At 38.0% G+C, this 144,179-nt stretch overlaps 1 long non-coding RNA gene across 2 annotated transcripts; it reads right to left on the reverse strand.

Annotated features, from left to right (window-relative positions):
* Nucleotides 1–54,856: 54,856 nt before the first annotated feature.
* On the reverse strand, nt 54,857–113,805 carry LOC120300266. Of its 2 annotated transcripts, none has more exons than XR_005554613.1 (3): nt 113,574–113,805; nt 60,640–60,764; nt 54,857–55,193 (listed from the first exon to the last, which is right to left on the reverse strand). It is a non-coding gene; the product is annotated as an uncharacterized LOC120300266 (long non-coding RNA). The 2 variants fall into 2 exon arrangements; XR_005554614.1 differs by lacking the exon at nt 113,574–113,805 and adding an exon at nt 91,430–91,480.
* Between the last annotated feature and the right edge of the window lie 30,374 nt (nt 113,806–144,179).

Below are 144,179 nucleotides of genomic sequence, written 5' to 3' on the forward strand. Positions count from 1 at the left end.
ACCAAGACCAGAAACCACCAGGACTATATAAATTAGGCTGAGAAGTTAAAGTCCTGAAAAAAATGCTGTGGCCAAGAAAACTATGGACGAATGTCTTTATTTCTTAAAAGCAATGCATTTTTTGTGAACCTACACAATTGTTTTCCTTTATCCTACCTACTTTGGAAAGAAGCCTCTAGAACAGTGGTTCTCAACCTGTGGGTCGGGACCCCATTTGGGGTCGAACGACCATTTCACAGGGGTCGCCAAACAAGGCTGTCCGCCATTTTTTCCCCCTTTTCTTTGGCCACGCCTCTGGCACCCGGTGATGTATAAGTGGTTGGGGGTCACCACAACATGGAGAACTGTATTATGGGGTCGCGGCATTAGAAAGGTTGAGAACCACTGCTCTAGAATGCAAACCTATGTGTGGCCACTAGCTTTATAAACAATGAGCCCTACGTTAGGGTTTAAAATGAGTTTCTCATTTCCAAGATCTGTTGCTTATGATCATCTCAGCAGGTGGCAGCACCTGTCTGTGTTTGGAAGCTGAGCAGATTCAGGCTTAGTACCTGGATGGGGGACCTCCAAGGAATTTTAGAGCTCTAAATTAGCTTTAGGATGGAAAGTAAAAGAAAAATGATGGGGAGGAGGCCATGGCAAGCCCCTTTTCTACTGTTGCCAAGAAAACAACATAACCATGCCCATGATGTCACTGGGAGTGGAGCTCATCAGTTCAGAGGGTTCTGAAATTCCTTCTAGGTTATCTAAAGTAGCCTCTCCCTGGGCAGGGTTTTATAATGTCTTGTAAGAATGCCCCACCTTTCTGAAAACTAATCCTATAGATTAACCCCTTGGTCTACATTGTGAATCGAAATTAACTTTGTTTATATGCACAGTATCAGGTATTAGCCTGTATCCATATTTATTTCTGTATTTATGTTATGACTTGTTGAGGCTTTGAGAACTATCCTATAACTATATATATATGGGGTCCACTGGGTCGCAGTGCGGAGAGCTAAGTTATGAGCCATTTATTTATTTATTTATGAGACTTATATACTGTTTTTTAAGTGCAAGCACTCTCTAAGCGGTGTACACCAGTAAGCAATGTATATATATATTTACATTGCCCCCAACAATCTGGGTCCTCATTTTACCTACCTCGGAAGGATGGAAGGCTGAGTCAACCTTGAACCGGTGAGATTTGAACCGCTGACCTGCTGAACACAGTCAGCTAAAGTGGCCTGCAGTACTGCACTCTAACTGCTGCGCCACCTTTGTTGCATTTTAAAACTATTCCTGGCAGATTGTGAATTTTTCATGTGTTTTCTCTCTCAAAGTGTTAAGAAACTGATTGTTTTTAGCAGTTATGGTCAAATGGACTCCATGTGACATTGTCATCTCGGTGTTCTGGAGTTTCTCTCATGAGGTCATTTCTACTTTCACTTTACCGAAGTGATTGTGTTAAAAAAAAAATACAAGAACTGCAGCAAAAAAGTATGCAGTATGTGAATCAATGCGATTAGACTCTCTCTCTGGCTCATCATTTGAGCCTGCATGGTTCAGCGTGCACAGTATATCCTACACTTTGGGGGTCTTGATCTGGGATTTGCAATGTTTTATTTTCCAAGAAGTGCATTCTTTTAACACCCAAGGAGACCAGATAACTCATACTGATCTGCACTATTCTTAAGGCATCCCAATGTAAGATAGATTTATTAGTGTCAAACTAACATGTCCTTTCATTGGAAATTTTAGGACTGATTCTATATAAGACTAATTGAACCCTCATTTTGTTTGTCTGTTTATTTTGCAGGGGATGAAGAAGAACAAAACTGATAAAAAGCTGTAGTGTTCCACACTCAGCTCATTGAAAGAGAACTGGGAGAAAATAGTGATAAGGCCAGAAAGCATCCCATGGAGTTTGGTAAGAATAAGACATGCTTCTTTGTAAAGTTGTTTTAGGCCACTATCCATATCTGCTTCCAAAACTGGCACTCATTTAAGGACATCACATTGCTTTATTAAGAAATCTCTAATACTGGCAACTTCTCAAGACTCCCATTTTACAGTAAAAACAGGCCCCACTTTTCCCTTTAGCCAGTTGTATGTGTCTGCCTGGCCCCCCTCATTAGCAATCTATTTGTCCCCTCTTGAAAGTCTGTTGTGAAAAACAAGCCAGGCTCTCAATGGGACCATTGAGCAAACATGAGGCTCTCAATGGGGCTTTGTTGGGGAAAAGTATGAATAGTGTCCTTTGGATCTGGGCAAATTGGCCCACACGCCCCTTATGAGGAACAAGGATTGTTCCTGCTTACTAATAAATCTGCTTTAGCAATGCCCCTCTTTAAGCATAGGAACACATCATGGCAAAGAAACTGTATTTATGGCCTAACATATTACTGAATGGCTGTCTTGAAGTTCCAAGGACTACTTGGCATAAAAAACACTTTCAATATGAATATTGATTCTGTGCAGGAAAAACTTATTTATAGTGTATATAAGAATGTAAGGACTGTTTCACACAAGCCAAGTATGACTTTCCATTGTATGCTCATGGGTTAAAGTATTTATTAATTAAATGCATGGCTTATATATGATGCTATATAAGGAGGCCCAAAGTTTTATGGGCATTAGCAGCCAAGGCAGAATGGGAGCAAATGCTATAGTATGAGATTCCCAAATATTATAGAATTTGGAACAATAATGCTGAAATCTCATGAGATTTGTGAGTAAGATACCTCACAAGGTTTGGTATTGTGAGGCTTTTAAAATTTTACTCCTTTAAAAGGTTGCCAAACTCCAGTTGTGTTGTCCACTTAAAAATGGCAAGGAACCATGCTATCTAATTTTTAAAGCCTTGACGCAACAAAACAGGGTTGAAAATATCTGTACAGACTTGATGTTGCAAGTTACCCACTGTGGTTTAAATATCCAAAAGTGTGGTGGAATGTTTCCATCTGATTGGAAACTCTAGTGATGATCCAATTCTGCATCTGTCTCCTCAAAAGTAAATCCTGTGACTTTCATCCAGGCAAGCAGATGTAGGATTGAAGCTCAGAGGAGAGAAATGATCTGAAACAGACTGTTCCACATGTTGTATCTTTCCAAGAAGCTTTTAGGCAAGTATCATGAATCAGAAAACACTGAATGGGTAGTCCTGTTCTTATTTATATACAGTATGTGTAAACCTTGTCCTTAGGTCAGTCTCTATCTCTCTCATCCTTACAAATGTAACAATAACAAAACCTTGTCAAGAAAACTACAAGAATTAGTCCAGGCAGTGACCTTGATTCGAAGGCACAAAAAAAAACCTCCATTAAATTCTGCAGGCTTTATTTCTAGGAAAAGTTTTATGTAGATTTGTTATAAAATACATAGATTGGGCTCCACCTTTCTTCCATTACTGAAATCTTTTAAGAAATTTCTTGAGAGGCCACACATCACAAACTCAATATTTAGTGTGGTTGGCAAGCATTTCATTTGAACTGAGTTCTCTTCTTCTTCTTCTTCTTCTTCTTCTTCTTCTTCTTCTTCTTCTTCTTCTTCTTCTTCTTCTTCTTCTTCTTCTTCTTCTTCTTCTTCTTCTTCTTCTTCTTCTTCTTCTTCTTCTTCTTCTTCTTCTTCTCCCTCCTCTCCTCCTCCTCCTCCTCCTCCTCCTCCTCCTCCTCCTCCTCCTCCTCCTCCTCCTCCTCCTCCTCCTCCTCCTCCTTCTTCTTCTTCTTCTTCTTCTTGCCAGAAGAACAAACACTAGTTTAGTAGAAGGAGAAAAGTTAGACACAGGTAAGTCTAGGGACTAGAACTTGCATCCCTTGGTTGCCTTGACAATTCCAATTAATTTCAATATCATTTACTATCATGGCCTTCCCGGGGGCTAGATAGAAATGAAAGTGTTTCTTCCAAGACTTTCTCAGAGCTTGAGAAAAAATAAGAGCTTCCTCCTTTTTCCTTCCACTAAACCTGCAAAGGCCATAGAGTTAACCACATGCTACACTGTTAGATGAGCAGTATAAAATGGTAATTGTAGGTTCCTTTATCGCTTGTCACAGTGAAAGATGCATTTAAAACCAATTTTAATTCCACTGCTAAGTTAGTTTAGAAAAAAAATGATTATTCAAAATTAGCAATTGTGAAAGTTTGTTAGTATAGCAACTTCTTTTCATGAAAAAGTACAGGTTTTTACTTTGAAAGGTATTTTTCAGGTACATGATTTGAGAGATTGACTGAAGATACACAGCCTTCATGGTGTCAAGATTCTACTTCAGAAGCTGATATATTATTTGTTTCTTGGCCTCATCCTATCATCCTGCTGTCTTATATCTAACAATAACAGCAATTCTTTTCTAAATCACCTTTTAAAAAACAGTAATATCAATTTAGCTCTACAGCTTTTCACATTTTAAACATGGCTAGGAACATGATATCTCAGCAGACCTTAATGTTTATACACTGAAATAATTCATCCATTAAAAACTATTACACACATAATCACTTCCTTGAAATCATGTCAACACTCAACTATAATAATAAAATAAGATTTCTTTGAAAAGACTCTTAGGTAAATGGGTTCAGTGCTACTTTCTGTATCATGCGGGTCAATTTAATTCTGCTTTACACTTGTTATACAACTAAACAATTGCTTTTCACACACTAGAGAGCAGAGAAAATGCAGTTTGAAATATCCATCTAGAGGTGGCCTTGAACACTGTCCTTAATAAAAAGCTTGACACCTGAAATGCCATCTCTTTATTCATCCCCTATCAAACAGTCAAAATTTCATGAAATTAATGTTGCATTAATCAATGGTAATAATCATAAAATGAATGGCTTCAGATCTTAATAGTGCTGAGAACACTCATTTTTGTTGTATGCACACAGGTGGAGGGTCTGTAAGTAGTTAGTTGAGTAACTAGGAGACCTGTAAACTAACTCTCTGGTCCCTGAGCAGGGACAGTGGATGTAGATTGCAAACATGGAGATGGAAGCCAATCAGTTGAAAGAAAGCTGAAGTTAGAGAGGAATTAAAACCAGCATGCATTCACTTATCAAAGAGGCAGACTGTAGGGCTACCCAGGGTTGCATGCTGAAAGGAAAAAAGATGCTTCAAAGAGATCCCAGAGTGCTCTGTGTGTGCACAAGACATCTTCCATTACCAAGATAGAACCATCAAGATCAACTGCTGCTTGTACATTTAAGCTAAAACAGGTTTACCTTGTCACTCCACATATTTCTTACACTTTATCAAGTTCATCACCTCATCCCTCTCTGCCAACAACAACCTCGCTTGAAGCGAAAGGATGTTCATCTGTATTTCCACTGAACCCATGTCTTCAGCCTGAACTTGCTACAGTATAAACAATAAATTTACTTTGGCCTGGAATAATATAAATCTGACTATGAATAGTCCATATTTCCAATCTATATTCTTGCAGAATCAATTCTAATGAGTTCAGAATATTCTGGTAAGCATCTGGTTGTATACTCTTTTACCTTCTTTGTAATTTTTTTTCTTGCCTAATATCATGAGTCATTGGAAATGTATAAATAGATGTTCCCTATCCAGTGCTAATACTGCAATGGCTTGACTTGCAAATATTGAGTGTATATCAGTTTATTGACCATTCTTTTAAAAAAACCTAATAATTATAACCAAATTCCCAGTGATTTCCAGCTTAGTAAAGTAGAAATGCTGAACTGACAATAAATTGGATAGTAACACTTTAGGCAGTGGTGGGATTCAGCCAGTTTGCACTAGTTCTGCAGAACTGGTAGCTAATGTTTTGTTGCCCAGGTCCAGAATGGACTTCCGGAAACGGCATCCACACAGAGAACCGGTTGTTCACATATTTGAATCCCACCACTGACTTTAGTGCAGTATTTCTCAACCTTGGCAGCCTTGAAGATATGTGGACTTCAACTCCCAGAATTCTGGGAATTAAAGTCCACACATCTTCAAGTTGCCAAGGTTGAGAAACACTGCTTTAAGATTATGTTGAATGTCAGTCTTAGACCTCAGTCATGCTGATGGTATCAGTTTGTCTGGATTCAGCAACTAAGCAGGGTCAAGCCTAATTATTTGGATGGGAGACTTCCAGGGTATTTTTTGAAGGCTGCAGGCTTATTAATAATTATCATATGCTTTACATTTCTAATGATATAATTGTTTTGGGATCCCTCACAGACTTGATATTTTAAAAATCCTGTAAAAATATTCAGTCACATAATTCCTCCACTTACAGACTGAAATCATACTATTTCTAGAAAGAGGTTTTAGTGTATGATGTTTACTTGAGCTTGTGAGAATTTCCACAGCTGGCACAATTTTTGTGTTTTGTGTGATTAGGTGCAATAGAGCTATTATATTGACTTCTCAGCACTGTGTTTCCCAAAAGCTGCAATTAAAACCCAGTTAGGGAAGAATAGTAAAAAAATTAATTGGAGAGGTAAGAATTCTGCTTTAGATGATAAATAGGTTACCAAAGAAACAATGTCTACCCTTTCATGACTCTATTATGAAAGAAAGAAGAAGGAAATCCGGTATTATATATAAAAAAAGTAATTTGTGTAATTCAGGGAAATAAAAAGAAAGTGACTGTGTGAACCATTCTCTGGCTACTAGACTGTTGAGGGAATTCTGTTTAAAGATGGGTAAGTGCTTTGAATTCACATTATATCCAAAAGCGGGATATAAATATTTCAATTCATGCTTTATTTAACCAAATATTAAGGGGAAAAGGCAAAGTATTTTTCTTGCCTAGAAGTTTACAGTTGTTTATTTAAAAGAACTTAGATGAACAGAACAGCAGTAGTTATTGTATGCCCAGTATCTTGTGGTTTTCCTAATCACCAAAATTATTATGTCAATAATTTATAAGCTCTCACTTGTTCATGCATTTATATTATTCATTAAAACTATATTCCATTCTATTTCTGAAGCCAGGTACTAAAGACATTTGGAAGATCTGAATTCTAATCTCAGAAGTTCCTGTAGCAGTTTGCATGACCTTGACCTGCTCTTCTAAACATCAAGACAATGATGCCAGTATTTTTGTCATTTGTGTTAAATTCTCAGAGTTTTTTGTTTAGAATAAATAGTGTTTACTGTTTTCTCCTGTGTTACCTAATACAATAGACTTCAAATATTAATATACATTTACAGTTTATTTATTTATTTATTTATTTATTAAATTTATATAGCCACTCATCTGTCATTGTAAATAGTTACTATGTGAACTATTGTAACAAGAAAAAATTCTGGTGTCAACAATTTAATAGAATATTTCTAGTTTCATTTATAATGCATATTTAAACTGAAATATAGAAAGTTCTTGACTTAACAACCATAATAAGGAGCAGAAAATTCATTGTTAAGCAGTGCAGTCCTTAAATGAGGCATCATGTGGCCATACCTAAATTTATGACTTTTATCACAGTCATTAAGTGAATCACCATGGAAGTTAAGTGAGGCATCACATGACTGCAACTTGCAGTCTTCTCTGCCAGCTTCCACATTGATTTTGCTTGTTAGGAAGCTGGCTGGAAAGGTTGCAAATTATAATTACATGACTGTGGGGACACTATCACGGTTGTAAGTTAGAGGACCCATCATAAGACACTTTTTTCGTGTTCTAACTTCAAACAGCCCTAAAAGAATTAAATTAAGGAATGTATAACATTTTAGAACAATTGAATTATACAAAAAACTGGAACAAATAAGAGAACTGATTAATACTTTTTAAAGTGAGAAATCATACAGAACCATGTTTGAATTAGGTAAATCTCAAATATTCAATTTTTGGGCAAAGTAATAGAGAAAGTAGTGATCTTACAGATGAAATGTAGCTGGATGTAACTGATCTTCTGGACCCAGCTCAATCTGAATTTGCTTCAAGATACAAATTGAGATTGCTTTGGTTGCTTTGGTTTGGTGACCTATACCGGATGTTCTCTGGCAGTATGACTGGTAGTGCATTTTTTAAAAGTCATTAATCATGGTATATACTATGTGTTCCTGGATTGTCGGGCTGAATTGGGCCTTGGGAGCACTGATGTCCAGTGGTTCTAATCATTCATCTCAGAAAGTGTCCAGATGGTGGTGCTGGAGGATTACTTCTCAATACTCTTATCTATAGTATCCTTTAAGGTTCTACCTTATTCCCTATGCTATTCAACATCTACATGAAATTGCATTGGAAAGTCTTCTGTAGCTTTTGAATTGAGTGCTTCTTATTTTCTAATTCCAAAGAAGCGAACAATATACAGTATCTTGAATGTTTTTTCATATTGATAGAACTTGATGGGGGAGAATAAATTGAACCTAAATCCCAACAAAATAGAGATCGTATTAGTAAGAAAAAGCTGTACTCTAGAATTGGGCAAAGATTGTTGTGGATGTTGTTGGATCTCCCCAAAGAAACTGATTTGCAGTTTGGGAATATTGGTTGCCATTGGATTTAGAAAAGGTAGCTGTGGTGAGGAGCAGATTGCACAATTGCAGCTAGAACATCAACTAAGACCCTCTCCTAAGCTTATCCATGTCTTGGGTAGAGTCTGTCCTGACTATTTCCCTATGTAAGGGCATCCCTCACACAAAGTCTGGAAACAGACAACATGCAGTTGCAAAGCTGTGGAACTAGCTGCAAAGCTGTGGAACTGTGCAAGATATACAGGAGTTTATCTTATCCCTATACTGAAATATCTGCAATGACTACTAGTTGCTTCCTGGCACAATTCAACATAGAGGCATTGAGCTTTAAAGTCCTTGACTATTTGACTATTTGTGAATCAGTGTCTCCTGTTGTGGACTTTAGATATCCTTACATCCAGAGTTTATCTGTTGCATAGGAAACATTCTTCTATATGGCTTCCAAACTGTGCTGCCTAGAAAAAGAGCATGACTCTCTTCCAATATGCAAGAAAATAACACACTTTTAGCTATTAATATAGTTAATGTTAATTTTAAACCGTTTAATTTTAATTCTATTGCATTGATATTTATATCTACATTTTATATTTTTATCAGTGTAAGCTGCCTTCCTTTGTTTAAGAATGTGTACTATATATCTAATAGATAAATAAAGCATATGCTGAAAAAGTGAAGTGTACAGAAATTAAGAGATTCAATAGAATTATTGACAGGCTGATCTGAGTTTACTTTTGCTTAATGAACTATTATAGAAAATACTAAAGTAACAAAAGAACAAACTTTTAAATACTTTGTGAATATTTCACATTTTCCAAATTAATATGTTTGAATGTCTAATGATAACCGTGATCCCATTTGTGTATACATGTAACAGAATGATTATACTTTTGTAGCTAATAATAGCACCAAACTCCAAAATGATATCACGTGAGAGTAACCTTGATTTGCTCCTTGGGGGTTAAATGGCATGCAACTCAAACATCGTGTTTATCTGAAGCAGTGTAGAATTGCTTGCCTTCTGGTAAATGAGTATTTTGTGATCAGTTATGGTAGTAATAGTACACATTTTGTGAATAGTTAAGTCCCTCAGAGCAGCTATTAGTGTACCTATCACATACTCTTAATGTTCCAAATATGACTCTGACTTAAGTTTTCCTACTATTGTATTAAAGAATGACTTTTGTTGGCTAAATAAATTGGAGCCATGCAAAAGATGAGGAAAAATTTAGACATAATACAAGGTAAATGATAATTCCCAAATACATATGCATCTAAGCTTTCATTCATGGTGCATCATGTCTTCTCAGTTTTCTTAGCAGTTCCTACCTGATTTTGGCTGAAAAGCTAAGCAGGTTTTGATTAGGTTAGCATCTGGATGGAACAGCATCAGAAATATCAGAGCTATAGGCTTGACTGGGAAGTCAAAATTTTAAAAAAAGAAAAGAAATCTTGAAGAAGCTGAAAAAAAAGATAAATAGCTGTAGCAATAAAGTCACTAGGCATCCTGCTCAACTTGAAGGAGACTTTTCTGTTTGCAAAGCTAGCCAAGGATTTTGCTACCTGAAATGGTGCACAAGGTGATACTATGGAACACTCTTCTTCAGAAATGGACAAAGAGGGAATTGCCACTCTTAATATCAACACATCACCCAAATCTACCTGATGTTATGACTCCGCCTTGTCAGACATAGCACCATCATGTTCAATGTGCTTCATAAATCATACAAGTCTGTAAAGCATTAACCGCTTAATATAAACTTGAAAAAACCTTGAAAAATCATATCTTGTTTAAGTATACTTGATTCAAGACTTAATGAGATTTGGACAGGGATTTCCTGTTTCTGAACATTTTTTATATACACTTTGCTAGATGAATAGAAACCATTTCTCCAAAAGAGAGTAAAATGGTTTCTAACGTGCCATCCCCATTATTCCATCAAAAATACTGTGTGTGCAGGTTTGTTGAAGCACAAGCAAGCCAAGTCATTTGCTACTGAAGGGAGTAATGGATGAATGGTGTTGCCAAATAGATGGTAATTTATTGCCTTAGCTGTTGTTTTGATCTACTGGCATGCTTGAATGAATATCTCTGCTGTTACTTGTTTTTAGCCTTGCAATGTGGGTGGTATTAATTTGCAAGGGGGCAACAAACTGTAACAGGCAATAGCTACATTTTACTATTTCTTGTGCCATTTATTGCTCAAACCAGATTTTGCCAAGATCTGGGATTTAACAAGACTCCTAAATCCAAAATGGTTCAATTCTTACTTGAGCTTTCTTAAGCCTATAAACTTTGCAGTGTGTACATTTAAACGCTAAGCATTAAATTTAAATGAGAACAATCATTATAACCATGAGCACATCTAACCTTACATCTTGACATTTTAATTATTTACCTCATTCAGTTAGAACATTTTACCTTACTGTTTAGGAAGGGAGGAATGTGGTAAACCTCTGTCTTGAAGATTATTATCCAAAATAATACAAGATGAAAGATATAAGGATATGTAAAACAGGGTATAAGGCCCAATTCTTAAGCATAATAGTTTTTGCCAATTCAGTTCTGATAGCAATCATTCAAATTGTCAGTTAAGGAGCCAAAGAACAATTGCTCTTTCAGTAGCACTTTTGAAATATCTTCTTTTCTCCATAGCCCCACTCTTAATTTTACTATTGGCTTGAGCGTTTGATGATACTTTCTTATATTATGGCCAGTATGTTTTAAAATATGGATGCAATTCCTTCAAGCTTAAACTCTTCCACATCCTGATTCCTAGTGAAGAACAAAGCATGTGTATTTAAATTTTTCTCAACTCACATTGGTTCCTAACTTTGGCTGGTTTATGTTCAAAGACATTTTTCTCTCCAGATTACTTCCACTTTATGAAAGATCCTGTTCTTACTTCACAATGGTTGATACTGAGTTTATTTCCTCTAATTCTAGTGTAACACAGAACGATAATGACTAGTGGTCCTGATGTTGCTCAATTTCAGAAGCCACACAACATAGAGGGAAATAAAATTAATCACTTAGGAGTTAATTGAGCGCCATGGTTACATTTTCCAAAAAGAGCTCCAGTCCTCAGCCGTTATTATCTTGTGCAGTATATATGGTATATATTAGTTCTGTCCATTGTCTAATGCAACTAGTTGGAACTGCATGAGTCATTGTGCTGCTCCATATCACTTTGGAGATGTCTTTACTCCTATATACCAGGTCCATTAAAGAAAAGAATTGCCAGTAGAGTTCCATCATGTTGTTTAAAAGGAAGAATTACACACCATATACTGAAATGTACTATATATTAAAAGTGAAGCAGATTCTGAATACTTCATCTAATTTTTGTTTGTTTAGTACAGTGTGGAAGATAACTGCCTCCAAATAACCCTGGCCTGCTTATATTTAGAAAAGTAAATAATAAAAATAAGGAAACCGATAATCTCTCTATAGCAGAAGGCCACTCCGCCAGCCTATTTCTCAGCTCCCAATACATCACACTGTTTAATTGAAAGGACCCAGGTCACACACCCCTGTCCAATTTAATTGATAGACAGAAACAATTGGAGATATGTGGTTCCTTCAAAGAACTGGCCCCATGCCATAAAGTGACAACCAGAACTTTGAATAGCACCTGGAAGCCAGTGCAGCTCATAGTAGTGGAGTCACCTGAGCATAAGGGTGTGTGACCTGGGTCCTTCCAATTAAACAGTGTGATATATTGGGAGCTGAGAAATAGGCTGGTAGAGTGGCCTCCTGCCGTGGAGAGATTATCAGTTTCCTTATTTTTATTATTTACGTTTGTAAATATAAGCAGGCCAGGGTTATTTGGAGTCAATTATCTTCCACACTGTATTAAACAAACAAAATTTAGATGAAGTATTCAGAATCTGCTTCACTTTTAATATATAGTACATTTCAGTATATGGTGTTGTGTAATTCTTCCTTTTAAACACATGATGGAACTCTACTGGCTATTCTTGAGCATAGCTGCCTTCACTACTATTTTCTGGACCAGCTGTAACTTCCAAGTGATCTTCAAGGGCAGCCCCCAAACCCAAAGAACACCCTGAAATAGCCCATTCATGAGGTGACCTGCAGTGTGAAATGACTGAAAGGCTTTCCAATCTAGGATTGGATATAACTGGCGCACCAGATGAATCTGTGTGAAGGTTTTTTTGATCACAGCTGCCACCTGCTCTTTGAGAAGGAACTGTGAAGCCTTTCTGAGATACAGTCACAGTTCACTCAAAATAATCAGCAAACCTAGGAAAATTCAACATTTCTCAATACTATATAATAAAGGAAAAATGTATATGGGAGAAAAACTCTTTCATGCAAGCTTGTCCATTCGTCACATGAGAAACGACATGTAAAAATCAATGGGATACGGTACAATGTGTTAAATTGTCAGTGGCCTGGGAAGGTGCCATGGGGCTTTTTTTTGAAAACCAATTTAAATCAGACACAGCCAAACATTTACCATCATCTAATCCTGTTAACATTTCTTACAACATATGCCACAATAACAGAACATGTGACATGTGTACTAATTATTGCAGATTCCACCATGTGTGTATATTTTATATGCTGTCCCTGACCTTTTAGTTAATGACTTCACATTATATTCACTGACCTGAAAGAAATTGAATTCAGTGGCAGTCACTCAAGAATGGAATTACAGAGTCGTCTTAATTGGCCTCTTAAATGTAGGGGGGGGGGGAGAATGGGAGTTTTAACACCTGTTGTGTGGAAGGTTTTTAACTTCAAGAGATTCCTGAAGTTTGTTTGCATGGGTTAAACATGGACAGATGACAGTTACTGCAACCTGGTATTGGCCTGAAATATATTGATGCTGAGGTGAGGGGAAACAAACAAAAAGTTTCCATCAGCACTTGAACACATCAATCTTTTAAATTTCCTACATGTTTCCTTTACGTGATGTAAATATTTTATATGCCCCTTCCCAAGGCTGCCAGTCATGGGTTTGGCAGCAAGAAAAGAGACTGCTTTAAAATCAAGATCTCTGCATGGAGAGATTCTAGTATGATTCTAGAGCGCATTTGGGTAGGATTTGAACAGGACTGTTAAAATCTAACAAAGGCGAGGCAACCTGCTCTTTAGTTAGCAGAGAACATTTAGGGAGGTGGTAAAATTTCTGTAGATTCGGTAGGCATCATTCATAGAATTCTCTGCCTTGTTATTTCTATCAGCAATAAGAAAGATGGAAGCAAGCCAACATTTTTGCTGAATATTTTATCGGAATTATTCCAATGCAATGTTAATTGGCAAAATTGCATGGAAGATTCTTTATGTCCTGTGTTAAAAATGCAAATGTTATTAGTGCTCCGATCATTGATAAGAGCGCTTTTTGTGCACTGCTTTAACCTCCATTAGGGGGGATTAGGAGGACACAACCGCATTGGCATTTTGTAAGTGTCGCTATGACAGCACTTGCTGCACAAATGCCTGGCTGTCATACTGAGGTTTATCATTGTTTTTTTTCCCTCCGAATGCAGACTAATAAACCTAGAAATTACAATTGCCTCCCTGCCGAATCTGTGATAGGCGGAAATAATGATATCAGTGGCCTGCTAATCTTCTTGCCTCTGCGCTTGGCACTAGTCTATTGAGGCACCTGTCACCCTCCGCTTTGATGAGACGAATTCAATCTCAGCACTGTAATGACAATGGAGCCATTTTCATGTTGGGAAATGATTAGGGGAAGGGTGTACCTGCTCTGTCATCATGAGCGCAACTGGGCACTTTGCTCCACAAGGGGCACGTGTGCCAGGCTTCTCCAGGGAAACAGGGGATGAGGCTGGAACCAGAACATGTCCCCTTTTGCTTCCCTGTGTTTCTTAGGCTGTGATTGCTGGATGCTGTAGGCAAACAATGGGCCCTGGCTTTGCAACAAACCCTACCTATCAGTTCCTGAAGAAATATGGCAGGCTATTTTAATCACTTAAAAGTTGGTCTGGATGCAGTTTTTTCTCTAATCCAGTAAGGTAAATCTTAGCTTAGCTTATATTGTTGATATGAAGGCATTGGCTATTTCTTAGAATATCTGTAGTCTTCAAGCATGCTCAACCTCAGCTTCATCACCAAATCTACATTCAAACAAATTTTGGCTGCACTACATTTCAGTCATACAGAAACCCTTGAGGGTCTTTCACAAGATGTAGTGCAAACATGCATGCCTGCTCTGACAATAGTGACTTGTTGACATTGTTCTCTGTAACAAGAATTCTACTTCTTCTTGACCCTGGTCCAGACTTGTCATGTGACTCTCCACGAGTCTAACAAAATCAGACTTTCCGAAATACAGTTTCCAGGAGGGACGAGTGCTTAGAAGAAACCCTTATACCGAGCCATTAATCCAGTTCAATACTATTTATAATGCAATCTATTTTCCAGGATTTCAAATAGGAGCTTTCTTAGCTGTATCTCAAGATGCTGAGGACTCAGCTTAGAAATTGTTTTATAAGAATCTATCAGCCAAGAGTCACTAAGAAACCCTTATTTCAGGCAATGATTTTGGGCAGGCAGCCTTCATTGCAGAATGAAATCATTTCAGGAGTTAAGAAGTTTACTTTTTTTTATAAAGGCTTTTTGTTCCTCATCAGGCAGGGAATCATCCTTATATGAAAGGACTTAACACTTAAATCCATCACATCTTTCAATATGAGACTGCAGTAAACTCTTGATTTAACAGACTTCATTTTTGGCGAATTCCTGACTTAAACAATACCTACCAATCCAAGTTTATATAAATTACAGGCAATAACAGTATTCTCCTAAACAATGGACAAAGTCTGCTGCTTCCCTTTAAAGTGGGTCTTCACTGTAAAGTAGCTTTCCTCATATATGAATGGAATTTGGAAGCTTGAAAAATCCATTCACTGTTTAATAGACATTAGCTTTAATGGTTGATCTGTGAATTTTGTAAGTAATTTCTTATTCAAATATGGTTCAGTCTTTTCTGAATCATTATCTGTTTACTATATAATGTAATTTAGTAATTCATAAATTGCTGCATTATTTATCTTATTGAAAAAACATATCTAGTTCATCAAATAGATTGAACATTTAAGTAGAAATTATAGTTCTTTTATCTTGTTGCTTAGGTAATTGGTAAGGCAGCAATTTATTTGATTTGTGCCTTTTTCAAAATATTTCTCTTTGATAAAGTTCAGATTCTCTTTTACTTTCAATAAATCTAATTGGTTTGATATTGATTTAATTTTTGTTCTAAGTCCAAGATTGGTTTATATCTTGATTGTAATTGTTTCAAATTATTCAGTAATTTATCCTTTGGTTTCTGCATGGCTTCCTTTCTCTTTGATTCCAGAAAGATGAACAAATTTCTCATAAAAACTTTATTAGCATCATACATTATAGATAAGATAAAAAGTTACATTGATTTAGAAGAAACTCTTTTATTTCTGGTTTAATAACTATTTCTAGTTCAGTTTAATATCCTTAATATAGTTTATTAATTCTCCACCTAGTCAATCTAGGATTTCCTCTATTTAGTTTTAAAATGATTGGATCTGGATAAGTAGGAGTTGCTATCACCACATTTATGAGGCTAGTTAACAATGATTAGAAATACAACACTGTTCATCCATGAATATGTTTTATGAACTAAGGAATAATAAGATCTCTCTCTCTCTCTCTCTCTCTCTCTCTCTCTCTCCCTCTCCCTCTCCCTCTCCCTCTCCCTCTCTCTCTCTCTCCCTCCCTCCCTCCCTCCCTCCCTCCCTCCCTCCTCTCTCTCCAGCAGTTTATATTTATATATTTAGGTTTATATTTCCACATCCAGGCTGATTGATTGATCAAATCCTTTGTCATTTTCACAGAAAATGAAGCAGCCATTTTGCTACTGTCTTCAGTGACCCCTTTTGTATTTGTTAGCATATTATCAAACATAGTTTTATTTTTTCTACTTATCTCTTGATACATTATTAGGGCTACAAAAATATAGATGAAGCTGGTAGCTAAGGAAAAAAACCTTGTAATGTTTGCTTTCATCTACTGCTTGTCTTGGTTTCTTTTTTTCAAAATAATATTTTTAAGAATTATACATATAAAGAACAAAAGTCAATACAGACTTCAAAAAATACAAAGAAGTACAAAGAAGATATAAAAAAGAAAAAAGAAAAGAAGTATAAAAAGAAGTATAAAAAAACTGAAAGAGAAAAATAATAACTTCTGCCTTAATTCCAGCAGATAAAAACAATTTTAATAGGTTATTACCATCTCAAAATAAAACATAATATCTCTTCTCCCCATGGCTCATTTCTTAGCTAAGGAAAACAAAATCAAAGTACTATGTCAATCAATCTTTATCAGCAAAAGTCTAGTAAGGGCAACCTGATGTAACCATTTTCTTCTTTTAACCCTGAGCAAACAAGCCAATCTTATAAATCTTCCCTGATTTTTTAAAAGATATTCTTTGACCCCTTTCTCTTGTATCCATAAGTAAAATTTATGTCCTTCCAAATCTTAGCAGAGTTCTTTTGTATATCCAAAGGGGGGGGGGGCAATCCAAATCAATTTCCTGATATAATGTCTGTTCATCTCCTGTAGGGAATAAGTCATCTATCAGATCCATTGATATTGCATTTAAGCCCCCATTTAAATTAATTTCATAAACATCCATTGCAGCTCATTCTTATTTTACAATTTTGTAGGAGCATGCTTTGTCAATTTTATTAAATATCTGATCCATTCTGTCCAAAAGGTATTCAAAAGTTTGCACTAAGGATTTCTGCTCCATTTTCTTTATCCTCTGGTTCTAGTGTCCAGCCTTCCGGGTCTCCTTATCATAGAAAAAAACAAAAACTATATCTACTTGCTATAAGAAAGTATCTTCTAAATAATTCAAATATATAATTTCAAATCCTTATAGCTCCTTAATTCGTTATTAACATTTCAAAATTTATATACTCAGTGTCTTTTTGCTGCATAGTTCAAAAATCAGATATTTTTGAAACCTTTGCAATCAAATTTGCATCATCATCATCTTTTAAGGAGAGAGAAACACATCTATGAATGCAATAGAAACTTGCCAGTCTGAAAAGTCTTAAACTCTCCAGTGCAAATAATAAAGAAAAAAAATCCAAAAAGTGATTAAAATTTAAAATTTGGTTGATTGCAATGTAGTGTCTTTAAAGACTGGAGCTGGTTTGTTCCAGAGAGATTATGCTGACTTAGATCCAGAAACTTTCCGCTTGCAAAGGTAGCTAACACAGCCAGCAAGGGGTCCACTTTCCATGGTGCATACAGGAAGTATCTGGTTGTTGATTTCTGCAGCCTATATGTCTGGCAATCTTAATTTTATATCTAAATATATTTGTATAATTAAATCTATCTCCACATGTCTCAAAGTCTTCCTCTTCTTCCTTCCTTCTTTCTTTCTCAGAGATATGGGGTTCTCTCCAGATCTCTCTTGATGACTGGGCCTGATGGCAGAATTATATTCGGTAAGGTGATTAATGATACAACTTTGTCCCACAGCATACAGGGACTTTATAAATTTAACATTAGTAGCACTTTGACTGAGTAATGTAGCAACCTAAGGCTTTATCTGCAAGGAAATTTGCCAAATCATCCATGCAGCCTGAAGACAGCTTACCTTGCCCATTCTTCTCTAAAAGATTCAAGAGAAGACACATAAAACATGAAGAAATGTTGATGCTTCAGTGTTCTTATGACCTCAGACTTGATTTTGAGTGTATATCAGTGCTTGGTCATGTTCAGTTTCGGTTTTACATCATAGTTCCTGTGTTTTTTCAATTGCTTCATTTCCCATAACTCCTTAGAAAATCAGGAGGCTTCTTAGGATTGGTCGCTGGTTGATGTGCAGAGGCAATCTTGTCCAGTGCGCTGGCTCTGTCTCTCTATTCCAGAGATCTACCAGGTGTGAGATATAGCTGCCCTGCAAACTGTTCGGAAAATCACCAACCATCTTCTAGAAATTCTCTGGATTCATGATGTACTTGAATAACATTTTCTAGCAGGTCATCTATGCCTTGCTTGCTTGCTTGCCTGCCTGCCTGCCTGCCTGCCCACCTGCTTATTTGTTTGTTTATTTGTTTGTTGTGTATGTTACCCATTTATTTATTTATTTATTTATTGTGTATGTTATCCATCACCCTTATAAGGTGACATATCCATATTCAATTTGTATCTCATCTTCTCTCTAGTAAAACCCAGATCAAGTGGGTGCCCATCATATGCTTTCAGGTTTGAAAAGTAATTTGGGTGTTCAGAAACTAAGGACTAGCTGAATTGAAACAATTCATGTTTAAATGGAGCATAACCTCTTTATAGGTTGCCCTGTAAATAGCCTTTTTTAATGAGCATGTTGGATAATGAATGATGAATACTGAGCATAATGAAGTACCTACAGTTCGTCTGAACAAAGATACAAAATTCAGCAGCATACTAAAATAGCCTAAAATCTATAATAGTATTCCGTGACAAAGTTCATGAAAAAAGCAGGCCAGATTTTAATACTTTTAGATTATAAAGTAGGAGATGAAGATTAGTTCTAAATATAAATGTAAATGTGTAAGTTGTGTATGTTTGTGAAGGGGGGAAAAGAGAGGGTCAACCTATTCTCCAAAACACCCGAGGTCAAGAAAAATAAGTAATGGGTGGAAGTTTGTTAGAGAGAGACCCAACCTAGAAGTAAGGAGACATCTTCTGACAGAGAGAACAAATGGAATAGCTTGCCTCCCAGAAAATAACCAAAGAGAGAAGCAATCTAGAACTAAGGAGAAACTTCCTGACAGTGAGAACAATTAACCAGTGGAACAACCTGCCTCCAGAAGCTGTGAATGCTCCAACACTGGAAGTTTTTAAGAAGAGACTGGACAGCCATTTGTCCAAAATGGTATAGGGTTTCCTGCCTGAGCAGGGGGTTGGACTAGATGGTGATGATGATGATGATGATTGTTGTTGTTATTATTATTATTATTGCTCCATCACGGGAGTTTTTCAAAAATAGACTGGACAATAGACCAGGATGGTCTAAGGTTACCTGCCTTGAGCAGGGGATTGGATTAGAAGACCTCCAAGGTCCCTTCCAGCCCTATGATTTCATGTTCTATGTTCACTCCTACTCTTGTTCTCCACAGATGCAGCTCTCCATGCTGGTTTTTTTCCACCGTCTAACTCCATCATTCCCCCTCTCATAGGCTTCTCTGCAGGCTGTTCCTCTGCAATGTTTCAAATTAAGCTCAGCTGCAGCACACTGTTGGCTCGTATTTAAATGATTCCTCTCTCAGTTACTGCTATTGAGCCACATTTCACCTAATCTGTATCTGTACATTTGATTTTTCTTGCCTAAGTATAAAACCTTACTTTTCTTTCCACTGACTTTCATCTTTTTAGATAGGGCCCAGTTTTCAAGTCAACCAGTGCAGCTCACGGAGCAAAGGTCTAGCATGTGGTGCTCTAGAAATACATATAACTGCCCATGCTGCTGCATTTTTCCCCAACTGTTGTTTCTGGGTACTTTTCAAGGGAAGCCTTACGTACAGCACATTATACCGTAGTAGTCCAATTGGGAGTTAACTAGGATATGAGTGACTTGCACCTGATTTAGGAATGAGCACAGCAGGTAAATAATATGAAGTTGTGCAAAGATCTTCCTAACTAGAACTGCCATCTGCTCACTGAGCAGGAGTTGGGACTCCAGATTCTTATGTGTAGGCTTGAGCAACAAATCTTCTGAACTGCAACTTAATGTACGGTCCCGATTCTTTGCACCTGACAATCTTTGCACTGTCATGCAGGGATTAGACAGGGTTCTCTTTTTTTTAATACTTCATTTAATTCTGCTATTTAATCTTGAGCCAAACTTTGTGACCTTATACCTTTTCAGACCTTCTGTGTAAATAATAATAATAATAATAGCACTACATGGCCAATACGTTAAAAATAGCTGGGAAAGCAGATAATAACAAGACCTGGCAATGGCTAAGAGCAGGAAAATTGAAGAAAGAGACCGAGGGACTAATTCTGGCTGCACAAGACCAAGCCTTAAGGACAAATGCATACAAAGTCAAAATTGAGAAGACAGCAACAGACAGTAAGTGCCGCCTATGCAAAGAAGCCGAAGAAACAGTGGACCACTTGGTAAGCTGTTGCAAGAAGATTGCACAGACTGATTACAAGCAGCGGCATGACAAAGTAGCAACAATGGTGCATTGGAAGATCTGCAAAAAATATCATTTGCCTGTAAGCAAAAACTGGTGGGATCATAAAATTGAGAAAGTCATAGAAAATGATAAAATTAAACTGTCTGGGACTTCAGAATTCAAACAGACAAGCATCTGCAACATAACACCCCAGACTTAACAATTGTCGATAAGAAAGACAAAAAAGTCTGGATAGTGGACGTGGCAGTGCCTGGAGACAGCAGAATAGAAGAGAAAGAACTGGAGAAGATAACAAAATACAAAGACCTACAAATAGAAATAGAAAGACTGTGGAAAAAGCAAGCAAGGGTAGTACCAATAGTCATAGGCGCCTTGGGTGCAATCCCAAAACAACTGGAGCACCACTTGAACACCATTGGCATTGACAAATTCGCTATTAGTCAATTGCAAAAGGCGGCCTTACTAGGAACTGCTTCCATCCTGTGACGATACCTGTAATACCATCAAACATCCACATCTGCCTATCCCAAGTCCTGGGTAAGGACTTGATAGGTAGACAAAATGCCAAATCCAGTCTGAACATCTGGCTGACTGTGCGATGATCCATAATAATAAAGTTGGAAGGGACCTTGGAGGTCATCTAGTCCAACCCCATGCTCAGGCAAGAAACCCTATACCATTTCAGACAAATGGCTGTCCAGTCTCTTCTTAAAAACTTCCAGTGTTGGAGCATTCACCGCTTCTGGAGGCAGGTTGTTCCACTGGTTAATTGTTCTAACTGTCAGAAAATTTTTCCTTAGTTCTAGGTTGCTTCTCTCCTTGATTAGTTTCCATATATATATTTAAATTGTCTTACATAAACTACACACTTTCTGAAACAATTTTACAAGTTAAATTATACTTTTCAGCTTCCACAGAAGTGCCTCAGGTCTAGCCGTTGAAATTCTTATGGAGTATCCCAGCTCTTCACTGCAAGATTGTCTTGTGCAAATGTGCTTTGCTGAAATATTGCTCCTTACGCCTCATCCATCATGCACTGGGATAACCAATTCGCATAATTGCAAACTTTCAATCATGCTCTAAAGCAGGCATGTCAAACTCGCGATGTCACATGGTGTTGCGTGACATATCGTGACCTTGTTCTCATTGCCAGCAATGGGTGGGTGCGGTTTTGGCATGACACATCCAGCCCGTGGGCTGGCAGTTTGACATGCCTGGTCTAGAGAGCGGTCTTACTAGAGACATTTATATATATTAAAGAAAAGCAATTAACAATAGGTGTTTTTGATGCAGCTATGAACAAACACATCATCTGCACTCCAAAATAACTTCTAAGCCTGTGTAAAGCATTCCAGAGAGGTGTTTGGTAACAGCTGGAACAAAGTACAGTTCTTCAAATATTAAAGCAGCCACGCCAGCCCTGTGAGTGGTTATATGTGCACATGGACAGGGAGACAGCTGGGGGCTGCTCTCAAAGCAACCACCTAAGACTTGCAAAATACACACAGTTCCCAGAGACCGGTGAGGTCCCATAGATTGGGCCTCCTTCAGGTCCCGTCGGCCAGACAATGTCGGCTGGCGGGCCCTCGGGGAAGAGACTTTTCTGTGGTGGCTCCGACCTGGTGGAATCAACTTCCCCCCGAGGTTCGAACTACTCCCACCCTGCCGGCCTTTAAGAAAGCCGTTAAAACTCTCCTGTTCCGGCAGGCCTGGGGCTGATGTCCCCGGGGGGGGGGCGGGATATGATCGGACTTGTGGTATGATTGTATTATTTTATTGTTTTATTGTTGATGATTGTTTTAATTTTGTACGCAGCCCTGAGTCCTTTGGGATTGGGCGGCATATAAATAAAATTAAATAAATAAATAAATAAATTGTTGCTTTAATTATCAGAAAGATCTGCTTCATCTGTAATTTTACACATTGCAAAGCCCCTCTTTGAATGCTTTGCACAGCTTTCAGTATTTTTAATATTTGCAGAATCCACTGCAATACCTTTAATATTTGCAGACTTTCTAATGGCACAAGCAACAGGTTTTAAAAGGAGAGAGAGGGCATCCTTACAGTGTATCATGATGTAAATTTTTTTTAAAAAAACATAACCTTTGAAATCATCCGTGATTAAGGGTGCTAATTCCATTACTTTTTTTTTTTTTTTAAAAAATGTATTTTGAAAAAATAAAATTAACTGTATGAAAGAATTAGTGAAACAATCTCAGCTACCAAATTCTAGGAATGGTCTTAAATCACTCTTAAAATGTAATAAAACAAATTAGTGTCTGGAGAAAAACACTCCAGAGCCTTAGTGCACTAGAGTATAGACCTTGTTCCTCATAGGTGAGAATTTGTATGAGTAGATCATATGACAGAAGACCTATATTCACACCCACTCTATGCGCATGAGGATGCCCCCTAACCATTTTTTTACATCATGTCCTCATGAAGTTACTTTCAGGCACCCACAGAAGAAGCTTAAACTGGTGTTTGACTGTTCTGGTGTTAAAGTAATAATTTCACATTTCTCCCAGCACAAGTCTTGCTTTAGACACAATCAGCTATGCCTTGTAGACATTGTGGAGGATAAGATAGTCAGAGGGTGCTACTTAACCTGCACCCATTGGTCATTTTAGGCTGCGGGTGGCATCATCCTCAACTCAGGCCCTTGAGCACTGGTTTCTAGGATTATTCTGAATGTGGCAGTTGGAAAGTCCTGTTGAAAGAAAAATCATCAGGTCCAGTCCAAGCTGGGAGTAAACAAAATGGAGGCTAAGATGCTGGAAATAAAATGGAGGCTCTTTGGAAAGAGAGTTTGTTTATTGAAGAGCAGAACAGCAACAGCATGCAATTCTGGGACAGAGGAAAAATAGAGTTGGGAGTGGCTGGTTTTTATACCTTCTTTGGGCTTTGCATTTCTCACAGGCATGTTTTGCTTTAGTACATAATCTCTGGCTGCCCATTTTCAAGGGTTGTTTCCTGAATCTGCATTAGCCCTTAGTTTAGTGCATCCAGAGTTTGTGATGTCCTGTTGAGGTTAGCCAGTGTGCAACCAGGCTATTAATATTTCTTAATTGCACACAGCTCTAGGACTCCCACTATGAGACTACCAGTCCAACATATTCTGGGCTTGGGTTTGCAGATCTCTTTTCTGCTACTTCCTCAGTGAGGGCATGCCCCTCCCCCATGAAATTTGAAGGAAGGTATGCATGCATAGGCTTCAGTGACACATGTGGAGGTAGGTGAAGGGGATAGCCTCAGTGTGATTCTGAATGGTATATTAATAGTAATAATAATAATAATAATAATAATAATCCCCCAGTGAGGCACTACCTTGACGTGGTTGTGGGGCTTGTGTACTCTGAGGAAGATGAGAGCTATGCTAGAGGTTCAACCATACTGGACAGGTCTCATCAGAGGAGTCAGACAAAGAGTGTCTCTCCCATAAAAAATATGGTGAGACGTAAATTTCAGAATGCCATACCGGCTCGGACGTCGCCCGGGTTAACAAGGTCTGCACTAGATATTGGAGTTCCTGGATATCTGGTGAAAAATGGGTTACAGGACTCAGGACTGTTGGCTGAGCAACCAGGGCCAGCAGCTGCAGAACTACTGGAAGAAAAGGTGTTTACCCGTCGCAGATACACAGTGATGGAAAACAAAGAAATAATGATCTGTTACTACAGATCAAGTCCAACAAGAAGAGGATATCTAAAACGAATGCACCAGTTCTGGAAAGAACAACATCCAGAATCAGAAATAACAGAACAGAGACTAGCAGATCAACGCCGATTTATAATACGAAATAAAGTATTCACAGAAACAGAATTGGACGAACTGCAAAGGTTTACCCAGGGCAAAGAAATCAAAGCCTTACCAGAAGTAATTCAGAATGTAGAGGCAAACCAGGGGGAGTTGGCAGTGAAGGAATCCAGCAGAGATATACAACTGTTCTCATTTGGAAACCAGGCACCTCTTCCTCAGGAAGAACAAAACCCTCTAACTAAAGAAATAAAAGAATTGAAACAAAGAATAACTGAGCATCTAGAACAGCACAAAAACAACAGAATAAGGCTGCCTGCATTGAAGCTTGTTCCAAAGAAACAGCTAGCACAAGCATTAAAAGATGCAAATACTGCAATATCAAGTATAAGCACCAATTCACTGCAAGAAACAAACCAACTAATGTACAGCACAGCTGCAGTTATAACAGAATACCTGGGATGCAAAATCAACAAAGAAGAAAAACAAACAAACAGTGCACCAGAAAAATGGAAGGTTAGACTAGAAAATAAGATCAGCAAGTTAAGATCACATGCAAGCAAGCTAGAACAGATGAAAGAAAAGAAGCTGAAGAACAAGAAGACCAAAGAATACCTAATCAAGAAATACCACTTAGAAACAAGGAAGATCAAGGAAGCACTGGAAATAATAAAGCAACAAATAACAGCTATAGCCAGGAAAATCAGTAGATATGAAGCTCGAATTGCAAACTATAGGCAGAACCTCCAATTTCAATCCAATCAGAAACGTTTCTACCAATCCATCAATGGAGAAACTGCAAGGAATCAGTCAGTACCTGACAAGGAAGAAACAGTGCAGTTCTGGAAGCAGATATGGGATAACCCAAAGAAATACAACAAGGATGCGGCTTGGTTAAAAGAGGTGGATGCAAATAAAACAGAAGTTGAAATGAAAGAACTAGTAATAACAACAAAAATGGTAGAAAAAAGAGCAAAGAAAATCAAAAATTGGTCAGCACCAGGTGAAGATGAACTGCATGGGTTTTGGTTGAAACATCTAACTGTTATACACCCACTCATTGCCAAGCAGTTCAACAATATACTACAAGGAGGAGAAATTGAAAAGTGGCTAACAACTGGGAAAACCTACCTAATAATGAAAAATCCAGCAAAAGGGGCAACACCAGGTAACTACAGGCCAATTACCTGCTTACCAACAACTTTCAAATTACTAACTGGTGTAGTAGCTGATGCAGTGCAACAGCATCTAGTTGAAAACAATCTCTTTCCACCTGAGCAGAAAGGAAACCGCCCCAACAGCAGAGGAACAAAAGATCAACTCCTAATAGACAAAATGATCTTGGAAAAACTGCAAGAGAAGGAAGACCAACCTGAATGTGGCATGGATTGACTACAAAAAGGCATTTGACTCTCTGCCACATGATTGGATAATAAAGTGCCTAGAAATAACAGGAGTCAGTAGAAACATCAGAAAATTTGTGCAAAGATCCATGGCACAATGGAAGACACAGTTGCAGATCAATGGTGAGAGGCTGGGAGAGGTTAATATCACGAGAGGAATATTTCAAGGAGATTCATTACACCAGAATTGTTATTGCACTGTTTCCCTTGTCCACACAATACTGAATAACTCAGGACATGGTTATCAAACATCAAAAACATCTGCTAGACTATCCCATCTCCTTTACATGGATGATCTGAAGCTGTATGGAAAAACACCATCTGAAATAGAATCGCTGCTCAACACTGTCCGTATATATAGCAAAGATATTGTAATGGAGTTTGGCTTGGACAAATGTGCCACACTTACTATCAAACAAGGAAAAATAATGAAAACTGAAGGAATCAAGATGCCCCACGAAAATAACATTAAGAGTCTGGATGAGGAAGAGTAATACAAATACTTGGGTATCCTTCAAGCTGACAACATCAAGCACACTGAAGTCAAGAAAAAGATTAGAGGTGAATAATCAAGAGAGTGAAGAAGATCTTAAAATCCAAACTCAATGGAGGAAATACCATAAAGGCAATCAACACCTGGGCAATCCCAGTCATTAGGTACACAGCTTGGAATTAAGTGGACTGGACTCAAGCAGAACTAAAAGCAATGGATAGGCAGACCAGAAAAATAAGGACAATGAATCATGCCCTTCATCCACGCAGTGACATTGATAGACTTTATCTACCAAGGCAAATCGGTGGGCGTGGAATGCTACAAGTACATCAGATGGTTGAAGAAGAAAAAATGGCTTTGGAAGAATATCTGAAGAACAATAATGAAGATGCACTGAAATTAGTATATCAGGAAGGCTTACTGACTACTGGAGAGACCAAACTGGCCTACAAGAAAGACCAAATGAAGAACGGAATAGAGGCATGGGAAGACAAAGCACTACATGGCCAATACATTAAAAAATAGCTTGGGAAAGCAGATAACAATAAAACTTGGCAAGGTACTAAGAGCAGGAGGAAAATTTGAAAAAGGAAAGATGGGGACCAGGGACTAATCTGGCTGCACCAAAGACCAAGTCTGGCTGCACAAGACCAAGCCTTAAGGACAAATGCATATGAAGTCAAAATATAAAGTCAAAATTGGGAAGACAGCAACAGACCGTAAGTGCCGCCTATGCAAAGAAGCTGAAGAAACAGTGGACCACCTGGTAAGCTGTTGCAAGAAGATTGCACAGACTGACTACAAGCAGCGGCATGACAAAGTAGCAACAATGGTGCATTGGAAGATCTGCAAAAAAAATCATTTGCCTGTAAGCAAAAACTGGTGGGATCATAAAATAGAGAAAGTCATAGAAAATGATAAAATTAAATTGCTCTGGGACTTCAGAATTCAAACAGACAAGCACCTGCAACATAACACCCCAGACTTAACAAATTGTCGATAAGAAAGACAAAAAAGTCTGGATAGTGGATGTGGCAGTGCCTGGAGATAGCCAGAATAGAAGAGAAAGAAACTGGAGAGATAACAAAATACAAAGACCTACAAATAGAAATAGAAAAAGATTATGGCAAAGCAAGCAAGGGTAGTACAATAGTCATAGGCTCACTTGGTTTGCAATCCCCCAAAACAACTGGAGCACCACTTGAACACCATTGGCATTGACAAATTCGCTATTAGTCAATTGCAAAAGGCAGGCCTTATTAGGAACTGCTTCCATCCTGCGACGATATCTGTAATACATCAAACATCACATCTGCCTATCCCAGGTCCTGGGTAAGGACTCGATAGGTAGACAAAATGCCAAATCCAGTCTGAACATCTGGCTGACTGTGCTGTGATTGATAATAATGAATGATGATGATGATGATGATGGAAGGGACCTTGGAGGTCATCTAGTCCAACCCCCTGCTCAGGCAGGAAACCCTAAACCATTTCAGACAAATGGCTGTCCAGTCTCTTCTTAAAAACTTCCAGTGTTGGAGCATCTGCTTCTGGAGGCAGGTTGTTCCACTGGTTAATTGTTCTAACTGTCAGGAAGTTTCTCCTTAGTTCTAGGTTGCTTCTCTCCTTGATTAGTTTCCACCCATTGCTTCTTGTCCTGCCTTCAGGCGCTTTGGAGAATAGCTTGACTCCGTCTTCTTTGTGGCAGCCCCTGAGGTATTGGAATACTGCTATTATGTCCCCCCTCGTCCTTCTCTTCATTAAAGTAGACATACCCAATTCCAGCAACCATTCCTTATATGTTTTAGCCTCCAGATCTCTAATCATTTGTTGCTCTTCTCTGTACTGTTTCTGGAGTCTCAACATCTTTTTTACATTGTGGTGACCAAAACTGGATGCAGTATTCCAAGTGTGGCCTTACCAAGGCATTGTAAAGTGGTATTAATACTTCATGTGATCTTGATTCTATCCCTCTGTTAATGCAGCCAGCACTGTGTTGGCTCTTTTGGCAGCTGCAGCACACTGCTGGCTCATATCTAAGTGATTGTCCACTAGGACTCCAAGATCCCTCTCACAGTTGCTACTATTGACCAAGGTACTCCCTATACTATACCTGATTTTGGTTTTTCTTACCTAAATGTAGAACTTTACTTTTTTCAGCGTTGAATTTCATTTTCTATGTGTGTGTGTGTGTGTGTGTGTGTGTGTGTGTGTATACAGCTACTTCTACAAAACAGGCAATACAAACATTCTGGGCAAATTTTCCCTCACACCAGACAGAGGTCCAAGGCATTCAGGATTTGCTATGCCAACCAGTCCCAAATGCCATCCCTCCATGAATCCATTCAACTGGCTAATTACAACATAAATGAGGCAAGAAAGAAAACCTTACAATGTGTTTCTGCCCTTACCCCATAGTCTTTCCAGTTGTCTTCTGAGGTTTTACGTGGGGGCCAATAGGTCCAGGAGTCCTTCCTTTCTCTGCAGTTTTCACTGGCATCTGGGTGATGTAGGACTTGGGAAGATCGGTTTCACTCTGGTTGCATGGAGACTTTCTAGTGGATGGCTAGATCCAAACACAATTCCCTGGCTCAAATGAATGAAGGCAGCATCTGGGTTAGTGTACTCTGAATCCAAAGTTTGTGGAGTTGTCTGTGCAGGGCTGAAAGATATGAGAATAGGGTCCTCCTCCTCCCTTTGCAGGTGACTCTCCCAGGAGAGGCATTGTTGATCTGACATAGGAATGGAGAACAGAGGATTAGAAATGGAGAAGTGGAATGGGTGGGGTGGGGTGGATAGCTTGTAGGCAAGATTTGAAATGACATTAAGGCTAACTTTACAGATGTTAAATAGACAGATGAAACCCACTTAAACACATACATAAATGCAAGAATGAAATTTTTCCTGTAAATGAACTTAAAACATTCCCTCCTGACAACTCCACCTGGCAGTCGTCAGACCAAAAAGGGGTCCCCTATGCAGTGAGTACGGGCAGCTCCTTCCAACGGCCTCACCTTGCTCATGGTTTTCAGACTCAGGAGAGTCTGGGAGGACCTGCTGCTGTTCTAAGCAGTGTATGGGCACCTCCTTATCTGGACTTTGCTCAGTGACTTCCCAGCTGATTGCCCAAATCTGACTTTCTCACTCACTTTTCAATTTTATTTTCACACAGCCTCTCCCTTTTCCCTAACAAAAGGTCCTGTGCTCTAGCCAAACCCCCATGCTTTCCAGGATCTATTGGTTGAACAGATCCTTTTTGTGATTAGGAATGGCCAAAGGGAGCAGGATCCAGCTGTAATTGGGAGAAGGGTCCTTTCACTCACACACACAGACATACACACATTTCCCTTGCCCCCCTGGGCTTTAAAGTTAAAATGTAGAGGTATTCACCTTCTTTCCAAAGCAGCCCTTGAACTCAAACTCAAAACTCCTTTTACTACCTTTGCTCCAGATGGGCAGAGTCTGGGAAACCCACCCACAGACACAAGGGGTCTGCTGCCAGCAAGATGGATGCTTACCCAGGCCCAGTCCATTGGTGAGGTTAGCTTGAAGTCCCATCCTGGGTGCCAAATTATTGAAAGAAAAATCATCAGCTCCAGTCCAAAATGGAGGCTGATGATTTTACACTGGATATAAAATGAAGGTTTATTTATTGAAGAGCAGAATAGCAACAGCATGCGGTTCTGGGACAGCTGGCAAAATGGAACTTCCAAACACTTTCCTTAACTTGTCCCTCGTTAAAAATGCAAGAACAGCACTAATCATGTCTGGATTATAGAATAGGATTTGACAACAAATGCAATGTGAGTTTTGCTGGCCTATTGTCTTGCCGATTCAAGGATGAGAGAAATGTACATTAATACAGTTGTTAGATTTCTCAAGAAGATCATGGCATAGCCTGATAGAGTTTTATAATTCAAAACTGTTAACATAGAAAGCCCCCAGAAATGGAGTGACCATTTCAAGAGCTTAACTGGTACTCTGGTACAGTAATGAAATTTCTAAACTGTCTTTCAACTACCCAATTCTGTAATAGCTTTGTTCCCTATGCTATCCATCTATAAACTCGCAAGATTCGTTTTTCTTGCCATGCACATGTATACATAATCCAAACTAGACAGTGTTGTTTCTCTGTGTCATGTAATATATATGGGTATATGCATAATTCTGTATTTATTTACTTATTTTTGTCATATTTATGCAGTATATATTGGAGGTGATGACCCTTTGAAAACTGTATGCAATGAAATTTCATTTTAATGTATGCCTATTAGTGTACATTCAAAGTGACAATAAAGTTATTATTCTTCAAGCCTGACAGATAAAAAGCACATTATCTGGAGCTAATGCTTTACATGTAAATGATTTTTGTTATTTAATAGTGGGTTTCAAAAAATTTTCTGAGCTCCACAAGAATGAACAGAGTTGCATACTTTCCAGAAAACTGTAATGTTTCATTTGGTTATAAGAGGTTATTTAATGATGTTGTTTTACTTTAAGAAATCAATCTGTTCTTGTGGTAGTAAGGTTATTAAATCTGGACTGCAAAAATAAAAATGAACACCAGCAAAGAGTTAAAACGTAGAGGTATTCACCTTCTTTCCAAAGCAGCCCTTGAACTCAAAGTCAAAACTCCTTTTACTACCTTTGCTCCAGATGGCAGCAAAGAGTTGTTGCAGCCTATGTTTGACACCATAGCCTAAACATGTCTTAACATGGATGTTATTTTCATGTTTTCATCTATGAAAGTAAGAAAAAAATGTTACTCTGGAACAGATCTGGGCATTTTACAACCTTAGGGCCACATCTGGCCCTTTGGCTGTCCCTGTCTGATCCATGTCGGCAGTGGTGTCAGCGGGGTGGCGTGGCGTCAGCAGGTGTTGGCAGCCTCCACCACAGTCCCAGTTTTTCATGTAGCCCTTTGGGAAAATTAATTGCCCACCCTGATCTAGAGCAATGCAAATTGCACAGAATAGAAAACAGTTATAGCCTCCACTTTACTGACAGTACGACATGTTCCAAATATATAGTGAAAAAAAACATTCCAACTCTTTGCTGCCATTTAGTCATCATCTAGAGCATTGCAATCCAGATGCTAATATAATTGTAATGTCAACCTACAAACTTATAGAAAAAGCCATATGGTATAAGAGAAAAGAACAAATAGGCCTATATGTTGACTTTGGTTTTCTAAACTGAGGTCACACATACGAAATAACCAATGTTTTGTTTTGACCTTGATTTATTAAATTAGCCATAATAGTTCACTTATTGGGCTAAACTGAAAACTATAGTTTACGAAGCAGCGCCATCAGTTCAGTGATCAACCCTGTTATGTGAGATTCACTGTATTATACTGGATGGATCATCTCTTAAGTGATTTCCTTTGATTTTTTATTTATTCATTAAATCTATATGCTTCAAACAGGAAGGCAGTGCAGAGAGTGGTGAGAATGGCTGAAAAGATTATTGGCAGTTCCCTCCCTTCCATCCAGGACATAGCACATAAGCCTTGCTTGAGCAGGATCTGCAAGATTGTCTGGGACACCACATTCTCTTCATGACCTGGTTTCCTTGTTACCTTCTGGGAGGAGGCTTTGTGGTATCCAAAGCAGAACACCCAGATTCAGTCAGAGTTTTGTTCCATACAGTATTAATCTTGTGAACTCTAAAGCTTCCTCCTTCCGTTATATATTCAAGATGGACAGTGATTAATATTTATATGTTATTTAAAGATGTAGGTCTATACATATGTTGTATATAGTATGTTTAAATGTGTGTTATGTATGTGTACACTTTGAGAGCAAGCAACTAAGTTTCATTTTTAATGTGTGCCATTGTGCCCACAGTAAAAAATGACAATAAAGGTTATCTGTCTATCTGTCTATCTATCTATCTATCTATCTATCTATCTATCTATCTATCTATCTATCTATCTATCTATCTATCTATCCCCTGCTTCCATTCAATGACTCTATGAAGCAATGTTCTCTATTAAGAAGTTAACTGTGTATAGATTCCTCAGATTGAAATTTAGTTTATATAGGCTCTTAAAGGCTACATCATCCTTAATTTCCAATATATTTGAACAAGCTACCATGATCTAGAGAACTAAAATCAGATTTTTGATGAGCTGCTGACACAGAAGCATTTTCCATATCACCTTGAAAGGAAAGATCTGAAGATTGTATTTTGAATATGATATTGTTGGTCATTAAGAGAAAAGAAATAAAAAGATCTTTTTAAAGATTGTAAACAACAATGTGAAGAATACTAGTGGTTAGATATCAAACAGCCTGAAGCCTATAATCCAAAACAGATTTGAAGTTCATTGAAAAGTATTGTCTTTTTTTAGGAAGGGAAAGACATATCCAGAAACAGACAGAAGGTAGATCTAGATTAATATTGCAGTGTTTCCGGGGCCCATTGGACTGACAGGGTTGTCAGCTGAGGGAGGGGAGACTGATTGATACTAATGAAGATACATATTTTCCTGCTTGAACCAGAGGCTGGACTAGAAGACCTCCAAGGTGCCTTCCAGCACTGTTATTCTGTTATACCTCCATCCAGAGCCACTTCTGTTTTGTAATCAAATTGAATCAAATTGTAATCAATACATTTTTTGCTTCAAATAGAAATGAAATAAGCTTTCTTAGGAATCAAAATTCTTCAATAATATGTTGTCTTATAGTTGAATTTACGCTCCTTATTTACTGGAAGATGTATAGGATTTTATATGTACACACGCATACACAGATACAAATTTAGGGCTACCATGTTGCTTATCTGAGCTGCAAAAATTCAGACAGTTACTTTAGGGCAGCAAACTGTTAGTAATCATCTGTATTTTGGGATGAGGTAATTCCAATATATCTTTTCAAACTGAGGTGCAAATTAGATAAGAAAGAATGGAAGAGATAAAAATATGAGATAAAATTCCCTAGAGCTGGTCAAGAACCACGAGTTATATGGTTAAAACTTTTTTTCCCAGAACAATGTATTGCAAAAATATTGATATAAAGGTAGCTTCAGAAATTAATCCTGAATGAGAGGGAACTCTCTTTTTCTGTCTGTCTGTCTGTCTGTCTGTCTGTCTGTCTCTCTCTCTCTCTCTCTGTCAGTCTGTCTGCCTGTCCATCCATCCGTCCATCCAGCCATCATCTTGTTTTTCTGTCTTTGTTCTAAATTCCTGTAAACTAACTTTATTATGTGTCTGTGATTTTTGTTATACTTCCTAGATATTTGGGAAGAGCTAACATTAAAAGCTCAAACAATAGAAAGACTCAATAAGAGAGATAAACCAATGTTATAAACTTGTCCACTCAACAAGTCCTCTTTACAGACAATTAGGACCAAAAGATAAATATTGACACATTAGACGACTTTCTCAAATTTGTTTTTTCTTCATTGCCTGAGCAATCTGATGGAGTAAAATTCCACTTTTCTGATGGGAGAGATTGCTTGGCTAATAAAAACAAATAAAGTAAAAGCTTTTCTCCAGAGTGGGTTAGGCGTATCTATTGTGCTGTACTAATCGGATTAAATTGGCTCCTGGCTCCATTGCTTAGAGGGTAACATGTTTCTAAAAACATTTCACTGTTATTTCCTTAAACCTGCAGGAAAGACACAATAGAAGAAGATTACTATCTAGTAAAATAGACTAATATAAACATTAAATTAAATTAATTGATGGGAGATGAAACAAGATTTATGAATGCTATTTGGCTTATTCTGAATCCACCCTCCCTAATGGAACGTTGTGCAGAGAAGCATACCTTAAAGAACAGTGAATATGTGTATTCCATTAAGAAAAAATTCAGAAATGTCACACTAGCTAATGTCCTTTTGATTTGTTGTGCTGTCACAAATATCATTTAAAAATGCTAATGTGCAAAGGTAAACTGTTCCATTTTCTATTCCGGTTGCTTTGTATTAGCATTTTAATATGTGTCTGTTGCACTAGCTCTTTTGGCAAGAAACAAACACATTTATTCAGGGGATAATTTTTTGTTAGCGTGAATAGGCAGCTGCCTTAAATAATGTCACTCGTCTCTTCATTTGGACTTGAGCTGGTGAGTCAGGAAGTGCATTTTTTTATTTTTTTGCCTACAGTCTGATAATTTTCAAAGCTATTGGCAACCTGGGAGTTTTCTTTCCTTATCACTGGGGCTCAGCTCACTTCACTAACCCTAATCAGAGCAGAAATCATTCCTTCAAGGATTGCACGATCATGTTTTTCTTTAGCAATGACAGCTGCCTGAGCTGCATTAGCAATGCAGATGCGTCAACCTAATAGGTTAATGCAGAACACGCGAAAATTAGGTTTAATCCCCAGTGAAATAATCCAACATTTTCACATATCTTGATGTCAGGATAGAGACATTGGTGGTGACTCAATTAAGGGTAATGTAGATCAAAGCAAATTTACCTTCTGGTGGAACTTTCCCAATAGTTTGGACAGGCTCTATTTTAGAGTAATTGGCCAGGCTGAAGGGAAAATTATACTAAAAGGACAGGTTCAGCAAGAATTGCTTTCCCTTTTCATATTAAAATTGCAGCATTTTGTCACTGGGTCCAAATACACTATTTAACAATAAAACATAATAAAAATGTTTCAGTCTGTCGCAGCTACAAATATGTAAATCAGCTTTACTAAAGGATAGCATGTCTTTGCAATGTCCCATCACACAACCTATTTATTTGCATTGTCCCATAGAGAAATATCGCCACTGGGATTTGAGAAGCACTTCCCCCCCGCCCCAATTATATGAGAACTAAAAAGGGGGACAATGTGTGTTGACCTAATGTTTTCATTCTCGGTGAATAGCATCTCAAGCCCCGTCTCCATCAGCTGTAAAATAAAAAGAAACAAAAATTACCACCTCTCTGTTGCTATTTTTTTTTTAGTTTTTTTGGTCTTGACATCTTAATTCTTAATCCTTGTGTGTGGGCAAATCAGTCTACTATAGACAACCAATCAAGCAATTATTCCTAAATTATATTTGCCCAACTCACATTGATTGGTTATTCTTTTCTTATTGGGTAAGCTCATTAATTCTGAGCTGCTTGCTTATTATGTTTTCCACATCATTTTCTTTCTGAGCCTATCTCTGCTCACCAGCCTGCTGATGTTTCAAGATGCCATGAGGGGGAGGGGGGGGAAAGGGCCCAGTGATCTATTGCATTGTCTCTTACAGCAATTACAATTCACATTGCTGATTAACTTTGATGTGAAAACTAATGAGATAAGGCAAGTTATCAAGGCGGACCTGATCGTCATCTCATTTATACAGCGTTTGCCATCGGTGAATGACAAAAACTAATGAAGATGTATCTGACAGCCGGCTGAGCCAAGGCAGAATTTCATTTCTCATCAGCAAGTGCTTTGCTTCTCACTCATCAGTCTATCTGAAACATGTTGAAATTAGCTTAATAATGAAAACACTTCATCTAAACGGGCAAATGTTTACATTAAAATAACTACACGATAAACAGATGTGAAAGATACTGTGCGTTCCTGAGTTTAAACAATAGATTTAAAATGTTCCCTTACTTTATAATTTCTTTGATTATTGGGAGTCCTTTTTATCTCCCAGGTGCAATTTATACTGCTTTTAAAAGGACTCCTCTTGTTATAGCTGACATCAGATATGTATTTTTCCACATAGTTGCACCAACAGCATTTTAATTATTTACTTCAAGTATGCAAATAGGAAAACAGGGATAGCTGTAACCATTTTTTTCCTCCCACAAATGAATGTACGAATATATTGCATATACATATATACATACATACATGTGTGTGCGTGTTTCATTTTTCCTAATATACAAATATGTAATACATTAAATGATCCTGTGTGACCGCATGCTATGGATCTGTGAGCACAACACATTGGTGCAGATAGTATATTGGAGAGCATATTGATTAGGCAAAATAACCAAGTAATGTCCATAAATTAAATCAGATAACAGAGAAATCTCTCATAGCCCCCAAATTCAATGGAAGAATATAGTCTATTCTGGAACAGTATTGAAATAAAATGTAAAATCTATGTTAGTGATGCCCCCTTTTAATATTGATTGTTGCCATCTTTTTATGAGAATGAACACACTCACTATTAAAATTATATTCTGCAAATTGTACATATAAAGACTATTTTAACTAACTTTTACTAAAGCTCTCTTTGTGAAGTATGTGTTCAGATTTTTCCCATGCACAATGCTGCTATCAAAAACCCCTTTCTCCTTATATTGGGCATTGCTTCTGTTAAAGTAGCTTATATATATATATATATATATATATATATTCTTGTGCACTTTTCTTTATTATATTTTCTGTGAACATAATTTTGTAAAATTGCAATTAGAATTTTAGCCACAAGACACCAGGGGTAGGAAAAAGAATTAATGTTTGTAATTAAATTAATTGTTAATTTAAAAAAACATCTGAAAATATGTGAGTAAAAATATTTGTGCACCTTGTAAAAAATGTATTGTTTGTTTTTAAAGGGAGTTAAGAATCTGGAGAATTTGTCTTGAGTTTACATCTGAGACAATCTCTTAGACTATCATGTATCATCCTTGTAACAATATAGACTGATAAAGTGTTCCTGAGTTTCACAAAGTGAGATAACATAAATACACACACATACCCCAGAGTTCATTTTCAGACTGCCTAGACAAAAGTCTGCATCTTGAGAAAGTTAAAAGAAAATCTTATTTTAAAGCTGCGGCAACAAATTGCTACTCCAGCCCTGGATTAAATTTAAAAGCTCTTCACATGGCTGAAGACAAATCCTATATATTAGAGGAAACCATAAAATCACTTCCTGAAGAGACAAACACAAGTGGAAAATTGACCTCTGAAGATTTTTTAAAATGGTCTACTAAATTTAAAATTTGTTCCAGCATGTTGTGTGAAGGCTAATACACTTGTCACCTCCCCACCCCACCCCTCCATCCTCAGAAATGAGATGTTAGAGAGTGCTTTTTAAATAATAGAATGAGTGTATTTTATTAAATAAAAGGGTCCCAATATTTTAAAAATATTATGGCAGCTTCCAAAACGACATTATGTCAGTGGTCTGACTGGATTGCAATTTCAATGAAAATGTAAGATAGCAACACTCAGTTTTTACAATAAGTTCTAGATTTTTAAAAAACATATCTGCAAGCCCCTTTGCATAACCTTAGCTAGCTATCCTTTTGCTACAGGCTTCCACTGCTAATTGAAATCGGGATATTGTTCCAATGATATTCTTCAGTTACATAATATACATTTTGTATAGCTAATTTTAATAATTTATATAATAATGTATGTTAAAAATTTCATCAGTTTCTTAATACAGACTGAAACAAGCTTACTTAAATGCTATTTCTCTTTTCTTTTTTTTCTCCCTCTAGTCCTCTGATACATACTAATAAAATAATCAGAAACCAAAAAAAAAACCCCACAAGGATTTGTGCATACCTAAAGGTCTCACCCTTACATATTTCAGAGGTTCTGCTCAAGGAGACACCTTTCATAATAAGACTGGCTGGGATCTCTCCTTCACAAGGTCATTAGAACCCAGCCTTTAAAATAATGTACTGTATGTGGCTGAGTGGAGGTGGGGAAGAAATGTTCATTGTACCTAAAAGCGTTGCAAGGTTACAGATTCATCTCCAAGTATATGGAATGTTGATGAAGAAAAGCAGCTACTTCATAGAAGGTTTGGGGAAAGACTAAAGGGGAAAAGAATTATGTATGTATTTTAAAACATTCATTTAGATATACGGTGGTCAAGACTTTTCCTTTCTAATTATTCTAAGTATCAAACTCCTTATCTAATACTCTGCAACACAGCAGTATTGTATTATCAAGGTTTTTTTCCTTCAAAAATATGCTAAAAGAATTTTTATTTGATATTCAGCTCCTTATGCCAATGAAAGAGTCAGAGTAGTTACATATGAATACTGAACTGATGCTAAAAAAAAATCTGAGTTGGACTAACGGTTGAGGTTCAAATGTTAAAAATAATTTCAAATTAGTATTATTCCTTGCACTTGTGTTTAATTATTTTTGAATGCTGAATCGGGTAAGATTATTGTTCAAAGTAATTTTCTTCACAAAAGTAGGAAGCTAAAACATTTTGCTTTTAATAAAAGTTAGGATATTTAATGCTTGTTTAAAAAAACTAGTTGTAAACCTATTGTTCATTATAATTTCTAAAATTACATCCTTTCAAAGAAATTTCATGATAATGGGGAAAAGGTTTTATCTGTAAGTCTTATGAGCCATTCTTTTTTCAGCTGTATAAATACCTACAGCAGACACATATTGAGAAGCAAAAGTATATTTTTAAAATATGAAATTGTTACAGTATGCCTTTTGATTCAGAGTTTAAAGTAAATAATATTTGTACATCTGAAACATACTCAAGACAAATGAAAAGCTTCTAGATGCTTTTGTATGAGGTGTTGAAGAGCTCTACAAACTTAAAAGCACAAACTCAATTAAGCTCATCTTCATCTGGAAAAAAATTAGCAGCTGAAAGCTGAATATATTAGATAATGCACACTCGCAGAAGAGCATTCTCTTAGGAAAAAAAAAATTCTGATAACCAACCTAACATCAGCCTAAGAGTTGCTCAATGCTAATTTTGTTTGAAACTGTCTAACTAATTCTGAATAGCTATCCATATTCAACAAAGGCATAATTAATGACAACCTTTTCTTCCGCTTCTAAGACATTATAACAAGTAGGAAAGTACAAAAAGATTTTTATAGTAACTAATTTAAGGACAAAGGGTTGACCTCTAGCATTTCATTAAATAAACTGAGTGAATAAAAGGAGACTGGCAGCATTCATCCTTATTCAATTCAAGCAGTCTATTTCAAAATGCTAATCATAATCTGCAGATGTTGGGGGCTGATTTCCACCCCCACCCCCCACCCCGCTTCAAATATCATTTATTTAATTTAAGAACATCAGACACTGAATTTTAAACAAAAATCAAAAACCAATTTTAGGCTTGGGCAAAAGTTATTCCAGGAACGGTAAAGGTCTTTAGGCTGGCTTTCTTCCTTTCAAGTGTTTCAAGTGATTATTGTAAATAATGGATTCCTTATATTATTTTAAAAACTATTTACTGCAGAGTCATATTAGGATATGCATTTTTTCTATATTACTACATCAAATAAGTGCCAAAATATTCAAACCTTATACTGAGGAAAACAAACAAACAAAACCACATATTTACCAGAACTGTCCTATTCAGATATGTAACAGATATTTATGAGGTCAGTGCACACACTTGTGACCTTATACTTAATAAAAACGACAGTGTCCATACCCAAATACTGGATACAGACAAGGATGATCCAAATTTACTCATGTTTAAAGCAGATAGCTTGAAAGTGGTGAGAATTAATTTGCTTCAATTAATTTGAGAACAATAGTCTTAAAGTCTTAATAAAAAAGACAGAGATGCTTTAAGATAGAAGTTTGCGCATTTGTCTTCCCCAAATAGTTGTGAAAGACTTTTGACATGCTCAGGAATACTCTTGTTATATCATGTGTTGTGTCATGTATTCTAGAATTTCCCTTTCATATCAAAAACATGTTCTGAGCGAATATGCCCCAACCCAAATTAAAATATAAATTGGTTATCAGTTTCACTGGAAATATATTTAAGAGTGATACCTTATATTCAAGAGTGAAAACATATTCATTTTCAATGTGACTGAAACAGACGATACTGTACATCTGGACATCATTTTAAATCTCAAAAATGATCTAGAAAAAAATACACTCCTGCAGAGTATCTAATGAAATGATTTGTAATTTTGCATTACTGTGCACATGGGCCACATACATCAATAGCTGTAGCTTCTTTCAAGTGGCTATGGATGAATTCGAGGTTGCACCGGCACACAGAAATAGCGTACAGTGGAGTTAGTAGTGCGTTTTCTTTGTATGCCCTTAAGAATCAAGCTGGAGTGTCATACTTGTGCCTGCATTTTGTTCTGGCAAAGGCTCTGCAGCTTGGGAAGCAAACTGGCTACAGATTGGACAAAACCAGCCAATTAAGAAACACTCTATGCCTTTTATTTCTTGTCTTTCAGGCTGGAGACAGGAAATGAGGACATTCTGAAAGCTCTTCCTCATAGCTGAGTTAAAGTGCTATTTACAAGCCTTCAGCTGGCAGAAAACTATGTTGGCATAAAATCTGTTGATGATCTCAGGCTACTGACAGGTTAGGTTGTCCTTGTTTATGCTGTTAGAGCAAAGATTGATGGGTTCCTCTGGCTTTGTTTCCTTCCCCTCCTGCCAAATGATGTCCCCCACCCAAAAATAACTTCCTTGATTTGGGATGGGGCTAGGGATTAAGGAGCAGGTGAGTTCTGACGGATTGGCAGGTTTAGCCCTCTGTCAAAACTTGTCTTCTTTTTGTACAGTTGTTTTGTGTGTGTATACCATAATGGTCTTCTAGAATAGCTCCAAAGCCATGTTCAAGAGCAGCCCAAGTAACAACCAGACTTTCTGGCTGCCCAGAGCAGATAGCACTGGTGTGGAGGGAAGGGGAAGGAAAGTGTGTGGTCCAGCCTAAAGTGGCCAAAGGGTGATGGGCTGATCTCATCTCCTGGGGCAAGGGATTGTTAATTGACTGCAACAATGAAAAAATGGTATCCATGGCAAAACTTGTTGGGATATCACTGGGAGATGTTTGTGCTGTAGTTAGATGCAATGGAGGAAAAACTCAGAATAAATATGTAAATGATTGCGGGGGGGGCAGTGGGAGGGAAACAGAATCAAGAATTAAGAGAGCTCTTTTTCCTCCTTTTTGAAGAGCTGAGGTTAGAGACGGGAGAGGTTTATTTTCTTTTCCTTTACTACAAAGGCACATGATTTGGGAGACAACAAAAGAGAATATTATTTAGTGGAAATACATTCTTGGAGGGAAATAATTCAGTGGGGTAAGGAAAAGAATCTGCAAATTAGCTCTGGCTGCTGCAAATCCTTAACAGTACCACAGGCTTCCCACTCCTGATTTAAGAAAATCCAATTCAAAATTATTATATTTGCTTGGGATGTCCTTCTTTTCTTTGCACTATTTCTTGATGTACTTCACTGATTTACAGCCAACATTTTTTTTTTTAAAAAAAAAAAACACCTTTGCAATCATCCATAGAAAGTCTTTTCAGTGGAATGATTAAACCTGTAATTAATACATTTAAATTGCGCAGCTTGACTATGAATCCAATAAAAGAGAGATCTCATCAATACTCTATAGAAAAGATAAATTCAGCACTACGTCAGGCAAATGGGATGTGCTGAAATCTTCTCTATTACACAACAATTGAAGATGCAGCCATCTTCTCCTCTTGCCTCTTAATAGAGCATTATTGTCAGAGTATCTGAATTGTTTTCCTCTCAAAAAAGGAGTGGAAAAGCAGATGACATGTATGAGAGGCTTCTGGAAGGGTGGTGGGAAAGGGTTGAACATTGTTTCTTTCTTCTTCTTCTTTTGCCAACATATGGGAGGTTGGTTGGTTGATTGTTTTTGGTTTAGCATGTTGAGAGAGTTTGACTTATTGCTTAACCATGCTCTGTTGAGTGAATAACCAACCGTGACTGAGTGCAAGGTGCGAATCTATTTTGATCCACATGCACACCTGGGAAAAGGATCAGTATCAACCCCAAGGACTGATGGGACTATCCAAGAAGTCGATGTTGTTATTATTATTCATAGTACTATTAGTTAAAGTACTTATTAAATTATATTCACATAATAAATATTTGGGGGTTAATGATCAATCTGATACTTCAGGAATGGTCCATGAGCTGAAGAGTTTGAAGACTCCTGGTTTAGATTCATACTCATACCTGGGAATGTATGCATTGGATTGTTGAGGATGCACATCTACCAAGCTACAGTATCTTGTCTTTCAGGGAAGGGAGGAGGAAAAACGCACAACCTGAATAGAGGAACCATGATAAAAGGAACAAATCAGACCTGGTCATGTTGGTCATACCTCATGAGTCCTTCATTAGAAAAGCAAGAGCTAGAGAGATCTCCAGGTTGTCTAGAAAATGATTTCCCCCTCTGAAGACAGGTTCTCTCCCTATACTTGGAGGACAAGGAAGGAAATCCAAACTATTCATGCTCCCAGAGAAGCTCTCCTCAAGTTCATAGTACTGTATCGTCTTAAATGAGAGCCCATTAGTGACTTCCAATCTTTCTTCTGTCAACAAACAGTAAACGAGCACAGGCTTTGTATCATCTTAACAGTGCCTGGGTGACAGTACTATAAGTGGTAAGTGGAAACAGCCTTTCCCACGCTTTCCATCTATAGTCAGCAAAATGGCAACAACTTGATAAGCAGTTTATGAATGCGACTGCTTTGAACTGATTTTTCCCCCCTCCCAGCTGCCTTTGTATATAGATATGCTGGTTAGTTACAATGGCTAATGAACATTGATATAATCATGCATAGGATCTGGGGGAGGAGTACGTGGGGCAGAGGGTTAAAATGACTTGTGACTTCCATATTTACCTTGGGACATAGATTCAAAAGGGTGGAGTTTGCACTGTGACATCATCATGAGCATTGTCTTTTTTTTCAGCATTGCAGCTGCTTGCCAATGCCTACATGATCATGCATTTATCAATTCTCTTCTGAATGCCATTTATTCCATGTTAATCAAGTGAGTCAATCATGCCTAGGATAAAAGAAAAAAGAAAATGTCCTTCTCTTGGTTCTAAGCAAGAATCTGTTAAACTGGGTAAACTCAGAAACCAATCTTAATCCAGAATAATAAAATCCATAACTTTATTAAATCTGGCCCAGTGAAAATAATGTTGTTCCTAATTTGAATGACACAAGTCATTTGGTACCTGGAATGTGATCCAGCTGGAATCACTACAGTGATGCTTGGGGACATTATAATTGTGCCCTGCTTCAGCCCTTGATCTTAATAACAAGCAGATTCCCTGCTCTCTCCTCCTCCCAAAAAAGACCCAGATCCAGGATATTTGTTTCCAAAAATGCTCAGATGGGCTCCTTAATTTAGACTACAGCTCATTGCTTTGTTAGGAAGTGCAACTCTCTTCTGAAGGAACGACAGTTAGTACTCTAGAAAGTTGCTGCTGATGTAGAATTTTTTTTTAGCAACAGGCAAGGCTCTTCAAATGTCATTTGCAAGGGAGTCCGCAATATTTTTTTCAATATTCCATCTTCAAAATGTTGGGAATCCCTGAGTAGAGAGATTGCTTTGGAAAGTTCTACAAGTTGCTAACTCTTGCAGTACGTACCTCTATCTCAAGGAATATTTCTTCCCACATTCACTGGCCCAGGACCTCTTTTCGACCTCAGAGGTTCTCTTCTAGACCCAGCATAAAGATGTTAGGCAGGTGGATACAACTCTCTACCATTTGTCAAATGTTGTAAGTTGCAGTATTTTAACATCTGATCTAGATGTGTTGCATAGATCCTGAGTACTGTGTCACAAAGAGAGACAGAGTGAGCCATTCTTGCTTAATAGAATTTGAATCAAAATTATAGTTCTGATACATGCCATGCCACCTTCATGGCAAAACAGGACAGAAGATTCAAGATTGATACTTTCCTACAACGCCAAGGAATGCAACAAACATTAGGGACCATTTCAAAGAACCGTAAATGCATAATATGAAATTAACACATGTATAAGTGCATCTTTGTTTTAAGAAAGAATATGTTTGAATGTATCCTTGCTGTATAATCCTTGAGGTATATTACTAAAATAAAAAAATTAGGCAGAAACTGATTCAGATCAGTCTAGCTCCTTCCTTTGAAATGTAAGAATGTTATCATCCAATTCATGCACTCTAATATTAATACTTCCTTTTTTACGGTGCAAGGGGCTCTTCAAGGAAAAGGCTTTTAATCAAGAACAGCTCCAAACTATGCACAACAAATTAATTCCAATCACATCTTTCTATCTGTTTGGAGCCAAAGCCAGTCCATCCCTTCCGTCAGCTGTTGACTTTCTGAGTGTCTGAGACAGCTGTGCGTCTGTCTATAGCTCCCTCAAATGACTTGTCTTGTTCTGATTGTTTTGAAAGGCTGCTGCCTTGTAATGGGTTTCCTGACAAAGGCCCCACTTTGAGTCGGATGTGTGCCAGGCTCCAGGCCAGGATGTGGAAGGAAATCAGAGGGCAAGTCCAGGCAGTGCAATCCTCCTTAACTGCCTCTTTAAAACCATGTCACGCTCCTGTGACAACTGCTCCTCTGTGCTTGTTTGAACTCTCCCTCCCAATTAGGGGTAATAAGTGAGTCTGTAAAGATGAGCAAACATAGCGCATTCATTAGTTCTCTGCCAACCTCAAACCTAGCCACCCCCCACCCCAGTCCCCTTCTCCATGGCCAATCAGTGCCAAAAATCCCCCAGGGGATCTGCTTTGCTCTGCTCATCCTTGGGAAAAGCTAAACACACCTTATTTGGCATGAACAAGTGCTTGCAAAAGGCAAATTAATGATAAGAGTTGACTTGAAATTATTTTATTCTGTCTTTCCACTGAAAGATGGTCTTATGCTCTGAGTAAAAATATGCCAGGATCAATAAACTCAAGCTGAAGAGCCAGAAAGGCATGCTCCATCCCCATTAATTTAATCTACTTTTTGGTGCAAAAAAGGCACATAATTTACAGGATAGGAACTGCTAAGCTATTTCAGAGGAGCTAATGACAAATTCTGGAAAAATCTGTGCTGCTTTCCATCTCCTGATTTCAGCCTATTGTACACTCCAAACAACTTTCCTAATTGTGCTATAAACTTACTCAAATCACCTTTCTTCCATAACAAACCTAATATCTTATATCAAGTGTGTGTGTGTGTGTGTGTGTGTGTGTGTGTGTGTACATGCGAGGAGTCTCATTTAATGTTCCAATCATGAGAATATTTTCTAGAGTTCCAGTTTGATGAACAATAAGGTTGACTCTATCTGAACCAGTTTGGTGTGGGGGTTAAGGTATCAGACTAAAAACTGGGGCACCATGTCCAGCTTTTCCTGCCTTGGACTAGAAGACAACTGCATCCTGGTTCTGCACACTGAGCTAAATAGGTAGGCACACAACTTCTGCAATGTCTTCTATTGGTACTGCTATTTGGAAACCTATTCACTGAGCCTTCCTTGTAGCCCAAGGTCCTTTGTATACAAAAAATCTATGTGTAATATGTGATATTTGTTGGATTTATTCTTTGTCTTTGCCTTGGCCTTTTTCTGACAGATATTGAATTTTAAAGAGACTTGAATTTCCTAGCAATCCAGTCGTATGACTGGATTGCTTTGAAGGTTTCTAGCTTTTCAGAAAGAGTGAAAGCAGTAATGCCCTCAAAGAAACTATGTGACTTAGAGGTTGTAGCTGTATTGTAGCTGATATTGTTAGCAGAGTGGGAGGAAGACAAGACAACAACACCCCAAGCTAAAATTGCCCTGTCCTTTGTAACAAGCTGTCTACCAAAAGAGTTGAAGAACCAAGAAATAAATTCAAGGTTTATATTGTTGTTGTGCCGCTAACAAAGAAACCAAGCTTTTCAAATAGCTCTTCCTCTTTGGAAAATATTTTTAACGGGCAGGATAAGACACGATCAAATCCTGTGTTGGGTGATATATGAATATACATACTTATTTTAGCTTGTATCACAAGTAAAAACTTCAGTCCAAAAACTACTGATATAAAACTTGGCTTCTTGAAAATATGGCACGCATCATCCAAAATTGCATCCCAACTGACAGCAGTTGAGTAGCTGATATATTTCATCAAATGCAGAAGCAGCAGTTAAGTCCCCATATGCTGTATACCCACTGATACTAATTCCAGCCTTTCCTGCAGCAGCAGCAGCAGCAGCAGCAGCAGTGCCCTTGTATGAATTTGTTGAAGCAAGCTGGGGAAGCTTGAGCTGTTGCTGTAACTGCAAAAAGCCCTCTGTCTAAACAGATATTTGATCATAATACTATTATGAAATCAGCTTCCAAATTAATCCAACGCCATCTGAGGGAAAATATGTTTGAATATTTTTACCATTATATTACTGTCAGGCAGGTTTTAAGTTTCCAGATGTTGACAATTGATGACCATGAGCCTTTGCAAAAGAATTAGGGAATGAAATAATTTTGGAACATTTAGAGCAATCCGACAGCCTTAAAGTACTTCCACTGTCAACCACGACATATAGAGGCAGCACAATTTTCCTCTGTAGGAAAAGCAATATCCAAAGCTGCTGTGAAACTAACAGATCAGGATGTCCTCTTCCTGTATGTGTATGGAAATACAAAAATAAGTAAACAAATAAATAAAATACCCAACCTCCATTCTAACTGCATAATTGATTTTTTTTTCTAGTTAATTGATAGTAAGTAAGTTTTGCAAGTTGAACTGAGATGGACTGTCAGGATTAGAATGACCACAAAGAATGAATTTTCTGCAATGTGTTATAGAAAGCAACAGAGGCAGTCTTATCCAGAAAGTGACTGCACACACTTTTTTTCAGGTGTCATAAGCTAGTTGACCAAACTAGAACTGATAAAATATATTAAAGGTGAAAGTTACAGCAACAACTGTAGATAAAAACTAATACACTAGATCACTGGTGGCGAACTTTTTAGAGTGCCCAAACTGCAACCCAAAACCCACTTATGTATTGTCGGATGCCGGGTGGGCGTGGCCCATTAGGTGGGCATGGCTGCAGTGGTAACGGCAGATTGAGTGGGACTAAAAAGTTCAATCAATCAATTCCAACTTTGCGAGATCTTTTTTTTCCCACACGAAGTTGAAATTGATTGAACCTTTTTTTTTTTTTTGCATACGGCGGTGGAGGCCTAAAGCAAAAAGGTTTTATAAAACCCAGCTGAAAACCTAGGACTGGGGTGAGGATGTGCGTGCCCACAGAGAGGGCTCTGTGTACCACCTGTGGCACACATGCCATAGGTTCGCCACCACGGCACTAGATACTAGTGACTATAGACAAAAGGAATAATGAATTCAGCTTAAGAAGCCCAAAACAAGTCAGTTGAACCTACAGCAGTCATGCACGTTTCTTGCCCTTGGTCACAGTTGGAACATCTATTACCTTAGATGAAAAATCTGATTTCAGCCTAAAATAAAGGGTCAAGAAAGTTACACCCCTTTACTGAAGATCTGGTGCAGTATCCACTGGTCAAATCATGCATGGAAACCAGTGAATGGGTCAATGAAGGAAGCATATATTCTAACAGCTTATAAATTGAACACATTTAGCCACCTTTTAGGACTTAGATCCAGAGAACTCTAGAAGACTGTAGAAATTAACTATTGTCTTTTCTATTGGTTTTTGAAGAATAGACAAGCAGATTTTTCCTTTTCACTCATGTGTTCAGTTCTAGTGTACTAGCATTTCCTAGTCGTCTTCATGAAGAAGTCTGAGAAGGCCACACGTTGATCTCTGGCCCTTGTTCTTAATAAAGGTAAGCAGATGGAACTGTGATATTGAAAGGAATTTAGCTGGCATGAATGGATATGAGGAATGCTACCAGTAGGCATATGATGGGAAAGAAACTGGGGCCATCTGATTTGAAGTAGTTGACTCTCTTGGTGAATTCTGTTGATACTGATATCTTACTGATTATGAGGCCTTTGACCCTTTCAACCTTCCAAAAGACAGAGAGCAATTCACAATGGTCAGCAGGGGAGGCTTTTCATTTTAAAACCCTTCTTCCAGAAAATACTACCTAAATGTTAGGTTTTAGTCTATAGAATACAGAGATGACTTGTCTCTGAGATTCCATGATCTTAGCACATACTGATATCATTAGAAGCCAGTGGATACGCCAGTTTCATTGTGGCCGTGCTGCTGTTCCCCACATTAATCATGATGAAAAGAAAGTTTAACATTGTCCATAAATATTACCAAGGAAGTAAGGCAATTTTATCTTGGTCCCAAACAAAAGCCCATACTTACAAGGCTATTTATACTGAAAATAAATGTAAACAGCCCTAAAGTATATTCATTAATCTATTATTTATTGCCTAAATTAAGTGCTGGTGATATATTTCAGAATTTGTTTCTAATCATTTGAGTTGCATTAGTGATCACTTTGTGACTATTATTACTCCCTACTACTAGAGTAGGTTTTATTGCATTCTACTAAAAGATATTCCTGTACTGTGAATATAAACTAACTTTATTCCAATTTATCCTCTAGGATTTCCCCCAAGAATTCTGTAAACCGTGTTTTGATAACGTTGCTCTATCTGGAAATTGGTCTATTACATTTCCCTAGGTAGAAGGATCATTGAATGAGCTTATGTAGACATGTCCCAGTAGACATCCATAACTGTTTACTCCATATCTCTGATTTTATATTACTAGTGAATGAAGGCATGATTATAATTGGCCTGTAGCCAGTACTTATTAGCTCTATTAGACCACATAAGGAATAAACACAGAAAAAATGTGAACTGTAATTTGCTCTCATTTACATATTTAAAACACTATAGCTCATTCACTTTCCAAAGGATCCTGTGGTGGGTTACAATCTAGAAAAAAAACAGTAATACTAATAAAATGATTTTAATTTAAATTGTACAACACCGTATAACATCTTTAGAAGCTGCATGCAGACTCAGAATGGAAATGAACAAATTTCCACTGTTCAGCTTAACTGCCTATGTTAATAATAGACACAATATCCCTATAAAGTACAGGTAGTCCTCATTTCTGTTGCTAAGTAAGACATTAGTTAAGTGAGTTTTGTTCCATTTTACAACCTTTCTTGCCACAGTTGTTAAGTGAATCACTGCAGTTGTTAAGTTAGTTAAGTGAATCTGGTTTCCCTATTGACTTTGCTTATCAAGAATGTTGCAAAGGTGATCACATGACCCCAGGACATTGCAACTGTCATAAATATGAGCAGATGACAAGCATCTGAATTTTGATCACATGATCATAGGGATGCTGCAATGATCATAACTGTGAAAAATGGTCATGTCACTGTTTTCAATGCCATTGTAACTTTGTTGTTGTTGTTGTTAATTGCGAAGTCGTGTCCGACCCATCGCGACCCCATGAACAACGTTCCTCCAGGTCTTCCTGTCCTCTACCATCTTCTGGAGTCCATTTAAGTTCACACCTACTGCTTCAGTGACTCAATCCAGCCATCTCATTCTCTGTCATCCCCTTCTTCTATTGCCCTCCATCTTTCCCAGCATTAGGCCCTTCTCCAGTGAGTCCTTCCTTCTCATTAGGTGGCCAAAGTATTTGAGTTTCAACTTCAGGATCTGGCCTTCTAAAGAGCAGTCGGGGTTGATGTCTTCTAGGACTGAACGGTTTGAACGCCTTGCAGTCCAAGGGACTCGCAGGAGTCTTCTCCGGCACCATAGTTCAAAGGCCTCAATTCTTTGGCGCTCAGCCTTTCTTATGGTCTAACTTTCACAGCCATACATTGCAACTGGGAAAACCATGGCCTGGACTATACGCACTTTTGTTGGCAGGATGATGTCTCTGCTTTTTAGTATGCTGTCTAGATTTGCCATAGCTTTCCTCCCCAGGAGCAAGCGTCTTTTAATTTCTTGGCTGCAATCCCCACCTGAGGTGATCTTGGAGCCCAGAAAAATAAAATCTGTCACTACCTCCATTTCTTCCCCATCTATTTGCCAGGAATTGAGAGGGCCGGATGCCATGATTTTGGTTTTCTTAATGTTGTAACTTTAAATGGTCACTAAATGAACTGTTGTAAATTGAGGAATACCTGTATTACACCTAGGCTGCAAATAAACAAACTATTCTACAAAATAGCAAGAGGACTGTGAAAATATGTTCAGGGAGAGTCAAAATAAACTTCTGGAGCTGTCATACAAATCAGGAAAGAGATGCAGTTGTTTTAACAATGTGAAAAGAGGTTTTCTTCAAATACATCCTTATGCATTACAAAGCCTTTTTCTAATCATTTGTGCAGTTCCATATGAAAGTTTGTAACTAGATGGAATTACCTTAGGGACTTTCTAGTTTCATTTGCAATATAAGCCAAGGTTCACCAGATCTGAGTGCAAATATCCAAGGACAAGTAAATGGTATAGATGGCAGTAAAAAGAAAACAGAAAACTTCCATTCTTTGCTGGACCTAGTGGTGTCCAGAATTTAGCAGTTCAGAAATGGCAGCCTATCACTTACCGTTGCATGTAAGCTATTATATCTTATATCTTAGACATGTTAGTAAACCTTTTAGTTTCTTATGGATTTGATAGAATTAAGGCAAAGTTCTGAATAGTGTTTAGTGAAGCATGATAGAAGGATTCTGCTAATTTGACCTTTGGTTTTATGTTAATAAGCAAAACTCCCAATAGGTAGTTTTAAAAAAGATGCTGCTTTTAAAATGTGTTGCTCATACTCTGACTCTACTGTATATGGTAATAAATTGATCAAAAGCTATCTAACAATATTGAAAGGGCAATTCTGCAGTCCCTGGAAATGCAGAAAGTAGCATTTCAATTCTGAATGCACGTTTTGAAGATACACTACAATAAAAATTATTCTCTGAGGGTTTGTACAAATGTCAACAGAACCATCTTTGAATACAATTTATTAGTTGGTTGAGACTTCCAGCAATTTTATAGAGAGAGTGATAAAGCCAACTGGGCCTAAATGTTCAATACTGTATAATTTATGGCCCATGTTGAATCTTAAAAATAATTTATCAGTGCTAAACAATAACAAAAAGTAATAATTTTCTTTATGTAACATTTTAGTGGCTTAAGCATGCTTTAGGTTGCAATCTTATATGTATAACTGCCGGCAAAGCAATAATCCTACATAGTGCATGTCTTCACAGAAATACATGGGTTTAGCCTGCAATCCTATAAGTGTTACATATCAAAATATCCAAATTATACAATATTGGAGATAGTTGATATCTTGCCATAATTACATTGGTGTTAACTGTGATGCTAGTGTTATGTTACCAATGTAGATTTCATCATGAGCAGTTTAGTGTGTGAGGAAAAAAATATCGAGCTACCGGATCTGTGCTGCAAAAATCTGACAAAGATTTGTTGTTGTTAATTGCGAAGTCGTGTCCGACCCATCGCGACCCCATGGACAACATTCCTCCAGGTCTTCCTGTCCTCTACCATCTTCTGGAGTCCATTTAAATTCACACCTACTGCTTCAGTGACTCCATCCAGCCATCTCATTCTCTGTCGTCCCCTTCTTCTCCTGCCCTCAATCTTTCCCAGCATTAGGCTCTTCTCCATTGAATCCTTCCTTCTCATTAGGTGGCCAAAGTACTTGAGTTTCAACTTCAGGATCTGGCCTTCCAAAGAGCAGTCGGGGTTGATCTCTTCGAGGACTGACCGGTTTGAACGCCTTGCAGTCCAAGGGACTCGCAGGAGTCTTCTCCAGCACCATAGTTCAAAGGCCTCAATTCTTTTGCGCTCAGCCTTTCTTATGGTCCAACTTTCACAGCCATACATTGCAACTGGGAACACCATGGCCTGGACTATACGCACTTTTGTTGGCAGGGTGATGTCTCTGCTTTTTAGTATGCTGTCTAGATTTGCCCTAGCTTTCCTCCCCAGGAGCAAGCGTCTTTTAATTTCTTGGCTGCAGTCCCCATCTGAGGTGATCTTGGAGCCCAGAAAAATAAAATCTGTCACTACCTCCATTTCTTCCCCATCTATTTGCCAGGAATTGAGAGGGCCGGATGCCATGATTTTGGTTTTCTTAATGTTGAGTTTCAAGCCAACTTTTGCACTCTCCTTCTTCACCCGCATCAAGAGGCTCTTTAGTTACTCTTCACTTTCTGACATTAGAGTGGTATCATCTGCATATCTTAGGTTGTTGATATTTCTCCCGGCAATCTTAATTCCAACTTTTGATTCATCTAGCCCTGCCTTTCTCAGGATGTGCTCTGCATATAAGTTAAATAGGCAGGGCGACAGTATACAGCCTTGCCGGACTCCTTTTCCAATTTTGAACCAATCAGTGGTTCCGTGTCCGGTTCTCACTGTTGCTTCTTGACCCGCATATAGGTTTCTCAAGAGACAAATGAGATGGTCTGGTACTCCCATCTCTTTAAGAACTTTCCACAATTTGTTGTGATCCACACAATCAAAGGCTTTTGCATAGTCAATGAAGCAGAAGTAGATGTTTTTCTGGAACTCCCTAGCTTTCTCCATGATCCAGCGTATGTTGGCAATTTGATCTCTAGTTCCTCCGCCTCTTCGAAATCCTGCCTGTACTTCTGGTAGTTCTCGATCCACATACTGCTGGAGTCTAGCTTGTAGGATTTTAAGCATAACTTTACTAGCATGTGAAATGAGTGCAATGGTGCGATAGTTTGCACATTCTTTGGCATTGCCTTTCTTTGGAATTGGAATGTAAACTGACCTTTTCCAATCCTGTGGCCACTGTTGAGTTTTCCAAATTGGCTGGCAAATTGAGTGTAGCACTTTTACTGCATCGTCTTTTAAGATTTTGAATAGCTCAGCTGGAATACTGTCACCTCCACTAGCTTTGTTGTTGCTCAGATTTTCTAAGGCCCATTTCACGTCACATTCTAGGATGTCTGGTTCGAGGTCAGTGACCATCTCATTTTGGTTATCTGGGATGTTAAGCTCATTCTTGTATAGTTCTTCTGTGTAGTTTTGCCATCTCTTCTTAATCTCTTCTGCCTCTGTTAGGTCTCTGCCATTTTGGTCCTTTATCATGCCCATCTTTGCATGAAACGTTCCCTCATATCTCCAATTTTCTTGAAGAGATCTCTGGTCCTCCCTGTTCTGTTGTTTTCTTCTATTTCTTTGCACTGTTCATTTAAGAAGGCATTCTTATCTCTTCTAGCTATTCTCTGGGAATTCTGCATTCAATTGGGTGTATCTTTCTCTTTCTCCTTTGCCTTTCGCTTCCCTTCTTTCCTCAGCTATTTGCAAAGCTTCCTGAGACAGCCATTTTGCTTTCTTGCATTTCTTTTTCTTTGGGATGGTTTTAGTTGCCACCTCTTGTACAATGTTGCGAACTTCCATCCATAGTTCTTCAGGCACTCTGTCTATCAGATCCAGTTCCTTAAATCTATTTGTCATCTCTACTGTATATTCATCAGGAATATGATTTAGTTCATACCTGAGTGGCCTAGTGCTTTTCCCTACTTTTTTCAATTTAAGCCTAAATTTTGCAACGAGAAGCTCATGATCTGAGCCACAGTCAGCTCCTAGGTCTTGTTTTTACTGACTGTATAGAGCTTCTCCATCTTTGGCTGCAGAGCACATAGTCAATCTGATTTCTATGTTGACCATCTGGTGATGTCCATGTGTAGAGCCGTCTCTTGGGTTGTTGGAAAAGAGTGTTTGTTATGACCATCGTATTCTCTTGACAAAATTCTATTAGCCTGTGCCCTGCTTCATTTTGTTCTCCAAGGCCAAACTTGCCTGTTATTCCGGTTATCTTTTGGCTTCCTACCTTAGCATTCCAATCCCCCATGATGATAAGGACATCATTTTTTGGTGTTAATTCTATAAGGTGCTGTAGGGCTTCATAGAACCGGTCAATTTCATCCTCTTCAGCACCAGTGGTTGGGGCATAGATTTGGACTACTGTGATATTGAATGGTTTGCCTTGGATTCGAATTGAGATCATTCTGTCATTTTGGGGATTGTATCCCAGTATTGCTTTTCCTATTCTTTTATTGACTATGAAGGCTACTCCATTTCTTCTCAGGGATTCTTGCCCACAGTAGTATACCTGATGGTCATCTGAGTTAAATTCACCCATTCCTGTCCATTTTAGTTCGCTGATTCCTAAGATGTCGATGTTCAGTCTTGTCATCTCTTTTTTGACTACGTCTAGCTTGCCTTGATTCATGGATCTTACATTCCAGGTTCCTATGGAGAAAAATCTTTTACAGCATCGGACTTTCCTTTCACCACCAGATATATCCACAGCTGAGCGTCCTTTCGGCTTTGGCCCAGTCGCTTCATTCTTTCTGGCGCTACTAGTACTAGCCCTCTGCTCTTCCCCAGTAGCATATTGGACACCTTCCGACCTGAGGGCTCATCTTCCAGCGTCATATCTTTTTGCCTTTTAGTACTGTCCATGGGGTTTTCATGGCAAAGATACTGGAGTGGTTTGCCATTTCCTTCTCCAGTGGATCACATTTTGTCAGAACTCTCTGCTATAACCTGTCCGTCTTGGGTGGCCCTGCACGGCATAGCTTATAGCTTCATTGAGTTACGCAAGCCCCTTCGCCACGACAAGGCAGTAATCCATAAAGGGGCTGACAAAGATTAGGTGGCAGCAGAGATACCAAAAAAAAGAAAAAAGAAGAAAAAATGCTAAATCGTTGTTGCCACATTAGGATTGTACAGATTTTTGAAATCTAGTTTTAAAAATTCTAGAGAGGTGGAGTTGAATTTGGATGTTAAAATTCCTTTGGATGGTTTCTTTATTCAGTTTATTTTATTACAAGTATTTGTATGCTACCTAATTTACCAGGAAAAAAGGGGCAAATTCACTTTGGGATCTTGTTGGCCAATATTTATTGGCCTAACAGCTCACAGAGAGTCTGAAAGTGTGATAGCATGCATCTACAGGCCTGAATAAACCAATGATTTAAAATAAGAAAAAAACGCAGCTCAAAGTTGCTAAATCCTGGCAATGTCGTACCATCTCTAGTGATGAAGGCCAGAACAGGGAGTGTTGGTTGTATTTATACCACACATTTAGTAAGATCAATTCAGTTCCAATGTATGACGCAAACTGACCACACAGGCATTTTATTTCTCTTGTCCCAACATTAATGGTTTCCTTACGTTAACTTAGTTTTGCATGTTATTGAAATCCGAAGATGTGTGTTCACTTTCTCATCTCTGTTTCTTGGTTTCTTTTTACTCTCTTCTGATGAAGGTAGAAGAAGAAGGTTGAAACAAGGACCTAAAGTCTTCTCCAACTGAACCACCCCAGAAGATGAGGGCTGTTTTTTGGAGAAAAAAAAAACATTGTCCCAATCAAAACAAAGACGTTGGTAAATAAAAGCTTAGCAGCCCCCACAACAGCAAGAATATACTCCAACATATTACCCCTAGATATATTGTAGCCATGTTAATCCTAATATACTTCAGTCAAGTAACTTAGTCAATAGCCTGTCTATGATTTGAGTTAACCAAGGTCAGGAATGTTGTGCGAACCCTCCTATCGCCAATGCTTTAATATTTTAATCTTGGCAAGTCACTTTTAAGCTTTTTTTCACCCAAAAGGTGAACCACAAACTAGCCGATCCCATTTTATTCAAACACATTGTATGAACCAGACTATGTGATCAGTTTATGGTTTAGTGAAAATTGAGTAATCCTAATTAATTTAATGATGTCTTAGTGTGTCTTGTGAATATAGTTCATACTTATTAATGACAGTTATCTAATAGAATGAAAGTTGAGTGAAAAGAGACAGGTGTGGATGATATAAGACATTCCAACTATGAAAATAATTACCTTGGTTGCAATGAAACATCTTCATGACAATGATAAAGACCTACTTGTGATGAAGTAAGGTTGCTAGACAATGGGACTTGTGAGAGAGCAAGCATTCAGATTTCATCTGTTAACAGGAGGAAGAGAATAATAGCAAGCTTTCTCTGAGAATCAGCCAAAGTGGGCTTGGACATCCATTCCTTCTTCCATGTGGGATCTTTGCTCTCCTGATTCCAATTATCGAGTTATTGTCCAGTGGTCTGGCTCTAAATAAAGTAACCCTATTAACTTTTTGGTTGTTACTGTATTCTGAGACAGACACAAAGAAAAAGAGAGAATAATACCACTATAACTAAATGCATCCCCTTCCTCTGCTGTAATTGCTTAATGTTTCAACCTATTTTAAAATACATGTTTGGATTCTGTAAGATATAACAACTTTTTTTTCAAAATAAAGTTGTCATATTCTGCTAAATCTCAAGGGATGCAGAATCTTTTAATTTTTTACTTCCACATACAAATGATTTCCCAAACCTACAGGAGAATCATTTCAATTAGTGCAAAGCTGATAATTAGCTAACTAATAAGGACTAATTTTCTGTCACAATTATTTCCTAATTAAATCCCAAACTGAGATTTCGAACCCAGATGGTCAGTAATGCTACAGATTTGTTTAAATTTCTTAGACAGTAACAAACTGCTAATTAGGTTTTGTAAATATATTAATTCTCTTGCGATTGAATTAATAATATTGCATGTTGGTAAATTATTACCTCATTAATTCTGATAGGACTTAGTCTGTCTGACATATAATCCACTTATCACACATTGGTAGTAAAAAGATTATGAATAAAATCATAAGTGAAACCTTCCTTTTAATTCAGGAGTGCGGCTGTCAATGTTTGGTGTCATATTTCCAAATAAGCAAGCCCCTGAGGCTGGAATTCAAAGTATGCTTACCTCAACACAGACAGATTTGATATGTTTATTTCAATCCATTTCCACATTAATTTTAAATGTGCAAAAACAGTCAGCATGAGATTTAGGAACATCTTGCACCTACAATTCTTAATAAGCCTGGTTTTTGAAAAATATTTTTCTTCTTGTAATGTATATTTGTCCAATATTACTACACACACACACACACACACACACACACACGTATGTGTGTATGTATGCATACATAATAACTGTATCTCAGTAATATTCCTTTGGGAGCCTCAAGGAAGGTGGTGAAGTTCCCTTCAGATTAGACATGCATTTATTGGCTTGGTTTATGATACAAAAACATTGTGTTATTAGCATTATGTCTAAACACAAGCCATGAGTGATTGAAGTAAAAGCATCCAAACCCTGGGTGGTATTTTAGAAGATCTAGTTACCTTAGGCATGGCTCTGTTTATTGTCCAACCCTACATAGGGGAAACTTTAAAACTGACTTCCCTTTCTGATCTGCACACAAAATTGGGAGGTAGGAATGACTACAAGATGGGAATCCTTGCAGAGTTTTTACTGCTTCTGGTTTCTTTTTATTTCCTCTCTGCATAAATGAGGGATGAAGTAGCTACACCCCAAGGATGGGGAGAAGGTCAGCCACTCTCTATGTTGTGTACAGTGCCTCTCACCATAATTAGCCCACCACCATTTTTTAAATTTTATTTTTCAATAAAACAAAAATAATCAGGAAATGGCATTTAGTCTGCTACCATAAAGATGAGTGAAGTTAGATTTATCTTCCCCATTTCCTCAAAGTGATTAACATGGGGGTCTTTCTTTTTTTAAAATCTTCACAACAGTCCTGATTTTTTGTACGTGCATTCCAATAAATATTTCCTTTTCCTTTCTCTTGTACAGACAAATTAAAAGGGGGGGGGAACCAAAAGGAGACAAACCAAATCACCTATTGAGCATCCATGGCTGAGAGTGGACTTGAATGTCCCCAATACTCACCCAACATCTCAACTTATTATATGTATTATATTGTGTGAGTGGCATGAAGGTTGATCAAAAAATCCTACTCTTATCAGGTACAGCACATGTTTATTATTCTGAACCCTGAAAAGTGTCCTGTGTATTCTATAAAGTGTCTCAACCTGCTAATATAATTCTCAAATAATTATCACAATAGCCTTTCAGTAAAGGAAAGAATGGCCATTAATTAAATCTGCATATTTCACTGAATACTGGCTTTTGTCAGGCATAAGAGAAACATTTGCCTAATTGCCTAATCAATAACTGAACTCATCTGCCAATTCAACCAAAGTTGTGTTTCCCAACTAATGTGCATCCTGATACCATCTTTTCATTTTAGGAGTCAACCACATATGTTCCAATTTTTGTTTTCTTCATATATGGACATCGTCGTAACACCTCATAACAAGTAAACAGTTTGTTTACTTGAGCATAGGCCAATTAGACCAAGCTGTTTATTCCTATCAATGGATTTTCAAAAAGGAATGTGTGATTCTCCATTCATTTACAGTATTCTATTTGAGCATCCCATATTTCTAAACAAGCACAGGCCATGTATGCATTAGATTTCCTCAAGTCTCCTTTTTCCATTCTCCTTCCAAAGTGACATGCAGGAGATGACAAGCAATCTGTCTCCTATTCTGTTTATTCAAAGTGCAATAAGATGGGATTACATCTTGGCTCTCCTGCTGTAAAATCTATAGTTCTACTCTATTGTAGCCAAAATTAGTCATTCAGGCTGTCCCCCAAGATGAACCATTAAGACACTGCTGAATGAACACGATGTAGTTCTCCAATTTGAAATATTAAATATTTGGCTTTCTCTGGGCCTGCAGGTATTTCATCACCTACCAAAGTAACATCATTAGTGCCCCGCCATTGGCATTGATGATGTTAGCTATCTGGCACTGCCTGACACTGATGATGTTACTTAGTTGGGTAATAAAATGCTTGCAAGCAAATATTCAAGTCAGATAGAACCAAGGACTCCACAGTTCAGTCCTGCGCTACATATATTTCTTCTATTGGAATTCATATTAAATGCTTCAAAATTATGCAGAAATTTGCATGCAGGGAAAGCACCAAGGAACAGCTATTCTTTCGGCCTGAATGCCTATGACAATGTGCTCTGCTGGCCAGTGTCAAATACAAAACTACAATAAACTACACAGCTGGATGTAAAATAACTCAACAAAGAGGCTGAAAAATGATATGGCTAATGATCATGGATTCTCACCTCAGACGAAACAAATAGCAGCACACCATGGATATCCTCAAGGAGAACTAGAACAAAATATAATCCCCAAACACACCAAAAATATTGACAACTACCATCAGGACTACATCTCTAAAACAAGCTGAAACATGGAAAATAAAACTCCCTAACAAGCTGCTCAAGCTAAACACTAGAGGCAAAGAGGTACTTGAACCCAAATATGGGTAGTCAACGTGTCCATGCAGAACACAACATCCCCCAGAAAGACCTCAAGCATAACATAGACAATGCTAATCATTTATAATTTTTACAGCCTTAGAAGCAGCATTTAAAACCACAGTACTTGCCCCAGAAACCCAAGAAAACATAAGGCAGACAATCATATCACAGACCAGAAGAGCGCAGAATCAGAACCTAGTTGAAGCAGAAGATAGAGCACCTCTCAAAGACTTAAAGAAGGACTTAAGCATCTTAACCATCACCATCCTTCTAGCAGACAAAGGCTGAACAATGGTTACCATGGACAGAAAAAAAAGGAACTGATGATGTTACCTAGTCAGGTAATGAAATGTCTGCAAGCAAGCAACCAAGCCCAGAGGCACCAAGGGGTCTACAGTTCAACCTACATGTATTCTCTTCTATTGAAATATCAACTCTGTGTGCCTCAGCCACTTACTGTTTTGAGAAAGCACTTGAGTTCAACTAAGCCAAGACCCTAATTTTTGGACATGCAATAAAGCAAGCTAAAAACTTTAAATAATTAGGCATAATTTCTCAAAGCTCTATCAAACCCAAGGTACATCAAAATTAAGTAAGTTGAAATGCACAACTTCAGTGGTAGCAAGTACAATCTTTTCAATTTGCCAGAGGAGCGCAGGATATTCCAGCAGTATTAAAGTTATATTGGATAGGGCACGGGTATCAAACTCGATCGCACGTGACGTATCGTGACGTATCGTAACTTTTTTGTCTTTGAGCTGGGGTGGGTGTGGCCTGCACACGACACATCTGGCCTGTGGGCCACCAGTTTGACACCCCTGGGTAGGGCATAGGTGGAACTTTTATTTGCAGCTCAGTTGGGACAATTGTTTCTTTGACCCTCTGAAAAGGATTCAGTCTAAGCACCAAATTCCAAGTTATTTCATGTGTATCTAATCTGGTACTAAGATAAGGCTTTAGATTGGTCTAATCTAAAGCAGTCACAGGCATATGGATCTATATTAATTGTCCACTGGCTGAAGTTACTGGTTTTTTAAAGATGTGTAAGCTCTTTAATTATGGTTTAACATATGACTCAATGTTAAAAAAAATCTTGCAAGAACTGCAACACTGTGATTCTGCAAAGGGGTTATTTTGATGGTGGGCTATAATTATGCAATTACGATGTAATTTTAGAGAAAGGTAAATATGTAATTGCCGTATAACTGCTATAAAAAGATCAGAAGCCACTTCTTTGTATCTTTTCTCTTCTCTTTTTCTTCTTTTTTATTTTCTTTTTGCACTTTTTATTTTGTCTTCCTTTTTCTTTTTCTTTCCTTTCTATTCTATTTCAGTTTGTATTCATTTTTAATCTAAATGAATATGGGTTGAATATAAAAATGAATGGCCACAAATAGTTGTACATTTGCTACTCTATACAATGAACTGCCTTCCAACTTTCATTCTGATTCTTATTAATGACTGTAGATTCTGCTTTAGGAACTGTTTAATTATAGGTTTTGCAATGTACTTTCTGCTTGCCTTGCTTTGTGGTTTCAACTTACTGTTATGGTGGTTGCTCTGTCTTGACCCCCTCAATTCATTGAGCCTTTAGTGCTTGTGTCCACAGTCCAGAGGCAGGGATCCTTGTTTGAGCCTGAGGCCAGGCATGCGCCCCCTTTATATATGCCTGCTCATAATAATAATAAACTTTATTACGGTCGTAGGCAAGCAATAGCCATCACTTTTTACAATATATTAAATAATAATAATAAAAAAAATAGTACTAACATTAATAGTAAATAATAACATCCCTGTTAAGAAAATACATGTTCTCAAAATGTTAGGGTCACTCCCTAATTTATGTGAGTGGATAGCCGATTAATGTGTGAGTAAATATAATGTTCCAAACATTATTAGAGATATCCCTTTATATATGAAACAACGTATCTAATCACACAAAATCTTCCTGGTAAAATGGCAAGTTTGTACAAAATGTAGTAAGGAAACATGGTCCTGCACCCAAGAATTCCTAGGAGGAGTATTTATTCTGGTAGAGTAATATGCACAAGAAGACACTAAATTATAACGTATCTCGTGATTTGTTACCACAGCGTAAACAGTACATGTGTTAAAAAAGAGAATGCTGCATTTTAAACATTTGGGTTTTAGCTGGAAATAGTTGCATATTTTATTTTATATCTAAGAAAAAAGATGACTGTGAATTAAAAGTCAATGGAAAAAGACGAGGCTTTTTTCTCGTCACATTGAAAGGATGTGGAAGGTTCTTCATTCAGGTGACTGCTAGGCAGAGTGGGTTTACCATTTTACAAATTACTAACTTATTGGGCAGAGTCTATTAATAAATACTCTAGCCCCTTAAGAGAAAACAAACTGATGAGCTTAATCACCGGTCTTTTCCCTATTTTCCGAACTCCAGTGATGAACCACCAGACTTACCTTAGGCTTTTTGTGGGGTAAGTGGACACTTTTACACAAAGCACTCTCCTGTAGCCTCCTATCACTTGGTCTTTTATAAATCCCTGCTGGCCTGAATTGGGTCCAGAGGCATTCTTATAAATCAGGGAAATGCTCAAATGGGCTTTTTGTTTTTTTTATGACCAACTTCCCAGTTTCTTAATGAAAGTAGTAACGTTTGAGGCAAGAAGCTTGATTGGACAGAAAGGAGCTGCTATTGGGCACAAGCTTGCCAATCCCAGCAACTGATACCAATCCTGCTGCCATCTGTGTCTCTTTCCCACTTGGTTTACCCATCCTACATCTCCTGTCTAGTGAAATGGCTACATGGCCTGTATATTCTACCAGTGTATTTTTTATAGTAGGGTGAATTTGTCTTCCTATTTTCATGGCTGGATTTCTATCAATTTCTACATAAAGTCAATCATTACCTAATTTTACTTGTGCTTCCTTTCCCCATCTCTTTCAAGTCCATTATCTTATGCTGTTATTTGTCAAGGCTGACTCCTAATGCGCCTGTACTCGAAAGTTGACAATAGAAACAGAGGGAGGGGGGAGGAGAATGCTTGGAATGCATTGGGAGCAGGGAGGGAGGTAAGAAATTTATGTGAGCCATTTGCAGCCTGAGACGATCCTGATACTTCAAGGCCGTGTAATGGGAATCTTCCGAAAGTGCAGACTGTTTCCCCAAAATAAAAAGAACGTGTTGGATTGGTGGACAATGGACAATGGGTGACCCACATAGGGAAAGGGAGAAACTAACTATGCAGTTTTTCACACAAAAACCTTAGAGCTAGCTTTGCTTCTTCTGTGCCTGTATGGTTCTATCAGAAACATTATACTCTTGGTAAAATAATGTCCCAGGAGTTTCTTTTGCTGCATATGCCAACGGGACAGTTGACATTATTATTCTATGTAATTATGCTATATGTAGGAATTCTATTGATTTTCAGTAAATACCCAATCTACAATATTACTAAAAATAAATAATACTCAAACCTGGGTAAATAACCTTTTATGCACAGACACATGATGCAAAACCTTAGCTCTGGAAAAGGCTATAATTCTGGGAAAGGTGGAACAGAAGAGAAGAGAATGACCAGTAGCAAATTGGATGGACTCAGTTATCATAGCGACTAGCGTATCATTGGAAGAGGTAAAAGTTCACATTAGGGATAAATCATCTTGGAGAAAATCTATCTTTATGGTCACTAAGAATAGACAACAACTTGGTAGCACATAATCATCATCAAAAAAACCTTTTAAAAAATTCTGATGCGTGCCTGGGTTATGAGCACTACAGTAACTGAAGTATAAATAACTGAAGAATTCTAGTGAGAAAAGTATTACTACAGAAAATCATTATACATGACTATTTCTCTTGCTAAGAAATAGTGGAACATACAAAGCAAGATTCAGTTCCTAATGGAGAAAAAAAGTCAAGGTATCACTGTAATTGGAGTAATGGTAGTTCCCTATACCCTGCTTGCCTCACAGTATTTCGTGGCTGGACAAATATAGAAGAACTTTATGCAGCCTTCCTATCAGCTGTCCCCACATCTGCATCCATTCTAGGTTTCACCAAACCTATCTAATTTTATCAAGAGAAAACACAATACAGCTTTAAAACAAAATTAAACTATGTTGTTAGTTACAGATTATAGGGGGGGAAAGAGTAACAAAATGTTCTGTGCACAAAGCAAAAGCACTTCCCTTGTTTGTTCTATAGTTAAACATTTTTCATCCTTAGAAGCTGGAATCTGCCTTCTGAGTAACTGAAGGCCATTATCCCATGTCCTGGACCTGGACAATGAAAAACAGGTCTTTCTGTTCTCCATATGATCCCTTTTCCAGATCTCAAAAAGTGTATTGTAGATCTTCATTTAGACATCTTCTCTCAAGACTGCACATCCTCAATTCCTTTAATCCCTCCTTGGAAGGTTTAATTGCTAGGTAGGGCTCTCGCTGTTTTATTTTCATCAATTTTAGTTTTTAATGTTTTTTTTAAGTAGGTGCCTACTGCTGAGTACAGTATTCAAGCTATGATCTGATTGGTGCAAAATATAGGTGAATGATTACTTCTCATGACTTGGGAAGCTATTCTTCTATTGATGCAACCTCAGACTGCTTTTGCTTTTTGAACAATTGACGTATATTCACCTTGCCATAAACTTCAATTGCAATATCCTTGTCATGCACGCTATTAACGAGCCAGGTACAACCATTCCCCGTACAGAGCTATACGTTTCTTTTTGTTTTTGCTTTTCCTAAGTAAATAACTTGGCACTTCTGTGATACCAGCATGGAACTAACTAACCTGTAGTTTCCCTGTGTTAAGATAGAGGCAGCATAAATCTTTCTTCAGTCCTACAGAAGTTCTCAAAACCAACAAATAGAAATTGACTCGGTCAACTATACTCGCGTATAGTCCAGGCCATGGTTTTCCCAGTTGCAATGTACGGCTGTGAAAGTTGGACCATAAGAAAGGCTGAGCGCAAAAGAATTGAGGCCTTTGAACTATGGTGCTGGAGAAGAGTCCTGCGAGTCCCTTGGACTGCAAGGCGTTCAAACCGGTCAGTCCTAGAAGAGGTCAACCCCGACTGCTCTTTAGAAGGCCAGATCCTGAAGTTGAAACTCAAGTACTTTGGCCACCTAATGAGAAGGAAGGATTCACTTGAGAAGAGCCTAATGTTGGGAAAGATTGAGGGCAATAGAAGAAGGGGACGACAGAGAATGAGATGGCTGGATGGAGTCACTGAAGCAGTAGGTGTGAATTTAAATGGACTCCAGAAGATGGTAGAGGACAGGAAGACCTGGAGGAACATTGTCCATGGGGTCGCGACAGGTCGGACACGACTTCGCAATTAACAACATTAGCAGGTTTCATATATAGCCCAGGATGCTATCCACCTGGCTCTGGCTTTCATCTCATTCAACATCAATAGTTATTCTCTGTGAGTTCTAGTCCTGCATTAGGCACAAAGCCAGTCAGCTTAGCCACTTTCTCCCAGACCGAGGAAGGAGGCTATGGCTAACCATTTCTGAAATACCTTGCCAAGGAAATAACAATGAAAATCTGTCATGATCGAATGGGGAAAAAATGTTTCTGTCAAGCTTAAGTTAACATCCTTTAGCATTCTCAAAAAACAAACAAAAAATCCCCAACCAAACCAAAAAAAAAAACAACCCTGAGTCAAATAGAAGTAATGTAATTCTGCTTTTTGTTTATTATCTCCTTTTGCAATCTTCACTGAGCAGCTGGTATGTTGTTCTTTTTCCTGCTTTTGTTATTCTGAACTAACTGAATTGTCCCTTTTTTAGTTCTTTAGCATCTTTTACTAATCTCCACTCATTTCTAAGCTTGAAACCATCTCTATAAATCCAGGCTGTATTTATACATTTCAGTGACCTTCTACCTCCTATGTGTGCCCTATTTGCTTTTCAGATCTACAGTAACATTTTTTTTTTTGCATCCACACTTGCTTCTTCCATTTTTCCCTCCCCAACCTGTAGTGTTCTTAGAATCTCCTTTTATAGCATCTTTCCTTTGTGGGAGTTCTTTTCCCAAAGCTTCTCTTGCCGTGGAATTCTTATTATTGCTCTGACTTTATTTAAATCTTCTCTCTGGAGTTCCTTTATACATCAGAGGGAGTCAAGCAATTCTCCAAAGCACCTGAAGGCAGGACAAGAAGCAACGGGTGGAAACTAACCAAAGAGAGAAGCAACCTAGAACTAAGGAGAAACTTCCTGACAGTTAGAACAATTAACCAGTGGAACAACCTGTCTCCAGAAGCTGTGAATGCTCCAACACTGGAAGTCTTTAAGAAGAGACTGGACAGCCATTTGTCTGAAATGGTATAAGGTTTCCTGCCTGAGCAAGTGGTTGAACTAGATGACCTCCAAGGTCCCTTCCAACTTTATTATTATTATTATTGATGGATCATCGCACAGTCAGCCAGATGTTCAGATTGGATTTGGCATTTTGTCTACCTATCGAGTCCTTACCCAGGACCTGGGATAGGCGGATGTGGATGTTTGATGGTATTACAGGTATCATCGCAGGATGGAAGCAGTTCCTAGTAAGGCCACCTTTTGCAATTGACTAATAGCGAATTTCTCAGTGCCAATGGTGTTCAAGTGGTGCTCCAGTTGTTTTGGGATTGCACCCAAGGAGCCTATTACTATTGGTACTATCCTTGCTTGCTTTTGCCACAGTCTTTCTATTTCTATTTGTAGGTCTTTGTATTTTGTTACCTTCTCCAGTTCTTTCTCGTCTATTCTGCTGTCTATTATTATTATTATTATCAATCATCGCACAGTCAGCCAGATGTTCAGACTGGATTTGGCATTTTGTCTACCTATCGAGTCCTTACCCAGGACCTGGGATAGGCAGAAGTAGATGTTTGATGGTATTATAGGTATCGTCGCAGGATGGACGCAGTTCCTAATAAGGCCGCCTTTTGCAATTGACTAATAGCAAATTTGTCAATGCCAATGGTGTTCAAGTGGTGCTCCAGTTGTTTTGGGATTTTTTATTATTATTATTATTGATGGATCATCGCACAGTCAGCCAGATGTTCAGATTGGATTTGGCATTTTGTCTACCTATCGAGTCCTTACCCAGGACCTGGGATAGGCGGATGTGGATGTTTGATGGTATTACAGGTATCATCGCAGGATGGAAGCAGTTCCTAGTAAGGCCACCTTTTGCAATTGACTAATAGCGAATTTCTCAGTGCCAATGGTGTTCAAGTGGTGCTCCAGTTGTTTTGGGATTGCACCCAAGGAGCCTATTACTATTGGTACTATCCTTGCTTGCTTTTGCCACAGTCTTTCTATTTCTATTTGTAGGTCTTTGTATTTTGTTACCTTCTCCAGTTCTTTCTCGTCTATTCTGCTGTCTATTATTATTATTATTATTATTATTATTATTATTATTATTATTATTATATTGTTATAGAATGGACACCAAATTGTATTCTCAATCCTAAAACAGCTTGAACGTAAGCAGGAGGAAAAATGAACTAAAAGAAGGTGGGCAAAGCAATCATGGATTCAATTCCAGAGAAGTTACTACTAGTACTGAATGGAGGGTTGATAGACCATATCTACTTTACATGCCTAGAAATATGTACATTCATACACACATACCATAACTGGCTATAACTATCCTATCTAGCTGCTCACTCTTAGCTACGACAATTGATAAAGGATCAGAAAATTGAAGTCTTATAAAATTATTATCTATGTACCTCAACTAGGCAAAAGGAAACTTCTCTAAACTGCCAAGAAACTGCCTCATTAATAGTGTGTTAAAATTCATCTCATTACTCACAGTAGATAATAAATTGTAAACAAAACAGATGTTCTAATTTTTTAAAACCACTAAGTTCTGCGTCTGGTACACAAGGGGAAGAGCTGTCTAGGGTGCACATAAGGTGCTCCTTGAGATATGAAACATTTCTTCTCTCGTACAGCTGGATTAGACTCCCATCTATTCTCCTAAAAGATATTTTATGAACCTAGTTAATAGCAATTTATATAAATATACACGTGGAATATAAATACATACAACGAATATGGAGAGAATAAATAACAGTTAACTGTGCATTAAATACATCAAATATGCTTGTTAATATTATAATAAAGTATGAGAACAATATCTGAGGTTACTGGATTGACACAAGTCAAATTTTAATTTTAATATTTGTGAAAGACATTTGGGAAAGGCCATAGACCAGGGGTAGGCAACCTTGGCTCTTTTCTGACTCATGGACTTCAACTCCCAGAATTCCTGAGCCAGCATGGCTGGCTCAGGAATTCTGGGAGTTGAAGTCCACGAGTCAGAAAAGCGCCAAGGTTGCCTATCCCTGCCATAGACATATTCCATACCCATCTTCTATTGGTCTATAAGCAGACCAGAAGGCTTGTGAATGCTTTCTTCCTTAAATTGATACTTCATATTTAAATTGAAAATCTGCAGCACTTTTTCCGTGCCCCCCCATCCGCCCTGAAACGTTTGATAAACACAAGCTGAATAAATGACATCACTACACCCTGCATACCACAAACATCATTATATCAAAAGCACTGTAGGAGCAGAGGAAACTCATAGCACAAAGGCCTCACAAAACTTGCATTTTTCTTTAATACAGAAGCAAGAAGATATAGAGCTATCAGGAGCTATTGCTTTTACATGCCAGGCCTCCTGAAATCTGGTTTTCCAAATATCACTTGTGAGTAATGCAACTAAATGTATGCTTGGGCTCCAGTTCAGAAACAAAATTAGTTTTCTGACTTGGAAGATGAGCTATACAGGTAATCCTTGACTTACAACAGTTCCTTTAGTGACCGTTCAAAGTTACAACGGCATTGAAAAATGTGACTTATGACCCTTTTTCACAGTTACAACCTTTGCAGCATCCCCATGGTCACGTGATCAGAATTCAGATGCTTGGCAACTGGTTCCTATTTATGACTGTTGCTGTGCCCCAAGGTCATGTGATCACCTTTTGCGACCTTCTGACCAGCAAAGTCAGTGGGGAAGCCAGATTCACTTAACAACTGGATTACTAACTTACCGACTGCAGTGATTCACTTAACAACTGTGGCAAGAAAAGTCATAAAATGGGGCAAAACTCACTAAACAAATGTCTCACTTAACAACAGAAATTTTGGGCTCAATTGTGGTTGTAATTCGAGGACTACCTGTAGTTGCAATTCAGTTTTTTCTGTATCAGTCCAGCAAAAGTCTCCAAAATATTTGCCTTTAAGGATCCAATTAGAAAATGTCCCAAAAAAAGCAGACTTGTGCAGGTTAACACAAGGTTCTGGGGCATCACATGCTCGGCAAGGGAGAAGATGCTTAATGACTTTACCATCCTAGTCTAATTGCAAAAATAGGGGTATGAGAATGCTTTTGAAAAGCCTGCATTTATTCAGGCTTTCAGGGAAAGCGATGATCAGCTTTTGTTGAAAAATTGTGATCAAGAAGTTGATGACAAGTTAGACACCAGAATTTCCAACCATTTGGCTGCAGGAACAAATCCATAAATCAGTAGCAAAAAACAAAATAACAATGAAGTCAGAAAGCCAGCCTCTCTTTATTTGGTTTCATGTCGAAAAGCCAATTTGCATACCAGACACTGAGCAGCCTGAGCATCAAGAACTAACACAACTCATAGAAATGCATGATAGCTGAATGCATCTCATTATTTATAAACGGTGTCCAGAGTTTAGTTCTCTGCTCTTTGTTATACTGTGGGAGTTGGGGGGAGGAGAGGTGTATGGGGGGGGATGGTATCCTATATGAAGAAGTGCACAATAGATTGAAGAAAATTCCACAAAAGGGAAGAAAGTTCCTGTTAAGCTGAACACGTTTGCATTATTAGTTAGTCTAATTGTTATGTGAAAGATACATAGTATTTACAATTTTCTTTTTAACATAAATATCTGGTTTTACTTTTAAAGCTCAAATTTAGAAAATAGCCATGAAAACAATTAGAGTTCCCCAGTGAATTGAAACTGGGGTTAGATGTAACTCATTACTGTTTGTATGTAGATGTCGATCACTTTAACAGTGAATTCCCTCTTATCTGACATAATAATACAGTCGGTATAACTTAGGCATATTCCGGCTTTTCATGATCAGATGACAAACCTCCACTGATCAGGGAGGAAGGATTCTTCCTCTGCTTTCAGAAACACCCACTCCAAATGCTCAAGCCAGGTGGTCCTAGGGTAGTGCTCGATCATTATGTTGTAGAGACCATTGGAGACAACAATCAATCTTAAATTACCACTCTTCAAAGAGAGGCTACTAAGACACAAGGACAAGGACAAAAGGAAAAAGATATCTCTTTCAATAACCAGCCCTTGAAGGAAAGGGAGGAAATCACCATTCACAGAAAGGTGGTGACTTATAGACTATGTTTCCTATGGAATTTTTTCATTCCACTCAGTTATTGTAGCCAAATGTTTACTGACATAGTATTGAAATGAAAGAATAGTCAGAAGTTTAGGCAAGGTTTTTATATATATATAGTGGCAGTTACTGCAGGACTTAACTTCTTGTAATTGCTTTCAAAGTGCAAATATACGAAAGGCCCCATCTGTTGACCTCAAGCAGAAAAAATCATTGGAAATAGCTAGGGCTGTACTCCAAATATAAGCAAAGGGATGATCGGGAAGAAGATTGCAAGACGTAAGGTGTTACATTTTTCCAGATCCTTTTGTGAAACATGGCCTTGGCAGAACAAACAACTCCCAGAGAAGTACATTGGGCAGAGTCTGCACAGTCCTAGAAATACAACAAAGTTCTTTTAACAATCTTAAGTAAAGAGTCCTTCAAGTTAAACTCAATTTCTGGAGACTATGTTGCCAAAATGGAGCGGGGTTTTTTTTGTTTTTTGTTTTGCTGTTGTTGTGTGTGGGGTAAAAGTGCAGAAGTAGTTTGTTAAGTGATGTCTTCTGGGATGGATTTTCATCTTCCAGTTCTAGTCTACAGGCTGGGATTTCATAGTAGTTTCTTTTTTTCAAGTAGAAGCAGGTCCAATCCTGCTTAGTTCTTATTAAGATCAACCAGGTGCTTTCATCTAGTTCAAGCGTCTTAGACTAAGGCGTTTTACTTCTTTAAAGTTTGTACGGCTTTCTCCAACTGGACTTTCTTTAGATATGTTGGAATAAGACTCCCATCATGCCAATCAACAAAGTCACTAGGCTAGAGAACGTTATCTAGTGCTTTATGTGATTGCATACTGAAAACCTATTCTTGTTATACCTTGAAGTTGTGTTTTACAAAATATGTATTTTATTTTTATTAAAACTATCTTTTATGGTAATAATCCCTTCTAATTCAGTTTACATAATACTTTACCCAAAAGTATAAAGTAGAAAAATAGTAATAAAATCAATAAGTACCAGCAATAAAAAGTATTGATTGCTAACAATTACAATATTAATTCCAGTTTAGCTAAAAACTAAAAAAAATCTAATAGAAAGCCTGTATTTAAATTCCCAGACAATTGTTCAGAATACAGATTAGAAAGGTAATATTTATTAATAGCCAAACATCAACAAGGAATCAAAATTATACTAAAACTCCTACTACAATATACTTAACATTTGACCATATACAGAGATGGCAATAGAAAATAATGTAATAAGCTTCAGTGTAATAGTTGAGGATTGATCTGATGGACTACCTAATTGTTCTCAATTTTACCACTACATCTGTTTAGAAGAAAATTAATAGATCAGGGTTGCAGTCCACATAAAAGGGCAGTGTAGCAATACATATGACACTGTCTGCTTGGCTTCCTACAGACATATCTGTCTTGTTCTGTGAATATTTTTCTGTTTACCTAAGTAGAAAGCTCTTTGGTGTAAAAAACCAGCAGATTAAAAATTGTCCTGTAGCTTCTCCCAAAAAAGATACACTCAGATCTATTTGACAATATATAGCCAAATCCATGGCCTAATTTCAGTTTTTGCCCTCTCAAAACTAAGAGTTACTAATAATTTCTTGTTCTTAACTAGACTTGATTAATATTTGGCTAAATACCCCCAGAAAACACTAAGGCCATAGACTTGGCAGGGAAGTTGAAAACACACCCGCACACAATCTAGAAGAAGGCAAATCATTTCTGTATTGCTGCCAAGGAAAATGAACGGATATGTGTCAGGCATGAAAGGTCATGTGAAGATCCAATTAAACTAATTTATTCCTAAAAAGCATATGCACAGGAATCTTCTCAACTAACAGTATCTGCTTGGAATTAGATATGGGTTAGGGTTCAACAAAATTCAAGGGGGTTTGAGCTAAGTCCACTTGTGGCTACATAGAGATTCTAGGCTGATCACTCTTTTAACTCCATCGCACGTTCTACCATTCCTTCTCCTACTTCATGTCTATGAAATCAGGAGTTGAATATGCAAACATAAGAAACAAGAAGCCACCTTGCCATCAAAATTATTACCTGGATATAATGATGTCACTGCACAAATTGCTGCAGCTAATATCATGATGTCATTTGTGCTATGATATCATAACAGAACTGAATAACGGAGTTGGAAAGGGCCTGTGAGGTCTTCTAGTCCAACCCCCTGCTCAAGCAAAAGACCCTATACCATAATTCCTGCATACTCAAGACCTATGACAGAGACGTGTATTTTAAAAAAGAATTTTTAGCCAAAAGTCTATATGCTACATTTGCTACATAAAACTAGTTTTGCAAGTGCAGACTGATGTCATACTCCTTTGTCTGAATGAAAACAGAATTCTGCTTTAGTAGAAAAACATGACTTGAGTAAAAGAGAACTCATAAAGATGGATGTGCTTCCTGGATTTTAGACTGTACATCTTGTGCAAAGTGGCAAGACTGTTTGGACTTGACATAATGATGTATGGCTCATAGGGCATCTTTTAATTCTTGCAGAATGATAAAATATAGCTATGCAAAATTATCACTTATAAACATGAATGTCTATTAGTTCTCTATTTATCACTCATGCTACTTAACAATTTTGTAAAATAAAAAATATTACAGAAATATAAAATAACTGACAATGCTAGAACCTGTCTTAGTGTGCCGTGGAATCACGTTTTTGAATTTCACAAAGTATAGTTTATACTGAATGTTGTCTAATCCTTGTGGAAGCACTACGACACTGCTAAATCCATAAAGAACAAAACCTAGTTTCTTTGGACAGCTGAAAGCCACTTGATACTCTAGGACAACATGCATCTGGTCTTTTCCTTCGGTGGAAATTTGTTCTTATCAGATCATCCCTCACACATTACGTAAGAGTGGACTCTGAATTGACCCAGGAGATATTAATTAAAATATGTTTCTTTATGTTAAGTACTATATAAAATAATAACACAATTAGAAATCAAGTAAATTCAAGAGGGTTCCAGAGATTATTATAGATTAATTTTTTAAAAATCAGCTTAGATTTTTTTTGTGTGTGGTTATGTTTGATTTTGACAAAAAATGGAAATTATACTGGCTGTATATAAACCTGTCACAGTTCTATGTTTAATTCTTGTTTAACTTTTAATTTACTCAATATTCAGAGGGTTTTTTTTTAGATGTATTTGTTTGAACTTGTTAGCCGTCCAAATCCAATAGACTCCAACAGGAAAAGAATACAAAGCCATGCTTTCTTGTTTTCAAAAAAGGAAGATTCATAATAGTGAAATACTCAGTAACCATAATATTATAACGTCAACAACATCTTTAGAATAAATGTTTATGGAATAAATCACATTGCCTCACAAATACTAGTCGTGTGTAAAATTCAAATGCTCATTTGTCAACTGTTCTTCAAACTTCATTTGACAACAACTCTATAATACAAGCATTGGGCCAGGTTGACATATGAGCCCATGGTAAATGTAAAATATATGAATGCATGTCTTGTTCTTGACAAAAGTTGTGTTTTATTTTTCTATTGTTGGTTTTGATCTATTATTTTTGGGGGCAAGCAGACTGTTTGCTGCCGTAGGTCATTTTGCTATTATATACATTGAATTTAAAAAAAATCAACTACTGGACTTCCGGTTTGCCATCGCAGTACCACAGACACTGGAATATGAGCTCCGTCTTTCGCGTCCGATTTCATTCCACTGGGGGACCCTGGAAAGGGTTGAAAGTCGTCCTGTAGGGCAACGAGCAAGGAGGGGAGCCCCACTTGATCATGGGAGGCTGGTGGCCATTCCATTGGATCTGGGGAAGCCCTCTAAACTGGCAGGAGAAAGACCAGCCATAACAATATGGCTCGTCACTAAGCTGCTGACAGCTGAAGTCAAAATCACCATCAAGCACCTTTAAAGCAACGCGGATGAAACTGGGTGAGATTTGATCTTCTCTTTAAGACTTTAAGTATTTTTTTCCTGTAAAAGCTGCCCAAAGTACTTTTTCCCCTGTTAGGAGAGAAGAAAGGGAATTTCTATCCCACCCTCTAAGAACAGCGGCGACTAACTATCCAGAGGAAACAGAGCAACTATAAGAACAATTTTAATCTAATTGGATATATATGCTTTTAAAAGTTGGGGACTAAAAGTGTTCCTATTCTTACTGAAGACGTTTGTTTTTATCTAAAAAAAGAAATAAGACTTGAAAAACTATCATAAAAACTTTGGACTTAAAAAGCTTTAAATGGCATCGGTGATATCTTGTGGCAAAGTATGGTATTACAACTTGTAATTGCCTAAAAGAGACTTGGCTTGAAGCCCAGACTCCAGAAAAAACTTCTTTGACCTTGAAAGCTACCACCCGTAAAAAACTCAGCTGCAAAGAAGGAACTTCTGGGTTGTTTGAACTATGAATGTAAACTTTTACTGACTTTCAGAGCTATACATGGAGAATTGCTTTCCTATTTCTTTACACGAGAGCATATGTTATTATACAAGATGATGGAATACCTTGGACTATAAACTCTTATTTGACAAACAATTTCTACTATAAAGACCACCTATAACACATGAAATAGATGTCCCATACCTAGCTATAAAAAACTATTTTTAACATTTGATTGTAAAGTCTTCAGCTTAACATACTGTCAAGAGAATATGGATGAAGATCAGGAAAAAATCCTTTCCATGTTGAAATCAATACATGAAACCATCCTTTCAGCTTGTGACAAAATAAGATGCACCATAAAGGAACAAGATGCCAGCTTAAATATACAAACCCAGATCTTGACTACAACCAAAGAACTAACAATGCAGAAAATAACAGAAGTGGAACAACTAAACACTAAGACAGAGGACTCAATTGACTAACAGATCCAGCCAATGGAAAAATCAGAAGAGGGAGTGACAACACTGAAAATGGAAAAGACTTTTTACAAAAATCAGAAGAAATTTGAGGGAAAGGAAGAAGAACAGATTGAAGGGAAGATAAACCTATCAAGACAATTGTGGGAAATTGGACTAATAGGGAGGCAATCTAATAAATACAAATGGGCTAGTTCTTCCCAAAAAAATTGCAACTAAATAGCCTTTCTTATTCCAAATAATATACATAATAATAGAGGGAGAACTATTTGATGATTCAAAAGCACTGACATGGAAGGCTAGTTGGCAAAAGAAGTAAGCAAGAGTAAGCCTGAAGAAAATAAGACTTTTGATTTATTAGAGGGGATTTCATATTACTAATTACTAATTAGAGGGTTGACTATGGTAGAAAATAGATAATTTTTTAGAAAATAAAGTAACATTATAATTGAATAATAAGGGAAATTTTGGTCACCTAATATAAAATATTTGGAAATCACTTGAAAATAAGAATTCTGTTTGCCCATTATGAGTTAATAGATATTACCAGAAAAAGAGAGGGAGTATTTGAGCTTTTAAAAATTAGATCTAAACGAAAAATGTATATATATTACTGATTTATTGGTTAACCCAGACAATACATATAATGGTTTTGATTTAGGTGGTTTAATATTGTGGAAAATAGATAACTTTTAGAAAACAGAACAAGACTATATTCAAATAGATACGATATGTATTTAGAATATTAGATTTTGTTATGAAAAGGGAAAAAGGAAGAAGTTGAGATAAGGGAAACTTTGGTTACCTAAAGCTTGGAAATTATAAATACCAAATGTTAATTTGAATATTGATGGGAAATTAAAGCTTGGGAAAAAAGCAATAACAGGACATTGATTGTATTTAAGGATTGAAGGCAAACACAATTAAGAAATGTATAAGCTAAATATTATTGATAAATGTAACAAAGATGTTTTTACTTAGTTAATAATAAGAAATGTATTAGCCTAATATGAGATAGTAGATATTAAGGAAAAAAGAGAGGAAATATCTGATGTTGTAACTTGAGCTTTATACTAAAGATTTATGTATGTTATTGAACTGTTGATTAACCCAGTCACCACGTTGCTTTTTAAATACCAGCTGTAAAATTAGAAAACTAATAAAATATTATTTAAAAAATCAACTACTAAGCCCCCAAAGTAGTATAAAAAATAAAACGCAGATGCGTGGTCATTGGAAGAAAAAAAATATCCAAATGGCATGTTGTTATGTTGCCCCTGAAAAGCTGGATTAGAGAAAAATGTGGCACAAGGTAAAGATATCCTACCAGACCTGTCGTAATGTTGGCTGCTGTGAGGAAAAAAGGTCTGTAGGAGCCACCAGCTGGTAGATAAGCAGACAAGCTAAGGTGCACCTGCCAAAAACATATACCTGTTATCACACATAGACCCTCACTCAAATCAAGGTGGCTTAATGGGAGCAAAGGGAATCAATGAAGCTTTTTTCCCACAGAACCTGACATCCCTTAATAGAGGCACAGAAGCCTTCTGTGGATGTCTGTCAAAGAAAAATCCCCACTAAATAAAGCTGTCAGTCATACTTCTTGGACAAAACAGAGGACATAAAGGATTACATCAATAAAACTCTAATAAATGACTGCAAGAAGGCTAAATGACATCAACAAATGCTATAGGTAGCTGCTTCTCTCTCTCTTTCTCTCTCTCTCTCTTTTTTCACTCCTCCTCAGCCATGTAAGGGAATCTTTTTCTTAACAATTAGGATTCCAGGATGAACATAACAGGATATCTACCTGTTCTTGCTACTATTAAAAAGTGTAACATTTCTCTTTTTATCTTCCTAATGGTTGGGAGTATCATTTGGAAAAAGTAAAGCAGTGATGGGCACATGCACACATACAATGCCATTTCTAGTCTCCTTATGATTCTTACTCAGGATGGCATAGTCCTCAACTTACAACCATAACTGAGGCTGCAGTTATGGACACAGGTTGTGATGGCTGTTAAGCAGATCGCCAGGTGACCATACCGGATTTTATGATTTTTATATAACATTAAGCTAACACAGAGGTACATTGTGGAAGTAAACCGTGATTTCTGATGAAAACATTGTAAATTGCAGGTCATGTGACTATGGGGTGCTGCAAATGGCCATAAATGCAGGCTGGCTGCAGTCATGTGACCTCAAGGGAAGGGCAGCTGTCAGAATTTTGAATCTGGCTCTTAAGTACCTTTTTCAGGATACATCATAACTTCAAAAGGTTGCTAAGTGACCAGTTGTAATTCGAGGTATATTGTAATTCTGGAGAATTTCCTGGTTTTGGCCTATTTGCATGCTCTTGTGAATAATGTCACGGGGGGGCGGGAGCTAAGTCTTCTGTTTAATTCAGTTTTAATTTCCATACTAAAAGAAAATGTTACAGAACCAGGAAAAAGTCACTGATTTATTTTTGATGAAAGACTTCCAGTGAGGCAGATTAAATAGCAACAAATCACTTCAGGGTTGTTTGTTTTCTGCAGTACCAAGACTTCTACATAAATCAGTTTTAAAATAATGGGCATAAAAATAAATGTACATTCAAACATGTCCCTATACAATTACTTTAAACATTTTATTCTAACATTTTCTCAAAGAAGTGTGCTACATTTTGTCCCTGCTGAAGAAAAATATGCTTGTTTATCACATTTTCTTTTGTAAATTAATTCTGTTTCCTTTCCATTGTGTAATATGATTTAATTTCCATACTTCATTCATAATACATTCTGGCATTTGCATGTGCACATCTAAATCCAGTTGATTTCAAAGGGGATCAAATATGCATAATTGTTTGATATGCATTTGAAAGGGCACCATCCACTGGGAAGGCCTGTGCAAGCCCCAGTTAAACAAATGGCAGTTGTGCAGAATATTCAAGTGCATTTCCGATTCATATTGACTAGGGATGTGAAACTAATGGCCCTTCAGATGTTGTTGGTTTATGACTTCAATTTTCCTTGACCATAGGCCTTGCTTACTGACACTGCTAGGAGTTCAAGTCTTCCAGAGACCCCAAGTCTTCCACCTCTGATTTGGATAGTAGGAGTGTTGTGCAGCTCCCATTCATTATGCATGAGAAATCCCTGCTGGATGAATTTCATTATCCTTTTGATTCTTCTTCTTAATCTTGTTCTGCATATATAATATTTGATTCCAGTTGAAATGAAAATGAATATTGAATAAAGTTATTTCATCAAACGTATTTCTATGAAGCCCAATTGTTCTCAAAAGTTATGACAATATAGGTTTGGCACTATTTAATCGGGATGGCATGTCTATATCAGAAGAATACTGGGTATTTGTACCAATATAATTCAGAGAAAAACCAGCACAGATCTCTTTCAAAGTCATCACTCAGTCTCTGTATCTTATTTGCCTCTGAACCTATATTGTCTCCCTCAAATTATCTTTGAAGTACCACTTCTCCAAGGTCACTAGTAGTGAGCAACAAGGCTCTCATTTTGTGTGGTAGACCCAAAGATACAAACACATGAAGTAACTTCCAGTTTTATCCCTGAGCTGAAAGTTAATCTAAATTCAAGAACAAAAGTATTCATATCTGTCCTTGTATGTCAAGGATTACTACTATTGAAAGTGGTTTCCATTATCTGCTTGTCACTTTCTGAGCTTCTTAATCTCTTTCTTTTTTCTCTCTTATTCAATGGTTGCCTCTTGCTTGCTTTCCCACTGCAGTAGTCCGTTCCCCCTTCCCTGTTTCTTTTCCTCCCTCCTTCCCTCTCTCCTTCCTCTCTTTATAAAGCTTCCCAAGTTAAAAGGACCAGCCTCAGCCTGACCACCTGGGCATAGCTATGGAGCTTACACTCAGGACTGGCCCCCAGCCAGTTGCCAGCTGTGACATTGTACGCAAGCATCTTACTTCATTCCATGCACTTGGATTGCACTGGTTCTGTTTACCACAACCTCTTGTCCCTGCTGTGTCCAATCTCAATTGTACTCTGTGTTCCTTGTTTAATTCTGTTTTGCAAATTATTAAGCACTGGAAGTCTATTAATCACAGTTCATGCCCCGTGCAAGCCCACACAACGAAGGGAAAGAAAGGTAAAGGCCAGATAAGCTCAGATCCCTGAAAGAGCTTGGACGGTGGTCCATTCAGATCCCTAACGAGATCATTAATGCTAACTAAATACAGACCTGACCCCACGACCCTCTGGGAAATTATGTGGGCCCAGTGCAAGAACATTAATATGTATCCACCCCCCCCCAATTCCCTTGATAGGCTGAAAGCTAAACCTGCGATCAAAAGAAGTCTAATCACTGCTCTGATTGTAGTAAACCAAGCCGGACACAGAGATGTCTGGATCCTCAATAGCTATTGCAGTGCCACCCCACTGTCTTATCCCCTCCTCCAGGCTTCAGCCTCAGCCAACAAATTGCAAAAGCTTTTCAGCTGAGCTGACACACTGTGTCTACTTTCTGGGACCACCTGGTAGGCTCTTTTAGCTCTGCGGTCCCACTTCGTCCACTGCTCTCCCACACAGTCGAAAGCCAGCAAAACTCCTGCTCAATTCACTAGCCTTCTGGAAGAGTTCAAAGTAAACAAACAGAAACACATCGGATATAATGCAAGATTAGATGATGCTATTCTTTGTGACATTGTTTAAGTTTCCTTGTTGTTGTTGTTTTTTAAAAAAAGGCTGGACAATAGGGTTACTATTAAAAAAATTGCTCCTTTTTGTGTGTGTGCATTTTCAGTCAAGGCATTCTCCTAAACCATTCCTACAATGAAAGCAGCACATATTGATAGTATTTGAAACAGCAAAATAATCAGGGTTTTCTTTGCTGGCTTATATTTCAGGCATATGAGCAGGCTGTCAGGCAGCAGTCTTCAACAGTATGATTGAATTGCAATAGTGAACAACAAGGAAAACTTTCCAGTATCATTTGTAAAAAAAGAAAAGAAAAGCTACTTCCAAACAGGCTAATTTGGATATTTATGTAATCAGAGACACTTCATAAACATGTTGAAAATGTTTTAAAATTTTAAAACTTTAAAATTCAGTTTAGTTTAGTTTTAAATTAGTTTTACTGAACTAGAATCATCCTTCCCCCAACAGAAATTCAAGAAAGATCAGCAGAGCAATTTGCCAGTATCACCCACCCACATTATTGCTATTGTACAACAGGCATTGAGGAAGCCATGAATTGATCCTCCAGGAGGCTGAAAAACACCTTGGTCAGAGGATGATGTCTCTAAATCATTTGATCGTCCTTTACGTGTGCTTGAAGGATTGGAGCATGCATGTCTTGTGCTGTGTACCGTGTATGACGGGGTGGAGCATGTACAATTTGAACAAATGCCTCTGGTGCCATTTTATTCCCAAGGCTGCTCTTTCTCACCCCAAAATGGTGACCTAATTGGACAATAGAGATGGCTGAAACAGTAGTGAGCTGTCAAACCATGCTTTATTTCTAGCAGTCCATCAAGTAGAGGAATATGTCAAGCATATTACAAGAGGATAAGGGATTATTTTAAAAATCAGCTGTTATGACTTAATGAATTGTCCTCATTGCCACAGCAAGGAAAAAGATGGGTCCAAACAGAATTAGTTGCTTCTTCTTGGCTATTTTTTCTTTTGACCTATTCATCCTAATGGGCATCAGCCATCCCTGCATCTGTTGCCTTTCATGACTATGTTTTATTAAAGTCTTACTGGTTTGCAGTTGCAACTGAATTACAACTGTTGTTGTTTATTGTATTCATTCATTCATTCTACTTTTTATTTTGTGCAACCCTCCCAATTTCCATTGGCTGCTTCCTGAAAAAATTGCAGTGCTGGGAGTGAAATAAAAACCAATATCTTTTATCTCACTTATAATGGTAATTATTTAATTTGTTTCTTTAAGGCATTTTAACCCTATGTTTCAGATACAAAACAGAGCAACTTACCTGTAGTATAGGAAGTTAATCCAAGTCTATCATTTAAAGTCTTTATGAAAAAGGAACAAAGAACACCAAAAGAAAAAAAAAACAGGCTGGAATAATTTCAGTTTAGGGAAAAGAAAACCTAAACAAGGAGAGTTTTTCAGCAAAGCTCACAGAATGGTCTATCTCTGTTTTTATTTGCACAAGAGTTTTCAAGGACGTTATTTGGCATTGCTAAATAGCTTCATCTGTTTTGAGAGAACCCTTTTCCTGTTTTTACATAATATATTTGAATATTCTAAGAAAACTTAGCTATCCTTGTGAGCATACCTAGGTCTTTGCTCTTCTGCCTCTCTTGTTTGTATGGTGTGAAGTTGCATGCATCTACAAAAGAGACAGGGCTTGCCTTGAGATGGGGCAATGCTGCATCATCATTTGGATGAAGTACTCCAGTGCTATGGATGCCTCTGGCAGGGAGCTATTCAATGGCTTGGACACAAGGCCTATGTAACTATTTAGATGCACTGAAGAACAAACCTTGGAACACTTATCTCTTGTTACTAATCCTATACAATTTTCACATATGGGAAGCCATCCATTGTCATGCAGAACAATGTATTAGAGCTGCAAAAATCTAAAGACCAGTAAATGGTAGGAAAAAATAGACTCTGGGATCCTCTAGTAGTCATACAGATATGGTAGCCTTAAGGAAAATACTAGTTCCTGACCTCCATGTGCTGATCAATTCTTCTATATAACAACAATAATAAAGTTGGAAGTCATCTAGTCCAACCCCCTGCTCAAGCAGGAAACCCTAAACCATTTCAGACAAATGGCTGTCCAGTCTCTTCTTAAAAACTTCCAGTGTTGGAGCATTCACAGCTTCTGGAGGCAGGTTGTTCCACTGATTAATTGTTCTAACCGTCAGGAAGTTTCTCCTTAGTTCTAGGTTGCTTCTCTCTTTGGTTAGTTTCCATCCGTTGCTTCTTGTCCTGCCTTCAGGTGCTTTGGAGAATAGCTTGACTCCCTCTTCTTTGTGGCAGCCCCTGAGATATTGGAACACTGCTATATGCATAGAACTGTTTTGTTTTATTTGGACATAAGAACTGTGTATATATGCATAGGAAATTGTTTCCAACAAGTTCAATTTTAACTGTATGAGTTTGCAATGCTTAAAATTAATATACTTCACAAAACAGCTTTTACAGATAACTGTCCTATCCTCTTCTTAAAACACATACCAGTACACATTACTTTACTTAATTAAAATAAAAATGGAATATAGAAAATAATTATGCACTATTCTATTTACAGAGAGGGTACATTTTATTTTAAGGATTTTCGCTTAATGTTTTGCTGGTAGAAAATACACCAATACAAATTAAAATTTAAGCTGTTCCTATCTTTAGTCACTTTACACAGCCATTCTTTTGTTTCACATTACTATCTCTAGAACAAACTCTCCCTGATGCATTTCACCTAATACTTAGGATGATTTTTCTTGCATTCATCTCCCTCTCATCTGTACTTTAAGCAGAGAGTGTAACACAATCCACTACAACTAAAGACTCAGCTGAGAGTCAGATTAAAATTATCCCCATCTGCCCTGACCTCTCTTCACTGCAGGTGAGAGTGCTCCCCTTCACAGGCTAAATGAAGCAGAAATGATGAAGTGTTTGTTTTCCCTGACTTTTCCTCAGCCTGTCAGTAAATTTACAGGCACGAATATGGAGTGTTAATTTAATGTTCCCACTGAGCATCTTATTGTCAACAAAGCTTCAAACTATAGCAGAGGAAAAGGTTAGCTCATGCAGAAAATGACCCTTATGGCTTGATTGCCTCATGGTCTGGACTAACAGCAAGCAAAAAACAGAGAGATTTTGACTTTCAGCAACATGGATTGGATGGTAATAAATGAAAGTTCACTACCTTCTCTTAAAATAGAAAAGCACCTGTAATGCTCACTAATTTATTATCTTTTCAGGTAATCTAGCAAACAGAAAGAGAAAATGAGAAGGACTTTGGTCACTGATTGTTAATTTGTCTTAACCCCAAACTTAAACCCTTCATTAGTCACACCTTAAATGAAAATATTTGATACTTGAAACTTTTTTTTTTTTTTGCTTTTGCTTAAATAACAGACAAATGACACCCCAGGCCAGGAAATTGCTTTCTTCACTAAAAGTTTGTTTCTTTGACAGCACTGCTGTGCCAGATTGTATAGAAAATCCTGTAAGAGTTTGAAGCATTTGTAAAGGTTCAGATAAACAGTTATTTGTTATTTTCATAGGCAAATTTTAACATTTGGGTGTTACTTTTTTAAATAAATGAATTATAATACATTATGTCAGGCTGATAATTTAAAGAAGTAAATAATTAAAGATGTGGGATGATTTTTACATGCAACTTCTAATATCAATCTAAATTTTAAATTTTGACAGAAATGTCAAACTTATCAGGGATAATGTTTTTTAAAACATTTGTTAGAGCGGCTGTAAGCATCAAAAACATCAGTTACACGTTACACTCATAAATTTAATGATGTGTGTTCACACAACAGAAAACTGATTGATGAAGATGTAAGCCTGATTCTGCCCTCATACTGTTAAATTCCAGGTTTTGTAAATTCCAAATGCATCTCAATTCATAGGATGTATAACTTAAGATTCTGATTAAAGAACCAAATAAGGGGGTAGGCTAAAATGTTTACTCATTTTACTCATAAATTTTAGCTAGAAAAGTTCTGAATATTTTGAAATATTTAGAACAAAGTAATAAAAAATAAGTTGCTATGATATTTTTATATACAGAGAAGGCCTCTGATAATTTGAATTGGATTCTGTTGTTCTGAAACATATGAACCTTGGAGATAATCTTATTAAATGGGTATTATCAATTTTTATTTCCCAGAAAGCACATAATCTGCTGCGTCCGTCGCGAAATGGCAAGACACAAGAAGCAGTTGTAGTTCTCAGGAACTCTTTATTCTGTGGCTCAGCTTACAGTTAGAAGACGCCGACAACGCCCAAAACTCCTGGCCTCTTATATAGGCCATCCCCGGGTCAATCTGCAACTTTTGGCGCGCCAGCACTTGCGCATGCACACAAGTACTGGCAACAGCCTGTTTGGTCCCGGGCAACTTGCACCTGCCCGGGACCGTTTGCAATGCCCCAAGCCTGCTTGCACAGGCTCAGGACATAACATAATCCTTAGTGGAGAACTATTTTTTAATGAATTTATATGGTACCCATCTCACTGATAAGGCGACTCTGGGTGGCCTTTTTCTTAATGATGTTTTTTTTAATCACCTAAAATGCTTCTAACTATGTATATGGTACATAGTCTTTGTCTTTAAAAATGCCTACTGACTTGCTTTTGATTTTTTTGCATATTGACCATTCTATCTGTTTTCTAGAAATAAGAATATGAGCTTGTTCTCTTTTTTGGACCTGAGGAACGAATATATAACAACTCATCTGTGTTGTTTGCTATAGCAGGTAAGCCCACTATATTCACAATTCATAGTAGATCAGAAATCTGCAGCCTTCCAGATCGATTGATTTGGATTTGTTTGGCTTTAAGAAATGACAATAACTTGCTTTGTAAAAAATGTGTTCCACAATTCAACTATGTTACTATACCAATAAAAACTTTCCTTCCCCTGAGTTCTTCTCCAAAATTTAAATAACTGGGTTAATGTTGTGGTGAGGACATAGCCAATAGGTGCAGAGTCGAGGTGAATATGACTGTTGTGAGTCTTAGTGATGAAGAGTAAATGCTCTCTTGGGAATCGGGTAAGAAATTCGTAAGTTAAGCATTAAATAGCTTTCCTTATTAATTCTGGGGCCAACGTGGAAATTCTGAAAAAGACTAAATATACTTTAAGCTGCCTCAGCTATATTATTCTTATAATATTTAATGCTTCTGGCAGAATGGATTAGATCCCGTATTTAGCTACTACCATATATAATTTCCTCATATTCATGAATGGTGGTCATTAGCTGTTCAAGATTATAATGTACACATTATCAAATGGATTGCAATTAGAAATCCATACTAGAATTAGCAAATGTTAGATATAAAAACTATCCCATTTTTGGTAATCATTTACCAGTCATGTTGTCAGTGAACAAGACTCATTTTGAAAGCAGCAGTTCATTCTCTACAATCCTTTCTTAACACAATTTTTAGCCTGCAATTTAGATGATAGGAAAATTATAACCTTCATAAGCTATATCTTGCAATATAAATGTTACTCAATTAAGCCAGTAACCGGAGACTCTGGAAAACACAATGCTTTCCTCTTTTTATTGTTGCCTTAAAATTCATTGGGCCATAATGTGAAGGAAATGGGGCAAATAAGTGTATGCTAGCATAAATAAAAAGAAATCAAAAGTGACAGAAGAACATAAGAGGGGGCATACAGATTGGAGGATTTCAGAACAAGCTATCGTAGCATGTATGAATGAGAGCACAAACAAATGAATGATAAAGTATAACCTGAAACATAAAATAGAAAGATTGCTGCCCTAAGAGGAACCCTCCACTGACTTAGTCTTTATTGTTCCTTCCAGCTGAGTTTGTTTCATCTCTGCAAGATGTCAGGATGGTATGCTTGGTTACATAGCTGCACATACCACAAGCACACATCTACAATGACAGGATTACACTATCTCCTGTTCTAATCAAACTGAGATGGTTTTTAAAACAAAGAAGAAGCCACCCAGTTTATAAAACCAATCAAGACTTCCAATACAATCAGTGCTGACACTGGGTTAAGATGGCTTATACTATGCACAAATAAAATGTTTCTTAAATTCCTATGAGTGATAAGTAAAAGCTTTCTGAAGAAGAGGTGGCGCAGCAGTTAGAGTGCAGTACTGCGGGCCACTTTAGCTGACTGTGTTCAGCAGGTCAGCAGTTCAAATCTCACCAGCTCAAGGTTGACTCAGCCTTCCATCCTTCCGGGGTAGGTAAAATGAGGACCCAGATTGTTGGAGGCAATGTAAATATATATATACATTGCTTACTGGTGTACACCGCTTAGAGAGTACTTGCACTTAAAGCGGTATATAAGTCTCATAAATAAATAAATAAATAAATAATAAGAAGATGGGTAATGAGAGTATGCCTGTCCCAACTATCTTAAATCAATGATTCTGATGTGACTGAGAAGCATTTCAGGGATACTGCCATGACCTTGTCTATTTGCTAGACTAGATTGGGAACATGGGCATTGTCAGGTAAGAGGTAAGTAAGTAATGCTAAGTTTTATATTATGTTCCCTTGAACTGTCTCTTGTACTCTTCTAGAGCTGTCTTAATTGTACAGAAATATATGAAAAAGTTTTGGTGGGATTAATGAAACAGGGGAATCCTCTCTGATGTCTAAATCTTTCATAATTTCATACTCCCCCAATCAGTTTTTATTATTTGCTGGACATGTGAGGAAAAATGCAGAAAGATTGAAGGATGACTGAATTGCAAAACCAATATATGCAGTAAGTCTAAGTGGATTGAGAGGAAGGGGAAAACCAAGGTAGTTGTGGCTGAACAGAACCCCTGAGAAGAGGAGAGGGTATGCATGAATTTGGTAGAACCAAGATGATCTGCAATGCAAGACTACTCTTGTCCAGAAATAACCAGAACTGAGGAAAAGTATTCTCAACTAGGGGGCTACTTGAGTATCTCCTAAGAAGCAGAATGAGAAGTATGCCTAGACCAGGGGTCTTCAAACTTGGCCCTTTTATGACTTGTGGACTTCAACTCCCAGAATTCCTCAGCCAGCGTGCTTGGCTGAGGAATTCTGGGAATTGAAGTCCTCAAGTCATAAAAGGGCCAAGTTTGAAGACCCCTGGCCTAGATTGTGTACCTGTGCCATATAAAGATGCAATCTCACTCAGGATTGTCAAAATCACAAATTCCATAGCACTTCCATATTATGGGGATTCAGCCTCACTTTATTTTCATCCATTACTGAGGTAATAATACTGCTCAATAAAATTATTTTGCCTGAATTTACTCTCTAGTTACTTTTGTTTATTTATCCTTTTTCATTTATTTGTTTGATTTTTATCCCATCTTTTTACAATACAAGTAACTCAAGGCAACAAACATAAGTAATACTTCTTCCTTCTCCTATTTTCCCCACAACACCAATCCTGTGAGGTGTGTAGAGCTGAGAGAGAACTGGCCCAAAGTCACCCAGATGGTTTTCATGCCTGAAGTAGTAGAACTCACAGAAATTCTACATTAAAGTGGCTCTTTATTCCTCTTGGTAAATTCTCCTTATGTGCTAAACCTGAATCATCTCAAAGGTGGTTTTCCAAAAGGTAACTGGACTTTCTTGGTTTTTTTTCCTTGAAAACTTTTCACTTTTCATCCAGGAAGTTCAAGAAATTATCTTTCAAGGCAGCCTTTATCAGCACCATTAGATAGCAGGCAAAAAAAAAAAAAAAAATCAATTCCACAGGAAGACTAGAATTATACCTTACTATATTGAGACAGACTACAATAACACAATCTTACAAGTCTGATTATACTTTACTTCCCTTCTTTCTTTTACCTCAGTGAATCAGGGAGGTGTTTTTCTGTACTTCCAAATATACTTTGAATCTGAGGATTTAAAGTTTCATCTTTCTTTGTCTAGGTAACAGTTGTTGCACACTTCTGCCAAGGTCATCTTCCTTACTTTTTACTTTCTTGCAGAAGAGTATTTTAGACTTTGCTCTCATTATTACAATTTCACATAACCATCTTGGCATAAGTATTCCTCCCATCTGAAAGCATGCCACTACAAATAGACACTTTGGGAAGTGGATTCACCAGCTCTATCCAAACCTGTTTTACAAGAAGCTCTTCCTAGATACTGTATCTTCAGTTCTGCATTTGAATCAGTTTGCATTGACTCCAATCCCACTTTTTCTATTTTTGCAATTTGTTATATATAGTAATTGACTAATATATATATATTCTGTTGACACAAAACAGGATCCTTCAAGTTCTGTGGCATCCTTCCTCCTCTAGTCAGCCCTGATAATTGATTGGTTAAGAAGATGTATTAAGATACAACTCTCAATTTAAGCTAGAACTGTCCTATTGACAACAAAGTCTGAATTATTTAAAGCAATATGCACTGTAATTAGTTAAGAATATTGAAAACAATATATTTCAAATGCTATGAATATTCAGAGGTAAAATGTAAAGATGCCTTTCAAGCAAAGTCAACTGGTAGTGATTATTTGGCAGCATTGTATACATTGTAGGACACTGTCTCTTTGTACAATATTTTTTTCAGCTTCCTAGCTTAGTGAACAGCCCTGATATTCCCAGATAGTTCCCATCATATATAAGTGCTATTATTATTACTAATATTATAAATTATATCACAGATAACAAACCTATGGAGATTGCTTATATCAACAAGAGCCATAATTGTTACTTAGATATAAAATCATAACATTAACAGAGGTGAAGGCTTTCAGAAAAGAATATGCTCTTTAAGTATATTTATCTTCATAGGTTTACTGGGTTTCTTGATAAGGCCGAAGTAAATACCCAGTGCAACAGAGTCCAAGACTTTGAGTTAATTGACTCCTCATGCAACCCCATGCAACCAAAGTATGCTCCTCCACAAAGACCCTTCATTTTGTCCCTTCTTTTCCTCAATGCATCCTGAAATAAATATAAATTCAGACATGGTCATATATAATCATCAGTTCAATGTTCCTGCTTGTTCTTGTCTTCCCTAAGTATGAAGGTGATGGTGAGAGGAGAACCTGACAATGACCTCTTCATTTGCCCTCTTCAGCATAATTTTAATCAGATCAAAGATGCAAACCAACCTCTCCTACATCTAAAGCAGAAATCGAGGCTCTCTGATGCAGCTTCCAAAATCCATTAAAAGATATTGAAAATTGACTAATAGATCAAAAAGGAGATAATTATTCCCATGTATTAAATTAAACTAAGTATTATTTCATTAAAGAGAATAAACATATTAATTACTGTATATTTCACTTTAAGTAAAAGAAAATTAATTCAAACCAAACTCAGTTTTGTCTTAGCTCTGCTCCCAACCAGCCACGCTACTTTTTTGGGAATGTACCCTCTGGTATGTCACTCAAAGGCCAAGGGCCCTTGTAATCCAAAAGACCCTTACTAAAATCCACCCTAGTAATTGCTCAGTTGCATTTCAGAGTAATGTTAGGACTGTAATGTTAAAGGCACTATAAATTATAATTTGAAAAACCCATTTTTAAAAATATCTCTGAAGTAATTATTTCTGCTAATAGCTGCCTTTCTGATTGTTGCTCTGTTTCATCTGTTCCTTTTGCCAGTCTAGCATCTGATAATGTTTTGTTTAAAATGAAAAGGGCACTTTTGTCTTTGGCATCCTTTTACATTATATAATGCAGATCAGGCTTGTTTGCACACACACACTCTTTTATCTTGGACGTCTTGATCTTCCTATAGATCAGGTCACCATAGCAATTTACAAGTAGCAGTTCATGTACGTTATACAGAGCAGCTGCTACAGCTGTGTTTACACACCTGCTCTCACAATGTCAGTACCCCAAAGAAAAATCTTGGTTGCTTATCCATAATGTCACTGCATGAGATAGAATCTTTTATGAAAATGCCCCAAAGCAGCAGGGCAGCAAAGGAGGCAGCATGGCAGTCAATCCCCACTGTTCAGAGCTGGAGGGGGAGAAATGGATAAAAAGGCGAATGGTCCTAAGGAGAACCAACATAGAAGAGACACAAATAATCTGAAGCTGTCATTCACCAAAGGATATTCTATGAGCTTGGGGAAAAAATGCTATCAAGCAACCACCACTTCATTGACTATGAACTCTACGGATATAAACCATGTGATTGTGATGAGCTGGTTAGAGGGGTGGGCCCAGCAGCAGCGATGTTGCAGACACAATAAGAGTTTTACTCACAAGCCAGCCAATGTGTCCAAGCCTCTCCATTTCACCAGTGTTTTCCTACCTTTTTAAACCCTATATCCTAGCTCAATAAAAATAAAAAACCTATGCAATTAATTGAAATACCTATTTCCACATATATTTTTTTACATCAAACATACATTACTGCTGCAATTGTTATCACTGTGAACATCAAGGCTGTGTGTTTACCATAAGCATTTGGATTCTGAACAGTGCACAAAGCAGATACAACATAGGTCATCAATCCTGTTATGCTGCTTTGATTTAAGAGCCACAGCTGCAGAAAAACCAGCTTCACAGGGAGCAGTGGATGAAAAGAAGAGCCAGTTTGGTCTAGAGCAGTGTTTCTCAACCTTGACTAGTTTAAGATGTATGGACCAACTCCCAGAATTTCCCAGCCAGCATGCTCATCTAGGAAGTCTGGGAATTGAAGTTCACACATCTTAAAGTAGTCAAGATTGAGAAACACTGGTCTAGAGCTTAAGGCACCAGGCTAGAAACTGGGAGCCTGTGAGTTCTAGTCCCATCTTAGGTATGAAAGCCACCTGAGTGATTTTGGGCCAGTCACTCTCAGCCCAACTCATCTCACAGGGTTGTTATTGTGTGGAAAATAGGGAGAGGAAGTTATGTAGGATATGTTCACCACCTTGGATTATTTGTACAAATAGCAAAGGCAGGATATAAACAGACAAACAAACAAAAATAGATGAGAGAAGTTGTCCTCTTTCTTCTATGCTGCCTACTACCTTTGATGAAACAAGCAAAGAAACTCAGAGCTAGGCCAACAGTTGGATCCTGATGGTTTGAGCCAGGCTGTGGGTAGGAGTCATCCTTGCTTCTGATGGCCATTCAGAACTAGCCAGTGTTGCATTTGATTAGAAGAAGAAGCTGCTCTTCAAAAGTATTTTTGGAGGCAAGCAGTCTGTGACCATATTTTCAGTCATGGCTAAAGGTTTTAGCTTTTTCCATTTTTACCCCCTCCTGTTTCTTGTTTTCCCAACCCCAGACATGCTTTGACTGGTTGGGAGAAAATGTTTATATGCCCCCTCCCAGAAAGGCATATCGCACTGATTGAGCAACACTAATTTATAAAATTGGAATACTTTGATCTTTTAATACAAAGAATTGTAATGCCATGCTTATTGATCTTTAAAGATTTTTCCAGCAAAGGGCTCATTATAACTACAATATTTCCATCTTCTCAAAGCATGTATATGTTAGATGCCAGCATTATACAGTCGCACCAATTATATGATTAATTTTAAGTAACTAGTCTTCTTCTAAGTTCTCCTGCATTCATTGCATTAAATTAGAACTAATGGCCTTCCCCACTTGCATCTAATTATGACTTAAATCTGCTACAGAAACACCTTTTTTTCTGGTAGGTCCCCATATCAATACTTTCATCTCATCTCCAGACAGAATAAAACTGTCCTTAGGTGAATCCCAAGATGCATACAGTTTGTTAGGCTCAATCATCCATTATCCTCAACCAGGATATCTTGGTGTCTTGACTATCATGCAAATTACTTTAATGTACCATATGCGGGCTGCCTTTGGACACAGTTTCAAAGCTACAGCTGCTTCAAAAGGCTTTTGATGGGACAACCCCATCAGTGTAGAATTACTCCTATCCTGAAGTCCTTGCACTGGCTGCTGGCTGCCTTCAGAACTCGATTCAAAATACTGGACAACACCTTCAAAGTTCTTCATGGAATTGTCCCAGGATATAACAGGTATCATAGACTCTGCCCAGCTGATAGGAACATATAAGGAGGGCCTATTCATGGTCTGCCCATTTTATGAGGCCTATGGGACATTTACATTATGTACAGATGACAGGCCTTCTCAGTCATAATCCTTACTCCTTAGAACAGGGGTCCCCAACCCCTGGTCCAGGGACAGGTACCGGGCCACAGCATGCCAGCAATAGGTCTGCACAAACAAGCAAAGCCCCATCTGCGGGATGCAGGCAACACACAAAACCACATCCCCAAGGTTCGTGAAAAAACCTCTCTCCATGTAACCAGTCTCTGGTGCCCAAAAGGTTGGGGACCTCTGCCTTAGAATACACCTAACCAGATAATTTCAGAAGGTCTCCATACACATAGTAGTTTTTTAATATATTACATTACAATTGTTAATTGATAAGGTACTGGTAAATTGTTTCACGTTTATTACATCTGCATAATCATTCTGTCTCACCAGTTTTTTGATCTTCCAGTTGGTATTACAGTAGTAGCAGAGGTCACCTCCCTGTGGAATTGTAGATAGATAGATATATGAATCAGGTATACTTGTTAGCTGCATATAATCAATCAAACAGAAACCTATAAACTGGAGGGGAGAGCACTTCTAGGCTACAAACATTGTTATTTTGTTAAAGCACCAAGAGATGATTTAAAACTAGAGAGGCTTTTTACTATAGGAAAAACTGTTTTCTTGCTTTGCCCCTCAAATCAGCAAAAAGTAAAGATGATGGAGGACTCTGTATGCTTTTGAGTTACTCAACAGCTTTCAACAGACTGAAAAAAAAATCAAAGATCTTAGAACACCTACATCTCTCTTCTTATTTCATGGCTATTCAAGAGAATGGCCAGTGAATATTTTACTATTGGCTGATGACTTTGTTAGGCAAGAGAATCCACCAATTCTTGCCCTTTGCATGCCTTGTTTACAGTACCTAATGTCACCACTACCACGCCTATGCCAGGATTTGGATTGTCAATGAGACAATAATTTATATGTATTGTAAATATGTATTGATTTTTTTTTTTTTGCAGGCTCAACCACCTCTGCATCTGTGACCCATTAGTTGTGCGAATTGACAAGTGGCTAAATGCCACTTCTGTCACCCACCTACAATTGCTAAACTTTGCCCCATCGTACATGGGGAGAATGATTGGTAGCTGTTTTCCTGTGGGTAGGATTCCGCAATTAGGTCAGTAAATGTTATGCCAATTTTGCTATTTTATCAATGAATGGTGGGCAACTCTTTAATGCAGCTGTCTGGCTGTACCCAGAAAAGGGTTATGAACTTCTGATGGAATCTGGGTAATCAGATCAACAGACATTGTAGTCCCAACATGTCTAAATTGGGGGAGGCTTGTCTGCTATATGTTAGATGAAAACAACCACAAAACTAAATGCATTTCTAAAGGAAGGGGGGAGTTGTCATTTTTTTAAAAAAAATATGGCAGACTTCAAAGCTGATCTGAAACAAATTGAAGCTCCATCTTTCATATCAGTTCAAGGGGGGATTTGGAGCCTTTAGCAGATGGAGAAGCCACAATGTCATATTACATTCACAGCATGGATTCCTGTGCTCTGGAAAAAGAGCAGCTGGGCTGGTGAGAGAAGAAGCCCTTTTACTTCTTTGAAGGATTTCTCTGGCATGGAGTCTGAATGTGTCCCTTGCTTAGAAGTAAGCACAGTAACGCTATCTCAAATCGGCCCAAAGCGTCAATTTGCACAAGATATCATTTATATTCATTCAAAACAACCTGGAATTATTGGGTAAACATGCTTCACTAGCTAGCAAAATGCTGGACATTTAATTTAAATGTTATTTTTATTCATCCCTTTGAAATTGTTCATCAGCTTTGAAGACCTGACTAGAACCATTAAAAACAGCACCCCTACTGCACTCCCCCTTCTGAATGCATCCACTAAAGGACAAAGGGATGGCTAGTATCCCTCATTTACTTCTAAACTGCCTTTCAAAAAACTTACGGGTTTCTACAGCAATCAGCAATTAAGATGTTCAATTATAACATAGACGCCAAATGCCAGAAGAAGAGAGTAAGATTCCTGGTCACCAGTATTGACTAGGAAATACATTGACTGCCTCCCTTATCAACATAATCCATTTTATCAGTCACTGACAGAAAAATAAGATAATCATGGGGAATTCATACAGAGCTGAAGAAGAGCTGAATTTTCTGCAGGGCTGGTGCAACATATTTTGCTACAAATGGCTCCTACAAATAGAATAACAGGGTTGGATGGGACCTGGGAGGTGTTCTAGCCCAACCTCCTGCTCAAGCAGGAGAACCTATGCCATTCTGAAGAAATGGCTGTCCAACCTCTTCTTAAAAACCTCCAGTGATGGAGCACCCACATTCTACTGACTACTTGTCCTCACCCTCAGGAAATTTCTCCTTAATAAGGTTAGATTGCGCGGTTGTATCTCTCTTTAATAATCTTCCACCCATTACTTCTTGTGCTGCCTTCAGGTGCTTTAGAGAATTGGTTGACCCATTCTTCTCTGTGACAGCAGTTCAAGTGTTGCTATCATGACACCCCACTCCTTCTCTTCGCTAGACTAAACATATATATTTCTCATAACTGTTCATTGTATGTTTAGCCTCCAGATCCCTTATCCCTCTTTGTTGCTTTTCTCTGCACTCTTTCCAGAGTCTCAACATCTCTTTAGCATTGTGGTGACCAGAATTGGATATAGTATTCCAAGTGTGGTCTTACCAATGCAGTATAAAGTGGTACTAACACTCCATATGATCCTGATGCATTTTTGGCAGCTGCAGCACACTACGGGCTCATACTTAAGTGGTTGTCCACGAGGACACCTAGATTCCCCTCACAGTCACTACTGTTGATCCAGGTACCACCTATTCTATGCCTGCACATTTGATTGAACCCAATATTCAAATCTGTCAAGATCTGGAAGAGACTTTGGAGGTCTTCTAGTCCAGCCTCCCCCCTCCCGCTTAAGCAGGAGAACCTATACCCTCTCAGACAAGGACTGCCTAGCCCAGGGGTAGGCAACCCAAAACACTTAAAGAGCCACTTGGACCCATTTCCCACCAAAAACAAAACACTGGGAGCCGCAAAACCATTTTGATATCTAAAATGAAGATAACACTGCATATATCCTTTTTTACCTTTATTATAGGTGTTTGTGTGTGTGTGTTTGTGTGTGTGTATGTATGTGTGTGTGTATATGTATATGTATGTGTGTGTGTATGTATACACACACACACACACACATACACACACAGGTAAAAAAGGATATATGCAGTGTTATCTTCATTTTAGATGTCAAAAGGGTCTCTCTCTCTCCCTCTCTCTCTCCCTCTCTATCTGCCCTTGGTCTGCCACTCCTCTTCCCCTGCTCTCTTTCTCTCTCTCTCTCTCTCCCTCCCTCTCTCTCTTTCTCCCCCCCTCTCCTATCTGCTGCTCACCTGGCAAGCTTCAAGCTGTTGTCCAACAAGATCAGGGGTAGGCAACCTTGTCTCTTTTATGACTCATGGACTTCAACTCCCAGAATTCCTGAGTCAGCCTAGCTGGGCTAGCTAGCTCTCTCCTGCCCTTCCTGCTTCCTGCAGAGACGCAGCGAAGGGAGGAGTTCCGCCCAGCTCCTCGGAGAACACTGTGAGTGCACTCTCTTTTACACACACACACACACACAGAGAGAGAGAGAGAGAGAGAGAGAGAGAAGCAGGGAAGCGCAATTCCTCTCTCTGTCTCTCTCTCTCTCTCTGTAAAGGCAGAGGAAGCTGGGAGCCGCAGGGGAAGGCTCAAAGAGCCGCATGCGGCTCCGGAGCCGCAGGTTGCCGACCTGTGGCCTAGCCTCTTAAAAATCTCCAGTGATGGAGCGCCCATGATTTCTGGAGGCAAGCTATTCCACTAGTTAATTGTCCTCACTGTCAGGAAATTTCTCCTTAATTCTAGGTTGCTTCTCTCTCTGATCAGTTTCCAAACATTGTTTCTTGTCCTGCCGTCTGGTGCTTTGGTGAATAACGTGACCCTCTCTTCTTTGTGGCAGCCCCTCAAGTATGGGAACACTGCTATCATGTCTCCCCTGTTTCTTATTTTCTTTAGACTAGCCAAACCCAAGTCCTGCAGCTGTTCTTTATATGTTTTAGTCTCCAGGCCTTTCATCGTCTTAGTTGCTCTTCTCTGAATTTTTTTCCAAACTCTCAGCATCTTTTTTGTGATATGGTGACCAAAATTGGCTGCAGTATTCCAGGTGTGGTCTTACTAGGATTTTATAAAGCGGTACTAATACTTTGCGTGATCTTGATTCTAAGCTTCTGTTTATACAACCCAGGATTGTATTAGCTTTTTTGGCTGCTGCTGCACACTGCTGGCTCATGGCCAAGTGATCATCAACTAGGATTCCAAGGTCCCTCTCACAGGTCTCGCCCAATCTGTACTTGTATCTTTCACTTTTCCTGCCTAAACGTAAAACTTTGCTTTTCTCCACATTGAAACTCATTTTGTTGGACAGGGCCCTTTGTTCAAGTTTGTCAATATCTTTTTGAATCCTGAGTTTGTCATCTGGGGTGTTGGCTACTCCTGCCAGTTTGGTGTCATCTGCAAATTTGATGAATTTCCCTTCAATTCCCTCATCTAAGTCATTTATGAAGATATTGAGGAGTACTGCGTCTAAGACGGAACCTTGTGGTACCCCGCTAATTACTTCTCTCCACGTGGATGTAGTATCGTTGAGGACTACTCGTTGAGTACAGTTTGCCAGCCAGCTACAGATCCACCTGGTGGTGATGTTGTCTATTCCACCTTTTTCTAGCTTACCAAGGAGTAGGTTGTGGTCTACTTTATCAAATGCCTTACTACATCCACAGAATTTCACTGCTCTATTAGTTTAGTTACTTTTTCAAAGAATGAAATAAGATTGATTTGGCGTGATCTGTTTTTAATAAACCTGTGCTGGCTACTAGCTATAACTTTGTTTGCTTCTAGTTGTTCGCAGATCTGTTTTTTGATTATCTTTTCCAGGTATTGATGTTAGATTGATTGGTCTGTAGTTTTCTGGGTCTGTTTTTTTTTTTCCTTTCTTGAAGATGGGAACCACATCAGACCTTTTCCAATTCTCAGGTATTTTCCCGGTGCTCCAGGATTTTTGAAAGATATGGTGCAATGGTTCTGAGATAACATCTGCCAGCTCCTTCAGAACTCTGAGATGTAATCTGTTGGATCCTGATGATTTGTATTCGTCAAGGTCAGATAGGTGTTCTCTTACCATTTTCTTGCTTATTTTAATTTTAGTTTCTAGTTTGTCTTTTGCAGTGGGTTTTTTTTTTTTTTGGTATGTTGGGCTGTAGTTTCTTTTTGTGTGAAAATTGATGCAAAGTATGAGGTAAGCAGTTCTGCTTTCTCCCTCTTGCCTGTTATTTCCTTGCCATCTTCTCTCTTTAGTGGACCTACAGTTTCCTTGACTTTTTTCTTGTTGTTAATATGTTGGAACAAACTTTTTTTATTATCCTTGATTTCTGTTGCAAGTCTTTTTCGTTCTGAGCCTTTGCTTTCCTGACTTTATCTTTGCATGCTCTGGCTGTCTGCTGATAGTCAGCCTTAGTTATGTGGCCCTCTTTCCTTTTTTTTGTATTTGTCCTTTTTGTTTTTTCAGTTTGTCAGAAAGATCTTTGTGCAGCCATGCTGGTTTCTTCTTGAATTTCTTGTTTTTCTTTTTCAGTAGTATTGTGCTGGTCTGGGCTTTTATGATCACATTTTTCAGAGTTTCCCACACTTCTTGGGTTGTTTTTCCCTTTAGGATTTTCATCCATGGGATCTTTCCTAGATTCTCTCTGAGTTTGTTAAAGTCAGCTCTTTTGAAGTTTAAGACCCTAGTTGGATTGTTTTCTGTTGCTAGTGTTTGCATTATATTAAATTCCAGTATGACGTGGTCACTTTCACCCAAGGTTCTGGTAACTTCAACTCCCTCTATCATTTCTTCTCTGTTAGAATTATGTCCAGTATGGCTTTACATCTAGTTCCCTCCTCCACATTTTGGGTGACAAAGTTGTCGGCTGTTTGATCTCCCGCTCGCTCCAGAGTTTGTCTCCCAGTTGATATCTGATAATTGAAGTCACCCATTACTATTGTGGTGTGCTTCCTACATACATTTCTTAACTGGCTGGCAAAGAGTTCATCTATTTCTTCTGATTGGTTAGGTAGTCTGTAATATACACCTATGGTAATGTCATTTTTCCCCTCTTTTATATTGACCCATATGCATTCTGGAGAGATTTGATCTTTGATCTTGTGCGTTTCTGTGGATTTGTAGTGTTCTCTTACATATAGTGCAGCTCCCCCTCCTCTTTTTGTCGACCTGTTTCTTTTGAGCAATTTGTATCCATCCATCAGTCCATTCCATTCATGGGTTTCATCCCACCAGGTTTCTGTTATGCCAGCTATGTCATACCCTCGCTCATGTACTATTGCTTCTAGTTTGCCCCGTTTTCCCCTCAAGCTTTGAACATTTGTATATAAGCATTTAAGGCTTTTATGCCTGTCTGTGGGAATGTTTCTTGCCTCTCCTGAATGTTGTTTGAGTTTTCATTTTTCTCTTCTCTGCCCACCTCATTGTTTGATTTGTTTTCTTGGGATTTATGATTGGTTTTTGGTTCTAGAGATTCTGAAGATTGGTCACCCTTCCCCCTCAATTTTAGTTTAAAGCCCTCCTGATGAGTTGGGCCAGTCTTTTTCTGAGTACATTTTCCCTGTTTTTGTGAGGTGCAGCCCATCCCTTGCCAAGAGTCCTTCATGAATGAAATGCAGTCCATGATCCAAGAAACCAAAGTTTTCTTGGCAACACCAACCCTTTAGCCAATGGTTTATTTCTAGAATTCTTTTTTCCCTCAATGGATGTTGGCCTTTCGTTGGGAGTACTGATGAGAACACTACTTGTGCTCCTAGTTTCTTAACTTTATTGCCTAGTTGTTTGTAATCTCTCACTATTGTACTCAGGTTCTTTGTTGTGTCATTCGTCCCAATGTGGAGGAGGAGGAAGGGGTAGTAATCAGCAGGCCTAATTATTTTGGTTAGGTTCTCAGCAATATCTTGGATTTTTGCTCCAGGGAGACAACATACCTCCCAGGATTGTATGTCTGGTCTGCAGATGGATGATTCCATTCCTTTGGGGATAGAATCTCCTATTACCAACACGTCCCTTCGTTTGGGGAGGGCTGCAGTCTGGGGTGCTTGTCTGTTTATCTCTGGTGTGTTTGTTGATGTGACTTTTTTAGGAATGTTTGAAGTGATTTTTTAAGGGATATTTGAAGTTATTTCCTTGCTAGGTGTCTGCATGGTTGTTGTTTTTTTGAGGAGAAGGTTGTGAGTCTGTGTGTTTCCATCTAGGGGGAGAAATCGATTGCTCAGTTTTAGTAGGGTTGCTTCTGGTTTGGTTGGATTGGGCAGAAGGGGTTTGTTAGTTGTATGCTGCTTCTTTCTTTGAGTATTGTTTTCCTTCTTTGTGTGACATACCACCATTTGTCTTCCTCTGAGGGTTTATCGGTAGGGTCAAATCCTCTGGGAGTTATTTGTTTGTTAATTGGCTCTGTTTGGGTAGAGCTTTCTTTTGTACGTTGGGGTTTGGCTAGATTTGCTTCTAAGTTCCTTACTTTTTCCTGTAGCAGTTCACATAGTTTACATCTAATACATGTATACTTTGGGTGTTCTTTGGGCATGAGCACATACATGGAACATGTATTGCATACCACAATAGTGTCAGTCATCTGTTCCATGAGTATGTTGTTTGGAAATCCCTCCTTTTGTTTGGTGGATGTGCTTTGCTGTTAGCCTTGTTTCTGGATAATTATGCCTATTTTTCTATCCTTTTTTCTGTTTGTGCTTGTTTTTCTGCCTTGCTATTTTGTTTTAGATAATATGTGATGGTATGCCCTTTGGTTTTAAAAGAAAAAAAATGCAGTTTATATTGGTTAAGAGTTAGTGATGGAATAGGGCTATTTAATGAAGGGAAGGACTGCTTTCTCCTCCACAAAGCATTTGCTTTTAGCTTTCTGCTCCCTGCCTAAAAATTCTTTGCTATCCTTCCTTTTCTTAATTAGTTTCTTATATATCTCTGTCCTCTCTGCCCTGGTTTTGACTGCCTTTTTGTGCTCGGCCAGTCTTTCTAGCTGCCCCCAGTTGCCGCCAGCCACTTCTGATGAGCAGGTTTAGTAGCTGGGTTTTCTCCTTTGGGCCTTGTCACCAACTGCCTCTATCCGTCGCTCTGTCTCTCCGTCTCTGGCCATTGCTCTGTCTCCGATGTTTAGCCTGGTTCTCGAGCTGCTGGTTGGGTCCTCCACTGCTCTGTTGCCTCTGTTGTGCTGCCTTGCCACCACCTGTAGGCCTCCTGGTCTCTTGCTACTGCTGCCCACCATCTCTGCACTGTTCCCAGCCATCTCACTGGTTAGTGGTTCCACATTGCCGCCGCCTGCCACCTCTGCACTGCCCCAGCCACCACCCCAGTCAGTAGCTTCATGTTACTGCCAGCCACCACCTCTGCACTGCCCCCAGCACCTCACTGGTCAGTAGCTTCACGCTGCCACTGGCCCCCTCTTCTCCACCGGTTAAGCTGCCAGCACGTCACATCACCTGGTTTGCTATGCCAGTCTCCACTTCATTGGGCTGGGTTGGATCGCTGGGCTGCCGGGCTTTTCATGTAGGCCTCCATAGGCCCAAGGTCCTCCAATGTCCCCTTTGTGATCCTGCGCGACCACTCTATCGGTTGGGGAGGCCCACTCTGGTTCCTCTTTGATAGGCTGTGGTCTCTTCTTCTTCAATGGGCTCCGGTCTCTGGGTAGGCCTCTTGGGTGCAGCTGGGCCTCTCTCAGCAGGCAAGTTCGCTGTAGGCTGCTGCCCCTTGTTGGTGTTTTCCTCCTGATTCCTTGACTCTTTTCTTCCCCTTTTCACTTCTCCAGTCTTTTTTTTTTTCAATGACCTTTTTTTCCTTCTCATCCACTCCTCCTACCATTTTGTCTTAATTTACTGGCAACCTTTCTCCCTGGGATGTGAGCCTGCTTCCTCTGTTGCTGCCATCTTCCCCTGATTCTCTGGGATATAGTTAACCAGGTGTAAATTCATCTAGTGTGATACTGTCTATCCCACATTTTTCTATCTTACCAAGGAGTAAGTTGTGGTTTTTGTCAAATGCCTTACTGAAATCTAAGTAAGATTTATGGACACAGTATTTCACTGATCCACTAATTTAATCACTTTGTCAAAGAAGGCAGTAAGATTTGTCTGGCATAGTCTGTTTTTAACAAACCCAGGCTGGCTTCTAGTAATAGCTTTGTTCATTTCTAGATGCTTGCAAATCTGCTAATTATCTTTTCCAGGATTTTCCAAGTATTGATGTTAGGCTGATTGGTCTGTAGGTTCCTGGATCCATTTTTCCTCTTTTTGAAAATTAAAACCTCATCAGCACTTTCCCAGTCCGCTGGTAGTTCCATGGTGCTCCAGGAGTGTGGAAATCATTTGTTCAGTGGTTCTGAGATCACATCTGCCAGCTCCTTCAGGATTCTGGGATGTAAGCCATCTGGTCCTGGCAATTTGAACTCATCTAGCATGGGTAGGTGTCCTCTTACCATTTTCTTGCATATTTTGACTTGTAATTTTATTCTGTCTTCTACATTACTGCTTTTAATATGTTGGACTATTATTTCCTTTGATGTAAAGACAGATGCAAAGGATGAATCAATCAGTTCTGCTTTTTCCCTGCTACCCATCATCTCCTTGCCACTTTCTCCCATTACAATAGTGGACTGATCATTTCCTTGACTTTTTTCTTGTTTAAAACATGTTGAAAGAAACTTTTTTATTATTTTTAGCATTTCTTGCTAGTTCATTCTGAGCCTTAGCTTTCCTAACTTTGTCCTTCCAGATTCAGGCTACTTGCTGGTAGTCTATACATTTTTTTAACAACTAGGTGAAAAGGTTATAGGCTTCATTATCTATACACTAAGCTAGGAAATAAATAAAATGAACTTCAGGAATATTCAGGAATGCACATATGATTTTTGTAATAGCTGGTGGAAGGACCATACAATTCATTTAAAATGAGCAAAAGCCCCAAAGACAGAGACAGAGTAAGGAGGGATTATATTGTACTGTACATTTAGCATCTATATAGAGCTATTTTTGAGTATAGTATTTACTACTGCTAAAAAAATCCAAAAAGTTATTTTGGCTCATCTGGGCTAAAATAAATGTAAGATAGTATCTGAAAGGGTGTCAATGATACTAAAAAGGCAGGCTTCACTGGGCTATCAAAATCCTGGCCCTTTTTAAAATTTCTGTGACATGTATAACACATATTAAAAGGGGAGGGCTTTAATTGACAGGCCATACTTATTGTATCATTTTAACATTATTGACACTCTCTCCAGATGTGTGTAATGGCTTATAATAGCACTATTATATCTGGCTTAGAACAGAAAGAAAAACTTTGTATTCATGCCTCTACAACACAGGTGTCAAACTCGCCACGTCACGTGACGTGTCACAACGTATCGCGACACTTTTTGCATTGCCGGCAATAGGGTGGGCATGGCTTTAGTATGATGAAACCGGCCCGTGGGCCAGCAGTTTGACACCCTGCTCTATAAGAGCAGCAGAAATGTCAGCATTTTTACATAAGTCTTAGTCTATAGTGCCCTCCTTATCTTTGTTGCCCATCTCTGAATCCCCTAATATTGCCCAAAACTGGACACAGTATTTGAGGTAGAGTCTTATCAAGGCAGACAGAGAATGGAATAACTATTTCTGCACTTTAAATTTAGTAAAGATTCAAAACTAGTAAGAAGCACATATAGATAGTAAAATGAAGAGAGTGGTCACCAAGGTGAAGCACACATGAAATAGCCTCAAATTAGAGAAGTTTTATCAGATGCTAAACTTTGGAATAAGCTGAGTTTGGTGAAGGATGCAAAGAAGCAGGGGGGAAACTTCAGATATCTTCAAAATAAAAAAAAGGATACATAAACCAGATGCTTCATAAAGATGATGTAACACTGATGAGAAAGAAAAGCCATAGCTAATTAATTCTGCTTCATCTCTGTTTTCTCCAAGAAAAGGGTATGTGTTCCACTAGGCAGCTGTGAAGAACAGGTCAGGGAATATTTGCGCAACGTCCCTATCAGGAAGAGGGAAAGGAGGATCTATAGTAAATAGGCAGCAAATAAATTTAACAAATATGCTACAGACCACTGGGACTGTATTGCTACCTGAGAAAATTCTAAGATTGAATTAAATTACGTAATTATGCATTATGTTCACAATCAGCAATTATATACTAGTTTCAAGTACTTTAATCTCTAGACCAACAGAAACACAGTTGGAAGGAATAGAAGACACTTGGAGCAACTTCCAGAGAAGATCTTCCAAAAAGAGAATTCAGCAAGATAAAAATTGCCAATACACCAAAAGGGACCTTTCACATACACAGGATTTGGAAAGCCCATCAGGAACACATTATCCAAATGGGTTCAAAATCCTCAGTGGCTGTTAAAGGGGGACGTGGGGTTTATACCAAATGAGAGGAACTAATACTGGTAACCCCAAACCTGTTTGAAGCTAAAACCTGTGTGTGTGTGTAAAGAGGCCAGATAGGACTTTATGCACTTGAACCCATACAAACAAAAATGTTGAAGTCCATATTTATATCCCCAAGGAGAGTCTCCATTCAGAGTACTCAGGATCAAGACAGCAATGCCCCAAATAGGGGTAAAGATTCTTCCCCAATCGCCTGGTCCCATTATTTCTGATATATGTCCTCCCCCAGGAAGACAGTCCTCCAAAGATTGAATTATGCTGAATAGCAAATCTAAGTCAGCACCCTAGACTAGCAGAACCTTGGTAGGTTAAAGCACTTGATAATCTCCAAGTTACTGGCGGACACTAACCTTGCTCAGGTTGAAGAAAGATTTTTTTCAGGGTGAGGCACCCATGCTACTATCAGTATTATAACAGAGCATGTTTACCAAAACTCCACTAAGTGAACGCACCTGCTCTGTGACTCAGGGGAAATAGAAAGTGTCCAGTTTGTGGTGCTTCATTGCAAGGACCATGTGCTTCATTGTGCTTGCTGCAACATCTCCCCCAAACCACAAAAGAACACTATCCAATTTTCTTCTCTCAGACACCAACCATGCAATAGCCAACACAGTGGCGGAAATTTGTCTGGCTGCAATTAAAACATGGCAACAATTGGTACAAAAAGGATACATTTGTCAAGCTGAATCTATTTCATTAGTTAATTTATTTGCTTTGTTTTATTCCCTTTGATATTACTGATTTTAATCATAATAATAAAAGGTGACTTTATTTGAGCTAGAATGACAGAAAATGAGATTTCTCAGCAGTTATAAGATTTTGGTAATATACAAATGAAATAGCGTATTGATGTCATAATAGATTAGGGAAAGTTTTATTTCTTCTGAGTGCATCTTTAAATCTGAATTTATGAGCTTTCTCCCCATAGCCATTGCTGAGCTACTATTCTCCCTATTCTATAAATAATAAGTAAGACTATATTATGGACATAAAACATTACATAATTATTAGGAGTTTAAATTCATGGTAGGGTGGAATTTACACACAGTATAACAAAGACAATGCAACAAAGCCTTGCAACATTTAAGGATAGGGAATGGTCTTTGTTATCTGGTTAGTGATTGAAATAAAATAAACCAGAATGCCTGGGGAATGTAGAGAGGAAAGGGGAGATCAACGACAGGCAGTGCCTTATGGAACTGGCAATGGTTTGCATTGCCCCAGCATCACAGGGGCACCCTCATGTAGCAAAGGGGACTTTCCTATATTTTTCCTTGCAGCATTGCGGTGGGGAGAGCATTGCAAGGAGCCAGGGATAAAGCTTTAAGCTCTTCTGGATTTTGAAACAGTGATCTTGTCCAGATAACACCTATTTGTATTGTATTGCTATCCCATAATCACCCAAGTTCCCAGCAGACCAATAAGCCAGTTCGGCCTCTTATTAAAAAAATAAGAGAGAAGGTGCTTTGCAATGTTTTCATCAATATCCTAAGCTGTACTGTATTTCTATTTCGAACATCAAGCAGGACATTGTCAGAATTAATTACAGGCAAGCATTACTATATTCTTAAATGATTAAAAACACTGTCCGGTTTAATATTCAGTAATATTTTCTTATTAGTGAACTTGGATATGAAAAGTTAATGGGTGACTACTCCTTTTCTATACATAATTTCTGATTAACTTTACTCCATTGCATTGGCCAGGGGTAGGCAACCTTGGCTCTTTTATGACTCGTGGACTTCAACTCCCAGAATTCCTGAGCCAGCATGGCTGGTTCAGGAATTCTGGGAGTTGAAGTCCACGAGTCATAAAAGTGCCAAGGTTGCTTACCCCGGCATAGGCTATAGTCATCTACTAAAGAATACATAATCTTCTATTACAGTAGCAAAATATTGCAGTCTGGGTGGTGCCTGATCAACAAATGAATAATTATGATGCAACTTACTACAGAATTATTGCACTTGAATGCATTGCTCTTTATCAAAACATGAGAACATAAAGCGGTTATATTGATTTATGCCAAAAGAATACTGAGTCTAGTATTTTGTTACCACATCAGCTAATCCACTCACAATCCCACCAGTTCATATGGAAAGATGTGCATGGTGTTTCACCATTGTATCCATTTTAAAAGTAAAGCTCTATATAAGGAGTTGTTTCTGCCAGAAAGCTTGATGGGGTTTTAAATTCTGTAATCAGGGATTCAGGCTTTTGCTATTTGAACGCATGGCTGGATATAGGAGAAATATGAATCCAATGAGTATCATCTTTGAGTAATATACAAATGAAGCGATGCATTGAAATTTGGATGGCCAATGCATATATTTGTTTCTGAGTGGAAAAAGAAGATACTTTCTCCCTCCAAGAATTCTCCAAACAGATCTGAACTGAACTGAACCCTGAGGATAAGGTTCAAAATATATATATGTAATATATATAATAATATATATATTACACACACACACATTTCTTTAAATAAAGTTCACTAATTTCTGCAACCAGGCAAAATATCCATTTAAGCTTATATAGAAGACACTACCTCAATAGATTAAAAATGAATAATGGTACCCATTGTTTTTGACAATGAGGAGGACAGCCATTTTTATGATAGCAAAGACCAGATTTCTAAATTCGAAGTGAGTATTCTTCTTTTTTAATTGCCTGCCCTGACTTCATGCCTTTATTCGGGCATGTTGCTGGGAGATTGTAATCCCAACATATTTGAAGACACCCGATTGAAAAAGACCCTTATAAATTAAGTCTGACAATCAAGCAAATAGTTTCTCTTCAGCAAAGTAAGCGAGCTCATTTCCCTAATCTTTTCTTTAGTAGTAAGAAGAACCAAAATATCCATAGAGGAACATTATCTGTTGAGAATCAACACCGAATGACATCTTACAATGCAATGACTTGTTTCAAAAGGGAATGAGAATATTTGCAAAAGAGAAATGGGGTGGGAGAGGTAGTCAATCTGCCTTCCAGGAAATTGAATTTTTGGAGCCAAGAAATGTTTGGAGCTACAATACATTGAAAGTGGAACGTTTATAACTTTACAGTCTTAGACATGTATATGGTTCTGTAAACAGTCTTGTATGTTTCACTGGACCTTAGTGATTTCCCTTCTCTCCTGGCAAATGAGGGCAGGAGAGTTTTAATAAAATAATTATTGAGTGTGAATGTTTATCAGCTCCATTCACAGCTCTTTCAATTGTCATTTATAGCCCTAAGTCCTGATAAGTGGTAAGTGGTGGTTAGTGGCAGTATGAGACAGACAGACAGACAGACAGACAGATCTAACAAATACATAAAATGAAGGTTTATAAAGTACTTTGAACCTTAAATTAAAAGTTCTCTAATATATATATTACACACACACAAACACACACACACAAAAAAAAACAGAATTTCTAATTTAAGGTTCAAAGTACTTTATAAACCTTCATTTTATGTATTTATTTATTAGATCTATCTATCTGTCTGTCTGTCTATCTGTCTGTCTATCTATCTTGTACTTTTTCTGTGCTGGGCTTCTGTGGTGCCAGAAATTAGAATTTGTTGCTTGAAATATTGGCTAAAACTAATTTTGTTACCTCCTCCTGGGAAATAAAGTGTCACCTCAGATTTTTCCTACTGAATCCTCTCAACTCAGTCTGCACTAATATTTAGGCCAGAGAAAGCCATAGAAGAAATTAAATCCAAAGAGGCTTGGAATGCAGGATCCAAAATTTGAAACCATTATTGTGAGGGCATCTATAACAGACTTTTCTTTGTGCCAACTATCTCTCAACTGTTCTTTCTAGTCCATGTAGAAGGGGAATTTTTTATTAGCAAGCCTGAATATCCTTGAGTATGTTGAAGAGGAAGTTCAGTAACATCCCATACTTGGGGTGCCTTTGTCCATATTTGGATGAAGTCATCAGGATGGTCTCACAATGTCTTGCCATGCTCTCTATGTCACAATTGCTGATTTGAGTTAATACTACCTAGAAATGCGCAGAGCTGTACCTATGCTTTTTGCTAGCAGATCAATCTATTAAAATTTCTATGAAGGTTGCTAAATTCTGCCCAATTTCAATTATTGTTAGTGCTGGGTTTAAATTATGGTTATATTGTCTAAATAGTGTTATTTAACCTTTGTCTTTAACTTCTGTTCTTCTGAAGGACTAATTCCTTATCTTGTTTTCTTTAGAGTCCTTGCTGTAAGTCGAAATCAGTTTAAACTTCTTCTCTAGGATATCCAAACAGCTTTCTATTTTCTTTCCCTTGCGATAACTCTGTCTTTGCTGGGCTGATAGGTAATAATAACCAGCCTGTCTTTGCTGGGCTGATAGGTAATAATAACCAGCCCAACGGCCAGATTTGTTCAAACATACTAATTACTACACTACACTGGGTGTCAAGAAAGAGTTATTCGTCTATTCTTCTTTTCCTGGCTCCTCAACAAATCCATTGATCTCCTCCATGATGCTTATTTTTTCCTTTTCAACTATTCCATCTTGCTACTGTTAATTCCATTTCTGAGTTACATATATATTGTTAAATCTGATAAGGTCCTGATTAACAAATTCCCCAGTTTTGTGAGTGCGTCTGTACGTGGGCATGCATGTGGGCATAAGCACTTGATGACCTCAGTAATTTAAGAAGCCCAGTGACTAGTGACTATTGACAATGACCCAATGACTATTTTTACAAATTTCAAATCTGTCCTAAGAACACAAATCACTATTAAGCTGCTCATCAATCAAAGGTGAAAAACACTGAAAAGAGATGAAGGAAACACCAAGACACAATGCTAAAAGTCAGTCCCAGCAGAGATCAACTAGGGCTTGCCCTGCAGGGAATTTTTCTCCTCTGTGTGCATACTGTAATACCAGAGGGCAACAACAACCACAAAAAATGAAAGGGCTCCCTTAACAACTACATAGCAAATATCTTGAGCCTAATGGTGTAGCACTTTCTCCCCCTGCTGGATAGAACATACAAAATGCCATGTCTTCTTCATAATACATAATACATAATACACTTGCTGAGCTTTCTGATAAATTATATTCTGCAGTCACCTGCCATGCATTAATTTGCTTTGCAGCACATTTTAGATCAAAGGAAGGCAACTTAGTGCCTTCGAGGTATTCCAGAGGTTAACAACTATCTTTCTGCTAGGTTGAGGCCTGAGCTTGTGGGAAAGGCACAAAGTAGCTTGAGTAAGGGCTTGGCCATTTTCTCTATCTCACAGGGGTTGTTGATGGATCTAAAAGGGTATTTGCCAATAAGCTTGGCTCTCGGCAAAGCAAGTATTATTTGAAATGTGTATATGAGAAAAAGTCTATAAGTTTGGAATAAAGATAAGATAGAGTGGAGAATAAATACAACTCTGCAACAATAATCTAACATCAAAAATGTTATGAGGTAGTGAGTAAAAGGTATTGACTTACAGATATAACTTCCTTTCTTCCACTTTTCAATTGGTGGCATTACTGTTATATGTTGGGTTTAGGAACAGGAGCCCTGGTGGTGCAGTGGTTAGAATGCAGTATTACAGGCTACCTCTATATTCCACTGCCAGGAGTTCAATCCTCACCGGCTCAGGATTGACTCAGCCTTCCATGCTTTCAAGGTCAGTAAAATGAGGAACCAGATTGTTGGGGAAAATACGCTGACTCTATAAACCGCTTAGAGAGGGCTGTAAAGCACTATGAAGTGGTATATAATTCTAAATACTGCTATTTCTATTTAATTCATCACCTAAATTGATTCTGAATAAAGGAACTGACATGATAAGTATTATTGGAAAATAGGTGATAAGGCTGGTTAGAAGTGATCTGGCCTAGCTCCGTGCAACTGAATTCTCAAAGTAACATCAGCCAAGGCTAGAGATCCCGCTCACCAGAAAACTATTCCAAATTGGGGACTTTTGCCTTATATAGGGAAAATGAGGGATATTATAAAGTATATTATACAATTTGCTATCTAATTATTATCCTGACTGAGATGGTCTCTGTCATGAGGTCTGATCTGATTAAGTCAAATCAACATTTCATAATCTTCATGACACCAAACAAGTTTCAGTGTCTTCTTCTTGACATATACAGTAACTCTGAATACTTGTGTTATCCAGCATATCCTCCCCTTTGATATAGGCTAGTTTTGACCACGGATAATCAGAGGAGCCTTCCTCCTCCTCACTTGCAATCATTGCTGCGCCTCTCTCTGATGAGCAATTTTAAGTATCTTTGGGAGAGACATTTCCCCAAGTCTTCCATGTCTTCCTTCCTAGTTGCACCTTATTAAATATGTGTGTGTATCCACAAATGCTCATCATCGGAGCTTTTTCACCATTGCTGGCAATGGGGTGGGCGCGTCTCCGGTATGATGAAATCGGTCCGTGGGCCGGCAGTTTGACACCCCTGCTTTAAATGATGGTATTGTAATGATTTATATTTAATATCTGAAGAGTCTTTTTGTTATGAGTCTAAATTTAAATTGCCCTCAGCGTTAAATAAATATGGCCTGACCATCTGTGGCAAATGATACAAAAAGTTATATACTGTATCTTGCTTGAGTGTTCACATGTGCATTTTAATGCAAGTGTACAACACAGGAGATGCATTCACTTCCTTTCAGACACTTAAATAAAAGAAATGGATTGATGCTAGAAACACACACATTTTTAAAATTTGTTGCTAAAAACTTCAGTATTAGTCAAAATATGAAACAACATTCAGACTGATCCAGATTCAAACTGCATCATCCTATCTTATTCACATCTTACTTCTCTCTCTCTCTCTCTCTCTCTCTCTCTCTCTCTCTCTCTCTCTCTTTCTTTCTCTCATTCTCTTTCTTTTTTCTTCCTTCCTTCCTTCCTTACTAACTAATTAATTAACTAACTACAGGTAGTCCTCGACTTACAACAGTTCATTTAGTGACTGTTCGAAGTTACAATGGTACTGAAAAAAGTGACTTATAACCATTTTTCACACTTATGACCGTTGCAGCATCCCCCTGGTCACATGATTTATATTTGGATGCTTGACAACTGACTCACATTTATGACGGTTGCAGTATCCCGGGGTCATATGATCATCTTTTGCAACCTTCTGACAAGCAAAGTGAATGTGGAAACCATATTCACTTAATCATGTTACTAATTTAACAACTGCAGTGACTCACTTAACAAATGTGGCAAGAAAATTCATAAGATGGGGCAAAACGTACTCAATTTCTCACTTAGCAACATAAGTGGTCATAAGTTGAGGACTACCTGTAACTAACTAACTAACTAAAAAGATTGCTTGTAATGAACTCTGTAGTGCAAGCGAAGTAAACACTAATTTCAAAATAGGACTGGGTTTAGAATTAAGGTTTAGGTTAGCAAAAATAATATAGAGTTATCCCTATTCATATATAAAAGGAGGGAGGGAGGGAGGGAGGGAGGGAGGGAGGAAGGAAGGAAGGAAGGAAGGAAGGAAGGAAGGAAAAGAAAGAAGACAACATCAAGAGTTAGCCTTCTTCAAAGGTCTCCAGAAGGGCCATAAAAAGAATAAAAAAAGATGATGAAATTCCTCAGTTATGATATTATTACAGATATGGTCTATTATATATATTTACAAATCTTAAGGTCTGTTGGGGAAGTATGTATCAGTTGTGAAATGGAAAATTCAAATGGAGGCTAATAGTCTTCTTCAAATATTTAACAAATTGAAATAAAAATTAGTGACTTGAATTTAAGATAAGATAATAAAAAACTAGATTGACTTCCACCATACAAGCAGTGCAAAACAAAAATATGGGTGCCCCATTTAGGATCAGGTACATCATGTCTGATATATTGGGAGTAAATTCACCCCCAGTCTTTAAATTTATATTTTATGAAAAACTGCAAAACCATCCAATAGTGATACAAAAGAAAAAAAAAAGATGCCAAGACCCTAGAAAGTGTGCAAAGAAGAACAGCAAAGACGATAAGGAGTTTGGAGGCTAAAGTATATGATGAATAGTTACAGGAACCAAGTATGTCTATGCCTATCAAAGAGAAGGATTAGGGTTGACGGAATAGTTGCCTTCCAGCACTTGAAGGGCTGTCATACAAGGGAAGGGGCCACCCTATTCTCCGAAGCACCTGAAGGCAGGACAGTAACCGATGGAAGCTTAACAAAGAGAGATCCAGCCTAGAATTAAGGAGAAATTTTTGGTCAGTGGTAATAATTACTCAGGGGAATGGCTTGTCTCCAGAAGTTTTGGATACTCCATCCCTGGTGGTTTTTAAGAAGAGATTGGACAGCCATTTGTCTGGAATGGTATAAAGACTTCTGCCTGAGCAGAGAGGGTTGGACTAGAAGACCTCCAAGGTCCCTTCCAGCTCTATGATTCTATCCTGGTCATTTATGTAACCCTGACCAACAATCTAGAGATCTAAATTAAGTTTCACTGTATTCCCTTGCAGCATCAGCAGGCCAATACTACCACCTGGTGGCTAAAGATGTAATGTGGATGCAATAAAATATAATAATAATAATAATAATAATAATAATAATAATAATAATAATAATAATAATAATAATAATAATAATAATAATAATAATAGTAGTAGTAGTAGTAGTAGTAGTAAAGTAGTAAAGTTGGAAGGGACCTTGGAGGTCATCTAGTCCAACCCCCTGCTCGGGCAGGAAACCCTACACCATTTCGGACAAATGGCTGTCCAGTCTCTTCTTAAAAACTTCCAGTGTTGGAGCATTTACTGCTTCTGGAGGCAAGGCTGTTCCACTGATTAATTGTTCTCACTGTCAGGAAGTTTCTCCTTAGTTCTAGGTTGCTTCTCTCCTTGATTAGTTTCCACCCGTTGCTTCTTGTCCTGCCTTCAGGTGCTTTGGAAAATAGCTTAATTCCCTCTTCTTTATGGCAGCCCCTGAGATATTGGAATACTGCTATCATGTCCCCCCTTGTCCTTCTCTTCGTTAAACTAGACATACCCAATTCTCGCAACCGTTCCTTATATGTTTTAGCCTCCAGTCCCCTAATCATCTTTGTTGCTCTTCTCTGTACTCTTTCTAGAGTCTCAACATATTTTTTACATCGTGGTGACAAAAACTGGATGCAGTATTCCAAGTGTGGCCTTACCAAGGCATTGAAGAGTGGTATTAATACTTCGCGTGATCTTGATTCTATCCCTCTGTTAATGCAGCCTAGTACTGTGGTGGCCTTTTTGGCAGCTGCCGCACACTGCTGGCTCATATTTAACTGATTGTCTACTAGGACTCCGAGGTCCCTCTCACAGTTACTACTATTGAGCATGGTGCCACCTATGCTGTACTTGTGCATTTGGTTTTTCTTGCCTAAATGTAGAACCTTGCTTTTTTCACCATTGAATTTCATTTTGTTAGTTAGTGCCCAGTGTTCAAGTCTGTCCAGATCCTTCTGTACCTGAAGCCTGTCTTCTGGAGTGGAGTGTTGGCTATTCCTGCCAGCTTGGTGTCATCTGCAAATTTGATGAGTTCCCCATCTATCCCCTCATCCAAATCATTGATGAAGATGTTGAAGAGCACTGGGCCCAGAACAGAGCCCTGGGGCACCCCACTACACACTTCCCTCCATATAGATGCAGTTCCATTGAGGACCACTCGCTGAGTACGGCCGGTCAGCCAGCTACGGATCCATCTGGTGGTGGTTCTGTCTACCCCACATTTTTCTATCCTATCAAGTAGTAGGGTTGTGATCTACTTTGTCAAATGCCTTACTGAAGTCCAAGTAAATTATGGAAAAGTCTGTAGTGCTGGGAAAGGGGGAAGGACAACCAGGAACAAGGTGGATGGACTCACTCACAGTGGCAATGAATGCACCGTTGGTCGATCTGAAATTAGGTTAGGGTAGGAAAACAAGTTATTGTAGAGAAATCTAGGCCAGTTGCTAAGAGTTGTCAAAAACTTGTTGTATACAATAATCAGTCCATCGTGGACTTTGATAATATAACTATTCCTTTCAAGTATTTTTCCTTTCAAAATAACATTTCAAACATTTTGAGTTATCGCTTACTCAGAGACTTATTTGTATATTGCATTTTAAGAAAAACTACCTTCTAACTGGAATTCTCAGGGAAGATTACAAAACAATTAAAAATGCAAAACAGTAAAAGCGTAAAAGCAATAAATCAGTAAAAAGAGTAAATGAGGTAAATACTACAGGGAAAAATGGATATATATATATATATATATATATATATATATATATCAACGGGATCCTTAAAAACGAAACAATAAAAAGGAGTAAAGACAGTGAAATTCTTTGAAAGAAGAGGAATTTCTCATTCAGGAAGTATTCTCCAAATATCCTTTGGAATCATCTGGCCATTTCATTAGTGGAAGTGTTTCAAGATGAGCAAGACGGGAACGTACAGTATTGGAGAGCCCATCTTTACATTTCTCTGATTTTAAATAGTTCACAGGTCAATCCCCACTCTCTGAATTAGGTTCTAAAATGGACCAGTGGTCAGTCCAGCTAATATTACATTATGTCAGACTTATCACGTAGACCAGGCAGAAACATGAGCAGATAAACTAATTCTACTTTGATGTAACACTACATTAGCAGAATCTTGCAAGTCTGAAAATAAAATTCTCCTCCCATTCCCTTTCACAGCTCAAGAACTTGGGGAGGGCACCTCCTGGGCTGCTTTTTCCACCCATCAGGCCATTGCAGGCTATGCTGTCTCTCATCTGACTGATAGCCCAGGCAGCATCTCTCTGTCCTGTGTGTCCCAAGGCCATTACGCATTATCCCTTCATCCAGCCCCAGCTGGAAATGTAGCGGATCTAATTTAGGCTAGCTGAATGGTTTCTGAACCATCTTCAAAGATAACGTCCAACTGTACTATTCCAGTGAAGAGTTCATAAGAGTTTATAAGTCTCTTGTAAAATTAAGGATTCAGAAATATCCCCAAACTGTACACCTAAGCCTTCAAAGAGTTGCAGCTCCTTCCAGAACAGATGAACACCTCTCATCAGGTAGATAACTCACTCACACCAATGGAAATGCTTACCTTGCTGGACCTGGGCTTAAGCTTATTGGTCTTCACGGTTTTACACTGCACTGTTCAGGCAGGTATTATAGGTACCATTTGTGTGCCGTAAGATCCCAACACAATTCTCTGAGTGATCTCATCATCGTCATCACAATCATCATCATCACCATCATCATCATCATTATCTTCACTGTTGGACAACTTCTCACAGCAGTTTCATATAGAAATTAAACACTATGGAAGATAAAACTGAATTCTGAAAGATCCTAACCTGTAATATAACTACCATGGAAGAAATAATAATAATAATAACAACAACAATAACAATCATCATCATCACCCAGGAACTTTTATTTATTTGGCCAGCTGACTCCTAAACAATTCTGGGCAGCTTAGAACTGAAAACCAATCTCTCTTTGTGTCTTCCTCCCTCCCTCCCTCCCTCCCTCCCTCCCTCCCTCCCTCCCTCCCTTTCATTGGAAAAGCAAAAGGCCAAAACAAAACCAAAGTAGATAATATTTTCCAATCAGCCCATGTGAAATTGTTATGAAAAATTATCTTGCACTTTCTTAAGGATTTGCCACTATGTCTTGTGGAACGTGTCACTAAGTAAAACACCAAAGAAAAGTAGATAGCGTAGATCTTTGGGGGCAGCAGACACTACCTATGAAATTTGAATGGCCTATTATGCTACAGCCCTGCCCCTCCTGTGGTGGATGCCCATAAAGAGTAGTATTGTCATTCACCTTTCGGGAAACTCTCTTGGTTGTTCTTCAGGGATGTGCAATCCCATTTAGAGTTGACTGACTGCATAAGAATTATGGTGTTTTTTTTAAAAAAACAAAAAGACAAAACACCAGACTTGATCCAGTTAAAAAGAGGCTTCCCAGCATCAAGAACATCTATTGCTTTGCTTTTAACCATGGAAAGATGTTAGATGTTCCAGGTTATATCCACACCTCTGCATTCACTCACTTGAGATGCTAAAAAGGAACATGAGTTGGGAGGGCAGCAGATTATAGGGATTGAAAGACTTGTGAACATTCTAGGACCTCCTACGTACCTCAGATTTGCATCTCTGACTCTATTTAGTAATAGTAGTAGTAAAGTTGGAAGGGATCTTGGAGGTCATCTAGTCCAACCCCCTGCTCAGGCAAGAAACCCTACACCATTTCGGACAAATGGCTGTCCAGTCTCTTCTTAAAAACTTCCAGTGTTGGAGCATTTACTGCTTCTGGAGGCAGGCTGTTCCACTGATTAATTGTTCTACTTATCATTTAATTTCTACTTATCATTTACATTAATTAGGTATCCAACTCTTGGTCTGTCTTGGCTTGTTCATTGTTTTTCATTCCTATGTAGCATTTATGCAGCAGTTGGTATTAATACTATCAATTAGTTTCTCTGAACCAAAACATGTTGTTTACCTGAATATTTTGTCTCAATAGAAACAAATCAGGTATGCTCAGCATGTCAATTTGTAAAGTACACTGCAAAATATTATTAATTTCCCCTGATTCCTCATTCATATCCATGGAACACTCATCTCTCCAATAATAGCAACTCTTTGTTCATATTGTCTCTTTTAGGTGTTCCATATCTGGGCTTCAAAAATCAGGCAATCATTAAATAGCAATAAACTTTCTGAGCCTTTGCAAACTGCGTCTTCCCCTCAGGCACTTCATTCAGTTCTTGGAGCTCCAGAGTGGATATGTGGGTGCTGAGATCCTTATTTGGAGGCCTTTGGTTTGGTCTTTTCTGATTTGATTTAATAGATTGGATATGTTTTTATTTTGTTGGTGTTGCTGATCACTCTCCAGAATTTCACTAGATAGATAGGCAGCCATACAGATTTGATAAACGAATAAGGAAAATAAAGAAAACCATGTAGTGGTAGTCCAGACGGTTGGAGGCCATATATGGTAGCCCTGGTCCCTTTAATCCCAACAGCATATTGTTTATTCAGAACAGACTCTTAAAAGACTTTGAAGTTTATTTAGAAACAAATTATTCTGTAACTGACTAAGTGCACAATACCTTCCCCCAATATTACTTTTACCAGGGAAAATTAATAATGGAATCAGGGAGAGTGGTTTAGATTAAGAAAATTGTATAAGGACTTCCGGTTTTGTGCCATGGCGCATGGAGGGATTGGTTTTGCCCTACCAGGGGACCCTAAATGGGTCTAAAGTCGCCCCGGAGAGGTGAAAAAGAAGGAGCCCCCCATGGATCACAGTAAGATGGAGGTCAATCCATTTGATCCAGGGAAAGCCCTCCAACCTGACAGGAGAAAGGCTAGCTGCACACCAGTGACTAGCCCAAACTACCAGCGGCTGAAGTCCAAAAGCACTAACTAGAACAATTGTGAACAGCATGCTTGGAACTGTGTGAGAATATCGATCTTCTCTCTTCTATTTTGTAACTGATTTCCTGGAAAAGATCCCCAAGAAGCAAAAAAATCCTCTAAAAGTGAGAAGGAAGGGGACCATACCCTCACTCTTCCGTAGACAGAAGCGGCAACTTAATTTTTATGAGGGACAAAAATATATTGAAATGAACTTAATAATACTACAGTCTGGATAAATCTGAAAATCATGAAAACTGTTAAGACTTTACATCTGAAAGAATATTGATGAAAATACAAGAAAATAACTTTTTGCTTTAAAAGTTGAAAAATGAATGCCTACTGACATCTAGTGGAGAATTAGAGCATAAAGCAACAGTTGCAGGACTCAGAAATAGGCAAGATGCCCAGAAATAAAGAACAACTTGTTCCTTTGAACCTCAGTGGCTTCTCGCCAAATAGAGAACAGCTGGAACAGAGGAAAGAAAACACACTGGGCTACCTACAACAGAATGAGAACTATATTTGTTTTAAAAACTGCTGACCATCTAGGATTATAAATACTTACTGAGCTGTGATTTCTAAGCTCAAGAATTGTTTGCAGAGAAAGAAAAACCTTGACTTTTGGCTAATCTTCTAGGGGGAAATTTACTGGAAAGCTCCTAGGTAGTTAAACATTCTGGACTCTAAATCTGACTGGCTGATAATTGTAAGACCCCTGAATAGAAGTACTATTATAAAATATTGCTTTTAACGGTGCTTTGATAATTGGAAATGCATTGGATTATAAAAACCATATATAAAGATAAGAACTATATAAGATTTGGCTGGTTTGAAAGGCTAATTACAGAACTATGGTACCAGTGAAAGACTATCTGGAGGGGGGGGAGACAAAATGGATGTTACATACCTATCAAAAAGTGGCAGGAAACGACACCTAATATCTCCTTCTGAAGGCCCTAGCCTGGAATATCAAAGATCTGCAGGAGCAATACTTCAAGACAAGACAAATATTTTCCAAGAGAAAATTTATGCAATGCTGTGACAGATTCAAATGATAATGGTTTCAAATCATGAGGAGATTAAAAACAACTTTGACAACATAAATGAACACATCTTTAAACCTACAATTTAAAAACTCTCAGAAAATGATGACAAAGAATGAACAAACAAACCAGATAACAGAATACAAACTAGAGGACAGGGACCAAAAAAGGGAAGCTACAAATGAAGATAATTACAGTCTAATACAAACAAAAGAAAACTTGCAAGATTTTCTCACAACAATGGAAATGGAAAAGATATCTTATTTTTTGGAACTTCAAAATAAACTTGAAGATAGGAAAGAAGATCTAATAAAATGAATTATAGAGCAGCCAGGAGAATTATTAGAGCTTGGGAGACAAAAAACACACATTCTACCTAACTTGTATTTTCTATTCACAAAAATACAGGAAGAATCCCCTGGCAAGCTGAATACACTGACTTGGAAAACTACTTTGCAAAAGAAGAAGGCTAGAATTAGACTCAAGAGATTTGATTTGACCTATCAGATGGAGTATTATATGATTAAACACTTATTTGAATATGGTTAAAAGGCTAGATAAATCACAGATATAAAGGGGCCCTACAGAAAGAGGGATAAGCTATATAAGTAGTATAGTATTCTTTATAATACATGAAATATAAAAATATTGGGATGGTGTATGTGAATGAAAAGTTTGGATATTTAAAGGTAATTAACATTGTGAAAACTATGACTGATAACAATAGTTTGAATATAGAGGGGAAACTAAGCTTAAATAAGAATCTTGAAAACAGGATATATAGTGACTTAATAAGATGACTTTTATGAATATAATTGAAACATAAGCAGATCAGAAAAGATGTTATATGCTGATGTTACTGTTATTTGTACACATAAGAAAAATAGTTATATTCAAACTTGTATATATTGAAAGTATTAAGAACTATATTTGCTTAATGTTGATAAAAGAATATTATTGAAAGAAGAGAAGATCAAAGAAATATATCATTAATTAAAAGATTGATTATGGAATTATAGACATTAATTATTATTGATTGTTTTTTAAATATATGAACCTAGACAACAAGTTGTTTACTAAGCACTAAAGATTGTTATTGTAAAAAATCAATAAAATATATTAAAAAAAGAAAATAGTATAGGGAATAGCAATAAAAATACTAATTATGGCATCACTGCTTTGATCAACTATAGAGTTCCTTGCAACACGTAAATAAAGATAAAAACATCTAGCTTTTTGTGGGATTAATTGCATCTGCCCATGGATATCTCCCACAAGGGCCTGAGATAACTGTTTCAGACACAGGATACATTCATCAGCCTTTTGGACAGACTCTGATAAGAACACCTGCAGTAGCCTTGCATCTGGAGAGTGTCTGTTATTTGATACATTGTAACCACCCCTATATACATCTTTTGATTATGCTGTGTGATGTAAAAACCTTAGTAACAATAAAAGAGGGTGCTGGAGTCAGCTCTGGGCTCTCATCCCGAGATACCTGTCTGCGTGTCTCATTCTCCATGGGAGACCACCACATCTGGTGACCCCGACGTGATCCACTGAAGGATCCGTCCCTGCCAACCCTTTACTTATCGCCTGGAATAGGCTTGGTGCACCCGACGAAGTTGCTGGCAACTGACTCCTCTTCGTAAGTATGGGGGGTGGAATGTCTCACGCTCAAAAGCAGCATGTTGAAGAGCTGAGGCTACTTGGCAGGAAAAAATATCTTACTGATCAGGAACAGAAATTAACCCGTCACCTTTCTAAATCTGAGGCTGTTAAATTGCTTGCTTACGTATGGGCTAACTGCTCATCCTATCCAGAGTCTGGATCTTTAAAAGTAGATACATGGAGGAAAATTGGTACTATTCTCCACCAGTCTCCGAGAGCCCCCCCAGAGATTTTATGCCTTTGGAAAATTGCCTATACTCTGATTCAAACCTATGCTGAATTGCCTCATCAGCCTTTATTAGATCCTCCACCGTATAAAAATCCGTCTGTTATGTTGGCCACTCCCTTACCCCCTGGAGCAGGTTTTAACCCTCCCTCTGCCACTGCAAATTCTATGGATTCTAATAAACAGCAAATAGCCTCTTCTGTTCCTGCCACGTTGCCTCCTCTCTCCTCTCTCTCTTTCTCTCTCTCTCCCGGAAACATCCGTGGTGCTTTTCAAAAGGCTTTAAACAATGGTGATTTAAGCGTCTCTGAACTATCCGAGACAGAGTTGTTCCCTGTTAATTACCAACAGACTGCTACAGGGTTAATAGTGGGTTGGGAGGCACTTCCCCTGGCTATGATCAGAGAATTGAAAAAGGCTACAAAAGATTATGGCATAACCAGTCCCTATACTAGAGGACTGATACATTCAATTGCTAGTGCATATAGAATGTTGCCTCAAGATTGGAAAGATCTGTTCCGCATGCTTCTTAACAGAACACAATACGTAGTCTTTGAACTGTCAATGCTGCAAATACTGTATATTCTTGCTTTGACAATATGCAAAACTGTCTGGCATTTATTGGGTTAATACTTAGCTTAGACTGGGCGGGGGGAAAAAGCCCGGGAAAGAAAGAGGAAGTAAACATTTGACCTTCTCACTAATTGGATAATGTGACCTGTGACTGCATGAGAAGGGAGGGGTTGAGCAAGGAAAGCTTGATGCCAGCGACCGGAAGTTCAGATTCTGGCATCAATTAGTCCAATGGTGACCGGCATAATTTGTAGCTCTGCAAATAAAGACTTTAGGAAACATGCCTGAAAGTTCTTTGAAGTGCTTCATTAGTCGGAACTTGTGACATGAATCTGAATATAAAAGAGAGGCACAAAACAGAGCTAATCACCCAGGTTCACAATGGACAGCAGAACAACTCTTTGGAGAAGGCAATTACACTACCCTTAATGCTCAAGCTCAAGCTTTTACTCCCTTTGCATTTCCTATCATTAATGCTTGTGTTCTTTCTGCCATGGCTCGTGTTGATGAGTCTGGCACCCCGATTCAATCTTTTTCTGCCATTCGCCAAACTGCAATTGAATCCTATACAGACTTTGTGAATTGCCTGCAAGTTGCCATTGAGCATCAAATTTCAAACAGAGATGCAGCAAATGAAATCCTCATAAAATTGGCTTATGAATATGCAAATGCAGACTGCCAGTCCATTCTTAAACCAATTGTTTCCAGTCCCACGGCCACCTTAGCAGATTTTCTTAAAACCTGTCTCATTGTGGGAACCAATGCTTTTCAAATGGACACTCTTGCAGCTGCAATCCAAAAGGGGAATCAACCCCAAGGCACTTGCTTCAATTATACTCTTCAAATGTATTGCAACTTTCTCTTGCTGACTGGGCAGGATCTGTTTCCTGTCATGTTCCCTCTGACCCTCGCTTCCAACTCCTTAATAATGTTTCAATTTCTCTGCATTCTCCCATTTCCTCCTCTCCCATTCCTAACGCTGTCACCCCGTATGTTGATGGCAGCAAGACTTATGGTTCATGTGTATGGAAGGAGGGTGAACAATGGCACACAAAAATTACTCCTCCTCAAACTTCTGCTCAGCGTGCTGAACTTGCTGCTACAATATTGGCCTTACAAACTTTTTCTTCTGAACCTTTTAATCTTATTTTAGATAGTCTTTATGTATATAAAGTTCTCACCTCTTTATCTGACTCATATGTGTCACCCTCACTGGATGACTCTCTCCTCAGTCTATTTCTCACACTCCAATCCCTTCTTCATTCCCGCTCTACTTGTTTTTTTTCCTGCTCATATTAGAAGTCACCAACCTTTCCCTGGTATTATCTCCGAAGGCAATGCCAAGGCGGATGCTGCCGCTTCGGCCGCCTCCACTCACCAGGACGTGTCCATCCTTGTTTTATCTCCCATAACTCCATGGGACAGCCATTCATATTTTCATCAAAATAAGAAGGCTTTAATGAAACAATTTTCTTTAACAGCTACGGAGGCTGCGGCTATCATACAACAATGTCCCACCTGCACCCTCCAAGCACACTCTGTTCCTCAAGGGGTCAACCCAAGAGGGACGCAGAGCTGTCAACTTTGGCAAATGGATGTTACTCAATATTTGCCATTTGCCCCTTGGAAATATTTGCATGTTTCCATTGACACCTATTCAGGTTTTATTATGGCCACCCCTCAAAGGGGTGAGTCTGCTAAACATGTTATTAATCATTGCATTCGTACTTTTTCTACCCTGGGCACTCCAAAAGAAATTAAGACTGATAACGCTCCTGCTTATACCAGCACCTCCTTTGCGCAGTTTTGCTCTCGCTGGTCTATTGTTCATAAATTTGGCATTTCATATAACTCCACTGGTCAAGCGATCGTGGAACGAGCCAATCAGACCGTAAAAAGGGCTCTAGACATGCATGCAAAAAAGAAAGGGGAAAATACCCCCGGCTTGCCTTGGATACAAAACACTCTTAATCTTGTACTTTTTACCTTAAACTGCCGCAAGCAGGCATTTTTCTGCTTCTCCCACAGATTCTTCACGCCCCCATGTATACTATCGACGTTTGCCTGATCCCACCTGGAAAGGGCCTGCCTCCCTCATTACTTGGGGTCGAGGCTATGCTGCAATAGACGACCAGGGCGAGATCGTTTGGACTCCAGCTCGTTGTGTTCGTCCTTATATGGCTCAACGTACACCACCTCAGCCAGGCATATGAGGATCAGGGACTGTGGGCTTTTAATGCTTTTGTACGGGATGCCAGGCGCACTGCTCTTACACTTAATGTCACGAACTGTTGGATTTGCATGCAAATTCCTGGTGACAGTCGTGGTGGCCTTATTTTCCATGCCATCCCATTCAATGAAACAGGATGGAAGCAGCAGTGGAGCATAACTACAGAGACATTGAATATGACATATGCTGTGGGTGCTCGTATAATGGAACCTGCCAGATTTTGTTTTTATAGCACAGGACTATTCCGTACTGCCATTTATTTGGGAACTTATAGTAATTGTCAACAAGTTATTATATTGAATTCAGCAAAGAAATGTAAATCCATCAAAAGCAACCTTACTAAGGTAAATGACACTTATCAAAGCAATCAATGGACAAACATCAGTACCTACATGGCTTGCCTTGACATGGAATCCATAATAACATTTGCTAATGAGTCTCACCAGGGTTATTATGAGTTACCCGATATGTGGCTACTATGTGGCCGTAGAGCCTATCGCCAGGTGCCTAAGGATTGGAAAGGCACCTGTACACTGGGCCTTTTGACTCCTGCTGTATATGCCTTGCCTCATCTCCCTGATGGACGCCTGCAGAACAAACGTGATACTGGTTCCTCAGATCCACCCCTAACATTGGGTGGTAGTTTAGAGACTCAAATCAGCAGAGGGATTCTACCCAATCTAGGAGTTGCCATGAACTATAGAGACCTTCATTTGCTTAACAATTGGACTGTTCATATGTTTAATGAAACAATCAACAGCATTAAAATGATTAATCAAGAAATGGGGGAAATAAGGGAAGTAGTTTTGCAAAATCGGTATGCTTTAGATATTATTTTAGCAGCAAAAGGCGGTGTATGTGCCTTAATTCATTCTCATTGTTGTATGTATATACATGATTTTCAACCTAATATTTCTGCTACAGCAAAGAAAATGGAATCTATGCTCCAGAATAATCCCTTACGCAGTGATGGATCAGGCACCGTGGATATTTGGGGTGCACTTTGGTCCTGGCTACCGGATGGATCCTGGCTACGATCTTTGATTTCTATTATAGTAACCATTTTGATATTATTTGTATTGCTATGTTGTTGCATTCAATGTATTCCCTCCCTCCTGCAAATGTGCAAAAATGTTACACCCTCCCCTAGGAAGGACGCCTTAATCAGTGAATCAAGATCCCTTCTGGAACTGGAAGTGAGTAACATTAAAGAAAAAACAGAAAAGGAGGAGATGTGGGATTAATTGCATCTGCCCATGGACATCTCCCACAAGGGCCTGAGATAACTGTTTCAGACACAGGATACATTCATCAGCCTTTTGGACAGACTCTGATAAGAACACCTGCAGTAGCCTTGCATCTGGAGAGTGTCTGTTATTTGATACATTGTAACCACCCCTATATACATCTTTTGATTATGCTGTGTGATGTAAAAACCTTAGTAACAATAAAAGAGGGTGCTGGAGTCAGCTCTGGGCTCTCATCCCGAGATACCTGTCTGCGTGTCTCATTCTCCATGGGAGACCACCACAGCTTTTATCTCAAACTTCCCTTATAATTGGGGCTGTCTTTGACTATTGGAAAAGGAGCAGTAATAAACCATTTATGAGCTAGCAGCTCCCTCTCTTGGTAACTCAGAGTAATTTATTGCTTCCATTTAATGGAGAATTATCCTGCAGCTATAGTTCAAAAGACTGGTTTAGTTTGTCATCACATATCCACTTTGCTGATGTTTAGGAAAATCTTTTTTCAGCGAGTTTTTAAGACTGTAATATTTGGAAGACTTTGTTTGCTTTGTCTTTAAGATAATGTAGTATATTAAAGGGTGTTGCCCTCTGCTTTCTTGTTTTAACTATTGGTTTAAAATTGATTTGTATTTACATTGAACAATATTTCACCCTTAATTTACATAACAAAACAACCACAACAGTCCAGGTTATTAACAGACAGCCCATCTTCTAGAATTCCTGACTTATAAGGCAGTTGTCAATATCGCATTAATAAAAGCCTGCTCATGAAATGAGACTTTTTCTTGGTGCCACCATTTTCAGTTCTCTATATCCTCAATCTGATTCAGAAGGATCTCCAACTTGCTGAAATGGATAGGCACCCTTACTTTTCCCCCTCGTGTTTTATGGTTCTTCTGATTCAATTTTTTTATTAAATATGTTTAAGTATACGATAATAAATAGGCATGACAGCTGCAGATAGAACTCCTAGAGAATTCTTGCAGTAGAGCTGATTATGCAAACAAGAGCAGATAGCCTTTTTAGTCCTTTCTTCTACAAAGTAGGGATAAATATTTGCAGCAACCAACACAGAATAAGGAATGTTCAAAGTCAGAGAGCAGAGTAGGCTCAATCTCAGTTTTTGGCAGATTGCAATCCAATCTGCTTTGACTGATTGTATCCTCCGGTTGTGTGTCCTTGCCAGTGGAAACACAATGGCCACATCCAGGAGGTTGTTCATTGCAGTGATTGCTGGCATATTAGGCCACTTCACTGACATAATAGGATCAAGAATGCAGATAGTCACCTAGAGTTTAGTGGAATGACGGGATAGAAAGTGATGCGATGAATATAATAAATAAAGTACATAAATATTTCCAGAGACATAAGGTTATCTACTATATAGGAAACAGAAGGATGAGGAATGAATGCATGTGATGACCGGAAGTGTCTGGTGTGTTAATTCATTTCCAGATTGTCCATTGCTTCAGGAAATCCCAATAAATAAAAATAAATCCTCAGGGTCTCTGGATTTGAGTGCATCTGGAGGCAAAGCAGTCTCAGAATCACTAAAGGATCTCAGCAAGGGAAGGAACAGGTTGAGGAAAGCAACAAAATAAGACAGAATGCATTCTTTTTTTTTAAATGCTCACAAACTGACTACTTAATAGTCCATTCCATAGTTTTACCTACAATTAGCATTAAACTAACTGTTATTCAGCTGCTTGGGCCTTCCTTCACACGAAAGATAGGTATCACATTCACCATTCTGAGATGACATCTGCCAACTCTTTCAAGTCTCTTGGCTTTGCTTGGGCCAAAAATGAATCTGGACTGGTTTGTGGCTGCAGTGATGCTGAAGTGGCTCTCAGTGGTTTTAAAAGTTAGAGATGTTACCACAGAATGGGTTTGTTTCTTACATATTTTTATTATTTTTATAGATGTGGCAATATCTGAAGCCAACGGATTTGCTCCCCATGATAGTAGAATACATTAATATATTTATAATACCTGTATATTATTATGGTTGTGCACCAGTTTGGGATGAAGCTCAAATCCAGAATAGATTATATTATTTGGGAAAAATATTTGCTTACAGGAGTTGCACTAGGTGGCTCCATTTTGCACTGCTGCAGTTCAAAATCTCCCAGAAAACTCTTATCCTAACCTCTCCTTCTGCAGTCTCACTTTTGTTACACTAGGCAACAACACAACAGCTATTCAGAAAGCTTATGCGAAGGTTATGCAACTGCTCCTATTACTCTGCCCTTTGCCCCTTACTTTACAGCTAAAGTCCTCAGCCCAAATAAATGTACAATAATTAAAAGCAGAGAATTAAATACACAGGTAGTCCTTGACTTATGACCACAATTGAGCCCAAAATTTCTTTTGCTAAACGAGAGAGTTGTTAAGTGAGTTTTGCACATTTTACGACCTTTCATGTCACAGTTATTAAATGAATCACTGCAATTGTTAAGTTAGTAACGTAGTTGTTAAGTGAATCTGGCTTTCTTATTGACTTTGCTTGTCAGAAGGTCGCAAAAGATGATCACATGATCCTGGGAGACTACAACGGTCATAAATATGAACCAGTTGTTAAGCATCTGGATTTTGATCATGTGACCATGAGGATGCTGCAATGGTCATAAGTGTGAAAAACGGTCATAAGTCACTTTTTTCAGGGCCATTGTAACTTCGACTAGTCACTAAATGAACTGTTGTGAATTGAGGACTACTTGTATTATACGTCACTCAGCACAGGAAAGATGTAATTCCTAAGTAAGGACAAATTGCAAAGATATTATGTAAAACCCTGTTATAAGCAATTTGTATCCATCTGAGAACAAGAAAAAAGAATATCCTTTGGACATTCACAAACAATCAACATTTGGGAGAATATTTGCCAGTATTTGGTATTTGCTAAAGCTGGCTGAGGAATTCTGAGAGTTGAAGTCCACAAGTCTTAAAGTTGCCAAGGTTGAGGACCCCTGACCTAACGTATGATCATACACTTCATAACATGAAGAATTATTCAGCTGCGCATTTGATCCAAACAGATCAAATGTTCCAAACAGATCAAATGTTCCAAACAGATTAAAGCATTGGGACAACAAAGAACAGCTTCTCTTGTCCTCTTTAAAACTTACAGCTATGTAACATTCTTCTACCTCAGCCTCACTAGATCACTACAGTTGGTCTGCCTTAATAGCGGATACATCAGGAAGCAGTCACACTGGGGCAAGGAGGCTATGTGGATAAGTTCTAAGAACCCCCCCCCCCACACACAATACAATCAGTTTGCCTAGTTGTCCTCCTGATTAGATAAGCAATTAGACAGCAGTGTCTTCCAGCAGACAATCATAGAATCAGTCGACTCTGACTGATTGTTCAAATCTGATCAGTGAATGAGAACTACAGTAGATAACCATCACCAATAATAAGCTGCTACTGTATTTTTATTTTGTACATTTTGTCATTATAAAATTACATAATTGCCAAACCCTACTCCTTTTTGCTACAATTCCCTATTGATTGTTGCTGTCCAGAATTATGGGTACACGGGGTACTATATGCAAGGTGATAGAGTGATAGACTATCTCGTCTGTTTTTATTCTCTCTCTCTCTCTCTCTCTCTCTCTCTCTCTCTCTCTCTCTCTCTCTCTCTCTCTCGTGCTTTTCAGTTAATTTTTTTTTTTTATAAGTGGGTGCAAGCTTCTCGTATCTCCCTTTGTTTCACATCATGAAGTGCCTCAACAGGACAAGGGAAGCAGGGAAGACAAATCAACAGACAAATATAACTCAACAAGAGCAGGCCCTTCTCAGTCATCTTATAGTGCCCCACTTGGCGGCATGTCTCCCCACTGGCTGATTACATGCTGAAAATGGACAGCAAGGCTAATTGGAGAATAGGATGACTCCATCTGACTGTGCTTTAGGCAACCACCTTTGTTACCTCACCACAGAAAGTGATTTATACTGGGAAACTGGCAAAGAGTCAGCAGAAGCTAAGCTCAACATCCACCCTTCATTATTTTCTGCATGCTGCAATAACAAAAGCTCTGGTGCCATAGCAAAGGTTGGCCAGCGCTCAGCAGGAAGAAAGAAGGCCTCTACCTTCAAACATACTTGAAATATAATTGTGTCACACCCACAGCAGGTCATTTGGCTTTATCTGCAAGACAATGAGTGGGAAAACACTGCAGATTTTATACAAATGGCAGGCTTGTATGAAATAGTGTTGGATTAAAAATAAATATGACTCATTACTTTATTCTGGTATATAAAGTAATGTATGTGACTGTTTAACTCGTGGGCTGGGAATGAGGCAAGACTAACAGAAAGGTCGGGGTTGCCATTGCATGCTAGTTCACCAACTTTATTAAATTTCAAAAAAAAATATAAAATACAAAATAACAAAAAGAGGGAAATTTGGGGGAAGAGGTTCAAAGGGGAAAAAACAAAAGAGTGACAAAAAGGGGAGGACTGACTTCTGACTTTCTCCAGTACAGTGCAAAACTTCATTTTTATTGTGCTCAAGCAAGAAATCCAAAAGAGTGGCCTCCATGCAAGAAGCAAAACCAGATGGGCTTTTGTCTTTCATCCTAATGATCGGTTTTGCCATCTCTGACCATTCCATTCATTTCAAAATCCACTCTTTGGTTGTGGGAATTTATCCATTTCTCCAGCTCTGTGCAAGAGCTTGGTACTGTAGCTCATGTGTAAAGTGCAAGTGGGGCCAGAGAAGGGGGAATAAATGAGGTGATTTAAGTTTTCCAATTGAATGTAAAAGGAAAATATAGCAAATCCAGATGAAGCCGGGAACTTTACAAATAAGTTTCTCCATTTCTTGCATTTTTACAGTAGAATGATTGTATAGTAACATTGTATAAAGAATATGATGTAAACACCGGGAAGAAAGTTCTCTTTGTTTAATGAGCTTTATGATAAGATTTGTCTCAAGTGACACAGGAATTATGGCTATATGTGTAACTTTGGACTCTCTCAGCCCGGCCCATCTCACATTGTTGTTGTGGGAAAAACAGGACAAGGAAGGGGTATTATATATGCTTGCCACTTTGAGATAATTATAAAGTAATAACAGCAGAATAAAAACCTAATCAATAAGATAAATATTTTTACATGTCTTCAAACTAAGCAAAGGTTTTACAATCAGCAGTGTAGTAATAAGTATTAACTGTGCCAGCATAGTGCATTTCTGCACTACTAATATATATATATATATATATATATATATATATATATATATATATATATATATATATATATATATATGTACATGTACAACAAATAAAATACGAACACCAGGAGAGTATAAATATAAAAATATACTTTACTAAAAGCTGCCAAGCTTTCGTTTGGAAACTCCAAACATCATCAGGGCTAAGGAGCCAGTAAACAATGATGACTTAAATGGGTTTTGCCGGCATCTGCACCCGGCTCATGGACCGCGTCACCGGTCCCGGCCGGTTAATTAGTGTTCCAGATGTTTCTTTATTACTCTCCTTACGCTTCCTTCTATGGTTCTTCCGGATCATTCCTTCCACTATCTCATTACTGGTATTCATCTCCTCCACCACCCCTTTATCCTTATTTCCTTCCATAGCACTGACCCTCCTCCCCTTTTTGTTTTCATTCTCCACCCTGGGGGCATCTGTTTCTCCTCTATCAGTGTTACAAGCTTCCCTGGGCTCACCGACGCTCCCCCCCACACACGCTTTTCCCAATCCCTGCTCCACACCCTTTCTTCTCACTCTTCCACTGTCATGAGTAACTTTCATACGGGTGTTACATATTTGGGGGTCTGTGCCTCCCTCCTCTGTCCTAGCAATCTTCGTGTCGACAGTTCTCCACCGTTCCATTTGTTTGCTGCGTGATCGGGTGCTTACCCCGTCTCTCAATTCATCCCTCCTCCCTATCGCACGCTCTTCCCCATTGCTGATAGGAACGGTATTCAGGCGGACACCAGGTCTCCAGATCTCTGCATTCTGATTCCCTGCGTTCTCACTCCCCTCTTCTGTGCTCGTCTTTGGGGGGACTTCAAAGTGTTCGTCCCGGGAGGGGGCTGTATTGTTGGTGGGGGTGTTCCTTGTCTGCAGGGAATCCAGGCAGAATCCTACGTATATATGTAGGTCTTTGGTTGTTCAGGTTTTCTCCCGCGTAAAATTGGAAGTGTCTTGGCGACGTTTTGACGAAGTCCCATTCGTCATCTTCAGGCTGGTATTTTCAGCTTCGTGTTTCAAGCAGCACGAAGCTGAAAACACCAGCCTGAAGATGACGAATGGACTTCGTCAAAACGTCGCCAAGACACTTCCAATTTTACGCGGGAGAAAACCCAAACAACCAAAGACCTACATACAAACACCCGCGAAAACCTCAGAAAACACACACACACACACACACACACACACACACACACACACACATATAGTGTTTATTGACATTTCAATTGGCTCATACATATACTGAGTGGATGGTATGTGTGCCCACACATACTATGGGGTGGTGTATAGACCTAATTGCTTCCTTATTGCTGAGCACTCTGTCCTTTTGCATTGAAGATTTTATAGATGTTTTCTTTAGTTATAGTTTTATAGATGCTTTCCGGACTGTAGATTTGTGGTGGTCAGCTGGCTAGAGAAGAAGGAGTGTCAAAAGAATAGAGTTTTGAAGTCTAGCTTGCTGTTTCAAGACACTTTAATCGTTTCTTTCAATCCACGGTCTTGAAATGAGCTTTTCATCATTAATAATGGGCAGCTGGCTTCGATTTCAAGGACTGATTTGTATATTGATACACATCTTGTTTTTCTCCATTTGAATGCTGTTCCAAATACCTTTTCCAAAACTCTGGGCTTAAATCATCTGAAGATACTTCTTTTCAAACTTTGAAATTCACAACCTAAATCCTAGGGTGGTGGGGTTTTTTTTGCTCCCCCCCTTTTTCACTGAACACATTAAAGAACAAATGTAAACAAATACAGAACATGTGCTAAAAAAAATAAAGGAATATAACATATTTAAATATAGCATGATTGTAAAACACTGTAGAGATAAAACTCCTTATTAAATATTTCCTTAAAGAAATATTGTGCATAACTGGAAGACAGGGGTGATGATCTGCAATGTACGGTAGAAGTCTGGAAAACCCAATATGAGAAGAACCAGCCATTCTGAAGCATTCTTAGTAAACTGTGAATCCTCAGAGTTTGCAGGAGAGCAAAGCTGGAGGGGCAGGGTTAAATGCGTCATCAGCCCTTGCATTGCCAAAAGAGACCCAAATCTAGCTCTCTTTGAATTCTGTTGACCATTATCTAGAGCCAATGTGAGAATAAACGTATTCAAGTTCTAGATTCAAATAAGACAACCTATTTCTGGACTTGCCTAGACCGTTCCCTCTTCTTTAATATCATTCCTGCAGTAAATGGAAATCTGACAGCTACACTAAGATTGAAGCACCTATAGCCAAAAATTGGCATTGAAGTTCAGAAGAAAGTGATGCCGTTTGAATACCCTTTTCATAGCAGTAACACAAATTAGAATCCTGTTATAAATGTATAACTGCACTTCTTTAAGATTAATCTGGAGTTCTTGTGACAGTTCAAAGTTACACATATTCTGTAATTTTAATATTCTGTTAGTGGCATAGAATTTTATCTCTCAGTCATTTTATTTCATTCTTTGTGGGGAAAAAAGCACGTGCAGAAAACTGCCATGCTTTCCCCCCCACAAACGTCATAACCTTTTGATACCCTTTGTCCCAATGAAGCAGCCAGAAGGTCATCCCCTTTTGACTTAATATTTCACCTACCTAAATAAATAATATGCTTAAGTTCCTTCCTATCTCTTCCTGCCTTTGTTAGTTCTTTTTCCTTCTGATCTATCTGTATTTGTTTTTACCTGGTCTTTGAACAATTAATGTGTTACTAGAAAATAGTTGCTTACATGAAGACATTTTCCAATGAAGAAACCTATGTCAGCATTTAATGGTAAAGCTTATGTATGTAACAAGTATATAAGAAGCAATAAACTCAGAATTTGTCAAGCTGTGTCCTGCAGCTTCAAACCTCTGCTCAAGACATGCCTGCGTCTTTTTCTTAGCATCCTACAATTTTTCTTTCCAGTCTCAATTATTAATAACTGGTCATCTTTTGATCTTGCTATTTGCTTGGTTCTTGAAAATCTCAAAAGTCTCAATATTTGCTGGGAAACAAATTATATCACAATGAACCTTTCAGAAAATTCCTGTCCTGCTCATAAATTTTGCCTTTGGAAGATGGCAGAAAATACAAAAGAATCTGCTGGTATTCTCCAATAGGGAAGGCTTAGAGAAGTGAAAGTAGCAGGAACATTAAGGGAAAGTGACTATGTAATGCTGGTATTCTTGATCTGAAGAGAAATGAAAATGAATTGTAGTAAAATGTCTATCATAGTCTTCAAAAATGGATTTGAATAGCTCATAATAATTAAAAGATGGATTATTTAGAGGAAAAATTAAAAGGGAAGGGACTCAAGATGAGTGGGATTCCTTAAAAAAGAGATACTGAAAACCTAGCCAGCTAGTTTGGTGTAATGGTTAAGGCTAAAAATTAGGATATTGTGAGTTCCAGTTACCCAACTAGGTAATTTTGTGCCAGTCACTTTCATTCATCCCTAGGGAAAAGGCAAAGGCAAACCATTTTAAAAATGCTGCCATAAAACTGCACAAACCTGTCCAAGCAGTTTCAGGAGTCAAGAATAACTTGAAAAGAGAAAAAAATAAAACAAAACAAACCATAGAGGCAAACAATTCCAATGATAAGATCGTGACCTACCCAGAGCAAACCTTTGTCTCTGGGTAGGTCACACAGAAAGCTCAATGAACAAAACAAAAAAGATTACACATAGCAGTTGTAAAAAAATCCCTGGTTAGCAAGAGAGAGTATATAAAATATCTGCAAATTAAAAATGTTGGCAACACTTAATATGAACAGCAAAGCGGCATTTTTTAAAAGTTGTTAAAAGTAAGAGTAAGGGAGGAAAAAATCAGTACACCTGCTAGTCATTGAGGTTAGCAATGACTGGCAGGTAATAAAGAAATACAGAGGTACTCAACTTCTATTTGCTTCATTCTCTACCAAGAAGTATGTATTCCACCAGGCAATTATGACGAGTTGGCAGAATTGAAACTAGATATCCATTGGCAATATTTAAATTAACTTAAATCTCCAGGGCCAATTGAATTGAATTCAGTGATATTGAAGCAAGTAGCAAATGATCTAACCAAACTTCTTATATGAAATTTGTGAAAATCTCGGAAATTGGTGATAGGGCAGATGACTGGAGAAACACAAATATTTTTCCTGTTTTCAAAAATGGGGAACAATGGAATCTAAGATACAAAAGTCCACAATCTCTCGATATCTATGTTATTTGCTCTAAGATTCTAGAACAGGTGATAGAAGAACCATCTGTGAGAACTTTGAAGATAATGCAATTAAATATAAGAAATCAGCATGGATTTGTCAACAATATGTTTTGCTTGACTACTTATTTTTGTTCACTTCCTCAGTAGTCTTACTGTATCTTGATCGTAATAAAAAATTTCAGCCAGTAATACTGTTGGAGCGAAACTGGATGGCAAAGCAAGAAAATTATATACAAAGTGTGCTCATCACAAAATGTTGACATTTCCTCATCACAGCAGGCCATTGGCTGTTTCAACTCCCTCCTTTCACATCTTTGAACCTTGCAAAATTTTATAAAATATGGAAAAGCAACACCAACCTGTCTATACAGAATCAGTGGTAGTGGAGAAATAAGCATCCTGATTCTTCCACTGTAGTAGAACAGCAGTTGAAATGCACTTGACTTTTTCCTTGATCTCATCCCTCCCTAGAGTTCCTCTGCTTGCACTTCAGTTGTTGTCCAACCCCTTTTGCCATCCTCAGTTCCCATTTAAACAAAGGCTCTGCAAATCAGAAGAACAAGTTGAGGAGCAACAGCTGCCACAATTCAGGCAGAGACTCTATTCCACAGTATTCCATGGAATGCATTGGGAAAACCAAATCCATCAGGCATCTAGATCAGACCATTCTAAGCACTTCTCCACTTTTATAGGGTTTATCCCAGCTGTCATTCTAACTTCCACTACAGGATGATCTGTCTCTGATGATAAATCCAAATGTGGGGTTTATCAGCCTTTATATCACCAACTACAGCAAAAAAAAAACAAAATTTAATGTGTGATCTGTTGCATTTGGGGGGCGGGGCAGATACTAGTTGGGTCAGGTCCATGGTCATCCTGGAAGAAGTGAATTCCTAAGTAGCTATCTGGAAAACCCCAGCATGGACATGAAATCCTCCATGACAAAAAGCCAAGGGTAATTCAGCACCATATCCAAGATCGTCCCAGCTAGTCCAGAAAGGGACTGTTAGGCAGTCAGATGGATTCTACACTAATTATCTGCATTCTGTCTTGGCCACCAAAAGGCAGCAGCTTGCACTCTAGATTGGCAGACTGCGGGTTAGAGCATTTGGTCAGAGAGATAGAATTTCTGTAGAACATAACTACTCCACTTTCCTCTATATTCTAGTGTGGATTAGCCTGGTGGACAAAATTGAAGAATGAGTTATCATCACTTCTGGCTCCCAAGGTGCTGCGCAACAGGCCTGAACACAACTTTCAGCTAGGACATCCTAGACAGTAGACCTTTTACAGTAGTAGTAACTTAATCTGATACCGAAAGGCAAGACTTTTGATTGGGGTCTTCATTTTTATCAACTATTTTTAAGACTGCAATCCGTAAGGACGAGTGGCTAGTCATTGATCAGAGTAATTTCTCTGGAATGATCAATTTGCACTGCATACCACATTTTTTACAAGCTGTTCTATGTTCCTTCCTCTCCCCTATTTTTCTAATACATTTCTCATCACAGGATAAGAGCCAATTAGTAGGCTACATTCGTGTGGCCCTCCTAATGCCTGTATAAATATAGAAAAATAAAAGTGTGGTTCCCCCAGCCCCAACATTTCTATAATGGAAAATTCCCTTTGAAGTTTTCCTTTATAGAAATAGAGCTACAAGGGACCGTTCTATTTAAGATCTAGTTCCATGAAAGGGATGTAATCTTGTCTGGCTATTCTGAGTTAAAAGTTCACAATTAAAGACATTACTGTGGGGATCCCGCTTCCCTACCTAGCAAATAGAAAAGGAGAAGGGCAGCTGTTAAGCACACTTTCTTTCTCCTTCACTAAACACTTGAGCCATCTATACAGGATATATGCATATTATAAATAAATAAATGTGAAATATATTAAGTAAAATGTAAACACTAAAAGCATAGATTCTTGAAATAGCAGCAAAAAAAAAGATTTAAACTTGTGGTTATGAGCAAAAGTGAATGTACCCATAGTTTTCAAGCATTTAAAATTTAGAGGAGATTCCAATGTGCAGATTTAGGATGGCAAATTTGGGAGCCATTCTGCCAGCAGTTTTCTGCTTTGCCTGTTCTTTTTTTTTTTTAAAGAAAGGTTTTTATTATTAATGTTTGTTTGGAATTGTCAGCTCTTCAATTTTGTATAATCTCCCGATTCTTAATATTTCTTTACTACTTTCTTTCTTATGATTCTATACAGCACTTTAAAAAAAACGGTAAAATTGTTTTTTTGAGAATACCAATGGAAAAGTTGGGCATAAAGTGTGTTTACATGAAGTAATATACCCGTGCATCAGGAGCATTGTTTATTTTGTTCATCTGGAATTTCCAGTTTTACAAGAACAGGTGAACTTTTCATTATTTTTGTTTCAGATAACACTGCTTAAACTGACAAACATTTTCTTTAACAAGCCATCTGACACCATATGTTTGACTTCCTGGTGAACTGGGAGTGATTTTGCAGAATCCTCCAAACACCTTTCCAGCATATGAAATTTAGGATAAGTCCCTGTTTGTAATACATAGACCATAAATATAGTTTTCATTAAAATCTCCTGGAAAAACCTTATGCCCAGGATTTTCTGCCAAACCTTTATGTAGTGTATGTTATAAACATTTTAAACAGTTTTAAAATTCTTTAGATTCTTTTGATATGTGTGTAGTCTCTGAAAAATATTCCAGACTTTGGGCTAGGGTAGTTAAAGTCCTTCCTGGGTGTATGATTTCTTATGTGTTGATAGATTGTTGTTTTTATATTATCTTTTCTGTGAACTGCCTAATAAATTTGGTGTCAGGTTGTAGAGATGGGGGCCATGTAGAGGTCGTGAGCAGCAAACTGCCCTTCCAACCCTTGGGTGCCTCTTCTCTCTACATGATCTCATCCATTCACATCATCATGGCAATGTGGGAAACTACCCCAGGCTGGTACATGATATCACCTGGTTCGCTTGATATCAGCCTGGTTACATCGAATGTGATAGAAACTGCTCCCTGGCTGGGGCCTCCTGGCTAGCATATTCTTAAGGATTGGCAAGGGATTTCATCAGTAGAACTGCTGTTGCTATGCTGATGCCATCTTACTTTATGCTATTTGAATACCTGTATATAAGGCAATAAACACTGCGAAAGCGGTCAGCCATTTTTGCACCCTGCAATGACTGAGCACTGATTCCTTCATCAGGTGGCATCTAAATCAAATAAACAAATTAAGAAATTATAAATGTTGTTTATTTGTTTATTCAATAATAAACAATTATATTTGATTATAATTCAATTTAATTATAAATAACTGTAAAAGACAGATTAGGAATACAAATTAAAATAGGCAAGAAAATAGTAAGAGAACACCTGTCCACTCTACAATAGATGAGTTCAAATCACCAGGATCAGATGGATTACATCCCAGGATTCTGAAGGACCTGGCAGACTTGATCTCAGAACCATTGAACCATATCTTTCAAAGATCTTGGGGCACTGGGGAACTATCAGAAGACTGGAAAAGAGCTGATGTGGTTCCCATCTTCAAAAAAGGTAACTACAGATCCAGGTAACTACAGACCGATCAGCCTGACATCAATACCTGGGAAGATCCTGGAAAAGATAATCAAGCAACAGATCTGTTAACACAGGTTATAATGAGGAACCAACATGGGCTTGCCAAAAATAGATCATGCCAAACAAATTTTATTTCATTCTTTGACAAAGTGACTAAGTTAGCAGACCAACAAAACACTGTGGACAAAGTATACTTGGATTTCAGCAAGGCATTTGACAAAGTAGATCACAATCTACTACTTGGTAAGCCAGAAAAATGTGGGATAAACAGCATCATAACCAAATGGATTTGTAACTGGCTGACAAACTGCACTCAATGTGTAGTCCTTAAGGAAATTACATCTACATGTAACTACTTAAAGATTTAGATTAGGGAAAAGAAGGAAAACTCATCAGATTTGTATGTGATACCAAGCTGGCAGGAATAGTCAATACTGCAGGAGATAGCCTCAAGATCTAGATGGTTCTCAAAAGACTTGAACGCTGGGTCCTATTTAATAAAATGAAATTCAGTATAGAGAAAAGTAAAGTTTTACACTTAGGCAAGAAAAAACAAATGTATAAGTAAAGATTAAGTGAGCATTGGCTCAACAGCAGTAACTGCAAGAGGGACTTAGTGTCCTAGCAGACAGTCGCTTTAATAGGAGCCAACAGTGTGCTGCAACTGCTAAAAAAACCCAATGCAATCCTAGGCTGCATTAATCAAGATCATGTGAAGGGTTAGTATCACTTTATAAGGCCCTGATAAGACCATTCTTGGAATACTGCATCCAGTTTTGGTTGCCACAATAAAAAAAAATGTTGAGACATTAGAAAGTGGGCAGAGAAGAGCAACAAAAATGGTTAGGGGGCCAAGCAGTGGTGGGATTCAGCCAGTTTGCACCACTTCGGCAGAACCGGTAGCTAATTTTTTGTTGCCAGGCCCAGAATGGACTTCCAGAAGCGGCATCCAGACAGAGAACCGGTTGTTCACATATTTGAATCCCACCACTGGGGCCGGGGGTAAAACATATGAAGAATGGTTGCAGGAATTGGGTATGTCTAGTCTGGTGAAAAGAAAAACTAGGGGGGACATGATAACAGTGTTCCAATATTTGAAGGGCTGCCACAAAGAAGAGGGAGTCAAGCTATTTTGCAAAGCACCAGAACGCAAAAACTAGAACCCAGAACTAAGGAGAAATTTCCTGACAGTGAGAACAATTAACCATGGAATGGTTTGCCTTCAGAAGTTGTAGGTGTTCTACCACCAGAGGCTTTTAAGAACAGACTTGACAGCCACTTGTCTGAAATGGTATAGGGCAGGGGTAGGCAACCTTGGCTCTTTTATGACCCATGGACTTCAACTTCCAGAATTCCTGAGCATGGCTGGCTCAGGAATTCTGGGAATTGAAGTCCATGAGTCATAAAAGAGCCAAGGTTGCCTACCCCTGGTATCAGGTCTCCTGCTTTAGCAGGGAGTTAGACTAGAAGTCCTCCAAGTCCTTTTCGTTATTCTGTTATTTTGTCAAATACCACATTTATACATACTGTATATATGTTGAAAATTCTTTAATGGTCATCACAGAGGGTGGAACCTATCCTAACACAAAATGAAAAAAAATATTGAATTTATGTGTTTATATATCTAATTGGCATGGTGAGTTGTAATATCCACTTATTAATGGCAATGGTAAATTTATTCTCTTGGAATGTTAATGGATTGAATTCTCCTCAGAAACGGAAAAAAATCTTTTATTATTTGAAGCAACATACCAATGATGTTATTTGTTTACAGGAAACTCATATTCTACTTAAAGATCAGAAATATTTAGTTAATGCTCGTTTGGGATCTCATTTTATATCTCCTGCACCTGGGCAGAAAGGGGGAGTTGTTATATATGTCAAACAAAACCTGCCAGCTTGTCTGGTAGAATCAGATCCCCAGGGGAGATATGTGATGATTGAACTTGGTATTTATGGAAAGAAAGTACTTATAGTTGGACTTTATGCTCCAAATCAACAACAGGAACAATTTTATAAACAGTTACACCAAAAAATAACTGTGCTTGATTATAGATCAGTGGTATTAATGGGTGATTGGAATGGTGTCTTAGATACACAAAGGGATAAGAAAGGTTCCTCTCCTTTTCTTAAACAAGCAAGGCTACCTAAAGCTTTTTTTGATATGAAAGAAGACTGGGAATTAAGGGACTATTGGCGGGAACGTAATCAAGAGGAGAGAGACTTTACTTTTTTTTCTGACAGACACCAATCTTTTTCAAGAATTGACTTTTTCTTGATTACCACGGATTTGTATAATAAAGTAAAGAATGTAAAGATTTTTCCTAGATCACTGACGGATCATAGTCAGTTTGGATGGAGTTGATTCAAGAGAAAGAGGAAAGAAGATCCTGGAGAGTTAATGAAAATTTGTTTAGACAAGAGAAGAATGTTCAAAAACTAAAGGAGTGTTTAAAGGACTATTTTGCTTTGAATATGTACAATGGGACTTCAATGTCAATGGTATGGGATGCAGGTAAAGCATTTATGCGCGGTGTTTTGATAAAAATGAATAATTTTTATAAGCGAAATCAGATTCAGAAACGTAGAGAACTTGAAGATGAAATTAAACTAAAAGAAAGGGCTTTGATTCTAAATCCTTCTGATGAAATTACTAAAGAATCTGTAAAGTTATTAAGGTCACAATTTAATATGTTGATAGCAGATCAAGCTGCAACCAATTTATTATTTATGAAACAAAATACATTTTGTAATGCTAATAAGCCGGGGAGATGGTTGGCTTATCAATTAAGAAAGAAACAGAGACAGAGAATAATAGAGAAAATAAATTATAAGGTTAAACTAGTTTCTCAGAAGGAATTAATTAAAAAATCTTTTTTGGATTATTATCAAAACCTATACAAATCTACTAATGTACAACTGTTAGATATAAATAAATATTTAGCTGAGGCAAGTTTTCCTAAACTGACTGAGGATCAGAAATATGAAATTAATGGTTTAATTACTAAGGAGGAAATTGCCTCAGCAATTCAACAAGTGAAATTAGGGAAAGCACCGGGTACGGATGGGTTAACAGCTGTTTATTATAAAGCCTTAATGGAGGAGATGATTCAACCATTAAATGATCTTTTTAATGGTATCCTACAGGGTTTAGAGATTCATCCTTCATGGCGTAGTGCTTTTATATCATTGATTCCAAAGGAGGATCAAGATCTTACTTTACCAAAAAACTATAGGCCTATATCTCTTTAAAACGTGGATTATAAGATATTTGTAAAAATTTTGGTAAATAGGCTTATGAGGGTGGTGCATCATCTTGTGCATAAAGATCAATCAGGGTTTATAACAGGAATGTATATGAAAAACAATGTTAGACAAATTATTAATTTATTAGAATACTTAGATAAGAACAACCAAGTTTCTGCAGGGCTCATATTTTTAGATGCTGAAAATGCATTTGACCAACTGAATTGGCATTTTATGCTAAGAGTAATGGAAGAAATGAATTTTGGTGAAAACATATTACAAGCTCTTAAGGTAATATATAAAAAACAAACAGCACAACTTATTGTTAATGGAGGTTTGTCGGAGGTTTTTACAATAGAGAAAGGTACTAGACAGAGGTGTCCTTTATCGCCATTGTTGTTTGTTTTAACATTGGAAATATTATTGATCAAAATTCGAGACTCTCAGGAAATTAAAGGAATATATGTTAATAAAAAAGAATATAAGGTGAGAGCTTTTGCGGATGACTTGGTTGTTACTTTGTCGCAACCTGATTATTCTGTAGTAAACTTATTACAGTTGATTCACCATTATGGTTTGGTCTCGGGTTTTAAGATTAATGTAAATAAGACTAAAATTTTACCTAAAAATATGTCGAGTCAGGAGAATCAGATTTTGGTTAACTCGACGGGTTTTGAGATTGTTAATAAGGTAAAATATTTGGGGGTGATGCTGTCTGTTTCTAATGCAAAATTATTTAAAAATAATTATGAAAGGTTGTGGGTCAGGGTACAGAAAGATTTGAAGAATTGGGAAAAGCTGCAATTATCCCTCATGGGAAGAATTGCAGTGATAAAAATGAATATTCTACCCAAGTTTCTTTTTTTGTTTCAAATGTTCCCAATTTTGAAAAATGAGATTAATTTAAATGAGTGGCAGAAGGGTCTCAATAAATTTATTTGGGCAGGGAAAAAACCAAGGGTTAAGTTCAAAATTATGCAAGACTTCCGTGAGAGGGGTGGACTCACGGTACCAAATTTGAAATTATATTATGATGCGGTGGTTTTAACATTAATTAGTGACTGGGTAAATTTGACAAACTCTGAGATACTTTATCTAGAGGGATGGGATTTACTTTATGGGTGGCATGCCTATTTTATATTTAATAAAAAAATAGATTGGGCTTTTAAATCTCATATTTTAAGAATTTCTTTACTTAGGATCTGGAGAAAATATTATAAAAGTGATTTTAAAGTACCATGATGGGCTATACCTTGGCATGCGATAGAAGGAATAAAAAGAGGGGTTAAAATGGATATGGTGACTTATAGACAGTTACTTAAATGGGATGGACAAAACTGGCAATTAAAATCACGGGAAGAATTAGCACAAGAAAATTTTACTTATTCTTGGTTCCAATATAGGCAACTACTAGATAGATGGAAGATGGATTGTAAGGTGGGTTTTCTTAGAGAAGATGAAAATCTTATTAAGCAACTGAAGGATCCAAGACAAACCCACATTAAGAGAATTTATGGGGTTTTAGTTGAATTGGACTCAGAAACGGAACTAATTAAAGATTGTATGATTAGATGGGCGCAGAACTTTGGTGAGCCAGTTTCATTGGACACCTGGGAAACTATTTGGGTGAGAAATGTCAAATTTACTCAAGCACAGAATTAAGGGAGAATTTTTATAAAATGTTTTATAGATGGCACCTTGATCCACAAAAAATGTCTTACATGTACCCTGACGTGCAACCTAAATGTTGGAGATGTGGTTATAAGGAGGCTTCCTATTATCATATTTGGTGGTCATGCAGAGAGATAAAAGCATTTTGGATCAAAATATGGTGGAATATCCAGAGAATTTTTAGAAGGAGGGTAAAATTTACTCCGCAATTATTTTTGTTAGGTATTGTTACAGATTGTGATACAAAGGAGGTTGTATTGATGTTAAATTTGATCACAGCCGCGAGGCTGTTAGTTGGACAATATTGGAAGAAGGAATCTTTGCCTACATTGCAGGAATGGTTTTTTAAAGTAGCTTATCTGGCGGAAATGGCAAAGATTTCGGCTTTCTTAAAGCAACAAACGCAAGAGAAGTTTTTTGCTATCTGGGACAAATGGATAAAATTTATACAATTTAGATTGGGTATACAAAAATATCATATAGCTTTTTCATAAGTTTTATTTTTATATATATTATAGATATCTTTTTTATATATATAAACATAAAGTTTTTAATTTAATTTTTATTTTTTTTTATTTCTCAAGCCTATATTCTGCTCTGGGAAGCTCAGGGGGGGGGAAGGGAGGGTTTTTGGGAGGGGTGTGGGGTGGGGTTTTTTTTTTTTTTTATATATGTATTGTTTAACTTTTTTTCTTTTGTATATGTTGTTTTTTGTTCTGTATTGTTTTTGTTTTTCTTGTAAAATTTATAAAACTTTTAATAAAAAAAAAAAAAAAATTTATTCTCTGACATTTACTCTCCCTTTCAATCTGCATTGGTTTATTTGGTTTTCTTCTCGGTATGCAGAGACATTTTAAACAAAATGCTAGACCACAATCATGCACAATATTTATTCTCCAAGAGTGACTATTGTATTGGGCAGGGGTCCCTAACACCCGGCCACAGATCAATACCAGTCCGTGGCCTGTTAGGAACTGGGCCTCACATCTGGAGGGGAGTGGCAGGTGAACAAGCAAAAGCAAAACCATCCCCCCCCCCCATTGGTCTGTGGAAAAATTGTCTTCCACAAAACCAGTCTCTAGTGCCAAAAAGGTTGGGGATAAAGGTATAAAGTAAGGCTAACAAGAAGCAGGCTGCAAAAATTAGAATGCCACTAGGTGGAGCAAAGAATTGCAAGAAGTGTTTTCTGTGTATTTAAGGGACATCCAGATTTTTGCTGATCAGATCTGAAAGTCCTACCGTAGGGCTTATACTTTGAAAGTAAAAATAGTGTTATTGCTTTGCAACACTCTAGTTTCCTATGCATTTAATTATATTATTTAATTTTTAAAAGCATAGTGGGACTAGAAGCCAAGTAAGGCCCCAAAGATATGTCAATGGAGTAAAGCACCATCTTAATATGGTTCACAGAGTGGTTGGAGTTAAAATTTGAAGATTTCACAACAAAGTAACTTTAATGGGATAAAAAAAATACCATGGTCACTGGACTCCAAGCATTCAAAGACATAAAGATTTTATGGGAAAAGTGCTGATAGCACTTAGCACTCTTAGACTTTTATATACCACTTCACAGTGCTTCACAATCCTCTCTAAGTGGTTTACAGAGTCAGCATATTGCCCCCCAAAATCTGGCTCCTCATTTTGCCAATCTTGGAAGGATGGAAAGCTGAGTCAACCTTGAGCCAGTGAGAATCGAATGTTAAAGATGTCACAAAGATGCCACAATTTATGAGATGGACAGGCACAGGCAACAATTGCCTTGGTTCAGGGGTGTCAAACTGCCGGCCAGCGGGCCGGATGCATCACCAGGAAACTGCGCCCACCCCATTGTTGGCAATGGAGAAAAAGCTCCGATACGTCACACGACGTCACGTGATGTCACGAGTTTGACATGTCTGCCTTAGTTAATAAATGGGTTATTATTTTTTAATTCTGCATAGAAGACAGATGCCATCCATAATCTAATTATCAATCATACAATACTACCCTTTAAGCATTGTAGAATAAATTAGTCTTTACTACAGTGAGGAGACAAGCTTTTTCAAACTTCTCACAGAAAATACCATGCCTAGGCTTTGTTATCTATCTCTTCAGCAATTCACCTCTAAGGTATATATTGGAAATATTATCTGCATCACCCCACTGAGAGACTATTGTAATCAGTTTGCTGGGCAAAACCTGGTTCATCCTGATAGAAGACTAATATGAAAAGAATAAACCTACCTTAGTGAAACACAAACCAAATCAAACACTGGTTAGATTCACACATACATAACCTCAATTCTTGTTTTTCCTCAAAGAATAAGGAGGAAGTGAGCAAGCATGATAATTGACAGATCTACTGGAGAAGGGCTTGAGGCTTTGGAAAAAGAAGTCTTACAGTACTGACAACATGTATTACAAAGGATTCACCACACCAAGTGGATCTAAAAGCAAAACATGGGTAGGTTACTAAGCATATAGCTACGGTATAATAACAACTCCAACAAAAAGCTGTTCTTTAACACAAGTCCACAAGGCCAAGAAATCTAAAACATGTTATATTAATTTATGCACAAAATGACCATCCAACACCTGCGATTCAATCATGTAGCAAATAAGCCTGAGGACTCTATCAGATTTTATAGGCTTATGTCCATTTATTCAGAAAGAATGGGATAAGTTGATTAACTTGCAAACCCCACCTTGAGATATCAGCAAATAATCCAGAGCCATCGTGTTGTCGATACTGATGTGCCCAATATTTTTCAGTGGGTACTGAAGGATATGGATAGAATCAGCTGTGGCCTAAAAACCTAGCTCCAGCTTGGCAGACACTTTAATAATTGACTTCTGGAGTTCATATACCCAAAGCATATGCCTGCAAGATAATATACAAACATTGCTTTCTTTCTTTCAAATGATTTTTCAGCATCTCTAGGAAACCACAAATGCTGGGGACTACAGGTCTCATCATAGAAAAGAGAGATCACACCCCAAAATGCAATTTGCTTCCAAATTACCTGGTAATATTTTGTGGGCCTTACTCATATGTAGTCTATGGCAGCCAGCTTCATCCAGAGAGCCAGAGTACTTTTGGAGGTGACCAAGAAGCCTTTTTGGAGCTTCAAATTTAAATAGTGCAAGTACCAGGGTGCCATTTGAACCTGTCTGTAACCATCCTGGTCATATTTTCAAAGGTGTTGCCCATAAAATCTGCTGTATCATATGTCAATGTGATCAGCATTGGAATAGGGCTCTGTACAATTTATGAAGAACCTCAAATCCAGAAATCATAATGAGCTATAAGGGAATGAAACAATAAGGCAGTTACAGGAATTTAGAAATTTTTGGGTCAATACATCTGGCTTTTCTGCATTCTCTGATCCATTAGGAAGAATGTCGATATTACAATAATGCAT

This window comes from Crotalus tigris, unplaced genomic scaffold (genome assembly GCF_016545835.1).
Source record: "Crotalus tigris isolate CLP2741 ecotype Arizona unplaced genomic scaffold, ASM1654583v1 scf7180000024339.11422700, whole genome shotgun sequence".
NCBI classification, from domain to species: Eukaryota; Metazoa; Chordata; class Lepidosauria; order Squamata; family Viperidae; genus Crotalus; species Crotalus tigris.